Below are 121,896 nucleotides of genomic sequence, written 5' to 3'. Positions count from 1 at the left end.
CTTCAGCTAATGCTGATTCAGGTCAGGCTTGTTCAAAGTCAAAGGCAAAATAAGACAAAATAAGGCCAAACCGAAGCCATGTTAAGGCCGAAGCTTGTAGTATGGGCTAATTGTCACGAGTAAGGGTACATTCACAAGCATTGAATTCAGGGAAAAGGCTTAGGCATATAAAAAATAAGGCTAGAATTTGAACTGTTATGATTAGGCTTAATGTCCTTGTGGATAACGCACCAGATATGCTTGTTATGATGAAATGCGGGCCATGTTAAAATACATGCAATGATGTATTGATTCATTAAAAGGCTTTCGATATGACAATCCATCTCGTTCCGGAAGCCATAGAGCACGGCTGTAGTGGACATGGGTATTTCTCCATCCTGACCTGACTCGTAGCAGTCTGGCTACACGAATGCATTACTTTAATCGTATCACGATTATGTCTTAATTTGACGTTGAGTCCACGGATTTGAAATTGATTACACTTTACTGTAGTGACATGCTTACCCGATGAACTTGTATATCGATCATCACTTTAGGAAGTGAGTCTAACTAACCAGGTGGCTCAGCAGGAGAGTGTTTTGCAATTGGGAAGGTTGCGAGTTCAAATCCTTGGTTGGGTTTGACTCATCCCATCATGCCTCTGTGGTCTGTAAAATAGTACCACTTTATGGGAAAGTAAACAATGCTTGACCTACGGACTCACTTCTGCTATAGGAATGGGGCATTTCTATCACTGGTTCAGAACTGTAGACTGGAGATGAACATTTGTCTCGATCCTCATTTGAGCAAGAAATCACTTTGTCTTGACTTTTGTTGAGTGTGTATAAATTTGTAATGGCACCGGAAGGTGGGTCGTCTTTAAAGTGCTGGGAGGTTGGGAAAGCTTTTAGCACAGAGCAAATTAATACCGAAAATTTGCTCCACTTGCCAAGAAATGCATTTCGAATCATCCTAAGTAACGATTGGAGATATTCCATAAAACCTGCAAAGCATTACGAACAGAGACTAAACAAATTTGGACTGAGCCCAAATTCCCTCTGGGATTGATTGGTACCTTACAGAGAGATATGTAGAATTTGTATCACTGGCACAGGGCCACCAATGTAGAAGAGCACTTCAGCCGATTGTTAAGATGACACACTGCAGAACAGACTTGGGGAATATTAAACGCATACGTCGGTCACATCTCTTACTGCAATAGGCATTTGCAGTCACAGGGTTGACTGAGCATGCTAAAAGTGAAAACGCAATATTGCCAAATGAAACTGGTTAAAATACTTGAAGTGAGGGATAAATGTCATTTGCAGGCTGATTTGTAGTGATAAGCCACGGGTTATGTGAAATTAAGTTGTGAGCCGCATCTGGCCTGCAAGGCCAAAGATTCTCCACCCCCTGCAAGATAACTTTTAGCGAATTCATGTTTTATGTTGTGCAATATGTACCGCATTGAACTATCCTAGAACTAGCCAGTGATGATTCCCAGCCAAACAAAGACCATACCATGCAGTGACAAAAGCAAAAACAACGTTTTTCTTAAAGCCTATTAGGGCCAGTTCTATTTGCGAGCAGCTATTGAGGCACCGGTTCCATGTCCAGCCACCTTCGTATCCCCAGTGACAAATGTGGCAGCACATTTGCATTTCTCGAAAAACTGAGTTTGACTGTGGATCTCATTATGTTACTCTGCAGCAGTGAGGCAAAAGTGCTGCAAAACGTGCAGCCATTGCACGTTGTTCTATCTATAAAGGAGTCATATCACTCATCAGCATAACCGGCAGTGCCAGATGGCTCAAGAGGCGATTGATATGCAGTACCTTTGCCAGTGTTTAAAAGGCAGTCATATATTACATTATGCTGTCCTTGCAGATGATATCAAGTTTACAGAGACTTTCAGTGGCTATAGACAAGATGGAAGCTTGGTCAGTAAACCTTTAGGTCAGGTGACTGCTTTATTTTACAAAACCAGTGTAGTTTGCAGAGTAAGTTGTTTTTTTCTAAGTATAAGCGAATACCTGTACATATTTAATGCATGTCATGCAACCTACCTTATTGATACCGTTCCATATTTGTCAAGGAGCAGGGGACGTGAAAGCCAGATAGTTTGAACGTTCCTTCTGCTCCAGACTGCAGACTTTGCACATGCTAGGCCAGATGGTGTGATGTCTCTGAGATGAAATGCCAGGCGTCCGGAACACCAAAACGGGGCATAGCTATTTGTGGAGAATAGCTACCATGCCAGTGCATGGACGGTCCTGAAGGTCACATGTGGCGTCATGCATAGTCACGTACACCGATCGGGTGGCGCAGTGGTTTGAGTGCTCAACTTGCAGCCGGGAAGGTCACAGGCTCGCATTCTGGTCAGGGATCGAATCAACTGATCATCATTTGAGAGTGAATCAAATTTTTGGCTGGTGAGCCGCGACCTTTGTCCTATTGTGAGACTGTCTCTACCACCATTTTCTCTGAGCCGCCAATGGAGATTTGTATAGGAAGAAGGCACCATCTCCCAAATACATGGGTTAGCTAGCTTGCTGATGCATTGTGTATGTGGTCACTTTGCATATTACTCTGACTTGGGGTAGGCCCAGATTTAGTGAGCGTGCAAAATACACAATTTCGATGACAAAGGCTACCACAGCTTTCACTAGCGGATAGGCATCTACGATGACATAATAGGCAGGAGTCAGGATGGAAACTTTTATTAATATAAGTGTAGGCGTAGCTTTCTTGTACCAAAAAATAAGCTACGCCTTAACCCGTTGGAGCAATAAGTCTTGACGTGTCTTAAATCAAAAACTGTTTCTTTATTTCTTAGTTGCACAAAACGAACGAATTCCAAAGTTATATTTCGCTTTTTATACTATTAGGTTTTTTCGGTAAAGTCACGTAGTAATAAATTAATAGAAATAATAGAAATAAAATAGTAATATAAAATGTATTATATTATTATTTGATTTCTATTATTATTTCAATTTTTTTACCTACGTGACTTTACCGAAAAAACCTAAGAGTATGAATCTAGAATTTTCGCCTTTTACCTTATCACGTTATCACACGGCCAAAGACTGTCCACTCGTTCCATCTGGTTCTTCTCCTGGCTTCCCTTTTACACTGCCAGACCGAAAGTGACGTCATGTGTTCAACTCACGGAGCGTCTAACCAACGGAGGATTCTAAACAGTCCAAGTCAAGTACAGTAAAACCTTGGATTGCGAGTAACTTGGTCTGCGAATGTTTTGCAGGACGAGCTCAAATTTTAAATAAATATGAATTTGATAAACGAGCGAGGTCTTGCAATACGAGCAGTACGTGTGTTACGGGAGGGCAAACAAACACACAAGGGGTGTTTGCGCCCGCACGCGTAAGGATGCCTACATCCACGTCCGCAACGGTTAGCCCTGGGGGGCTGTGACGGCGCTGTGATCCCCCACGGCCCCACCCCTCGGGGGGGAGTTGCTATATAAGGCGGGGAGCCGGTGGGCTCGGGGCCCAGTATTACAGCTTAAACCAGTGAAGAGTAAAGACCAGCCCTGGGACTCCACTGGCTCGCTGTCCTTCTAAGAACCGACCAGCCCAGAGCCGATGCTCTTGTAAGAGCTGGTCTGGTTGCAGAACCGGCCCTAGACCTTTGGGGGCCCTAAGCAAAATTTGGTTGGAGGCCCCTTTGATGTATGATTTTTTTCACCCACTCGCGAACAATGACTCTAGGGGGCCCTCTGCTGGCCACGGGGCCCTTTGCAATTGCAAGGGTCGCTTAGTGGCTGGACCAGCTCTGTCTGGTTGGCTAAGGGTGCCAAGATCCTAGCTTGGCCAGAGCTGGATCAGCTAGCCTCCCCTAGCTCTCTAGTGGAGGACCTGGGAGCAGACTAGCGCTAGTGGTGTCTCCCTGTGTGTTACCCCTTCAAGTATTATGTCCTGCCCTTTGGTTGAATAAATAAGTGCGGTGCTTTGAGTTACCCCACTTATGGGTGGGTTTTCTCTGCGTCCTCCAGGTTTTTTTCTCCCACAAGCAAAACCACTCACGAATGGAATTTATCACATCACATGTAAGAATTCATAGTTGCAGCCAAACAACAACCTAAACGCACGTTTCTAAATGTCGAGGGAAAACCATGGAAAAATCCAAGGTGACCTTGGAGTGCCACCGAGCGCCACCGAAACCCTTCGGTGGCGCTCAGTGGCGCTCAGTGGCGGACAAGTGGCGAGCGTCCTGTCGACCCGTCATCCAACAGGGGAAAAAGCCTGACCGGCCGCCCGTGAGAGCGCCATCGAATGCGCCGTGTGTTTAATACACACACACATCGACCAGCACCCGTCAGCGGGTGTGTAGTTTGCGTAGTTTGCGCAGTTTGCGCAGTTTGCGCAGTTTGTGTAGTTTGCGCAGTTTTTCTGAAGTTCTATTCCTAAACGCACAAAGCCTCACGGTGAAGAAGGCTTCCCAGGCAAGGCTATTTAATTGCACGGAAGATGAATTACACATCCATTCATGCGCCGCTGGTCATTATCTCGCACGCCCTTTTATCCGTTCCCATTTTTTTTGCAGGTTTGATTTCTATTTTTTTCCTTCTCACAACAACCAAGGGTCACGGATGTTACTTTGCATGAGACGCCGCGCGGAGCGTGTGCAATTAGGACACTGTTATGCGCACCTAACCCAGTGGTCGTTGCCGAACGTCTTTCAGGTGCAGGTACTCGGTCCGCCGTTGTGTGTGTGTGTACATATGGGGTATGAGGAACCGAGTTCGATTCCCGCTCACACCAGTGATGATTATCTAAATCGGTCCTGGGCCTCCCCTAGGTGGATTCAGCCTCAAATGTGTGTAAACGTTGCCACTCGGGAGACAAAGGCGGCCGGGCGTGGTGCTGGCCTTCATAGGTGCTCGCGAACAGCACTTGCCCCAATGGGCGGCTTCTTAAAGCTATACGGGGGGGGGAGGCTTTGGCTTTGTCTTTGTATGGTGTATGTCATGCAGCTTTTGTGCAGCTCATTAGCTGTGTTCGGTACAACTCAGTCACGGTCGAGGTGGACAAGTAGCCCAGGGGCTCAGATGGACCGAGTCGGGGCACGGCTGAGGTCCTCGGTTTGAACCCAGGCAAGCTGCCTGTGATTCAACTGGGTTCTCGAGTGCAACGAGTGCGATCGTCTCAGCCTCGTGACCAATGACTGCGCACAGATAAACCCATCACATTTTACATTTGGTTCTGCAGTTAATTTGGCAAAATTCCAGTGCTTGAGAATTAAAATATTGGTTTAGCTGTTACATGACAAACGTAACTCTCATGGACAGAGCGGGTGGGAAAGTGCTGCCCTATACTTTGTGATCTTCTGAGATCACATCAAGGGACCTACTTCAGTAGCTCTCTGATATACACTTCCGTGGTTTTTTCTCTACCACGAAGGGTTGCACTGCTCGAGAGATCTGCATGAATACTTTGTCTCACGACATGATGCTGATGACAGCATCGGTATTAAATTGGGGGATATTATTTGTCTGTTGAGCACTAGCACTGTAATTGTTACAATATTCTCTTGTTGAATCAGTCAGTATCGGTTGATGGTGGGGTGGGGGAAACTCGGGCCACTTTTAAGTTCGCATTTGCTGCACCGCATTCTTTTGGCAAGCCCACGGGAAGAGTTTCACAGCATTTGTGTGACCCATCAACCCTAACCTCCACAGTGCTGGATTGGAAGAGTGCAGTGCCACCACTGCCCGTCTTTTTGCAATTCACGGTCCAGTGCAGGGCTTTTACCGATCTCGCGTCAAGCAGCACAGCAGCGCGGGTGGGGCTAAGAGCGCATTTAGGGGACTTGGCCTCACCAACAGCCGTGCAGGAAGGAAGGGATGATGAGCAACAGAGAAAGGGCACTTGCTCACACACCGTGTCCACTGCGCCACCACGTGGCAGGAGAAACCCACGACAGTAAGCCGACGATCCCCCAAAAATACGCGAAAAAAAACAATCGTTAACAGACACGTGATCCTTATGGCGGTACCCCGGGGTTCCAAATAATACAAACTGTCCGAGGCAATTAAATATTTTATTTCTGGGACACAATTTTTTCCAGGGGTGTACTTAACTCCGCGACTGGGGTACCAATCAATCCTAAATCAGTGCTACTCCGCGATGTCGAAACGCCAAACATTAGCATCAAAAAAATTGGTTATCGAAAAATTCAACTCTGAATAGTGCATCGTGTACAGCTCGTCGAGATGAGTCGATTGCCGCATCGTCGACCATCAACTGACATTATGCGAGATCCGGGATACTATGGAACCCTGGGGTAGCGCCATTAGGTCCATATAGTGCGGGCCGGATAAAGCACAAGTTTCAAGCGGCACATAAAAACGTGTGAAACGCCTTTGTGCGTTATGCAAAAAAAAAACATCGGCAAAGGTACCGCCGGTGTTTTTCATCTGCTGACGCACTTGCGTTGACTTGAACTCGAATTAAACCACAACACCATTTGGTGAAAAGCGGTGTTTCCGTAATTTTCAAAGTTACTTAAATTGTGACAAGAGTTGGACGGGGTTTTCCAAGAAATACTTCAGAGTAAGACTTTCCCACAATAGTTTCAAAAGGTAAACCACTGGATTTTAAATAAAATGTAACATTAAATGTTCTTGCTGCCTACAACATTGTAACGTATTTGGTGATGCATTTCTGCTCAGGACAGAAATTCAGGACATTCTGTGAAACGAAATTGGCCTGCAGAAATTAGTGAACTTGAAATATGAAAATACGGGGTTGGAGAAGCAATTTGAGTACTTACTCTTATTCTGTGGCTCATGAAAACATAGTCGTCTCCCCCAAAGGGGCTGACAGCCATGGGAACCCACTGGAGAAGAGATAAGAGCATGCGAGGGGAGAGAAAGGGGTCGAATAAGCCCCACAACAATCAGTTGCGTTTCGTGATGAAATTTACTTGAATGAGGAATACAGTACCTTCACTTTTCACAGGGCGAGACGCTAGGTGTGAGTCACTTGGAAAAATTGTGCACCTGCCAGGAAATCCTTTCTTCTCTGATGCTCTTAACATGATTAGCAATACGACTGGCTCGAAATGTGCTACGTGCATATTAAGGCAGTCACAGCACACGAGAGAATAATAGATTAATGGGATCAAGCACATTTCCCATCCGTGGCTCCTCAGTGATGTATGTATGCGTGGTGATTTTCTTATTCACACACCTTAACAAGTAACATGTGAAGCTGAATTTACCTAGAGGAGACTCAGATGCCACCAATATATCAAGGCGTACAGAAACAAAAAACATCGAAGCATTATCTGGCTAAACAGCCAATCAGTGCACATTATTAGTTGGGAGTGCAGCTGGTGCATCTGCCAGTCAACTTAGTGGCGGTCAACCTATTATAATACCCAAGAACGTGTCCCTCATCACCTGCAGCAAACAGGCCTTTGCCACTTGGCTTCAAAGTTCAGCCAGACTACAGGACAAGCTCCACGGTAGAGTTCTGCATCGGGTCAGGCGCCCGTAAAAGCGGGTCCGAACCTAAATCGTTTCGACGGCTTGCCATTCGGGTGAGAGTCGCACCCGAACGGCGAGCCGTAACACGACTTAGTTCCCACCCGCTTCTCGGGTACCCGACCCGATGTTCGGACTCTGCTCCATGGTGACAACACATTCCTGCGGAGGGAGCTGGTAGGAACGTTGGGTTGCTCGGTCAATGGCCAGGGTCAACGGTGGTGTATTCCGCAAATATGCCCGACTGTGAGGGCGGGCACAAGCCGGCGTGAGTAGGTTAAACGTTGAGTTTTATAAGGGCACGACGCCCCTCCCCACCCAGCCCCTCCCCACCCTCCTCACCCAGCCCCTCCCCACCCTCCCCTCCCCACCCAGCCACACCCTACGCACCCAGCCCCTCCCCACCCTCCCCTCCCCACCTAGCCCCTCCCTACCCAACTAGCCCCTCCCTGCACGACGGACACAATAATCCCCTGTGGGCTGGTGTAACCAGGAGGTTCCTACCAGTATTATGGCCCCTTAGCGGTGAATCGCAGCAGCAGCAGCCGCAGTAGCTGCTGAATCGGATAACTGCTTTAAAAACTCTGAAACAAAAAAAAACGACTAATATTCACGTCTTCTTGTCCACAAAGTGGCCACTCTCACAGCATTTCCCATCCTCACACTCGAGAGTTTTGATGTAGATTCGACTCGTGGATTATGAAATCAGACAAATGGACATTTAGTACTGTGATAAGACAGCGTTTAATAGTAACACCGCACTTTATTATAGCTACGACCTGGCGTGCCTAATGCGGCAACATCAACAAGCGCCCACCCAGGCCCTCCAGACAATCACCTTGTACAGACAGATCTAAAACATCTTGAAATATATAAAAACAAATATAGCCATGACTTGTGTGTATGCTTGCTCGGTGGCTATCCGCTAACAGTTAAACAGCTTGTGGTTCACATGCCAACTGCACACTTACATGTTCACGGTATAACACTGCGCGTTGAGAGAGATAATAGGCTAAACAGCAGACTCTACATTAGCACGACAACTGCACATTTATACGGTGCCTTAAAAGCCACAGTCCATTCACTTTGTTGGGTCGATGCATAGAATGTACCGTAGTTTGCATTCTCGCGAGTTGTGCGTGGACATTAAGCCCCTGTTATTCGAAGGGCCTCGCCATGGGAATATGGTATGTGTCTGGGTCATGGTCATCAGTGGACAATCTCTGCCCCATTGCTCATTTGAGTTGATAAAAGATGTCTTATTGGACATATATAATAAGTCGATATGCAAGTGAGGATCATTGCGTAGACACTCATTTGAAGCAACGCACGGTACGTAAAATGTATTTGGTACGCAGAGCATTGTGCAAAATACCCAAAATGCAATGCCTGAGTCAAGCCAAAGTTAGTGTCTGCACTCTCAAATTAACAACGAGAGCAAGGCTCATCTCAGTTGGTAATCCTAAGCCAGAGATGAAACGTCCACATACCCATCAGAGGTAAACGTATCTCCAAAATATGATCACTGTTGATGTCCTATAATCAGTTCGCAAGGGATGATGAGCCAAGTCTTACTCTGACTTGAACTCAATCTTCCAAAGCACACAAAGCACAATTCCACAACTCATCAGCAACATCTTGGTGGATTAAATGCAGTGTCATATATGTGTATATATCCACACACACAGCAACATAATTACATTATTTTTTAACCCTGCCTTAACAATATTCTCCCGTCATGATGGATGTTCTGCTGTTGAACTGAGACAGCTTTATAATGGGAAAAAAAGACAATTGTATTTAAAGAACAAATCTGTTTAACTGTGCTTATTATTTTTCACACGTTATATATAACACTGTAGAGCAGAAGATACGATACTGCCTGGCGTGAAAATCAGCTCCCTGCACAGTGGCCTACAATTTATTCAAGTACCAGGGTGTGTGAAGTGTCTATTTGAATGCCCAACGTATTGATAAGTAGCACCGCAATGACGGACATAATGATTGTGCGTGCAGAACACCGCAAATCGTGACCTTTCAGACATGACTGCGACAGTTCAAAGCCACCTAACCTAAACGTGAGCTCACCCAGATCTTCCAAACATACCCCATAAACTGCCAATTAAGTAAATGGATAGGGACATTCATTGACAGCCAGAAGCGGTAGAACATAATGATTCAAGGGGGGTTGCGGTCTAGTGGAAAAGGGTGGGGTGAAGGGTCGCCCCCATCTCTTCTGAGAAACAGGGAGAGAGACACGGACAGAGACACGGAGTGACAGAGAGAAGCATAACTACAGAGGTAGCCAAAGACATGGAGAATGTGAGAGATGCAGCATGACACAGACATAGAGACGATAACAGTGCGTAGTCAATGGTTACTATTTAATATACTCCATTTAAGGGGGGGAGTGGCAGTGTCTGAGGTGACAGATTTTAGGGGCGATACGTGCTCAGGTTTAGGTTTAAGTGTTTAAGTTCTGTCGCCACTTGCGTTTAACTATTGTACAAGCATGGATGTTGAAACTTCTTTCTCACCGTACGTCATCGTGGAATTTCCACCGCTGACTGGGCTACAGAGATGCGCTCCCACTGAAGCGTGAACACGCTTGAACTTGACTGTGTTACAAGGAATATCCAGGGGGGTCGGCAAACCAAAATAACAAGTTGAGCCATTTTTTTCGAATTCGTTTTATAACAAAAAATATTCAATATTTCAAGAGCCGCAATGCACGTGGCAAATACGAGACGTGTGCCCCTTTAAGATTCGCATGCAGCTCTGTAGCTGCAGGTTGCCGATCCCCGTGGCTTTCTCAACGGTGTCTTTAGGAAATCTCCGTGTTTCAGACCTCAAGATCGATGTAGTTCAGCGATAATTAGCTCCTGATGACCAATTCAACGGATGTCATATCATTTAGTCATGCCTAGTTTATTACATGGTGTGGGAAGGCTGACCAAAATGAATAGATTTGACTCTTTATGACATTTTAAAGAATGATAGGCTTGTATTAAAGATGCTTGAATTAAATATTCCAAATTATATTTCACATAAGCATCGCCTGTGGGCTTTTTTTTACCTGCTCCGTTAGTTTTGCAGACAATGTCAGCCGCTTCTTTTTAGACGGCACATCTCTCGTTCAAATGCAAACGTGAAATACAAGCTCCCACTTCGGGCTTCAGAGAGTAGAGCTCACAGCTCTGTTCCAAAACAAGTTAGGAGATATTTTCAGTCGAATGACCGCGTGACGCCAACTACAACAACCACCACCAGGCATACGGCATGAACAGGAAGCTGCAAAATGTGTTTTTTTGTTCATGAGCATGATTACTTGCTGTTGATCGACTACTGAGTAAAGCGCACAAGCGTGCAAGTAGGTTTAGTCATGACGAGTCATGCCAACGTGGTGGTGCTTTCCGATGTGACCGCTTGCGGTTTGGTTATATAGCCTTGGTTTACGGAGTCAGTGCACGACGCTTCAGAGGTCTTCATCGTCAACGATGCTCACGTCAATACGAAGCGAAGTCCACACGTAGCAATTCCCGCGTGTTTCTCATCTGAAGTTGTGCCCGCTTAAAAATTGGCACACCCAAAGTCGCATCGGGCGACGCTGTTTTCTTCATCGAATTAGTGGCGCATGGCCTGGACGAGCCATTGAGCAGGCATATGCCATCACAGTCGCCTCGAATTGTCCCCGTCAACAAGGCCACCCCCAAGTTCGCTCGACTTCGCTGTGTCTTGCTGCTCTACGACAGTTGCTACGTATGGACGGAGCTTAACGTGTCACAACACGAATTATAGCTGCATGACCTTGTGACATCATAACAACAGATTGTATAACATCTTATGGCCCTTTACCATATTATACCTTACCGTATCCTCCATACATTATGGCTTCAAGCCACGTAGCTTAAAATACGTACGATAAATATTATGCCATATGCAGTGCCATACTGCACTCATAGGTCACATGTACATGTGTGGCCGATCCTGTACGCACGTTTGTGTATACGCCATCATTTCACCGCTTCCCTCTTCGAGTTTAAATAAGCTGAAATGCTAAACATAACTCGTCACATATAGCTTAACTGCTACCGCACACATTAAGGCTTTAACGTATAACACAGTATACATGTACATTTTAGAACATCCATGATGGGGAAAAAGCCAATTTTACTACTGCACACAGCGTACACATTGTCACGTGTTCATACTTCAACATTGATGCGTGCACCAATTCCATTATTTCTGTACTTATACTTTAGTCTTCCAATTAAAGTAAATTCCAATTACACCATCAAAATCATGTTGCCGCGAGATGAAGACAGATCCACTCAGAGCAGTGACTCACCCTGTTAAAGAACAGCCTCCAAACAATGTCACAGGAGGAAAGTACTTCTCAATTCCCTTCCACAGGGCTCATATCAATACTCGTTGGCCCACATTTTAATATGCCATGCAAAGGGCGTTTGTCAAATGGTAATCATACTTAAATAGATCATCCAAAAAGCTTGAATGCGTCATCATAATGAAAAGCTAATTTAATATGCTGCGATTTAGGCTTGAGAACACGGTTGAATCATGGGTGACCGAGAATTAAAATCCCCTATCAAACCATGGAATTGGCACCATTGGAACCTCCTTTGCCAGTAGCAAACTATGATAATTGTTTTTTTACCCTTTTGTCTGGCAAAAAAACTGACACCTTTATTTTGTGCGCCTTTTGGCGTCATCTGGTCCAACACCATGTGAGACTAGGCTCTAAGAAAAGTTGTTTCGGGTGTGGACCAATCAATTTCAAGGACAGTGCATACATTATCAGAGTTGTAATTTTTGTTTGCATTCCGACCGCAGGTATTGTGGTCAATGCAAACATGACTCCTTGTAAAAAAAGGTGTCAGTCTTGTTGCCAGATAAAAGGGTAAAAAACAATTATCATGGAATTGGCACCCTGAGCCACCCAGCCAGATGTCCATAGATTACGTTAAGTTCTAAAATAAAGAAATTATAACCTGAAGCAAGCCTGTATTTTAAACATCAATAATTAATTTCCCTTCAAAGAGATTTAATGTCCCAGTTTGATCGTTTGTTTTATCAACCTAAGAATGCATTTATATACGAGCTTAATCTGTGTATCATTGAGCATTGATCTGACATTTTTGTACCATCTTGACGTGGAGGTCTTATGGTTTGACTTAAGAATGTGTGACCTCATGCAAAAATACAGACCTTATTTTAAAAAGATTCCGTGATTCATACATTCCAACGTGAGCCTGCATTTTCATGGGTAACGGTGTTAATAAAATTTCATTTTTCAGATTTCACGTAAATAATACTAAATGGGGAGGATCTTAGGAGTGAAACCAGTCCCATGTGTACCCAAGGTGGCCCGGTACCGTAATGGTCTTATTTTACAAAGTCAAGAAACAATTAAGTACAAATATTTGTGGACAGCTTGTGTTCTCCTCTCAATCTTTGAGAGCACACAAACACCTCAAATAACATTTGTACAAACGTCCTAAGCAGTACCCTCCTGCAAAAACAAGTCTCGAGACTCAACCTCACCAAGTTAAACAAGTGCATACAATGTACAAAACATCTGATCTGGTTGCATTGTGGCAAGTGTGCTCAACTCACAATTGCAAAGTTCTGAGTTCAAACACCGGATGCTTAGCCAAGCATCTCTCCTGGGTTGCAAATCCACTTTGTCAAATGTGAACAGTGACTCTCGTATGCAGAAATGTGCCTATGTCACCGGAATTTGAAATATCCATGACTGGTTCAGGGTCACCAACGGATATGAACACCATCTCATTTGTAGCACCACACCTCTGGAACATTACGCACAATCGATTCCATCACTACATTCAAGTCACAACTCAAAAACACATCTACCTATGGGACGGTTTCGCCAGTATCAAAATTATGAAAACAACAACAATAGGCGTTACCCTTTCTTTGCGCTTGCATACAACGACTAACAGCCACAACTTGCTTTCATTGTTTTAATGTTTTACGTACATTTAAATTGTATATTTGTTCTCTCTCTCGCTGCGGTAGAGAATTGTATATTTTGTTTATGTTTATGGGTATTAATGTGATGGGCGTTTTGCGTGGCAGATTTGTGCCAGAAAGTCGCCACGTGTTTAACCAAAAATAAAATCGACTTGAACTTAACCATTCCACGCTTGTTTGAGAATACATTTAGTACATCGCTTGTGTCTCATTTACAATAATTACAGTGATGCAATACAGACTGTTAGCACCACCTTCATACACAAGTGACAAGTGAGCTTGGGGCGACGCACACGTTAGAGCAGCCACTTTAAGAGAAAGCGTGGATTAGCTTTAGTCACAAACAAATAACCGCTGGCGTTCGAGAGAACGACTACTTTCCCACGTCCACGAAACAGCGATAACAACATGTGGCCTCGAGTACAACCGCTATTCTAAAGTTGCGTGTCTCGATCGTTTCTAAGCACCACGCGATCACTCCTAATCATGCTAACAAAAAAAACCCTCAATCAACGTTTTTGGGTTTAGATCGCGTTATTTATAAATGTGTCGTAAACCTCCACCACCCGACACGGCCAATCAGTAAAAAAGTGTCACGTTGACAAAAGACAAATAGTTCACTGCTTTAGCCCACCGGTGTGTTGAAGCGTGAAACCATAACATTTACAATTGCATCCAGCATCATCGGGCGAATTGCCCGATGATGCTGGATGCAATTACCAGCGAAACGTCGTACTTAAAAATTGTAAATGTTGTGGTTTCACGCTTCAACACACCGGTGGGCTAAAGCAGTGAACTATTTGTCTTTTGTCAACGTGACACTTTTTTACTGATTGGCCGTGTCGGGTGGTGGAGGGTTACGACACATTTATAAATAACGCGATCTAAACCCAAAAACGTTGATTATGAATAATATTGGTCGCGAAAGCCTACGTGTTAAAAAAAACCCTGTCCTCCAATTCCAAACTGACAGCATTGCTGATCATTTGGGGCTGATACACATTGGTGGGAGCACAGGCGTTGACGTCAATATCTTTTTGCAATATTTGGTGTACCTGTACAAGTCTCCATTATTAACAGCAACATTTTGAAATTTTATATTTTAGTGTCGTCATTTTACAAAATGTTATAAATATATCTTATAATCGCGTACTCCGATGCACACTTTTACCCTTACATGCAGTTTTTAATTTTGTGTTAAATATAAATGAATTTTTATCTATTTTATTTTACAAAAAAACGACCACTGTTTACGACACTATATGCATTATTGTATATCGTAAAACTTTGTTGACGCTTCACCAATTTCGCTAATTAACAAAAAAACCCGATTGTGTGAATCGATGTGGTTGCTCGACTTTATGTGATTAAGGCCGATTGTGTTTACAGGTAGACAGCAGGACGTGCTGCAGATATCTTCGCCACAGCAGCAGTCAGCACCTGTGTTTTTTTTCTTTCTTTATGTGACACAAACGTTAACCTCCCCCAGTATCGGGTGCCAGTGCGGGGGGGGGGGGGGAAAGACGCGTCCACGTTGGTTGCCGGCGCGTGCGATAGGCGACGGGGAGAAGGGCGGACATCTCTCTACCCAGCGCCTCGCAGCACCGGATGCTCACAGCCAGTGTGCCAGTTAAACAAAAAGAACACCCTTGTAGCTGCGCCAGTCTGTGAATAGGTTTAATTGCCGAAGTTATTATCCTCGTCCAGGTGACACTGACCCAGAATGCTAGAGTCACATAATGAAAGTTAAAATCGCTCTCTTTGGGATTGACTCAGCCCTGCCATCTCCTCTGGGATTGATCACGTGAGCTATATACTTTGTGGGAATTTCCAACAGTGGCACAAGGATGGCAATGGGGGGTGAAAATCACCCCGGGCTCGTTTGAGTGGGAAGCCGCTTTTTTCCTTGTGGGTTTTTACTTTTACAAAATGTAATTCAAATCTCTTATGCATGTTGAAAATGAACATTACAATACATTTAAACTCAATAAAAAATATTTTTGAAATCAGCTCAAAGTACAATTGGGCACAAATTATTTTGAAGTACAGCCAAGTACCATACAATTAAACACATTATAATTAAATTGAAAGTGTCTCCCCGTTCGAATGAACAAAGGGTTGAAACGCATTTCCATTAGCAGTCCTGAGCCAGTGGTAGACAATCCACAATCCCATGGTATGGGCAGTGTCATTATCGGACAAACCCCTGTTGACTTCTCACAGTGATACATTGAAAACTCATTTCTTTATAACTGCTTTTTATGTTTAGTTTGTTGTCCTATTCCCGCACCTCTGATTAGCACGGTTGGCTGCGTACGGTGCGAAAAAATTTCAACATACATACGTGATGTTAATTTCTCACATTCCACTGACCCCACAGAGAAGATGGCCTGAGTCAACCCCTGGACCCATGATTTCAACCTTACGATTGTGAGTCCCGCACTTAACTACAGCTACACCTCGCCAGGTATATTATTGTTTCACCAAAATGTAGTTGCTACTTATATTTTAACTTTACATTATGGCTATATTCCATAAAACAGTTGCATACTCCTGTAAATGAAGTCACAGGGTCAATAACAGGGCTTAATTTCAGCCTTAGCTGTTCAGGGCTGAGCTCCAGAAAATATCCCCCCCCACCTCCCCCTCGGGCGTTGAGGGGCGGGTGGGGGGGAAATGGTAAATTAAGCCCAGGTCGTGAACGTATCTTTCACAAAACTGCGTTGGTGCACCATAGTCATCCCACTGAGCTCAATGGCGAGTGCATTGACAATTTTCTGACCCAGTTGTCATCCTCAGTTGCACAGATTTAACCCGGCACCACGTTATTGTATCGAACACTGAGACTCCGGGTCTCTGAGCCGCCCTGTCAGTCCAACGTATTATATTACAATCAGGGTTTTCTATTTCATGAGTGACCTCCTAAGTAGCTCCTTGTAAGGTTTAATTTATTCCATGACATAGGAGCTCTTTGAACCTTTAAAGGATCAGTTAAAACACTGCCTGTGCCAAACATTTACACAATATTGGTTGAGCCACTCCCGTTAATGTTCAGCACAATTGGGCTGGTGTGATCACATTCTCATAAGGATCCTTTAAAGGTACTCATGCACCACCGCTCCACGATCAGCTCACCCTACCAAGTAGCAAGGCTGACATCCCAATGAAGGGTCAACATTAATGTAGCACCATTTGCATTGACAATGTGCACCTCTATGGATAAGAGAATCTGATACAGTGAGCACGGAGCAGAAATTCCATATCGTCACTGCTTCGCGGTGACAATTCACATTGATAAACATTTAGAATCAGGTCAGCTGGTGATTCTAGCCTCGTGTGTGCAACTTTTTAAAGTATAGAGACCCATTCTATAGCGTATCACCCCAACCAGCAAGGCCCAGAATCCTTACACAGTTTGGCCACAACATCTAAGTCGCCCTTGAAGAAGAGACTTCTAGTCTCAATGGGCTCTTACCTTGTTATATATAAAAGTAATGTATAGATCTATCTACCCATCTATCAGTTCACTGCTGACAAATTGAATTCAAAGTAAAAGCAATGTCCCACCCAGAGTGTGGTTAAGAGGAAGGGATTGGAGAGGAATGGAGCGGCTGATCCTTGTCAAACGCAAGCACACTTCTGGTCCGGGTGGTGGGGATTACAAAATGAAATGTGATGTCCGAGGAAGTCGACGGTCAGTCGCAAAGACCCTTCCAATCCCAAACGGGGTCACCACAGATATATATATATATACCGCACACGCAGCAGTAAATACTGGAGTATCGAGTCTGCCCTGGCTTTGACTAAAGGAGCCCGGTCTCAAGATGAGGAGCTCTACCTGCCAAATGTGGATTTTAAAAGTCCATTGAGTTCTACCATTGGCCCTCCAATGCCAGTTGCGGGCACCATTTGTTGAGATCTAACTACCGCAAGTTGTGTTCCACTAATATGTATTGAGTTACACGACCGCTAACCCTGTATGGAGTTCCACCAGCACATTTCGAGCTCTAGAAACAAACGGTCCCGAATATTCAGCGGCGCTCAACAAGTTGTAGCTTGACCTCAACGTGAAATCACACACATGAACGAGTGAGATCTCAACATGTGATAGGTGCATCCTAACATCTCCACGTGGAGTGGCGTAGTCTCAATGTGCAGAAATCCAGATATTAATGAGTCGCAGCCACAAGTCTGTGGGTACTTATGAATCTCGATGGGGCAATGGATTTTTTTGCCAAATTTTGACTGTAATCTCTCGCAATTGCTCACCTCGCCTGAACTAATATTGTGGGTTTAAAATACGCTATGGCAGGACATTTGTAGCCAGTGTTCAGGTAACAGCATGCCTTGTTGTATGACATGCCATCTTATAATGTGGGTGATGGGACCTTCAGAAGTGATTCACCACCACAAGTGGAATATTCTCATGTACATCCTATCCATGCATGGTCACATGGTATATGGTCAGAAATTATTGGAATAAAAACTGGATTTTGGTTGTACATTTAACATCCAACCATATCCCATACCTCCCAATGTGAGTACAGATTCGCTGCAGCCTTAACATACAAATATAAGTTGTCAAATCTTTTGCACATGAATTGCATTAGAGTACAGAAAGGCTCAGGACAGCACCTGCGCTTGTTCAGCGCTGCTTGACTTAAATGCTGGACACACTGGGCGATGGGACAGGTGGCCAGCACACACATTTTTTATGGCACAAATGTGGTTCATGGCTGGTATTGGTTGAACATTATCAACGAAATACTGTAAATTTAATCGAAAAATTATTTTTAAAAAATGTAAAAGATGGAAACAAATTTAAGAAATTGCATGTTTCTTCTTTTACTTAAATCACGCCTGGACCCCCCCCCACACCCAATTAAGTCCCAGCATGCATCGCGTACACATAATGGCGGACACTTATTACTTCCGCCTCGTGGTATATTCACAGCGACATCAAAATGCTAAGCTACCACTTGGCACTAGCCTAACATGCGAGCGGAAAGCGACGCTGGTATTGTACAAAACCTAATTGCTGTTGACGCGTTGTTGTCCATTGCTCGCGTCGGTCAGTGTTGGTCCCCTTGACCGTACCTTTGGAGTCATGGAATTCCCACCAGCTGCTCAAGGACGCCGTTTGAGCAGGGTGACACCTTGAACTTTTATTTAATCTGCATTGGTCTCAGCTGCATAGCTGCGCAGTCCAGAGGAGGAGTAAGGGATAAGCAGCCACCTCATGAATGGAGAATCAACGTTTTCCTGAGAGGTGTATTCTATAAACAACTGCTGGTGGGTTTTGCCAGGATAAAAGCAATACTCGTAAACTGATTGAAAAAACACCGAAAGCTTATGAGAAGCACCTTTTTAGCGTCTATCGGCCACGAACAATTGTAATGCATTTGCTGCATAAGTTTGGCAAGAAGTGCCAAAGTTGCTCAATTTGGTGAACTGCCCACAATTTCCCAAATCCCACATCGTCATTTCACCAATGAATACCTCCTATAAACACCTACGCGCCAAGCGCTCCGCCGAGTTGGGAGAGCTCTCCGGAACAAATGTGAAGGTTTAGCTGCTTTTTTGCTGTCTAGGTAGACTTTCTGTTCATATATTCTCTCCTGCTCCAACCACGACGAGGTCGATCATTTGTATTCCAGTCAGGGGTCGACAGCCTCTCAACTTTCCTGGCTCAATGAGTACCACTTTGTGCAAAGTCCTACGAATATACTGGCCTCTGCACCAGCAACGTGGGACTGCATCTACTTGCTTAGGGCCACCACCAGAGATGAGCACCGCTTGAGGGAGAGACTTTTGACGAGATTTCAGATTCATCACTCCGATGGGACGAAAGGCCTCACTCATTTTGACCAAATAGTATAGCCACTGTCTTTAACAGCACTCTAAAGGAGCATTGTAGTTGGAGTGTCCGAACCACTTGGCAAGACATTGCTGACGTGAGTTTGTGCCCCCCAATGCGTATCCTCAGTTTATCACTCTCCTATCAATGCACTTTGTAGTTTCGTCTCGCGACTGGTGGCCCCCTCTAAGAGTCTGGGGGAATGTGCCCGCCATGTTCGAGCGTTCATGGCTCGAAGGGCCCGACAAAAAACTCGTGGAAACGAGACCCGCGCGGCTGCAGGGAACACGAGGGCGGTGTGAGTGCAGACACCCGCTCGTTTCAGTGATGTTGGACAAGCAGGTGTCACATTTCCCTACATCTGAGAGCCTACGCATACAGCAAGCACAAACTTCGACTCGCAGCATCCCCGATCGAGAGTAATCCTGCCGAACTCAGCAAACTAGTGTTATGGACCATTAAGGTTCTGCCTATCTATTCATTGAGTGAATTTAGTCAATTTCGCATATGTGCATTGACCCTTGCTTGCCAAAATTACAACGTCAATGCTGTATTTGTGGCACCAATTTCCAGACTTGTTCCTCGAAGCCTTTTCTGCACAAAATTGTCACGAGGTTGAAGTCGAAGCCACTCTTTGCTGGTTCCATAACGGCTCCGCTAAGTCAGGCCGTGCCCGTAGTTTACGGCTCGATGGCAAAAAAGCGCCTGTGCAATACACACGGCAAACTGAGCATTGCCAAACCCAAGGCGGAGCGATGTGCGCCGCTCCACACCCTCTGCCTCCATCGGCGTTAACAGCGGCACAGCGGCTCACGTCGCTGCGCCTTCGGTCACTGCCCCGATGCTTCTTCTTTAACACCATCAAACTTGCTGCTCAGCATTGAGCAGTAGCCACTGGCTGCGCAAACTAACTTCGAAGCGATGTTATGGCCCACTTGGAACGTTTACACGTCGACCGTTTACACCGGTCATCCGGCGATGTCGACTCTGTACCGCTGGCTCGGGGGAGATGAGCGCTGTCCAATTCGTGTTTGAACACGGTGGTGGTGATTTGAGTACAGAGGCAGTCAGGTGGCTGACAATCGACAAACACTGCTCCCGTTGAGTATCTGGAGACCTCAGAGTGAATTCGCCTTTCAAGGCAAAGAAACCACTACCGCAATTCGACCTTCCTGTCGCGGAAAACTCAGGCAGGAGACGCGCTGTAAACGCCGGCAATGAAATGCAGCCAACAACCGACAATGCGATATTTTGCAATTGGGAGGAGGAACAACCAGTTTGGGGTGGAGCAAACTAGCCCTACCCCTAACTAACTGAGCTTTGTACTGGTTATTCCACTACCCTTAACCCCACGTCTGCAACTTCATCGCATGCCCTGTTCATTGTTTTGTTTCACAGCTTTGGCGGGGTCACAGTGCCTTGGTGTACGGTAGTTTTGGCGTCCTGACCAACAGGGGAGTACGGGGGGGGGGGGGGGGGTGGTGGTGCCATCAGTTCTCTTCAGGGCCCACTTGGCCTCTGACGGGAGGCACATCAGGTCTGCTGTACGTTACCATTACCATGACGTCCAGTGCCCTCGGCAGGACCTGCTCATGCATTAACGTCGACTGACCATTAGGGGGCTTCGTTTTACACCAAAAGTTTGGCGGCGCTTTCCCGACAATGTGGCAAAAGAGGAATTTACCACCACGCACTTAGGGCCACCAACACTACCAAAGTGTACAATTAGCGGGGTTTGTGGTGAGATCTAAATGCATCGGATGTTGCTGTTCTGGCATTGACCAAAGTCGCTAACACGTATCGTTTCTCTAAGCTGGTGGCAACGGTCGTTTGTCTTTTGAATTGTTGAATTTTAATAAATATTTCTTTAAATAAAATGTAAAAATGTAACCAATTAGTACATGTCAAGTAACAGTAGTCTACACAGTGATAATAGAAGAATCGCACAGTATTACTTTGGTAATTTTGATGACAGTAAAGCGTTATTTCTACTGTCTTACTCCCCGCCACTGCAAGCAAAAAGGTTCTATGATAACCACCCTTCGTAATTAACCTCTGCTACGCACTGCACGCCTACTTTATAGCATCCACTGTGGAACACCGTGTGTGCAAGACACCATTTTCTTAGCCACCCCCCCCCCCCCCCATTTCAACCCAAACGTAAAATGTAACATTTCATCAGGGGGAGGTACCCAGTGTGGGGGTGGGGGGGTGTACCAATTCCGGTAGGGGTATGTGCCTACCCTCATCCTCACAATGCAGTAAAAACGGCAGGTGGTATCGGCGTGACAGATAAGCAAATCCTCCACCTGTGGACAATTCCATGAATCGAATGTTCTTGTTGGAGCAAAGTTCTAAAATGCGTTCATTTCGACGTGCTCAGCTCTCGCGTTTCTGTTTCTATACTTTGCAAGTCTGGCACGGTGACCTGTGCAGCATTTGCGTCACGTCGTTTAATTTGGTAAGTGCTTCCGAGGATTCGAGAAGATGCCGCTGGTAGCAACGGGGCTCAAACGGTCGCCGTGGGCCGCGCCGATGCCACCGCCGCCGCCACCTCCTCCTCTGTCTGCACGTCTGGGGGCTCCAGCCCTGTGTGCAGCGTCACCTGAACAAGAAGGCACGGGGCTCCTGTTAGCAAGCACCTATTAAGGCCATAAGACGTACCTGCCCATGCCTGATGCAGGCCCCTGCACACAACTGCACGTGAATTGTTCACGATCATACGGAAGAAGTTCAACATACATGCACGTGTAGGTTGTATGTATGTTGTTGAACTTCTTTCGCACCGTGCGTAGCCAGCCGTGCCATTCGGAGGTTTGCACATCATCAGCCCTCAAACCTTATATGTCCCTGTCATCTGAATTATTCTCATTTTGTCACCGACTTGTAAGCACCTGCACGTTGCGGTTGAGGCTGATGGCCGGGAAGAAGATGCCCTGCAGGTCATGGAAGGCCACGGGACCCTGCGGCTCATCGTTGATGAAGAAGGCGAGGATGCGTCGCGTCAGGTCGAGCAGCACCCCGACCGTTGCGCCCTTCGCGATGCCGCCCTCCGTCCTGCGACGAGGGCACAGGCGGGCACACAAAAGCAAGTTTCAAGTTTATTTAGTTTAACGAGGTGAGAACTCAATGGGAGAGAGTGAGCGACCGGGCACACCGAAGTGACGAAAGCAAGCAACGTGTGAACAAGTACAGTACCGCAATGGAGCAAACAGAAATCAGCGAAAAAACAACCACGTTACAGAAGAAATCGAAAATGGCGTACAAACATCAACAATTTTTCGATTTAAAGCTTTCGTGACTGCAGGGATTCATCTTCTTAGTTCTTTCGGTAAAGTCACGTATTATGTTTTATTTTTATTATTTTATTACTTCCCTTCTACGTGACTTTACCGAAAGAACCAAGAAGATCAACAATTTTACGTACAAAAATACCTTTCCGGGAACAAAAGTTGACTCGGACATGTTCATTTGCAAAACCATTCACGGTAAAATTAAGTTACGTAAACATCAGAGACCCTTCACTTTGCCTAAGAGACGCGTGAGCGGTGGCTCCCGGCCTGCGATCCGCGAGCCCCTGCTCCTCAGCAAGGCCGTGGGGAAGGGGTCTGTGGAACCGTTGCAGATACTCCACTGCGATTTTATTTATTTTTTCCCACAAAAAAAAACCACAAGATTACTTTACCCGTCCTTTGCACGACGACGCACATGTAATGCAATGCTCCACGACACAGCTGGCCATTAAGCGAATCTGCCGATTGTCGACATTGGTCACCCCCTCAGCATGCGAGCGTGGTGAGGGTGTTTACCTGTGTGTATGCGAGTTGTTGTGCATGAACCAACTCCGGTTGTTGTCCACGTACATAGCCCAAGCCCGATCGTCTTTACCTGGATGCACACAAACACATATACTTCAGATTCACCCGTTCAGCCTCATGGTAGATGGCAGCAGCGAGCGCTTTAAGCCTCGTGCGCCTTTTAATTTGCTGCTCGCTTGATTGGCTGGTGTATTTGCCACTTTGTCCGGGCCACCCGTGTCTCCTCAGCGCTGCTCTTAATACACCCGCTTGAGTGACTCATTTAAGGGCAAGTCAGCCTAGGGAATGGTCAGGACAGGCAAAAAAATGCAATTAGCCACACCTGTATGCACGCAAGCACACATGGCTGGGAACGAAATGCAGGTGGCCGAGATTGCAGAGAAATGCGATCAATCGTTGCAACACCACTCCACAGGCGCACACTCAGCGGGGGAATGTTCTCCACTGCACTGCACCAATACAAAGATGAGCAAATTCACTCCATTAACGGTCTGCGCGGTGGGGTGTTGGCGCACACCTGCAATCCAGCACTTTGGATCGCACACGCAGAGATCGATGTGTGATTCCCTCTTGGAGGGCTTATTAAGTATCATTGAAAGAGGAACGCGAGTACTACTTTGTAAGTACTATTTCTATCAATGTGTGCATTATCTTTTTACACAGTATGGGTAGGAAGTCTCTGCAAAACAAGGTAAAGGAGCAGCCTTGCAATATCCTGCTCATGCCACTCTAAGCAGAAGGGTCTCCATATGAGGGAGCTTCAGAGGGCCGCCCTAGAGGGTATTTGGCCTACTCTTTCACACTGGCAGTGAACCCAACTACGCTGCTGGGTGGACAGAGGCAGGAGGGAGGATTTAGGAAACCTCTCCATTCATTCATCTACCACACCGGGAGATCGAATCGGACCGGTGTTCTCTGCGTTGCAAGTCCAGTGTGCAGCTGACCGTTACAACCACGGCACGGCCCGCCACTTTATCGTCGAGCTATCCCACGAGTTCGAAGCCCGTCGCACGAACCCACCCACCCAGCATCGCGTCCCTCGTGACGTCGAGGCGCGCGACCCCGAAGGCGGGGTCCGGGTGGTTGTCGTAGCGGTCGACCGTCACCTCCCAGTAGTGAACCCCGCGCGTGAACCCTGCCGAGCCCAGCACGACGCGCTCGTCGTAGCTGCTGCACGACGCCGTCAGGTTCCCGTTGCTCAGGATCACGTCCTGGTGGGCGGAGCTGGGGTCCAGTGAGAACCACGCCACTTTGGAGGGTGGCAAAGCGGAGGAGGAGCAGACACAGTATGTATAGGCCATAAAGTACCTGGAGTCAAGATCAAGATTAGAGTCACGGTCAATGTTAGGGTTATTGTCGTGGGATTAGGATTATGGTGTGGATGGGGTTAGTGTCAATGTAAGGGTTAGTGTTAGTACCAGGCCAAAGTTAGGTAGGTCACAATTCGTTCAAAGTCGAGGTTAATGTTAGGATTTGGGTTAGGATTTGAATGTCAATGGTATGGTTAGGATTTGGGTGAGAGATGAGGTTCGTATCAAGCCAAGAGTCAGGGTTAGTGTTATAGTTTTAGGCCACCAGGGTCAGTGTGATTAATAGTTTAGGGTTCAAGGGATTGGGTTACACGAATGGGTTCGGATCAGGTTGAGAGTTCAGGTTAGGGTCAGGTTGAAGATTCAGGGTAAGAGTTATGGTTAGAGTTATTAGGATTAGGATTACCGTCAAGTTTAGTTAGAGTTATGCACAGATTTAGGGTAAGTTTAAAAGTCAGGAAACAGGGCCAGGATTGTGGTCAGGGTCACCGTTAGTGTCGGGGTCAGCGCTACCCTCGGAGGTGTGCAGCACCACGGTCTTGCTGCAGGGCCCGACTCCAGCTTTGTTGAAGGCCTTGACGCGTGCGCTGTAGGTGCTGCTGAAGTGCAGGCCATCCACGGTGCACAGCGTCTCCGTGCCCACGTACACCTCCTGCAGACACAGCGCGTGTCTACTAGGGTCGCCAAACCTCCCAGATTGGCTGGGAGTCTCTAACCACAATTGGCATCGATCTCTGGGTGACGAGTGACAGGAATTTTAAGAAAATGTATTAATATAATGAAAGTGCATAATTAGTACGGATATTCATCATTGTTCAAAACTTTAATGGTGTCATCTTATTGCATTTTTCCTTACTTTTGGCAGTCATGTTGGGAAAATAATTCTCCTGGAATAGCTCCAGTGAAAGTTGGCAACCCTACACGTGTCCCAGTGCATTTCTAGCTAAATATTAATCTCTCATGACCGTTGTGTACTCCATCATTTTTGTCCTTCCCCCGCACCATCGATTACCACGATTGGCTACGTACGGTGCCATAGAAGTTCAACGTATGTACAAAGCATGCCCTGTTACTGCAATTATTTCCCAAATCACAAAATTAGCTTTTTTCACTTAATTATAGAAAATCCAGCTTTCGAGTGGGCAAGTGTGTCAGCCCACTACGAAGTGTTTTTTTAGAAACACAGTGCAAGATGTACATTGGCAGTGGCACCCAGAAGTGGCATTCAGAAGTCAATCATCACAGAAAATACGGTAAAGCCCAATCATGGGAGATTTTGCAGCAATATACCTTGGGGGGGGTGGGGGTGGGGGGGGTTAGGAGTTGACTGTGCAACAGCTGAGGGATATAACAAATCGGATCTGGTCCGTCTCCAATATCCTCAATACCCGCGTGTGTTGGCAGTGATGTATCGGCTAAGACCAAAACCACGGCACCATCATCGTTAACACTGCCCCGTGGCGACGGTCGGTCATGAGGTGTAATTGGTCTCCCCACGTCGGTGTCGTCACTCCCCCTGAATTCCCCTTGCCTACGCTTTGCCGCCCGTCCTGGATTTTCGAGTCAGCCGCCCCTGTGGAAGCTGAAAAATCTTCCAGAAACATTGAAGCTAACATTTCCGCCAGTTCATCAGCTACACCGTAGTTCCCCCTTCGTCCTGTATCATGAGATATTCTTCCTTCTCCTGATATGCGCCGTATTTGTGTACCGAATATGTCAGGGGTCGACAACCTGCGGCTCTTTAAGGACTGCTTGGTGAGACTATTGAGGACCACCGTCTCGTATTCACACGCATTGCGGACCTTGAAATATTGCGGGGTTCTTTTGTTATACCGAATTCCAAAAGTATGCCTCTTCTTGTTATTTGGGTTTCCCGACCCCTGTAATAGGTGGAAATCCCAACCCTGGAGGCTCTCCCACAACCCCATGTCACGTGCGGTCCCCGGACCCTGAATAAGCCCTCGGTGCCATCGTCGAGCTCCAGGACGTATCCCTCGATGTTGGCCGGTGACAGCGGCGACGCCTTCCACGACAGCGTGGCGCTGTTGGTCTGCGTCGAGCACTCCTCCAGCTGCAGCAGTGGGGCGGCCGGCACGGCCGGCTGGGCTGCTTTTGGAGCAGCAGAGGACACGGCGTACGGGAAGGCAGGGATGGGGAACGCGGGCGGTTACGGTAACACACGGCAATAACTCGTTTAACGCGGTAGATGCGTTTCTGAAAAGCGAGGCGTTACACGGGAAAAAGGCGTTAAACGAAAACAATTTCCTCATCTATGACGTGACGATAAAGTTTGGCGAGATGCGACGTAAGCACGCACAGTGAGGTGGCGGGACAAATAACTAAGAGTACGCCACCGCGTAACTGTATCATTCCACGTACTGTATCGCACCGCTCAGCCGCACAACTCAAGAAAGTAATTCATCGTTAGCTTCTCTTAAACCCGCGTTATAACGGTGCGTGGTGAGCCGGGTTCCACGTTATAATGTGCCCGTCCCGTGTCATGTGGAAAGTGTTTCCTCGTGGAAGAACCCGCGTGATAGCAAACACGCATTTGCTGAACACGCACTTAAGCGAGGAGTTACCGTATAAAGAAGGACATGTCAAGAGAGTACTGTAGAGGTGCAGCGGTTAGCACACAAACCACGTGCTCATCTAAGTTGGTGGCTGCTCGCTGTGCAGTGAGTCATAATTAACAGATATCTAGTGAATTACCCACCTCTGGGAGCAAACGTAATTAAATACAAATACAAACAAACGCGGTTGGAGCGGTGGCACATCGTGGTTAGGGCACGGCACTATGAACCCGGCATCCTACGTTTGATTGCTGGCAGTGGTTAACACTAGTTGTGAGTGGTAATCTGAACGCGTCCTGGACACCCTCTGTGCCAACCTGCAGTGACCAGCGTGGTGAAGTACGGTCAACCTAGCCCCATGACTGACACAAGGAGACCCTCGTCTAAGCAGTGAATAGTCAAAGGCCGAAACTATATCATGTCCACAGTGGCAGGTGGAGGGAAATTAGCACAAGCACAAATAACCAAAATGCTTAAGAAATTATGTGAGGCACGATTTATGTCTCTGCTGGGACATCTCGCCAAAGCACAAAAAGGCCCGGTCACGCTCTGCCATCTGCTGCTGAACACCAGTTTCAGATTCTCAAAACGTTCAAATCCTTTGTTCGGAGTCGACTCAACTCGGCATCCATCTGGGTCAATAAATGACCACATTGTGGGGAGTCAACGGTAGTTGTGCTATGAAGAAAGTGCCCCCCCCCCATAATAATGTGGTATTTCAACCACTGGCTCATTTCCAACAGGACGCCATGCCATATGCTGTTTTGTTAAAGGACACGCGTTGACTTTGACATTACTGTTTTTATACTTAACTCAGAATATTCCATAGCTGAAGTCTTAAAATGTCAGCTTCGATGTTATGCGATGAGCACTCTTCTCAAAGCATGTGAGCAGAATTTTGACTGCTTGTGTTGTGGTTATTGCAAACATGATGCCTTGTATAAAGGTGTCAGTTTTTGTACCAGTTGAAAGGGTAAAAACCTATTACCATGTGAGCAGAACTCCACCGAGTTTGTATGACAGGCCTCCATCCTGAACATCACTTCAGAATTCGTTCTTTGACATTGCAGAGGCCGCAGGAATGTGGACTTTCTACCACCGTCTGAAGGGGGCCAACGAAGCGTTGCTCCCTTGTTCGTTCGAGCAGCGAGACACTTTAACTTTGGCTTCGTGAAAGGACAAAGCGCCGAGGGGGTAGGTCTTCTGAAGCAGCGGCGGTGGCAGAGGTGTCAGACCAAGACGAATAAAGCGGCTTAGGGCTCCTTGGCTCCTCTGGCTCTGGCTCGAGAGTGCAACGGCTCTGTCGTGCATCTCCCGCCCAGAGCAGAAAATCAATTGCACCAAATAAATCAGTTTTGTGGGGAGGGATAGAGCGCTGTAATCCACAGGCGGGAGTGTGTGGGGCGTGCGCCGCTAGCCCTTGGGTCATTACAGCAGGGACCATTTATAACGCGGCACTGCGGTTTCGGTTCCCTGAAGCCACACAGCTCCTAGGGCTGCAACTGTCGGTTTCATGGTTATTAATATTTTGTAGCTCAGGGTGTATATTTTTTTTGTGGTGCAAAAAAAATAAGTGTGCATAATGTATAAAAACCATGTTGGTATCTGTATATCATCATCATCGACGTCGTTAGCGATGAACAATCGACTGTGGAATGAGGGCCTCCCCAAGCCGTCCCCACCTCTCACAATCCTGTGGTGCCACAATCGATCCACAACCTGCACATGAACCGATCTCATCGGTGGACACCCTCTAGGTAGAAGCGGTTTCATTTGTCTGTTAGTGTGTCGGTCACAGCATGTACTTTTCATCATACAGAGTCCAGCAAGGGCACATTGGGACCAGAATAAAACGGGATCCCACGATCATTGAACATGAGCTATTTATGACCTTATAACCTTATGACCATTATGGTAGGTAAAGAAAAAGACTTGACCCAAGTTGTGTACAACGTTGAGGAAGGAGGGGGGGGGGGGGCTAATGGCAGAAGGGGGAGGGGCAACAGAGGTCAAAAATAACGTTCATGAGAATGAGTTGGTGCACTGCCTGGCATGCGATAAGCGCACTGAGCATCATTCTTGAGTTCAGTTTAATTGGCAATTGCTGTTTTGGAAAAGTGAGGTGAACAAGTTGTGAAGAGTGGTTGACTGGGTAAAGAGCTGGATATGTTGTGGATAGAGAGGCAAGCATGTTGGATAGGGTGTGAAAAACCATGGAGGTAGATATTGTGGTTTCATGATATGATATAACGTGTATGGAGGCAGAAATTCTGGGAAATGATGTAGATATGTTGTGTTTGGAGGCAGATTTATTGGCTATGAAGGTGGATATGTTGACTGGCAGACATACATGTTAGAGGACGCCACAGGAGCGAGATGCTAACTACCCACCCGGGTATGCAGGAGGTGGTGGATTCGAGCCAGACCCTGACTCCTGTATTTTTGGAGTTTCCGAGTTCTCCTCGAGATCACGTGGATTTTTTTCCGGGCCCTCCGGGTTTTCCCTCCACATTTAGAAGCACACGTTGAGAGTATTTGGCTGCTAAACATTTCCACATGATAAGCCACTGTGTTTAGCTATCATTTGTGGCCAGGTCACTTCTAAAAAAGAACTGTATAGCTCAGTGGGCCTTACGTAATAAAATAAAAGTTAATTTAGTTAATAGTTTTAGGACGGGCTGACAGGGACGATGCCCTGTTCACAGGAAGGTTGTCCTGTAGTTTTTAATAAACCCTCAAAGTGGTGCTCACTGGGCGGCGCTTATGTAAATAAGCCAGGACAAATTAAGGTTTAGCCGACTCTGGGCTTCATTTGAATGCAGGAGGATCTCACAACCGGAAGCCCTGTTTCTCACCAACTGAGCTATATCGCGGCCACAAAGAGAGGATTATAAGTTCTATAAATATTGTATTTTTTCTTTAAAGCAAAGCCCTGTCAACCCTGCGGGCGAGTAGTCTCAGAGGGCAGCCCTGGCTCGGCTCTGAAGCACCAAGAGGCAGAGCTGTCCGTGGTAGATTGGCCATTCTCACATGAGCTACTGACCTCGCGTTATGCTGCAGTGTGTTCATGTAGACTCTGTGAGAGCCGCAATGATATCTTATTCAAAAGTTTAAAGGCAAAATATCTACCTGCTCACCGAGTTAAGAGTTGAGTGTTAGCATCCCAAATAAAATTTTGATTTAAAGCTTTCGTGACTGCAGGGATTCATCTTCTTGGTTCTTTCCGACAGACTTGTTCTTCACCTGAGGACAGCTGCTTGCGTTGTGGCCGAAACGTCGTGAGAATTGTATTTTATTATGTTTAATTTTTATTATTCTATTATTTCCCTTCTACGTGACTTTACCGAAAGAACCAAGAAGATGCATCCTAAGTTAGTAAGCGATGAGGATAGGGTTTTGTCTGGCTAGTATGGTCTGTCTCTTAACAAGTGTGTCCGTCCCCATAATGCTTTGGATGCTCTCCTCAAGCTTGATCTGTACTCGCAGTGCTGTGGTGGTTCAACTGCCCAAGCACACAATCAAAAGGTCGTGAGGTCTAATCCTTGTCAGTGATTGACAGCCCTTCATCACCCCTCCCAGGATGGTATTGTCATAGGAACGTGGAATTTCCACTTACTGGCTCAGGGCCACCTAGAGGCGAGTGCAGCTTATTGGAGCATGGAGGCATATTCACTTTACTTTGGATTACTAATAATATGCCTATGACCAAACCTCCCGGAATGCACACAGATCTCAGAAAATAAGCAAGTTTTAGCCTGGATAGTGCTTAGATAGCATCTGATATTTGTCCACAGCACACCTGCACAATGCCGATGAATGTTCGCATTACAGGCGCCTTCTTGAACTAAACCACGATCCACACGCTGGATGATACGCTGCCAAATCCACTTTACCCTTCTGACACTTCATTTGCATTCCAAATTAATTTCTAATTACATAATAACATTTATACTTAAAATGTTAATCAATTAAACTGCCAGGGCAATTCTTTATTTAATTCTCATACATTTCAATTTAAATGATAATCAGCCCAGTACAGTAGAGGCTAATTAATCTACAGCGAGTACAGTAATGCAAACGAACACGTCCCCATCCAGAATCAATTAGAGGGTGATCGTGTGAACACTGGAGGCCCCTATCCTTAACTAGAGACACTTGGATCACGAGGACACGACTATCACATATTTACAATCACATTATACACAAGGGTGAAGAGCCATTAAGATGCGTTTTATGGGTTGTATTCTTCCCACATATTTTCTCTTGCAACAATAATTCGTGGTAAAATATATTCAAGTGTGCACCCTCACTCACCAAGACACAAACGTATCCATTTAGCGGTAACACAAAAAAACTGTTGTGGCAGGTGACGTTCATGAGTGCCTGCCAGGTATGGCACCTCCGATTTAGCACGGTTGGCTACGTACGGTGCGAAAGAAGTTCAAGGTTTGTGGACAAAACCACCCTTAATTTAGTTTGCCTCCTGAGTGCTGATGTTCACATGAGCCTTACATCTCTACCAGGGTAGACACAGCCTTAAAATCTCCACGAGGGTAGAGATTTAGGGCTGTGTCAACGAAGGGAGGGCCCGCGACGGGCTCGGACACCACTGATATTGCTCACGGTCGCCAATCGAACCTCGGGCTCCGACAGCAGCAGCAGCGGCGGCGGCGACAGCGGCAGCGGCGACAGCAGCAGCAGCGGCGGCGGCGGCAGCACACTGTTTGTGAACCACCGCTCCATGAAATCCCCGCGCAACGCGCACACTGCGTAGCACACGCACAGTACTAAGGGCCCCCCTGGTGTATTTATTCCGCATGCAGCGGCGTGTGGCGTGTGCTCGCTCTATATTTTTTATACATATAGATTATTCAGCCGGCCCCGCACCACTAAAGGGAATGTCCGCTGCAGGCCGGGCAACGTAGCGGTAGCGCCAAACGATACGCGTGCCCTTTCATGCGGGGGGGCGGGTGAGCTCAATGTCAGATACACATGCAATCATGGGCACACATAAATCACACTCCGCCGTCAATGTTTACTGCGCGGCTTTAATACGCGCCCAGCTTCGAGAGGAGCAATGCGTTTTATTCACTCGCAGCATTAGTTATTCACCGCAGCGTATGCCTGGCCAGCACTACGCTGAGGGTTGATCGTAACGCAATCACTCTTTATGGAAGAGGTGTTTTTTTTATATATGCCGTGCGGTTCTTTCAAATTTGCGTAGCTGTCAGGTCAGGTTTCCCCCAGGATGTAAACGTGTTTTGGTACGGGGCAGACAGAGAATAAACAGACTTACGGCCATAATTGACTCCTATAGATATCGCTAACCGGAGTATATGTGTGTGGCGTGCAAAGAAAATTATATTCTGCAGCATTGCAGATAACCCTTGGTTATTGAACAAAAAGACAGCGCGCAGATTTACGGCATTCATCATTCATTCATAAACCAATGCAGCGTTAAGTCCTCTCTCTGCTCACAGTATGGGTCTGCGTGCCGACAATACCCGGCACGGTCACACATGACCTAGTTTCAACGTTGCAATCCCTCGAGGTGATTCCGTTCTATTTTGTTTCCACACTTGGCTGCCACCCCATCACTAATTTTAGCCATTCTTCGTCACACTCTCTTGTGCAATCGACTAAGTGAATATGTATACACACGCAATGCGCAATAAACGCACATTAACGTTTCGCGTCTGAAGATGCGTGAGTAACATAAACTGATTTTGCACGAAAGCACAATTTGTTTGAGGGTTTAAAAAAAAACTTGGATTCTGCCGAACACGACTCACAGTGTACACGGATCGATCTGTCTCTATCTATCTATCTATCGGATGTGTGTAAATATATATTTGTCGAACTCAACACATTTGTCAATAACACCGTGGCCTTAAAAAGGAAAGATATATAATAGGTGACGTTTTGAGCAATAGCACTTCTTCATAGCACATAACTCTGCTATTTATGTGCTAGGAAGAAAGATCATTGCCAGAAACGTCAATTATATATATTTTTTCCTTTTGAGGCCACAGTGTTATTGACGAACGTGTTGAGTTTTTGTTGCTGTTATTTGTGCTTGTGCACCACTGCCAACGCAGTTGTCACCAAATAATGCGTTTATCTACCGTGCACCCTGAACCCCAGCATGGACGCAGGGGGTTCAGGGTGCGCAAGCACTGGCGGAGCCAATGGGGGGGGGTGGGGTGGCACGTGCCCCCCCAATGATCCGATCGAAATCCCTATGATGATAGGACAATAGTCTGAGTCCATAATTGGCAATAAGTAATGGCAAAGCAGTTATAAGCGACTCACAGAATTGTGCGCAGTTGCGTATACAGTACACGACTTCCCTGAAGGCATTCACCTTCAGCGAGTGCGATGCTGATCACACGCGGTTCGAATTCGACCCTCGATCGATGGCTGCGCCATTGCCGCACACGCGTCGAATAAAAAGCAAGGGACAAGTCCTTACTTACTAACAACTCCTCTATCATTTTTCATTGCTGGATGGGTTGCCCCCCCCCCCCCACCTGAAAATCCTGGCTCTGCTATTGTGCGTAAGGACGCTGCACGCTGGCAAGAGGAAGAGAAAACCAGCGGGCGAAACGCTGCTGCTACCAGAGCACGTGCACACTGAGAACAGGGGTACGCATGCATCAGCGTCAGCGAAAGGCTTGCAGTGATACACGGCGGATACGATACGTCGTACGATACAAGGCCCGCGACGGTCGCATCGACCGTTATGCACGAATGCATGGTCTTTATTGTTGGGCATTTTAATTGTTCTGAGTTATCGACAGCATCGTTATTATAGGACATCATTTTCCTAGTTCATTAACTTTTGTCTCACGTAGACTGACAGCACGTACATTACTCGTGTTTTAAATTGGAGCCCTACCTGCCAAATGTGGATGATAAAAAAAGTCCATTGAGTTCTGCAGGCTTAAAGCGAAGAAACTGCAGTTGAAGAACGTTTAAGTCATCTTTATTTGCACTGCTAGTGCAAGCAACGCACTCAACACAACATAACCGTGAAGTACAATTTTTTGAAGTACAGTTTGAGCAGCTGATGCAGTATTGTGATAATCATCACAACGTTCAAATGAGTATCCGATCATATTGCGAAACAAATTATATCACGGCAAACATAGTGCAAATGTTGTTTTTTCTGACACAGCGTATGCACCCCTAGGATCGGTCGGTGATACCCTGACCAATCCCGTGCACACGCAGAGCCCTCTGCATTTGCAGCAGCTGCCAAGCAGACGCTGCTGTGATGGCTGGGTACTTTGCATGCGCGTGCCAGTTTACAAGCGAATGTGTGTCGGTGCGGCATTCCATTGTGTGTGTGTGTTTTTTTTTAAAGAAAATGTTTGGCTCAGCATTGTCTTTATTTAATTCTCCCCCACCTCCCAGGTACAGGGTTGAACGCTAACTCCGCCCTCGCAAGTTTCACACCTCTGCTAGCGCACTCACTCACTCTGGTCAGAGTACGGGCCTTGCTGACATTTTCCGAACCTGATGTCACATTTTCTCCCTCTCTCATTGTTATGCTCCATTTGTACATCTCTCCCTTCACCCACCACTTATTACCAATCTCAAGCTCTGTCCATTCTCGGCGTTTTAATGCCAAAACCCAACTCATGACTGACTTTGATGATCTTACCTCCACTCTAAGCCCCTCCCTCCCTCCCTCTCCTCCTCCTGGGTGAAATCACACGAGGCGATGAACTCACAAAAACCCTACAATGCATGCATTACGATCAACTCACCACCTGAAAGCCCAACAGACTGGGGAGTCTCACAGCACACGCCAATCTCTGAGTGACCCCCCAACCTCAGCTCTGAAGCATGGACCACAGGCCAGTAGATCTGGCGTAACCTTGGGCACGTAATTCACCAAGTTCCAACAAAACATTCGTTAAAAATGCACTGGTTTATCAATAAATTCTCTCCTCTGAAAATAAACTACTGACACACGCGTTAAATTATATATGTGTCCGCTGCATCATTTATGCCACGGCGTTAATGATGACAGCGGTGAAGTGTTTGTGATTTTCAGCTTACAGGTCCAGTGCCAAGTATTTACAGATGAACCAATTTCTTGTTGCACAAATGCAGAAATCAGAGGCAACCAAATGACAATTAGATGGTCCAAAAAAAATGCTTAAGCAAAATAAAATTCCGTTAGTGATTGCAAAAAATAAAACCGACACAAGAGTTGAACAGAAAAGCCGATAGGGAGCAGACCTTCCGCAGCCTGCTATGAAGAGACGAATCAATCGCAACAACACAGAGAGCGCAAGCTTTTATCAACAAAGGCCATCGGAGAGAGTGAATACGGACATTATCAAGCAGATCTCCCCAATGGAACTGACACCAAAGAAAAAAGACAAAATTCATACAAAATGAGCTGTCAGGCTAAAGGACGCAAAAAAAACGATTCCCAGCAGTAATCAGAGCAAGTCTGAACAGGCGGCGGAACAGCTTAATGGTTAGTGTCAAAATAATAAAAATCAGAGCTCAATTTAGCACTGTGGGGGCACTTACTCACCGAAGGCCCTATGCCAATGGTGGCTGCATACGTGAATTTCCACAGTGTTCCGGTATTCTAGCAAGGACTAACAGATGCATACCATCTGCTGTATATATATACACACACACACACAAACATCCAGCCATTTCCCATCCCAAGCACACTATGTCAGTCATGGAAGTTTTATTTCGACCATACTTCACCACACTGGTCAGTTCGGGTTGGTGTAGGTGGAGGAGGTGGAGCGGCAGGCGGGGGAAGAGATGGCAGGGCGGGTTCTGATATCACTCACCACTGATCTCAACCGTGGCCATGAATCAAACCCCGGATCTTTGGGTTCGAAGCGCAGTGTGCATTAACAACTGCGCCACCACTCCACCCATTGCTGTATATATTTACTGTTCAAGTACAATAAATGTCTTCTTTTGCTCGGCACTCAGTGGGTAGGTGAATGGAGGATGGAATGCTCTGCTACACAAGCAAAGGGTGGGAACTCAAGAGAGTATGTGTAGCACACAGTGGCACAGGCCGTGCATTTCAAATGCGTTGCTTGTTAAGCGCTAAAAGTGGTTATCGGTTATAAAAACATGTTTTGTACCGAGTAAGTGATTTCCATAAACTGGCATTGAGTCGACCACCCACTGGGGATTGTGACTCACAACCTTCCGACTGAATCACATCACCTGGCTGCGCTATGAACTGTCTACAAAATAAAATAATCCAACTCCAGGCATTCTCAAGCTATCAGCAGATGAAGGCCCGCACCACGCCGTTGTCGGCGACGGGGTTGTTTTAAGACCATACTTCACCACGCTGGTCATTGCAACAAATGTAATTCCAATCAGATGGAATATGCCCTAAACAATTAAACAAACAACCCCTGATTTTATCGTGTTGGTGTTTTGTGCAGCCATTGGTGACCATGCTAAGACCGACAACCACGTGAAGGCTTTAACGACAGGTGGAAGAATAATGGTCTCTATCCCAGGATCTCTGTGGCCGATAGCCTCCGGAGCCACCCAGCCACCACTTTTATTGATCAGTTTATCTCGAAGGTATTGCATTTTTATGTTATCAAAACGTTGCCAAATTCTTTTAAACGTTGCATAGGGCTTACCCTCAGTGTTAACCTTTTGATGGAAATTTCACATTCCTACATTGCGATCTGTCTATTCGCAATTCGACCACCGCTGACTTCCCAAACAGCGGTACCCATATTATTGACTCCGCAGTGATGATGGACTGCGTTTACCCCCAATGGAGGAGCCTCAGATGCTCAAGCAAGAGTTGGGTGGTGCTCATCAACGCCAATATCCCCGAGCCAGCGTTGGAAATTCCACGTTTCCTTGCCAGTCGCCGTTCTCTCCGGAGCACGGCCGTTTTAATCGACCCCCAGTGGGCGCGTGAAGTCTCAACAAGGTGACGCTCACCCCACACCACAGCCAGGGCTCACCTCGGGTCTGCAGGAAGTCGAGCTGCTGGATGGAGTGCAGGAGGGGTCCGCTGTCGAGGGAGAGGTCAAACTCGGGGTTGGCGCGGGGCTGCAGCGCCCCCCGCCCCCACTGCTCCTCCGTGCTGTGCACGCGCTTGATGAGGGCATCCGAGATCTGCTCGGCGCACGCAACGTATGCAGCGTGTGTGTGTGAACACACACACACACGCAGCGTACACAGACAGCCTACACACTCAGTCCACATACTCAGCCTACACACTCAGTCCACACACACAGCATACACTCCGCGTGCACACACGGCGTACACACACAGCGTACACACACAGCGTACGAATAACATACGCAGCTTCCAGATAGCATACACACACAGCATACACAGTGTATACACAGCGTACATGGAAAGTGTACACATAGCACACACAATGTATATGCGTGACGTGCACACACGGCAATTGGAAAAGCAGCTCATTTAAAACTTGTCCACTGCGTTAGGGAGACTGCAGAGGTTTCACCGCTTTGGTGAAGTTTTATACCCTTTTTCCACTGGCACACCCAAGCCACGTCAGCACGACGTGGTTTTCCACTGGCTATTTTATCAAGCCGGGCCAGTACCATACCATGAAACTCTGGCCTCATGAAACATCCGAATCTGACTCAGGGTTAAGCAGGGGCCAGACTCAGGGACTCCGAAAAGCACGAAGAGCAACCCAAACCCCAGGCCTACTGATGGTCAGGTCAATAAAGCAGAGATGTAGGTCCTGTTGGAATTTCCTTACACCTCTGCTGCAGCAGACGGAGAGAAAATATGGCATCTGTGCAGGAACGCCCTTTCCTGAAACCATCACTTACACACAACAACCGCCATTCGCCACTAAGTGGCGGTGGCGACGTCACCACGGCGCTTGTGCCAGGCTATGTGCACGTTGAGGCCACACACACACACATGATCTCACGCACGCACACAGGCTGATAACCACGCCACGCGCACGTGACATCATTAATATTGATGAGCACTTTAATTTCACCGCACGATGTTGCCGTATCACGCGCTACACCCCCCCCCCCCCTTTAGGCATGCGCCAACCGCTGTGAATTTGAATGAGCTCGAGAGGTGAACTGTTGACGGTGCCGTCTCGCACCGTGCCCGCCAGGCCGACCCGATGCTCCCCTCCTGCACCTTGCCCTCACCTCCACCCCTCGCTCGCGTCTTACAAAACGACAAGGGTTGAATGGGCACGTAAGCATGTGCGCGTGTGTGTTTTCATGTTTCGCCTAGAGCGCCTTTGTCAATCCACTGCTGGATGAGCGCCTCCCCGCCATGCAGTGGGGGGGAGGGTTGGCCATACATCACCATGCTGGTCAGTGCAGGTTGGTGAAGGCAGGAAGCACAGACGATTGAGCATAGTGCAGCCCAGCAATTATTTTTCAGCAACGCCTGTTTATTCCACTCGTGCAACATAACGCTGCAGTAACCTATAATAGCTGTGATGCACGGTGGACGTGCATCCAGGCACTATCCAGGCTTAATTCTGCTTAGCTTCTGACGAGATTGGGCACATTCTGGGTGATTTGGTCATCTGTGATCATTGATCATGTGACGACTTTAGTTCATAACGCTGTGCTGCCCTGCCCCTTCTTGGCACGTTTATATCTAAATAGGCACCCTTTTAATAAAACAATTGTAAAAACTACTTGGGTGACGCATTTTACATTTTCACAGTCCTGAAAGGATATTCCCAGATTTAGCTTTTGTTGCCGAAAAAGAATGACAGTGAAGACGAGACATTTCTCGTTGTGGAGCCTATGGATGTGCATATCAATACTTTGGGCTGTGACTGGCAATCATCGTGGGGGTGGAGGTAGCATAGCTGCTGTTGTTATCATGATGATGCCACAGGATGACAATTGCGTTGCGTCTAACCACAGCCACCGTAGCCATGAGCAACGGCATCAGTGCATTCTGTTGGTGGCTTCCGCCGCTGAAACTCGTGTCACGACTCCTTTCAGTCATGCGACAGAGTTCGCGGGGGTCTCGCAGTGATTGCGCGTGTGAGTGCGCAGACTAAGAAGTGGGATGATCGACAGGTGAAAGGGATGAAGGGAATTAGGAGTTGAGTCGCGAGGGGACAGCGGAGTCAGTTAAGACAGCGGAGTTAGTTAGGGGAGAGAGTCAGTTAAAACAGTGGAGTGAGTGAAGGAGTGAAAGGAGGAGTGAGGGAGCAGAGCGTGAATAGTGTTCATATAAATACTGTAGCATGCACAAATTGGATAATATTAAATAGTTTGCAAAACACATAGCGATAGTTTTAAGTGTTGATATTTTTTACTGGAATATATTCGTGATTAATAAATGTTACGGTGGACATTTCTTTTGAGTCCTAGTCCGATATGAGAAGAGCAAACCTCCGTTCTGCGTTTCCACTTCCAGATAAAATATGTTAGTCTATCAGTATGTTGGCTTTCCAGATCAATACTCCCAGTAAGAGTAACGGTCCGTCAGCGGCAGATGTTTGTATACCACAGCTAACTGGGAAATTGAGTCACAGTCCGTTTAAATGTAAAAAAAAAACAAGTGGGAATGTGTTTTTGTAATCAAGAGAGCAATCGGAGAGCATGTGTCTCTGCCAGAGGTGTGGACTCGAGTCATGTGACTTGGACTCGAGTCAGACTCGAGTCATGAATTTGATGACTTGCGACTCGACTTGGACTTGCATAACAATGACTTTGTCCCACCTCTGAGATGTGGACTCGAGTCATGTGACTTGGACTCGAGTCAGACTCGAGTCATGAATTTGATGACTTGCGACTCGACTTGGACTTGCATAACAATGACTTTGTCCCACCTATGAGATGTGGACTCGAGTCATGTGACTTGGACTCGAGTCAGACTCGAGTCATGAATTTGATGACTTGCGACTCGACTTGGACTTGCATAACAATGACTTTGTCCCACCTCTGGTCTCTGCTGACAACAACTTCGACTCGTCCCTATGTCCTGTGCGAATCCTAGCTCTGTAACTACTACGAGCTGTGGTTTTAACGAAAACAGTGTCCGGCAGTGTGGTGCTGTGGAAGGGTGAATGACTCACTGAAGGCTTACATCTTGGGGAAGGAGAAAATCGAGCTTATCCCTCCCTGATCAATAAAAAAAGTACTAGTTTGTGGGAAGTCAACAGTTGTCGTCGCATGGAAAAAAAAAACTTGCTCCCACCCTACTTGCAGTGGAATTTCCCCCACTGCCCTATTACTGCTGAAAGAGATGGGCATTGCTCCCGGCACATGGAGTGAAACATCAGACGTGTTGAACAACACGCGGCAACAAACTGGAACGCATCGGAGAGCCGTCCAGCACAACCGCGAACATCTACGCAGTCGCACTTTCACCACTCGGCTACTGCTGCCTTGAGTTTGATGTCGGTACCTGCAGGAATCCGCTGGGGTCGTTCTCTTTGATCACCTCCAGGCAGAACTCTATGAGCCCTGTCGTCTGCCGTAGCTTCACAGAGCAGTGGCTCATCTGATCCCGCACCAGCTGTGAACAGAAACAAGCGGTCGCGCACGCACATGAGGTATGTGCGTACGTGTATACGTGTGTTGAGGTGCAACAGACGACGCTGACACAGTTCTTGAGTAAGGGCGGATGCCAAGGTTTATTAAGGGCTAATGCCGGTAACTCTTTCAAGGCTTACACCTAACAGTTGACAACCTTAATAGCTTCCCAGGGGAAAGGATACTGGGAGGTCCCTAGCTCCCCCCAGGCTATTCGTGCTCTTCCCTCAGCGCCGACCGAGGGGTCATCCAACTCGGTGGGCCGGGTGAAGAAGCCACCCTAGCCTGGCGCTAATTCCCCCTACCCTGGATCTTGACTCCCTAACTCTCTCCGTTCCTGGCCCTTCGCGACGACCCCGTTCACGTCACCGGTCCGAGATTATATATCCCAGGATGACAAGACGTCAATCATTCTACACCCCAGGGTGACATGACGTCATCAACTACTCCACAACACGTGTACCATCCAAAATTGGCACGAATACCACCCAAAAACCGCACGGAACAAGTCAGCAACCGATTTGTTGTACTTCCATCTCCTGACTTTCTAGCCCAGAAGCACGTGATCCACCAACCTTGTCTTCGAAACACGAGACGACACGCTTTGATCATTGTGTCTGGATAAATTGTACAACAGCTACTGATGTTAGATTGATGTTAGATTTCCTCCAATCAAGGGAGCAATCAGTCTACTCTTTTATGTAAAACCCTTGCTGTGATCCCTTACGGGACAACACCACGTGCCCAAATCCCAATTTTGTTGTAAAATCTGCTGGCAGAATCTTTGGCTGAAAATGTATTATTAATTACGACACACATTTAACTTTTTGCGATGCGACCAGAAAATCAATTACAAATAAAAAAAGATTATTCCACCGCATTCACCGACAAATTTCATCATCAATTTCGCCGGGAGGAATGGATGAGGCACCATTCCTCGCCGATCGGCGGCAGCCAATCCAGAGATCGGGACGTGCAAGGGAATTTCAATCCGTTTCACACGCGCACGTACGTGTAATTCCGTGGCGCAGACACCTAAATCAATTTGTGAAGGTCTGTGTCAACGGCTCAACCTCCTGCAGAGTCGTGTGGGGTCGCAGAGAGGACTGCATCTGCAAAAGGTCTGTACGGTTTCATAGGGGTCGAACCCTGCTTGCAACAAGTGGAGGGGCATTCAGTTTGCTGCAGTGATGAAGTGTGTAACTTTGCTTCTATCAAGGACTTAATTTCTCATGGAGTATTTTCCAGGGTCCCATAACCCCAAAACCCCCGGACTCGACTGCCATAGGCAGTCTTTGACTTCTATATTTGGGGGAGGGGAGCAGTGGTTCACTTTGTCCCTCACATTAGGAATTTAGGAATATGTAGTGGTTCACACCAGGGAGACGGAAGCTTCTTAGAGGCAACACGTTTATTAACAATGAAGCCCTAAACACGAAGGGGTATATCTGCCCCTTCACCAGCTCACCTAGGGAGGTATCCCCTCAGGGCTAGCTAACTCTAGCGCACACTGGGTGGCGACCTCAGACCGGACCCCGGCTCGGGTCCGAGTCTCGCAGTCGGGCAGGTCTTCTCTCGGTGACGACTTGAGTCTTGAGTCTTGCGACAGCCGCTCGACCCGTTCAACGCTCCCGCTTATATTGTCCGTGGCGGGTCTCACTCCGCCCATAGCCACGCCCACCTTCTCGAGCCTTCGAGAAGAATGGTCCTGGTCCCGTGGTCCCCGAGCCCCCTCTTAGGGGGCCCCCGGGCTGGTACCTCAGGTCACTAAGCCTCCGGGTTCACACAGAGCGCCATGGCCCCCTGTGAACCCGTGCACCGTACCTGGCACTCTCGCCCCCTAACCTCTAGAGGCTGGCACTGCACGTGGAGCGCAATGCCATCCATCCTTGATTGACGATCTCAGCCGGCCCCCGCTAGGGCCGGTACTGCATCCGCTGTCAGGAGTGTGCCTGCCATAGATCGTGCCCCACACAGCCCGGCTCACACATCATGCAGTGGCATCCCACGATGCCACTACACATATAATAAATGTTATGCCTACTGCCATCTCCCCCAGAGCTCAGCCCCAGACAATTGTAGCTGAAAGGAAGCCCTGTCCCCATCACAAACACGTGGGGTATTTTGCATATGTCTACAGATGCACGCGTGTCTAAATTACATACCATAACCAGTTTAACATCACACTCAATGGGAGGGACATCACTTGGTTTACTGATGATGGGCATCATATCCTTCGCGAAATAAAATTGTTTGATAATTTAAGCGTGCAAGAACTTTAGGCTGACCCTGCCCCAATCTACCACTGGGCCATGATGTCTGACGGCACACATTTGAAAGTTTTTTTCTAGTCAAATCAGACTCAGCCACAGTGGAATATGTCCTGCGAATGTCTCTGAAGGAAATGGAAACGGTAGAACTGAGCCACCTTTCTGCATAAACGGGCATCGTTCTGCCAAAACAGGGCAAAACGATGGTCAAAAAACATTTCAATACGAGTTTAACACGGAGTAGTAGTAGGCTTTTGCGACCAATATTATCCATGATATAGGTGTTTGGGTTAGATCGTGTAAATATAAATGTGTCGTTAAACCCGCCACCACCCAACACAGCCAATTAGTAAGGTTTCTCACGCCAACAATTCGTTACTAGTTCAGCACACCGGTGTGTTGGAGTGTAAACCCACTACATTTACAATTCGAGTACAAAGTTTCGCTGAATTGGGCCCCATGCCCCTTGTGAGGAGGGAGGCTTGGGTGTAAACAAATCAGCTGTGCACTTACCGTCATTAACCGACGATTAAAGTGACAATTGCACAGGCCTCTGGGGATGGAGGCTTGCGGTTGAGTTGTGGGGAAACCGGGCAGATGTAAGAGGGGAAGGAGGAGTGAGCGAGGATGCTGTCACTTGAGTGCCCCAAGTTGCACAAAGTGTGCATGTGGTACATCTGCCAGTCACTGCATTAACTTGACCCATTACACCCGGGTCAGTTGTTATATCCTGCCAACAAACCTTTCAGACTTTGTGTGGCCTCAAAGTACACCTAGGTTAGCACAATGACTGTCAGTATGATTTCCAGCCATGCACAACATGAGTAGCAAGTGTAACGTGTTCTGGACCTCCTATAGATTGACTCGGCCTTAAATAAATTACCTGTCATAGTGTCAACACAAAGGTGACTGAATACCCTCGTCACACCACCCTTGTATTCTGTGCCAGTCTTAATCGATGCTCACTAACAGCACTTAATCCTACAGTCGTTGAGGTTGAACGGGAGATGCTGTGCTGGTGTCGGTGTGTGCGTGTGTTTTTTTATGCTTTTGTGTATGTTTGAGTGAGTGTGTTGTTGTTTTTTCCAGGTGATGTGACACATTATAAAATCACGTCGCAAGAGCCAACACCCACAGAGGGGATCTAGCAGTTTTAGTGGCTCCCAGTGGGAACCGTTTATGTAGCTTCCAGCTAACCTCACCAGACTCTAACAATTAACACCGAGACTTGCCCCACAAGCAGACTACTGCGCAAAAACCAATACAGGGTGCTTCAAAAAATGTTAACACTTCTCTGAGAATTTGCAACAATGTCACAATAAATGTGCCTCCGGGCTCTGGAGAACACCTGGAGAAGATTCCAGGCACGCGTTGACAATGATGCACAATCTGAAGATCTTAATGATCTTGTTGGAATATTCGTGGCTGAAGGAAGTCATGAATGAAGGGAGGAGCAAGTCCATTTTAGTCCTTGAATGCCACGGCGAACATCGAGTGGCGAGCGATATCGGAACCGGTCACGGGCCTGGCCCACCATTCCCTCCGCCAACTCGCACCGACTGACCGGCGAGGTGAAGTATGGTCAAACCGGCCCCATGGCCGAGACAACGTGGGGGAGGCCATTAACCAGCAAAGGGCTCTGAATAATTACTGTTATTATGTCTGTTACTATTATGATTGTAGGCCTCTGCGGCATGTCACAGTTGGCACAGCTGTCGTTGCATTAAGCTGTAGTCATTCGCCTGTTAATTATATATATTTTTGATATCAATTAGATTATTTTATTTATTTAATGAAAGCATTCCGAATAATGATTTAGCCATTACCTTGATAAGATCATTCGGTCGCACGCTGAAAACGGAACACTAAAACGGATTTTCTAGTTATGATATTTTGTCATCTGATTACAGGAATGCATTGTTACCGACTGGTTATCCTCCAATACCACCCATAAAGGTACGCGTGTGTCATCGAGACAATTGCAAAGTAGCGAGTGGGCGCTGGGCCACCTCGCACTGTGCATCATTTGAAGGCCACCCGCAGCTATAAACAAACCCTGCAGCTGCAGCTGTTTTTGATGTGAGACCACCCCAGAACAGTGCTATATTTTTTTTGTTAGCAAAAGGATCGCCGCATTCGTATTGCACAGGGCGTCTAATAAATCAGCGTAAACGCGTAATTATCTCCCGCTGCTATTTGGGCGAAGGGTGTGTGTGTTGTGTGTGCCTATGCATAATTATACCGTTAGAGTGGGTGTGTGTGTTTGTCAGTATGTGTGTGGGGAGTGGAGCGGTGGCGCAGTGGTTAGCGCAATGTGCTGAGAAACAGGCCACCTGAGTTCGATTCTCGGCCAAGGGTAACGTCTAGACCAGGGGTCGGCAACCTACGGCTCCGGAGCCGCATGCGGCTCTTTACGGGCTGCTTCTTGACAATATGTACGTATGTACAGTATGTACTCAGATGCATTGCGGCTCTTGAAATACTGAATTTTGTACCGAATTGGAAAGAAATGGCTCTTCTTGTTATTTTGGTTGCCGACCCCTGGTCTAGACCAATCCTGGGTCTCTCATATATAGATTCAACCTTAAATGAGTAGATGTACATCGGTGCAGTGTGTACACATCAGCACTGAGGAGACAAAAGTGGCATGCTGGTCTTAATGGATGTTCTCTAACAGCACTTGCCCCCACAGTCTGGTAAAAGCTGCATGTGGGGCCTTTGTCTTTGTTTGTACAGGGAGCACTGCAGTTCTAAGAGAGGTTCTCGCGCTGTGCTTTGATCATGGTGGCCTGGATGTAATTTCTGGCCATGCTCATCAGTAGCAAATGGTATTTGAACTGATCCTAGGTCTCCCTATGTTGGTTCAACCTCAAATGAGTAGCTGGTGAAATGTGTAATCATCAGTGGTGGGGGTGGGGGTGTAAAGGTCACCACTGTGGTGCTGGACACTGGGGACATCATGATTCAGCCTCCCTACAACTTGATGAATTGTTGCGATCCAGGGTTTGCGATTCAATCGAAAGAGCAAATTCCCTTTTGAACATTGTGTTGAATGTGGCGGCACAGATCGTGTGAACCTGAATCAAACAGGGTCGTTTCTCACAGATGACATTTGATGCTTAATAATTGACACATGTGATGCTTAATAATTGACACATGTGATGCTTAATAATTGACACATGTGATGCGTCGTTACGCGCACAGTGTCCACACAACCTGCGCAGATGCCGTGCCGCGCCGGTGCCCTGGTTTTTTTCCCTAACGACCCTTGCTTGCCTCCAGAGTGTACATGGTTAAAAACCAAAAAGGGAACTTTGTTTACGAGTTCCATCCCTAGAGGCTGTCAGCAAAAAAATTGGAATGTTACCGCTGAAAAAATGAAAACGTTACATGATGTACCGATCCTCAACCCGGGTTATCCGTTGGGATGACATCACAACGGCGAGGGGGCGGACTCACTCCCACTTGGGTTCGAGTGTGAAAACACGACTCAATTCCTCGAGCGTTAATATCAAATTGAGCACAGATGCCGAGGCTTATTTTCCCATCGTGCCTTCGATCGAGGGGTCAGTAGGTAAGGAGTTGAGAACCAAAGTGTTGCTGAAAATAAAAGGGTCATCCTCCAAATCGAAATTGTTTCACAACGTTGTGGAAAAGTATACAGTCGTCATAACTGTGGTATTCATTATGATATTACGTGAACATTAAGATGTCACACACAATACGATCCCAATATGATTTACAAATCATCTAAATGTGTTCCGTGTCTCAAGACGCTGTACAAAACCAGTGGACGTTTATTTTATAGAGACGGTGGTAAAGTCAGTGAGACAGATGGACAAAACATGCTGAGCCCAGATTTGAAAAAGGGGGCAGGGCATTAACTGCATGAATGATCGGGGTTGCCTTATAGGAATTCCGGCCAATGCCATAAAAAAACGATGTTATAGTAATGTGCCACTCTTTGTCAATCCACCGCTGGATAAAGACCTCCCCCCGTGCCATGTCGGTCATGGAGATTTTTTTCGCTATAATTCACCACGCTGGTCTGCAGATTGGAGAAGGGTCTGATGACCTGTTCAGATATCCCTTACCAGCTGATGTTATCTGTGGCCAGGATTCCAGGCTCCGTTCTCAGCGTGTTAAACATTGTGCCGCCACTCATCCTTGCCATGTGAACGTGTAATTTCTATAATTGGCACACAGTCGCCGACAGAGATTAGCTCCTACCAATGCGTATTTGCATATGGGGTTATCCTTTAAATTAAGCTTATCTTGCAAATAAAATATAATCAGGGTACTAACAAACTGTCAACAAATAGATTTTCCGTGAATTAGCACCAAAACATCCATTTGTATAGCATGAGTTCTGAGACAGAGTTTACGCCACCTGTGCCAAGTAGGAAGATTAATTATTCGCTGTTTTGATCCAATCAAACCATGTAATTGCTTCCATCCTACGCATGCAGTTCTAAAAAATTGACGAGTTTAATTTAGTTTAACACTCAATGGTCTCAAGCATCTTCCATTCAGTTGCAATAACACAGACGCTGCGCAACACCAAATGTGGAGATTTTGCAGATTCACTCTCAAGGCTGGGGTCCGTATTGTACAGCATCGTGAAGCTGCGTAGCGATGTGAAGGACGGATAGGTGGTTGCCATGGCAGCACGCGTGCACAGCAGGTCGGATTCTGATGCTTAGAAAATGTGCCAAGGATTCAGTCAGCGAGGACAGCGGCTGCTAATGTCTGATGCAATCCGTGTGTACGTTGAACTTTTTTCGCACCGTACGTAGCCAGCCATGCTAATGGGAGGTGCGGGGGAAGGACAATCTACTTCCGCTTGCGTATCTTAATGAACTCATCATTCAGTGCAAAAACACATTGGTTATGGCATCAACGGCATCGTTGGTCACAATTAAATCTTAAGGGGGGTTTGAATGCAACTGCATCTCCAGACATTGTCGACGACGGTTGGGACATGCACAACCGTGGGGTAAGAAGCCTCACTTATGTATTCATGAAGACAAAGAGACAGTGAGTCATAGACAGTGAAAGATGAGGTTCTTGAGATCTTGTAGCTCGTGAGCCTTTTCTTCTTCTTCTGAAAATCACTTGGAAAATTATGCACCTGCCATATTTGGGTGTAAGTTTTTTCACTGCTGAATCGTAAAATCGATGTTCCTAAACTGGAAAATTCCATTTCACAGGATGTTTCTTTTCATGGTTTAAAATGGGCAATCTGAACGTAGCATCAAACCAGCCAAATATATTCAATTTAATTCACTAAACCCATTTTTGAACTGAGTGTTTCCATAGCACGCACTATGCACACAAAAAAATTCCTGCAAGATGCGACACCAATTAGGCACGGGGATTGAACGATCAGTGTGTGCCAAGTTACCTCCTTGCACAAGGGCAGGAGAGATGGCAGCACAGATGGCTGGGGGGGAAGGGAATTCTGGACTCATGTTGGGCAATGTGGCCAACAAACACCCAACTCCTCGTGGGCATTCCTGCCGACCTGTGCGGACGCTGCTTGTGGCAGAGCCGACGGAATTCTCTTTCATGAATAAAAGGTTGAAGAAAGTGCCAGTACGGAGGGATTTGCGTAACTAGCGGGAGAGTTCGGCGTAAAAGATGTGTGTGGGGGGAGGATGTGCGCTTGGCACACTTTTACAAAAAAATATGCATGGTTCACCTGTTATTTAACAGCTGTAGCATTGTTATTAATAATAGTGGATGACTGCCATGTAGTTATCACAAACAATCCACGGAAAGTCACGTAGAAGGGAAGTAATAAAATAATAAAAAGAAAACAGGAAGTTATTTATTTATTTATTTATATTATTTTATTACTTCCCTTCTACGTGACTTTACCGAAAGAACCAAGAAGATGAATCCCTGCAGTCACGAAAGCTTTAAATCTAAATTTAAGCCACGGAAAGGATCGTATTTTTTTAATGTCAATGCACGCTTGGATCAGCCGACACTAACCCGAGCTGAAATAAATTATAATCGTACTTTTTTCTGCCCACGTGATTTTTATAAGACGTCACTCTGCACTCGACGACGCACGGGCGACGGTGTCGACCCCGTGACGCCGACGATCACTTCCGAGGGTGTCCTGCCTCAGAGTTGGGGCATCGCTATTGTGCGCAGAGGCCGGGCAAAGCTGCTCGTGACCGGGCAGAGCGCGCAGGCTGCCATCGAGAGTCGGGCAACCCGGGGCACGTGCCCTACGTGAGCTGCGTGCACTGGACCCGGACCTGAACTGTGATGGACCCAGGAGCAGGCCAAGTGCGGTCCGATGAGAGCTTCAGATCGTCATTGAGACACCGCATTGTAATTAGATTTGCAGAGAGAGACAGAGCGATCTATATAGTGCTTAAATGCATCAGCAACTCAAAGCGCCTGACATCACATTTCACCTCATGTATTTTTAAGGGTCGTGTCAGGACACGCTGAGGTTAGGTGGGGACACGGGACCACACCCAAGATTAATGATTATTATGACCGCTGCCTGCCATTATAATGCAGTAACGAAGCCGCGAAATTGAGGAATGAGATTGGAGAAGACCCGAAGTGGGGTAATATTTGGCTGTGAGGAACGTCTGGAAGGTTCTAGCGAGTGCAGCTGTCCGCGTGCAGCACCCTGGGTGGCTCTGCCAGTAGGGGGGTCGTGGATTCTCTGTATAATCCCTCTTGAGCGATTCGCGGGCAAGTTTTCAAATACGCGTTGGTTCTTTCGGTAAAGTCACGAAGTTAGAAATGAAAATAAAACAAATCACGATGTTTAGATTGAAACACAAGCAATCTTCTTCTTGGTTCTTTCGGTAAAGTCAAGTAGAATGGAAATAAAAAATAAAACATAATAAAATAATTCTCACAACGTTTCGGCCACAACGCAAGCAGCCGTCCTCAGGTGGAGAACAGGTCTGTCGAGAAGACAGCAATCTTCATCAGGTGTGACAACCACAGCAAGAAAAAATTGCTGAAGTGGACGAGAGAGCTGCCGTGGCACGAGGTGACTTTACCGAAAGAACCAAAGACTGTGGATTCCTGCAGTCACGAAAGCTTCAAATCAAAATTTTCAAATGTGCCAAATATTTTCCCGTCACGCTGACACACAAGAACCTCGTCTCTCTCTCTCTCTCCCCGCGCTGTCTCGCACTCTCTGGTGGTTCCCTGTCGCGCCCTTCTGTGCGCCGCGACTGCCGAATTGGAGAAATCAATCTTTGCAGCGTGAGCAAAGGCCGTTAATATTTAAGCAGGCGAGAGGCGGTCTGGCGGAGGTGCACTCTGCGTGCACAGCAAGACACGCCGATCGCAACGCACATCACGACGCATGCACAAGGAGGTACACGCAACCACGTGCACATATATTCACACAAAGATCCCCCGTGTAGGCTTAACAGGCTGTAGGAGCAAGGGGCCGTCCATAAATGACGTCACGCACCTAGGGGGGGGGGGGGGTTCAGACATTTGTGACGATGTGTGACGAGGGGGGGGGGGGTTTGAGAAATGTGACGTTACATAAAAATGCGCAATTTTAATTAAATTTTGACAAAACGTTCTACTTAATAGACTTTTTAATAAATGTTTTGGGGTGGGGGGGCAGAGCTTTGTGACGTCATATTTGAGGGGGGGGGTCTGACTTTTTGTGACGCCGTGTGACGATGCAGGGGACGTCATTTATGGACGGCCCCCAAGTGCTGTTAGCGAGCACCTATAAAGGCCTGCACGGCACAAGAGGGTGGTGGGTGGCCGGCACCACGCCCGCAGGGAGAGGGACACGCAGATGATAATGCGCACCAGGGCCGGATTAAGGCGCGGGGCTTTAGGGGCTGCAGCCCAGGGTGCATCCAGAGATTAAGTGAAAAGTAATTTCATTTGTGAATGCTGAATTGCATTTGTTGTTAGCCTTGTAAAAAGAAATTGTATTTTTCTTACACTTTGTTTTCCTTTTGAAAACATTACTGGGGGCCTCACAGTACCTGTAGGCCCAGGGGGGGGGGGGGGGGGCTACAAAATCGTAATCCGGCCATGATGCGCACGTACACCTACATATGCGTGAACATATGCTCGCATATTTCTACGCGTGCAAAAATAAGGATCCTCCAAATAGCCTACGCAGATTTTGCCAAGACATCTATTAAGGCCCCCAGAACGGCGCACGGGAGTGTCCCTTTGTGTCCCCGGTAACGATGCACCAGGCACTCGTTACAGGCTCGAGTCGACCGCAGGCATCGGCGAGTCGAAGCGACGCTGGTTAGCCGTGGCCGGGAAATTTGTGGCTCCAGCTCCGCACGACCCTCGCACTACGACTCACCCTCACGCACGCGCACGCACGCGCGGAAATACAAAGACGCGCGGACGCACGCACGCACGCACACAATAAACAAGTGCGCCTCGAAAAGCGACGACTACGAGGCATATTATTATAATTTATTTGATAACGAACGAAAAAGAGAATAACCCACGGTCGCCGTGGCAACAGCCCAGTGCTCGCACTGCGCGGAGAGGAGGCTGGAGAAGGATGATGATGGGCAGACGCGCACTCCCCAAGCGACCACAAGGATTGTCAATTTATGAACTTCATCCATTTATGCATTTTATTAAGGGCTGATGACTATACACGCACGAGCGTGGGATGAGAGCCCCATTGCATCTGGTCTGAATGCAAACATTTTTTATTGATGTTTTTTTAAATATATACGCGCATGCGTGCATAGATTGATTTATATGTTCACCGTCTTGCCGATAGCAATCAATGACGTCAATGAAATTCAACTTGCTGGTGGAGGTCGCTGAGTGTCTTAACGCATGAGCTCTGAGCCGGCACCGCTGAGCGAGAGTTTCAATGAATCAGGGTGTCGGTTAGCCCGTGACCAAAACCGGGTTTCACATGCGTAGCTAGTTTTATGGTCTCAGACCTGTCACAAATTAACCGCTTAACATTAATTTGCTTTTGTCTTTTTAATTTGGCACAACAAGGGGCACTAATTGACAAATGCGATTCATGTGGTGGTGGAGGCAGTGGTTCTGGTGGTGGCGGTGGCCCGTTTATGAACAGTGGAATGGATACATCTTGGAGGAGCGAATGTCAAGATTGAGAGGCGCAGCGCAACCACCAGGCGAAAACGGAACCTCGACCAAGACAAGGAATGGCACCAGAAATAAAAAAAAAAGATACACAGCACAAGCAGAGCCGTGCAGCATTTGACACACGTCCATGCACAGCCCCTTTGCGAATCCACTTCTGGACGAGGGCACTATCCCCCCTCACTCTGTGCAAGTCGTGGCGGTTTAGGTGACAATAAGCACCTCAGTACCGTATCTTTGGAATCATGGAACAATATAAACGCAGATATATTACCATACTTCACCACCCTGGTGAGTGCGGGTTGGTGAATGTGAAGAACATTGACGTGAGAGCATAGCAGTGGAGTACTGTACAACAATTAATTTTGCTGTCCTGCCCTCTGCTGCCCACCACGTAGCTTCGCAGGCCATCACAACCTCTTGCTGTGCATGGCAGTTGCCCATCCGAGCACTATTCAGGCTCGGCCCTGCTTAGTTTTCGAGATCTGATGAGATCAGGAGCATTCCGATTGATTTGGTCCTAGGCAGTGGGAGGTGAGATTTGTCAAACGAAGTAACCCAAATGGAGTTCTATGTGTCACCATCTGCGGCTGCTTCCTAACTTGACATTGCGCTGCTCTGCTGGGGGAGGTAAAGAAGGACAGAGCTTTCACGGTATGCAATCATTCCGATATCACAACACGGATGGGGGCTGGGGTGGAGTGGTTGACTCACAGTTGTAGAATTGCGAGCTCCAAATCCGCACTGCTAATAGACGTAGCCTCTACTTGGTGGGAAGCAAATGGTGGTTGTCTTATTGATAAAGTGGTTTCTGCCACAGTAGCATGGAATTCCTACCACGCAGGCTCAGGTCAGCGCATGGAAATGAGTCCTGCACCAATGCTGGTTGTAACAAAGAACCACTGACTAGACTTGATTATGCAAAGCTGACTGGACCAACGGCAGTGTAAGACAGGCCACCTTTGACCCATGCCTTGACAACAGAAGGCCACGTGACCAAAGGACATCTCCATAGCTCTGAAATCAAAGGTAAAGATGCAGCCCTGCAATTGCTCTCTCATGCCGTTGCTGACGGAAGGGCCTCCGATAGAGGGAGCTCTAGAGAACCCCTTTGCACGGCATTTGGCCTACTCTTCTACACTGGCCAGACGACTTGGGAGGTGGAAGTACCCACCCTTCAACTCGCCACATGTGACCTGCCGATTAACCAACAACCGTGGCGTTCCCATTTATACTGCTGGGTGGACAGGGGAGGTGGGATTTAATGTGACTGACAAAACACCGAAGGTGACATCCATTGCGGGAATCGGTCAGCAGGCCCGCTGCGTGTGCGAATAACAAGCTGAAATCAAATCTCTAAACGATGACAAAACCCATCATAACTGAAAGCATGGATCGGATTATTCATAACAAACTGACTATTATTTTTTTGGTGGTAAAGACGTCTCCACTGATGAGTCCCCACGACGCCCGAGCCACTGTGAAATTAACGCTCGTGGCTGCAACAGAAAAGTAAGCGTGCGTGCACGGGAACAGCAGAGCTCGGTTCCCCCTTCAACAACCCCCCTTACCCCCCCGTGGTTACGTTACACCCCCAGGCAAACTAAAACACGTAACGATGCAAGAGCTCGTCTCCGAACAGCTTCCACCGCCAACGCCAATTAAAAATCCAGGGCAGGGAGTTGTGCGAGGACACGCTCTCGATCGTTTTTGCACAGATTTGCTGCAAAAGCAATTTGTGCAAGAATGCTTTCACGCATCCCAGCGACGGCAGGAGAAACAGCCACCACATCACGGCGTTTTTTTAAAAATCCCAAATGTGACGCTTTCCGACGCGTTAATCGAAGGATGGCTGCACCTGCTCCAGAAATGTAGCGGCATCGGTTGACCGATTTCGTAGTCACGGTCTCAGGTTTCAAGGTGAGATCAGATCACAACGAGGATGGCCTGTGAATGAGCAGGACCTATTTAACGGTCCCTCTGTGACTTGCCAAGCTTTCTCCATGGATTTTTTTTTTTACATATGCGACGGTCCTGTCATGTACACGCTTTCAACCTGCGCTTCATTGCCACACTTTTCTCTTATATATACACGCTGTTTAGTAATACGGCCTTAGCATGGAGTTAGGGAACTTGACGGTTTATCTCAACAAATTATTTCCTCCCCCAGAAGATACGTGTATTTTCATAATTACTGTGTACATCACGAAAATCAGGTGACACTGCTCGCAGTTGAGCACTTGGCTCGCAGTTGGGGCAGGTTGCAATTTTAAACCCTGGGCTGCTATTCGATGTGCGCTTCACACCCCTTGCTTGTGCCCTTCACTGGCAGGTCCCCCGCCTGTTTAGGCTCAATCCTGCCACGTGCCATTCAACGGCAGCCAATGGCCGCTGAAGAGGGGCTTGCCGTAAGTGGAGTGAGAGGTTTGGAGAGTCGTGAAGTATGAGTACTGCAATGTGGATGTTTTAGCAAGAAATGCTCGCAGCAAAAGAAGGTGGTCATTTGAAATATTTACTGTATTCTGGGTGATATGTATAGCAAGGAAGGAAAATCACACATACGCATGGGCCCCGACACGATTGCCAACATGTGTTTGTCCTCGGAGGCACTGCATTTAATTGGCTACAATTAACTCACCTTTTGAGTTACAAAATGTTAACGTCACATGGCACGGGGTGAAGTGTGGATGTCTCGAGATGACATCCCAGATCAAGACGTCATGGGGAGGGGCATGGTGTGTGAGGTCATAAACCTTGGCTGGAAAGGTTACTCGCTATCCATGCCTTCTTTTGCCAAGCCGTGGGTAAATCCTTAATAAATCTGCCCGGTTTTCTAGAGGGTATATCCCTAATAGCAACACAACTTCAAACGAACATTTAATTTAGATTAGATCATTTGTGCGAGAGTTATCGTAACCCTCACTCCCAACACAGACACGTGGACAGAGATAATTAATTAACGCTCTCAACCTGACTTGGGCAGTATTGCAAAATTGTCAGTTTCCGTAGGTAATAACCATTCAACTCTCTGGGTGGACATTCTTGACAGTGGCGAACGGGACGACTCTGTTGTTGCAGGTGATGTTGATGCTGGCGCGGCTGGTGATATTGACATGGCTGGTGATGTTGACGTTGGTGTGGCTGGTGATGTTGACATGGCTGGTGATGTTGACGTTGGTGTGGCTGGTGATATTGACATGGCTGGTGATGTTGACGCTGTTGCAGGTGATGTTGATGCTGGCGCGGCTGGTGATATTGACATGGCTGGTGATGTTGACGTTGGTGTGGCTGGTGATGTTGACATGGTTGGTGATGTTGACGTTGGTGTGGCTGGTGATATTGACATGGCTGGTGATGTTGACGCTGCTCGGGATAGACGATGTTCACGTTGCGCACGAACCTTGTGCTTCTGCTCTCGCTCCTTGCCCACTCGTGCCATCAGCTGTCCCTTGCGGCGGTTGAGGGCGTCGACGAGCGCGTCGCATTGCGCCACGAGGCAGGCCTCCAGCTCCACGCCACTCTCCTGCCCCACAAAAACAAAGATCTCCCATATAGCCGTAACAGACTGTAGGGGCAAGTGCTGTGAGCGAGCACCTATGAAGGCCGGCACAGCACACGAGGGGGTGGGTGGGCAGCGCCACGCCCGACCGCCTTTGTCCGCCAAGCAGCGAAGCATACCCGCTGCACCAGCTGCTCCTTTGAGGCCGACTCGACCTAGGGGAGGCTCAGGACCGGTTTAAATTGTCGTCGCCGCTGGTGTTGGCCATGAGCGGGAATCGTACTCAGATGGCTGGGCTCGTAGTGCAGCGTGCTAGCCGCTACATTACCACTTCCCACAAACACATGCACAGATGGACACGTGACCTCAGGTGTTTTGCAGTACCTGTTGCCAAAGTGTTACGAATAGGGATGCCACGTGTCTTGGTTATCCCCAGACCGTCCAGCAGTACAACCAGCAAAACGCACCGGAGAGATTTAAGGTGAAAACTGCCTCCCTTCTCAAAGAAGCAACGGGGCAGTGCTCATCTTTGTTGGTGGCCCTGAGGCTGTAGTGAAAATCCACATTTCCATATTGTGGGGGCCCAGAACATCCACATGAATATTCAACTGCGGCCCATTGAACACCAGCTACACAAGCGCAGTCCAAGCAGCCTTTCCTCCGCAGCCATATCTACAAGAGGGCATTTGCTTCCCCTCGCGGTGGCGCCGGTGGGGGGAGGCGATAAAGACACTGGAGGATAAGGGGAGGGGCACATTTAAAGCTCCATCAATCATTGCTCGTCACGGCTGTCCCCTCCAAGAACAGCTTGTGTGCAGGCGTGCGTGCGTGCGTGCATGGGTATACGGCTGTCTAGTGTGTGTGTGTGCAGTGGTGCAGTGGTTTGTGCGCTCTGCTACAAACCCTGGCGACCCAAGTTCAATTATCGCTCGCAACATCAGTGGCGAATATCTGAACAGATCCTGAGGCTTTGCCTAGGTCAACGCAACCTGAAATTAATGAATGAATACCTGGTGCAGTGTGTACAAATCAGCACTGGGGAGACATTTTAATGTTGTGAGATTAACACTGGTGGTGCTGCCCAAGCAGTAATGCATTTGGAGCGTTTGATTCACGTGACACTTTTATGAAATGGCTGCGTCGGGTGGAGGAGGCTTTATGACACACACATTTCTTTTTCACGACCTAACCCAAAATAAACCAATTATGAATCATACTGGTGGGGAAAGGCTACGTAATAAGAATTAAACACTGCGATGTGTATGACGCATTTACGTGAGCACAGCCCGACTTGTGAAATATTAAGTGGCCTTTCCTTTGCAGGCTTTGCAGAGTTCAGAAAATGCCTGTGCCGAACCGAAAGCACTCCCAGTTGGCTATCCAGTGGTATGGAAAATACGATAATTGGCACAACAGCGCCAAATCAACCAATTAATTTACAAAATATGTGTCACAAGTATGGGATGTGTGGGCTAACATCACAGCGTTATTATCGGAGCCCCTCTAACAGCACGCGACACAATCAGACGACACATTTGGCCCTACCACATTGGAAAGAACGGCGCTTATTGGAGCCTAGAGGGTGGGATGTTATACACACCCGTTTGTGATGTGTACTTGGGAAAAGTCATCAGTCTACGATTGCTGATTAGCCATGGCTGTAAGAGTAATAATCATCATTAAAAATAACAATCCATGATCTATCCACCGCTGGATGAAGGCGTCCCTAAGCAGTCTCTCACGTTTTTTGTGATACAACAATCCACTTGGTTCCTGCACACACGCTGATTTCGTTCACTTGGGTGCGTTTCCTCCTTCAGCTGCCGCTCCATCATTAAGTCTACACCGTAGGGCATCATCCCTTCCCGGCGACGTGTCCTGCCCATGCCCACTTACATCGACATGATTGCTCTGCTTCGAGTTTTCTCTCCTATCCACGCGCTCCTCTCTCTTGTCCCTCGGTGTAGTTACAAGCGTGCACACTTCTCCATTCTAATTTTGCTCACTTCTAAGCTTCCGTTCCGTGCTCGATCTCAATGTCAATGTTTCCCGATGCACGCATCGTAGCAGGCAACGTACAAAGCGACGAAATTAAGAAGTCACGTAGAAGGGAAACAATAAAATAATAAAATATGTTTTATGCGTTGTGGCCGAAACGTCGTGAGAATTGTATCTTATTATGTTTTATTTTTATTATTTTATTATTTCCCTTCTACGTGACTTTACCGAAAGAACCAAGAATATGAATCCCTGCAGTCAGAAAAGCTTTAAATCAGAAATAAAGGCGGTTGCTGGGATGTGAAGAGATTCGAGTGCTTTTGGAAAATGCAGCCAAAGAATCACAAGGAAGGCTCAAATGTGCATAGAGAATGAAGGCGTAGTAGAACAGACTTTAATCTTGCGACTGGGGTTTGCAAAGTTGCCGGGTTATTTCATTGCGTGAGAGATTGCTTTCTTCACATGAACCTCTGTTAGGCCGATAAAGCGTGGAAATGAGATCAGGATGCTACGCTGCCACTCTCCAATACCCCCCCCCCCCTCCCCCCGCATACGCGGTCAGTGTCACCTTGTGCTTGTTTTTATATTACTCTGTAATTTACAATAGAAAATATGACGGTTATCTTAAATTAATCAGCTGGTTATCTGATTCATTGATTTGAAAACAAAAATCATCTACGGCCCTTTGTCAATCCACTGCAGGAAGTAGGCCTCGCCATGCCCTGGCCAGTAATGGTGGTTGTTTCACCATACTTCACCACTCTTACGGGCTGAGATTTGTGAAGCTTGGGGTTGGGGGGCAGGAACAATTCAGTTACCATTCGCCACTGATATCAATCCACAGCTGGGAATTGAACCCAAGCGATCGGGTTCATAGCGCAGTGAGAAAACCACTGCGCTGCTGCTCCGCCAGGATTAATCTGATTACACACTGGATGAAGGGAGTTACAAACAAAAAATACAGAGCGATGGGATTCTGTCTCCAGAAATCTGATTACAGCCGCACGTTATTCGCAACACGTTACTCCCATAAACTGCGTGTCATGTAGATGAGAAATTCTTATGCTTCCCTTCTCCGCGAGTCAAAGTGAGTCTCCGCGACGGCTGAGTGACACCGGGTCAGCGCGTGTCTTCCACTCGACGCCCAGGGGCCGATCGAGCTGAGGCCAATCCCATGGCACGCCACCCCCAGCCGGGTTCCCACGACCAGGCGGAGGGTGCGCGGCCACGATGCCACTGCTCGCAATCGCTTAGTCTCGTTGATTAGGTCGCACAATAACCGTCGTAAATCACTCTGTCAGGCCAATCAGTCCCATGCGAGGCAGCCACCGACTTGCACACAGTCGCTCGGCTAAATCCTGGGAGGTAGGGGTTAGAGTAGCAATGCGAGTTAAGCGCACGTTAGAGCACAGAGTCAGCACTGTTGAGATTACTCGGCCTGGGATCGAATCTCAGGTTTACTGCCCAAGATAAATTCAGGTCGCCGTTATTAGCGAGCCCATGGACAGAGACGGTCACTGCATCGCGTGCTTTCGGATGCGCTTCTGCGGCCGTCTGGAATGCTCTTCCTTCCGATATTTAGGAAGCCACTGGAGCTATGCAGCTTTAAATCTACATTGAAAGCTCATTATCTTTAGAAGTGCTTTTGTGTTCAGTTTGTTGCCCTTCCAACCCACACCTCCGATCATCACGGTTGGCTATGTACGGTGCGAAAGAAGTTCACCATACACGCGTGCATACATGCATAGTTCTTCCGACTGAGCCATATGCTCCAACACGGGCACCGCCCGTTTGAGTGGATTAATCACGCTGCGTCTCACGTCCACATCCCTCCGCTCCCCCCAGTCAAGGTGTCCCCCGCACCCCGGAGCTAACCTGAATCTGTGTGGCTGCGTTCTTCAGCTGCCCCAAGAACTCCTTGGCCTCCTTGGCTCGGTCCGATAGTCCAGTGAGGGCCTGGGAGAGCTGGCCCTGCACACAAATGGAGGCACACATGTGAACACCACTTGTCGTGATCCCAACAAAGCACATAAACAATCACAAACACGGCCACCAACAGTTCCAATTGATACAGCGTCTAAATGCAATCACATTTCAAATGAAGGTCAACACTACATTGCTTGGTTAAATCTGTCTTGTTTGTTCTGTTTTTATTTGTTCCGTATGCCGTGTATTGTCTGTACCGTTTGTATCGTTTGTATCATCTGCCTCGTGTGAATGCTTGTCTCAATTGTTCGGTCTCATTTGTAGCGTTACGTTTGCGTTGTTCGCATAGGGGCCTTGTCGCAGAACGGTGTAGGTGAAACTACTGTACATATTTTGTTCACGTTCTATCTGGTGCAGAATTTAATTCCATCAGCTGTTCTGTGATTTGCAGGTGGCTACGTGAATTTGGGAGCTAATTCCCACATCACAGGGCTGAGCTGGCACGTTTGAAAACCACACCACACGATTAACCAAATTATCAAGTGTGGCAAGTTCATGGTCTCGCCGTGCTCACCGGTGACTCGCACACAAACAATTTAATTAAATTCCGTTTGATTGCAACACAAACATCTTCCACAAGACAGGTGAATGCACCTTTTAGTTTGGACACGAGGTCTGTTTTGAAAAAGACGCGGTTCGTGAGCTGCTTCACACCAGCCCGTGCGGCCCTCAGTGAGTGACTCACGACCTGCAGCATCGATCGCCCTGAATCCGCCGTTTGTTATTCACCAGCAGCCGGTCCGGCACTGGGGACCGACCGCGTTCCTTTCCGCATGAGCCAGAATGGTGAAGTGGATCAGACCAGAGCGTGTTTGGGGGGGGCAGCACCAACGGTGGTGGAGGACTGAACGTGGCAGTGCATCCAGTATTTTACAGAAACAAGGAAACACGTTTCCCAGAAGACCTGGGGTCTGCTTTGAGAAACATTTTCAAGAAGCAAGTTGCCTCAGGCCAATCGGAAGAGACTGTGTGTGGAACATGAGCCATCGATCATGTGGCGATGCACCTGCTTCAGGCGCAGTTTTCCAGGTTGGGCTGCGCGTTGAGCATTTCTTCTCTAAAGCTTTTGCCGCGCACTGCTAAGGGCATCTTGAATTCAACTCCGACGTGATGGGGGTGAAGGAACAAATGCTCAACGTGCAGCCTAACCTGACAACCCACAGTTGGAATACGAGCGGCTACAAAAAAACCTACTCCTGTTAAATATATGCACGTGCTGCTTGTAAAACTTTCCCGGCAATGCGTGCTGACAATTCTTGAAGAAACGTGTTTCTGGCGGAATGTTTCCCCATCTACGCTCGGCTTGGCACCACGTACACTCCACCCAATGTCTGGTGGAAAAACGCAACAAAATATACTCCAAACTGGGCCCAGGCATAAAAGGGGGCAGCAGTGGTGCAATCACATGATCCAGTCCGAGATGGGATCCATCTCTCATGAGCAGATCTGTCCCATATTGCCCTTATACAAATGTACTATTACAAAGATAAATACAAAGATCCCCCGTATTGCCTACATACTGCTGGGGCAAGTATTGTTAGCGAGCGCAAGGGGACGGTGTGGCTAGTGCTGATGTTTACACGCCATGCCAAGTACTCGTTTCAGCGTGAGTCGAATTAGGAAGGCCCAGGAGCAGGTTAGACATCACAGGCCAATGTCCGGGAATCAAACCTAGGCGAATGGGCTCGTAGCGTAGCATGCTAACCACGACGCCACCATTCCACCCCGATACGTAAACAAAGACGCAACTAAAAGCGAAGATTAATTTCCAAGACCACAACAAGGGCGGCACACAATACAGCAAATGAGGTGCTGTCAAGGCGCCTACACAATGCGACAGTCACACAATGTACATGGTTCAACACAACACAACCCGGCGGTGCAACGTGCAAGGCCCATGTGACATCAGCTGGCTTGAATATGGAACTCGAGGCATCAAACATTTCCTGCGCAATTGCATCACCATAACTCTCCAGGGGATCTTTGTTGAAGTCTCAGAGGGGGGGGGGGCGGGGGTTCTTTCCTGGCCCACAGAAAATCTGAACAATAAACCATCACTTTCTTTTTGCCTGGTGCAGTTAGCTTCCAGGCATATGGGACAAAAACATTGGAAATAACATTTATTTGCGGCCAAGACATATCTCAGCTGAGTATCAAATGAACACGTCAGACCGAGCATTTAAGTGAGAACATTGGCATATAACTATGCCCCTCTAAAGACCATATGCCTCATTATCTTGGGCATCGGTGCCACATCTGTTAACATGAACATCAGTGCACAAATGGAAATGTACTTTGAAGAAAAGGTTTAGGGGTTTTAGGTCAGGACCAGTGTTCATTCGCATGCATGTGACAATGCCACTTAGGGTGTGCAATCCAATCAGTGTAAATAAAATTCAAGGTGTCTCCCTGTTCATATGAGCATTGGACAACAACTCATCTGCATTACCAGCCGTTGAGCCAGTGGTGGAAATTCCGCATTCACATTATTAGGTCCAGTCTCTGCACAGGATGACCTCTGCGACTTCCCATCCAGTTGTGGATCTAAGCGGGGACGATTGGGGAGGGGGGCATGAGGGTGTTTGCACCCCCTGACCCTTGAGGCCATGAAATTTGTAGTGCATTGATATTTACGCTTTGAATGTTTTTATTTTACGAATGAAAGGCCCAATTAATGAAAGGCCATATTTAAAAAAAAGGCTTGGCATTTTTGGACCGTTCTCCCCCCATTCCCCTTTGGGATCCACCTCTGCTTCCCATAAAGGGTATTCATTGTACTAGATGATGACAATGAGCTTCGTCGATCTGTTTGGCTGATCTTATCAGCCAAACAGATCAGTGTAAACGAAGGATAATGTTGACTATAGATATTGTATACAACCAGACGCATAGACCTCTGGCTCGGATAATAAAGATACATTTAACAAATACAATCGGGTTACAGCTTGGGCTGGAGCTCCGGTTAGGGCTAGGTCTGAGTCTTGTCGTTATTAATGCTCGCATCTTTGCAGTGCGCCTCATCTTTGCGTTACTGTGTGTATCACGTTTTGCATCACTGCGGCCTCATCTTTGGCATGAAGGAGTGCTCGGCTGGAGGGACAGGGGCCGATGGGGGTGGAATTAACAAACAAAAAACTGTTGGGAGGAGGGAGGGAGAGAGGAAGGTGGGGGAGGGAGGGTTGAACGAGGCAAGAAAACGGGGTGTGGCTACATCTCATCCCATTCTTTCGCTCCTCCATCCCTGGCTCAGTTGCCCCGGAAACCGTTGCCATGGAGGTCATTTATTACTCTACTGAGGGTTACCATTGCTGCGCGTTACCGCGGCGCGTGCTGCTGCCGAGGCCATTTTCAGGCGACCGAATTCAGGTAAAAGGATCGCTGCTTTCATCAGCCAAAAGCCACCACCACTGCCGACACACACGCACATTTCTCCCTCATAATCGCCCTCGTGCTCACCCTACGATGCGACAATCACGCCAAAAGTGTCTCCCTGCCCAAATGGGCAAGGGGCAGTGCTCACCTTCATTGGCAGCCCTGAGACAATGGTGTAAATCTCACATGCCCACGACAGAGATGAGTCAGTCTCTTTATAGGACAAGCACTGCGGACTCACGACCATCCGGTTGTGCGTCAAGCCCTTTCCCAGAGTGACACGTGACCAAATCCCTCTGCGCCTGGCGGTGTGCAGGGCAGGGATAGGCGGGGAGGGCTGTCTGGAAAGTGCTCCACTGGCATGCGTGACGTTTCGACTCTCCCCTTTATTGAAAATCCACCAACCATGTACATTAATTGCTTTTCAGATGGGGCCCTAAGCCAGGGGAGGTCTTTATGTAGAGAGGGCCCACAGCAGGAAATCATGCCCCCCCCCCTTTCCTCAAGCCACATTTTCACTATTTTCACCATTTCAGCACTTCGGCCCAATTTTATAATTGATTACATAATTGTACGTGAGAGGTTTGATTTAATTGAGTCCCTTGAGCAAGCTGAAGGATCTGTTCAAATGCCACTGGATACAAAATTGCTCACAGCAATAAAGGCAATGAATGCCTCTCTGCTCATACAAGCAATGGAATGGTACTCATCAAGGCTGCCACAGCACCGAGTGGCATTTCCTCTACAGGCCAGACCTTATCGAAGATAATTAATTCGCTCAAAACCAGACCAAAAGACACTCGTAAACATTGATATGAGAATCCCAAAAGTCAATGCATTTTATTTCTTATTTTATCCTTTCCAGCAATAAAACCTATTCTAATTATGTATGCAGTATGTCATTGCCTGTCATAATGATTAACAAAACCGAAGAAATACGCAAAGTCGGCCAATACAGAAGTGCAGCTTTCTGGATCATTCACGCTCTACCCTCTGCCCCTTGCACCCTATTGCGATTCACAAAGTAAGAATGTTAAGATAATAATGAAATAACAACACCATTATGGGGATTACTTGGCACAAGCAAGCCGAACCATAACCCCACTAGCAGCTTACATCAAATCCTTTATTTACACCGGACAGATCCAATAATACGTTACGTCTATCCTTTTTTTTCTTCAGGGTACGTGAAACGCTGCAACCACAGAAATTAAGGAAAATTACTCAATTGTGTTTTTTGCACGAGTAATGTGGCGTGAAATTGTGTGCGTTAACACTCAGAATCGGGGATTTAATTGACCGGGCGTGAACGGCGCTGCGGTTAGAGTGATCAACTCAGTCCTTCTCAAAGTTCAAATCCTGGTCAAGGGTCGATTCATCCACGAAAGTCAATTAAACATAAAAAGCATTTTGTGGAAAGTCAACGACAGAGTGACCTCGCCCTCACCGCACGAATGTGGAATTTCCACCTCTTCCTCAGGGAAATCAACCGATATGAGCGACGCCTCATTGCTCATTCGAGCACAGAGACGCTGACTGCATTTGCACAGTCACGAGAAACCAGCCAGAGCCGCAGCGGGACCACTGTGGGTCACGCCCTGAACAGCTCCTTCTTATCCCATTGCTTTGGCTCAAGGGTTCAGCCCCCCCCCCCTCCACTTAACTCCTCTCACATCCCGCCTCTCCCTTCTTTAAGAAAAAAGCTTAACGCATGATTTGGTTTGCTTACTCCCACCCAAGGCGAATGTCTACACTTGCGTCATTTTTTTGCCAAACCCAAAAAAAATCACGCACAACCCTACAGTTGACCTAAGCCAGAGACGCCATTGAAGTCGTGCGTCTCTTACGTTGACCTGTGATGTCACAACTCGTTCCGAGGACGGTTCTGACTAAAAGCGCAAGCCCACTTGGAAAAGCGAGCCATGCGGCCCGGCAAATGTGAGCCACCTGGCCTGGTTACACCTCAATTGGAAGGCTGCCGTGGGTATCCAAGCCAAGCCCTCTGGCACAGTTCACGAAACCAGACGAGCCCCATTTGAATTTGTCGGGGGAACGTGGCAACTATGGGTTATTTTCACATTATTGTCCGACTTTCGACAAAGATGTGCAGATGTCTCCTTTCCTAACCACGACGCCATAAACCCACTACATCAGAGAACCCGTTACTCATCATGGGTGACTGCCATGGTTCATTGCCCTGAACCTTAAGACTTGCCAGCTCATTGCTCTGACCACTGAGCCATCCATTCAGCGACAGTCCCTGACAATTCATGTGAAGGACCATCTTCCCAAACAAAACATACCCTGACTCGTTCCCCTGCAACGCAGTTTTCTCTCTCTCTCTATAACTCGCAATGAACATATGCATTCAGTTTGTTTCAGCGTGAGGCAATGCTGGCCCCCACGGATCTTTCCAATCATAATTTACTCCACCAGCCCCCAGCACACAATCACGCTCTCCAAATTAAAAGACTTTCATCTAAGTAGGTGCCTCAGGAGGGTCATAATAATGGCTCTGCCATAGCATCAAACCAGCATTACTGAGATCGCGGATTCAAACACAGGTGACCACCAGAGATTAAATCAGATTACCATGTGTACTCTGTTTAATGGGCTCAGCCTGCCCACGAATGTGAACCAAAACTCCCACCACACAAATGAGGCTTTTCACCTTCGTTTTGCCTCACCTTGATCTCAGGAGTACAATGCAAACTGCTGTGAGCATTCCAGACTGGAGTTGGGAGACTCGGGTTGGGTCGGAGAAGTTTGTTGCAGCAACACCAGAAGTAGTTCAGTCATGCCACCTTCTATGCCATTCACCGACATGTCATGTGACCCAGGAACATGTGACCAGAGGAGTTATGTAACGATATCTATTTGTCTCAGGAGTCCATAAAAGTGAAAGCTCAAAGTCAAAATTGCTTGCTGCATTCACGAGCAATGGAGGCCAGTGATCATATTGGTCGGTGGCCATTAGTCAGGAGTGGAAATTCCACATTGCCATGGTGGGGGCCAATCTCTCTATCGTATGCGTTCCGTTTCTTTCTCACAAAGTGGCACCAATAGCAATTGTTGTGTGTGTATGTCTATATATAGTGGGGAGCGGTGGCACAGTGGTTAGTGCAATGCACTACGAACCCGGCGACCCGAGTTCGATTCCCACTTACGTCGAACACCAGTGATGATTATCTGAACCGGTCCTGGACCTCCCCTAGGTAAACTCAGCCTTGAATGTGTACCCTGGTGCTGTGTGCAAACATCGCCATTGGTGAGACAAAGGCGGCCGGGCGTGGTGTTCGCCACCCACCCTATCGTGTGCCGTGCCGGCCTTCATAGGTGCTCGCTAACAGCACTTGCCCCTGCAGTCTGTTAAGGCTGTAAGGGGGATCTTTGCCTTTGTATATATTATGAACACTACTACACACTCTAGTACAGCCTTCTAAAGACCGTTTCTCAACATAACATTTAATCACTCAACCAATTCTAAACGCTGCTTGCCTTGGGGCAACTGCCTATTTAGTTGCTTAATTGGGAACTGGGGTTCAAGGGTCACGACTGGAGACCGATGGCTGATGTGCACACAGCTGCAGTTGAACAGTTAATTTCTAAATATAATTTAAATACAGTACGCATTTATTTTATACGGAAACGTCTCACCTATTTTCAAAATTCTCTTTCCGCTTTGTGGTGTTCGGCCAATACTTTATAGAGGAGTGCTTTTTTGTGCGGAAACAAACTGCAGATCCTGGATAAAAACCGTGCATGCGAGCCAACGGCGCTCAAAAGTCCATGCATGAGGGTCGTGGACCTACTTGCTGTACTGCAGTCTCCTCCTCACTGCACCAGCTAAAATGTACGTTCTTCTGCCGAAGCAACGTGCTGTCCTGACTAAAGTGCAATATTGGTTCCAGTCGTCTCTGCTGATATTTGCGCACAGCACTGGCCACTCATGGTTCACCCGCGGAAGCGATTGACATGCCATTGTGGCAATAGTCAAGATTCGAATTCTGCCGTTTTCAGGATTTTCTCTCTTTCCGTTTTCACGCGACGCACGGACGAGGGAGTGCTCACGCGAAACCGGCGAGGGAGCAGATGAATGGATCGGCATGCGAAAGGCGGAGGTTTCATCAGCGCAGGTTCTCCACTGAAGGGGCCTTTAATTGAAAAGCAAAACAGATGCCCTAGAAAAACATTCCTCGTGAGACCACGGTGCGGCTACACTGCCATACTGTACATCGCCACAAGATTGCAATTAATCAATTAGCACCCTTGCAAGCCACTTGTGCAGGTGCTAGATTGCTCGTTGTATTGCAAGACCGTGAGACACGGCAAAGGCATAGGAACGGATCTCATCTGGTAGTGGATGAAGCAAAGCCAATGGCGATGAGGATGTTCATGCTGGGTCCAGCAGTAAAAGCCAAGGGCGAGCTTTGTCCATTCTCACAGCCAGGAAATGTCACATTCAAAACCGATGCCTCTCTCTGCCACCATATGGGTGAGATCATCTAAGAAAAAAAACCTATCACCAGTACCAGTGATATTGATATTTCAATAAAGTTACCCGCTGCAGTGTGTGAGGCAAAGGTGGCCGCCCGTGGTTCCGACCATTGCCGGCTTTAATAGGTGCTCGCGAACAGCACTTTCCCGACAGCCTCATGGTCGACTTCATTTCATGCGACCCGCGGCCACGCGAGGTCGGCCACTTTGGAAGCGGCCCTTTCACGAGCGTTTCTGAGCCGAGCATTGGAGCAGCACTCACCGGGTACCAGAGGGCAATATTATCGAGCCGGAAACATTGCATCTCTCATTTTAGCCCCACGCTCTCGGCCCTATTTATTTTTCCCGTCATTATTGAACAGGACTAACGTGCGTGACGATGCGTGGCCCGCGAAAGATAAGCAAACGTCCAGTTCAGCCCTCGGTAAGGCTAAAGGGAGGAGCACGTGTGTGTGCGATCGCGCGTGCGCGTGTGCATTCGTGCGCGAGTGCATTCACGCGTCCGTGAGCGCGTGCGTTTGTTGCGTGCGTGCGTCCGTGCAAACTCGCCCTGCTCCTCCTCCTCCTCACCTTGTGCAGCTTGCACATGGCCCCGAGGGCGCGCACCTCGTGGCGCGCGTGCTTGCCCTCCTCCAGGCACTGGTAGCACACGGGCGCGCGGCACGGCACGCAGTACATGGAGTGGCTCTCCAGCTCGTGCTCCGCGCACGTGGCCGGGCGCCGCGCGGCCGGCGGCCCCAGCGCTCCCAGCCCCAGCAGCCCGGCGCCGACCGCGGCCCGGGCGGCCGCCCCCAGCAGGGGCTGCTGAACCCCGGCCGACTGGGGCTCGGCTTGCGTGGTGGACGACGCTGACGCCGCCGCCGTCGCCGTCGCCGCCGGCGACGATGCGGACGAAGCCGACGCATCGTTCGCAGCCGGTACCACCGCCGACGCCGATGTGGACGACGCCGACGCGCGCGCCTGCAGCACCAGCGCCGGCGGCAGCAGCCGGTGCTTGGCCAGGGGCCCCCGGGCCGGGTGGCAGCGGCTGCGGCACGCGTCGCAGTAGAGCACGTCGCACTGCTCGCAGAGCACGCTGGCGGGCCGCGCGGGGCTGCGCTCGCACATCTGGCACTGCAGGGCGCGCGCCCGGCCGCGCTGCGCGACGCGGTCGCACACCGCTTCCAGCACGCGGTTGCGGGGCAGGGCCCGCAGCCCGCGCTCGTCCAGCAGCAGGCTGCGGTGGCACTGCGGGCACGTCAGGCACGAGTTGCGGTGCCGCTGCTGGACCGCGGTCGCCTGCTGCTGCTGCTGCTGTTGCTGCTGCTGCTGTTGCAGCAACTGCTGCTGCTGCTGCTTCTGTTGGAGGATGTGGTGCTGCTGCAGCAGCTGTGCGTGCATGAGGGCGTGTTGCGGGTGCAACTGGCTGTGGTGCTGGTAGGAGGGCAGCGGGGGCCGCGGCGCCGCGCTCGGCACGGGGGTCGGCGGGAACACGCGCACCCCGTTTGGGGACAGCTTCGGCAGGACGGCCACCGCCGACGACAGCGAGGAGGAGGAGGATGCGGAGGAGGAGGAGGACGACGCTGCGGAGGAGGATGGCGTGGTGGCCATCGGCGCGTTCGGCGTGCCGGGGCTGGTCAGGTATCCCCCGAACGAGCCGTAGCCGCTGTCCGCCTCGCTGTGGAGACTCATCTTGTCCAGCTCCAGGTAGTCGTAGTCCGAGCCCGAGGGGGACACGCGAGGAGCCACCGCGCCGTTTGCCACCACGTGCTGGAGTTGCGACGCGCTCCCCGCGCCCGTCGCCGCCGCCGCCGCCGCTGGTGCTTGAGATGTTCCTGGCACCGGTGCTACCGGCTGCTGCTGTTGCTGGTGCTGTGCTGGTAGTTCCCCATCGGGCGTCTGCACGAGGATGTTGCGAGCGCACGCCAGGCACAGGTTGTGCGAGCAGGGCAGCAGCACGGGGTCCCGGTACATGGCCCCGCACACCGGACACTTGAGCTCATCCTCCATGTCTTCCATGGGAGATGAGGAGCGGGGGCCGCAACGGGCGGGGGTGGGGCTCAGCGTGCTGGCGGAGGGGACGAGGGATGAACGACAAGAAAAATTTCACATCATTCGTGATCGATCAAGAGGGGCACCACGGTGGCGAGATGTTAAATATCTTGCCTGCAGGTGGTCGCGGGTTCAATTCCGACACCCGACACCTGCTGTATATTTGCTTGTCTCTCTCCCCGTGGTTGCGTGTTTTTTTCTCCGGCTCCTCCGGTTTTCCCCTCCACATTAAGAAACACGCGTTTAGACTCTTTGGCTGCGATAAATGTCCACGCGATAAGCCACGTTCGTTTGAGCTCACCACGTGGCCCGGGTCCCTTCTGTACAAGAGCTGCCTGGGTGGCTGGCAAGCGGCGACGTTACTGCGGCCACATCTGCGTGATGTCGTGATCCGGATCATCGTTAAGCCAGGTCCGTGCGTGCTGGCGTCACCCTACCCCCATCCTCTCGTCCCAGTTAAACAGGTAAAGGTTAAAGGAGCCCGGGAATTGCTTCAGAATCTGTTTTTTTTTTTTTAGACCGGAGGAATCCGATGAGCTATGAAGCTCTTTTTTTCACAGAAGGGGGGGGGGGGTGGGGGGGTCAGAAGGTCACCGCGAACAAAACGATGCAAAAAACACGACGACACCGCGAGACTGCTGATGCTGCCGACGGATAGGCCTCCCACTAGAGGGAGCCCTAGAGGGTGTCTGTTGTCGAGCCGTCCACGGATGACCAGACGTCGTGAACGGCGTGGACGCGTCCACAGGGGAGAGGGAATGGAACCGGCGTGGCTCTGGATTGCAGGTCCGGTTTAAAAGTGGAATCCATTGCACTAAGGAACCTATACTATACATCGCTATATATGTGTACAGTATGTACACAAGCACAGTACGCATATCACGTTCATAACTGGCATTTTTAAAAACATTATTAACACCGCTTTATATAACAGGCGTGGAGATGTGGTGCGGTGGTTGGTGCGCTAAGCTTACCAACCGCGTGGTTCTCAGTTCGATTCCAGGACACGGTGAACATCTGTGGTGAGTGATATCTGAACTGGCTGGGCCCGTTCGGATATCAATCCTCCACCATTGACCAATCAGACCGGTGAAGAATGAGTAAGCAGACCATTACAGAGTATATCGTTCACATGAAAAAAATAATTGAACACTTCCGATCAACCACACCGCCTTCTGGGTATGCCGTAATTTAAGCGACGCCGGTTCGACTTAGGGGCCGTCCATAAATGACGTCACGCGATTTTGAACGTTTTTCGACCCCCCCCCCCTCGTCACGCGGCGTCACAAAAAGTCAGACCCCCCCCCCCCTCAAATATGACATCACAAAGCTCTGCCCCCCCCCCAAAATAAAACATGCTTCAATTCGCTTAAAACTATTGTTATTTTAGTGCGTATTTAATGTGGCGCTGCACTCTGATGTTGTAGGAGAAAACATGTATTAAAACGTATATGAAATTAAGTAGAACGCGTTGTCTATATTTATTTAAAGTTGCACATTTTGATGTGACGTTCTCAAACCCTCCCCCCCTCGTCACACATCGTCACAAATGTCTAGGTGCGTGACGTCATTTATGGACGGCCCCTTAAGCAAACTCTGGACCGGTTCTGACGTGTGGAGGGACAGATATGTGAAGGAAATATATTCTCTGTTTGTTCATTTTATTCCATATATTCTCCACAAGAACGCGATCGATTAGATTAAAATATTGTCTAAACAGCCACTAATGGCCGATATAGGGTGAAACGGATCTGCATCCAGAATGGGATGTAAATACTGAAACATGTATTATCTAAATATAACATACAATGTTCGTGTATATGATTCCGGTAATGACACTTAATCCGTGCAGGGAACAAGGGGAGGTAGCAAGAAGGCAGCAGTTGCCTTTGAATTTCGATTTAAAGCTTTCGTGACTGCATGGATTCATATTATTGGTTCTTTCGGTAAAGTCACGTAGAAGGGAAATAATAAAATAATAAAAATAAAACATAATAAGATAAAATTCTCACGACGTTTCGGCCACAACGCAAGCAGCCGTCCTCAGGTGAAGAACAGGTCTGTCTTTACCGAAAGAACCAATAATAAGCTGCCTTTGAGTTCGTAGTTCACGATTTCACAACGTGGGGGCTCGAAACGTCCCACGGGATTGGGAGGCACTTGATGTAATAAAGGGTTTCAATTGTCAAATAACTAGTGGCAAACAAACCATTTTCAATCGCAGCAACAACAGCGAAGAAATAGCACATTCTAACGAATGTATATGTAAACATTAATTTGTTTGGGGAAAAAAATAAGCTGTGTAATGTAACTGGCTTACTCTCGCGGCTAATGTCTACATGCGTATCCCATTTAAATAATCCAATTTGCGTTTGATCTCTCCTCTCAAGAAGCGCCATTGCACAAACACGAGCGTTTATTTTGTCTTGGCGAAACATTCCTTCATTTAAATCTTGACTTAAAGCTTTCGTGACTGCAGGAATTCATATTATTTGGGTCTTTCGGTAAAGTCACGTAGATAGGTTCAAAGAAAAAATGATATATCACGACGTTTCGATCGCAACACAAGCGATCCTGATGACGATCGCTTGTATTGTGATCGGAAATAATCCTGATGACGACCGCTTGTATTGTGATCGAAACGTCGTAGTTTTTTTGTTATTTCCCTTGAACCCATCGATGTGACTTTACCGAAAGACCCAACGAATTCCTTCAATTTCCATCCCAATCCTTTTTTTGGCCGAAACTTTGCCGGTGTCTTCACGAGCTATACTATCGCCAAAGGGACCCATCGGCGAGGCAATGTGTTCCTGCGTTTTGTCCAAGTTGTCACCCTGGCCCGTACTATATGTCACGTGCGAATGCGTATGCACGTGGATGTATGGGTAGGGAGCGGCAAAGCGCAGTTGGTGAGCGCGTTGCTCCACGAACGTTTTTTTGCTGGTTGCACTGCGAACGATTTGGGGGGATAACCAAGAGAGGTGGCAACCCGATTCGTAACACTTTGACAACCGGGACCCCAGGACTCCAACGGTCACTTGTCCATATCTGTGTTGTCTGGGTGTGTGCGTGTTGTAGGGAGCGGTGGTGCAGTGGTTAGTGCGCTCCGCTACGAAACCAGCGACCCGAGTTCGATTCCAGCTCACGGCCAACACACCGGTGACGATTATATCTGAACTCGCCCTGCTGTGCCTCCTCTTGGTCAACTCAGTCTCAAACGAGTACCTGGTGTGGTGTATAAGCATCACTACTCGGGAGACCAAGCCGGCCAGGCGTGATGATGGCCACCCACACCCTCGTGTGCCGTGCCGGCCTTCATAGTCGCTCGCTAACAGCACTTGCCCCAAAAGTATGTTACGGCTATGGGGGGATCTTTGTCTTTGTATGCGTGCGGTCACATTCACTGTGATGGAATTCCAATTAGCCTACAATACACACACACAGACCGTGGAGATTGTATTTTTACCCAATCACGCCAGCATGCTGCGTAAGCGAATTTGGACAGGTGAATGATTTATGTTAACATGTAGATGGACGAGGGACCTATTCACGCCGTGCGGGTCGTGGTGAGCGGGTTATTTGATCATACTTCACCACGCTGGTCAGTGCGAGGAAGCATAGATACGGGGGGGGGGGGGGCTTTGATGTAGAGTACAACAAAGTGTTTTTTTGCGCACTACGATCTGCTGCCCACAACGTTAGCCCGCAGCCTATAACACCTTGTTCCGCACGGTTGTCGACGTCCAAACACTAAACCCAGTTTCAAATCGCCGCTAAGCTTCCGAGATCTCACGCGCTCCGGGTGATTTTTTTCTTGTTGCCACGGGCCAGATTCAACGTCCTGCGGGCGTAATTCCGTCACCATTTACATCATGAGCCTACACACACGACGCCTGATTACAACGTGGCTAAGGACGCGTGCGCCGGATTTAATCGAGCTGGGGGGGGGGGGGCGCTGTAACGTTCAGCTCACAATCGAAAGGTTGCGAGTTAAACCCCCCACCCCGGTCCGAGGAAAATTCAGCCAATCCTCCAGCGGTGGCGCTTGGAGGGGGGGTCATAAAATGAGTACCACTCTGTGGAAAATCACAGAGAAATGGTCCGCGCCGTAGCAACGTGGCTTCTCCAGCATTCGTAACTCAGGGCAGCGCACGCAAAACACTCGCTCTCCTTGAAGCAGAGCTACAATGTGTGTGTGTGTGTACAGTATATACGTGCAGTTGTCTCAGAGACTGACCTTGTCTACTCACGGGGATGTGTGGTGAATGATGATGCCGCTGCTGCCGCTGCCGCTTGTGATCGCCGCCGCCGCCGCTGCTGCTGCTGCTGCCTGCCCGCGCAGTCCAATGCAGGTCGATGCTCGTTCCAGTTGCTGCCCGTGCGGCGGCGTCCTAACAGCTCTCCTCCGCTTGTTCTTCCTCGCCCTCCTCCTGCTCCTCCTGCCACACCTGATCCGCCGCTGCGGATTGCGCCGAGCGCACGACCGACATTCGCGGGCCAATAGCGAGGCGAGGCGCAGGATGGTGCTCTGCCGCCGAATGATGATCGAGACGGTGAAGACGACGATGCTTTAGCGGCGGCGGCGGTGATGGCGCTGGGGGAGGCTGGCAGGGAGGGGAGTGCACGAGACGGCGAGAGGGAGAGATGCGCGGCTGTGTAGGATGCGAGGGAGAGGGGTTGAAACGTGCGCCGGAGTGCGGGGCGCAGAGCGATGAGATTCAAGGCAGAGAGGAGGGCGCAACCAATGGGGGGGAGGTCACGGAGCTAGCCGGGGGATTGGGGAGGTGTGCGTGTGTGTGTGTGACAGAGTGAATATGCGCGTGCGTGTGTGTGAGGGACTGTGGGGAGCGGTGGCGCGGTGGTTAACGGGCTGCGCTACGAAGCCGGGTTCGATTCCCATTCACGACCAAACACCAGCGACGAGTATCTGAATCTTCCCGGGCCTCCCCTAGGTTGGTTCAGCCTCAAATGAGTACATACTTAGTGCGGTGTGTAAACATCGCCACTGGGGAGACAAAGGGGGCCGGGCGTGGTGCTGGCCACCCACCGCCTCGTTTGCCGTTGCGGCCTGAATAGGTGCTCGCTAACAGCACTTGCCCCAATAAAGCTAGACCGGGGGATCTTCGTCTTACTCGTGGACAAAATCACTGACGAATATCTGAATCGGTCCTGGGCTTCCCCTAGGTCGAGCCAGACTTAAATGAGTGCTTGGTTCGGTGTGCAATGATCAACACAAAGGAGACAAAGGCGGCCGGGCGTGGTGCTGGCCACCCATCTCCTCGTGTGCCGGGCCGGCTATGCGTGTGTCGTGTCGTAGGTCCTCGCGAACAGCACTTGCCGCAACAGGCTGTGAAGGCTATACGGGTGGTCTTTGAATCTCTGTGTGTGTGTGAGTGTTGGCTCTGCGTGCTGGTGGGGGGTGTGAGCGAGGGGGAGGGGTTTGGGGGGGTTGTCGCCCCTTCTGGGAATGTCGACGGAGAATTTTAATAAAGGAGAGAGAGGAGAGAGGGTGGGAGAGAGAGAGAGGGGAGAAGAGAGGTGGTGGGAGAGAGAGAGGAGGAGGAGGCGCGCATAGAGAATTTGAGCGTGCGCGCACAATGCGAAGAGCGAGTTGCCCATGTGAGGGTGTGAGTGGGTGGGTGAGGGTGTGGGTGGGTGGGTGAGGGTGTGGGTGGGTGGGTGAGGGTGGGTGGGTGAGGGTGTGGCTGGGTGAGGGCGGCGTAAAGGTTACCGCACTGCGCTACGAACCGGGAGACCCAAGTTCGATATCCCGCTCACGGCCAGCACCAGTGACGATTATCTGAATCGGTCCGGGGCATCTCCTAGGTGCAGTGTGTAAACATCGCCACTACGGAGACAAAGGCGGCTTGGGGCTGGCCACCAACCCCAACAGTTTGTTTAGGCTTACGAGGGACCTTTGCCTTTGTGGATGAGGATGTCGATGGGTGTGGATGGTTAGTGGTTGAGGGTGAGTGGGTGGCTGCGTGGGTGAGGATATAGGTGAAGTTGTGAGGATGAGGGTTTGGGTGAATGGATAGATGTGTGTGTGGGCGATGGTTTGGGTGAGCGCGAGGGTGAGCCTACGGGTGAGTGGGGGAGTGTTGAGAGTGATGGGCATTGTGGTTCGCGCACACCACCCGAGTTCGGTTCCCGGTCACGGCTAACATCACTGGGATATCTGAACTGACCTTGGGCCTATGTATGGGGAGGGCGTCTTTGTTGAATTGTCGATGAGAATATTCAGGACTTCATTTCAGCCGGAGCTACTCGGGGATGAGATCCGCGCCCCTTCGAGGGGTGAAGGTTTTGGGGGTGGGGATTAATTTCTTAGGAAATACTGAAAATGTTTCCTGAGAAATTAAGCGATGAGACCGCGAAAGTGATGCTTTGTGGGCAACGTCAAGGTGAGGATGCGTCTGCAGCGAAGGCAACGCTTGGGAGAGTTGAGCTGAACAGCAGTCCCATCCACTCGTACTCGGAAGGGGCCATCCTTGCTAAGTCCACAAAGCACGGGCTACATCGGATCGAACGAGAATTGTCAGGCTGCTGAGATAGCAAAAGCGGGAACCTACAAGGTGCACAAGAGATAAGAAGAGACGTCGGAGCATACGGGCATACGCGTAGAGGACAAAGATACGAGGAGAAAGATTGAGAGCATTGGAGGCAGACCGAGCAAACTCCAGAGGGCACGGCACGCGATGTGAGCCCTGCCTGCTGTGCCTGTGTGTTTGGGCAGTTATGGCAGTATATGCTGCTGCTGTAACCTAATTGCCGTGCCCCGAGGTTACACTTTGCACGGAGGAGGAGGAAGGGATGAGAGTGACCCTGTTAAACAAAGATGCAGGTAAGTGTTCGGGGAGGATTGGGACTTCGGGAGGAGGGAGAAAGGCCCCTGGGAAAGAGGGAACCGGACAGCATGGACACGAAAAAAAACCCTGAAAGACGAGCAGATCTTCCACTCTCAAACGAGCACTGAACCGGGTTCCGTTGGTGACCCTGAGACAGTGGTGTGAATTCCACATTCCTATGGCCGGGGAAATTCCTATGGACACTGGAGGAATGTCGGGGATCAAAGGGGGGGGGGGGAGTGCATGATGGTAGCAATGTGGATTTATGATAGTAGTGCTAACAGTCATCGCGATGATGACTGTGCTAAGGGTGACGATGATTGCGGTTGATCTGGGCCAGAGGTGGGTAACCTGCGGTTCTGGAGCCGCATGCGGCTCGTTTTAAGGACTGCTTTGTGACGTTATTCATTAAGGAGACCAGCGTCGCGTATTCACATGCGTTGGGGGCCTCTTCTCGTTACTTGGGTTTGCCAACCCCTGATCTGGGCTCCAGCGAGCTGCTGACGAAGCGTCTCCTCGCCTCCAGCGGAGCTCCATCACCCCCTCCCCCACCCACCAAAGCGCGCTGCGCCTTCATGCACAGCCAGCAAGCAAATTAAATACACAGGGCTACGCTGCACCCACACCCCCCCCTTGTCCTTCATATGGCTAGAGGGTGGCGGGGGGTGAGAGGTGAGTGATAGGTGAGTGCAAAAAGGATGGGTGAGCATTAGGAGGACGTGGTGAGGCGCGTGGGGTGGAATTGAAGGATAACCGCATGGTTCTATTACGTAGAATCAGTATTTGTACATTTGGTCTTCAGGTTTTGCTTATAGCGTAAGGCTATCACCAGTAGTCCGCCAGCAGGGGGTGATGTTGTAATGTGATTTCATACGATTAAATAATTATCGGGTATTTTCTTTCGTTTAAACTTTAAACCAAAGGTGGGGAACCTTTTTTTTTGCCAAGGGCCATTTGGATATTTATAACATCATTCGCGGGCCATACAAAATTATCAACTTAAAAATTAGCCTGATATATTTGGTCAAACATTTAATTAACTCACCGCTCATGTGATGGCTGGAACTGCTTCTCTTTGGTGAGGCGTGTAATGTTAGCTGGTATTGATGATGTTGCTACTCGCAACTGCTTTTCCAGGGTGGCTCCTAGATTTATTGAATTTCAGACATGGCCTACTCTTTTTCAAATCGCATTACGTGATCTGTATCGTTCACTGTCAAGCAGACAGCGCATCTTTTGGCGCCACGGTGGCGAGATGTTACTACCTCGCCTGGTATGCAAGGAGTTTGTTCTCCACGTGGTCGCGTGGATTTTCTCCGGGTCCTCTGGTTTCTCCCTCCACATTTAGAAACATGCGTTTAGGAGTATTTGACTGCTATAAATGCCCACATGATGAGCCACTTCGATGAGCAATCATATGTGGCCAGGTCGCTTCTGAAAAAGAGCTATATAGCTCAGTGGGCCTTAACCTGATAAAAAATTAATATAGTTGAATAGTTTAGCTTTCTGACACTCGCAATGCCGCAAGTCAAGTTGCTGCCCGGAGGTAGACTCAAATGACCCTCAATCTGAGTCTGATGAAATGGGCATTGCGCTGCAGCAAATCAATAAAGTTACTCTATGGACAGCCTGGCCTCTGCTATGGTATTGTAGAATTTCCACCACGAGCTCTGAGCCAAACTCCGAGGGTTTGTCCTTTGTCCAGACACTCCAGTTTCTTCTGGTCACTGTGGACAAGTATGGCCAAATGTCTCTCCTTATGGGGGCCCTTCCACCAGCAGTGGAGTGAGCCATTCCAGGTCGGCACCTTCACCGTGTTTATTCACCAACATGCATTCCAATGCCAACGGCAGACATACATTCTGAGACACCGTGAGGCTTTCCTGGATAAATTACGGTTGCAATTCATCTGCGGAACAGACTTGCGACCACATTGGGCCCTCACCTGATGAAAATGTCCCGGGTATACACTCAGTACGTATTTGCATGCATGTGACACAAATCTGAACACAACGTTCACATCCATTGCTGCGACCAGGCAAAAGCCGATTGAGACGCTGCCTCTTGCAATGGGAATGCACGCCTTATTCAGTATATCCTGCAGAGAATTTGTGCATTGGATGAGGAACAAAGACGCCTTTCCCACTCTGTTTAATAAACAGGGTACGCGGGTCTGTCGACGAGCCCTGCGCCTGCACCACCACTGCACGCCACCCATGGGCGTAGCGGGGTCTCGCGCAAGCCTCCTGCTGGCGGCGGTCACGCAGGTCTGGCCTCAAGATTCATTTCGCAAAGCGGCGCTCGCTCCTGTCTTTCACTCGCGGATGTAACACGGGCAGGGCACGCATGCCGTCCTGCTGCGTGGTCACATGCTGGTACTGTGTGCCTCTGTCGATGTTCTCATGCGTTGAGTTTTTTTTCGGATTGCGTTGAATCGTAAGATCTTTTCGCATCAGCGAGTTGGGCGAAAGCGTATGCACGTTTGGGATATACCTAGTCACCGCCACGGGAATGTGGAATTGCTATTTCTGGTAAAAGAGGACCAATGCACATATGGACACTTTTGACATTTTGTTAATTTTGGTCCAGCTTTGTTTCCAGGGGAAATTCACCATCACTGTGATACACAATAAAATATTTAATTTTTAGCAAACTCTATGCAGTACTCGTGTTCCACAGAAGTGGACCACTAATATGGGTTGACTGATGTTTCATACCCGATAGGACCATTTTTAAAAGGATCCAACTGTAAATAACCAAACACGAGGGTAATGCAGGTGTAGTGATTCACCTTTTGTAGATGAGGTTAATTTTTGTGGAAAACAGCACAATGTCCTATTTGACCCAGTGACTGCTATTACATCTTCTGGAAGGCAACAACACGTTCTTCCAAATGATGGGGAACATCTTTAAAAAAAATAAAAAATTTCATAAATCCTGTGGTTACTCTCGGATGGTGAACAATCTGCGAGCCTTCGTCTGCCTTCACAGCCGTCGACGACTTCTTGGGTCGCTTTTAGTCTCGAGCCTTCCCTTTGACCTTGCCGGCAAAAGGGTGTCACGGAGGGCACGACACTTCCCTTAAACTCTGGCATTATTGCCCGCCATGTCCTCGTACCTCTGCATTATTAAGGAGCTTACACTTGAGATGTTTAGCATGCCGAACATTGTCCACAGTTTGCCATGTACTAAAGCAATGCTGTTAAAAAAAAATGAATGCAATTCCCAGAAAGCCGTTTGGCTAATAGGCAATGTAAAAGGTTTTAAGGGTTCTCAGTTCATGCCCAAGACTCGGAGAAGCAGTTTCAAGTGTGGAATAACTACGGATAAACATCATGGCTTGTAACATGTGTAAATTGTGCAGCACACGATTAGTACGGTTGGTTACGTCCGGTGCGAAAGAAGTTCAACATACATTTAAGAGTGAGAAAAATGCGTCTTATTGGAACACAAGCAAATTTTAAAAGTACAACATGTTTATATGAGTTAATCTTCATATATTCGGGCACACAGCATAATCATTATTTAACATAAACCTTGGGATACGAAGCAAGATTTCCACTGCATGCAATGTTTCCAGTTCTCGGACAAGCTTCTACTAAATGCAAGCATGGACGAAACGTATTTATATACTGCAACAGCTGCTTAGCTAATGCTTACAAAAATGAAACACACGAGAAAATAACATTGAAAATATTGAAACATTTTGCTGATTGCAACAGCTATAACGCGGTGTGGTCTAAACGTAGAGTTGCTAAATGCGGCGCTAATTAAAGATGTAAAATCATACGATTATCAGATCACGTTGTCATTAGATGAACACGTATCTCTTTGCTCGTACGAAGAGCAGCAGGGCCTCAAGCCGTCACTTTGCGAAAACACCCCCGGAAAGTGATGAGTCTCCTGCATATGACACATCTTCACACTTTAGAGAGTGGGTAATCATCCGTCCATCATAAATGACCGTTAAAAGTCATTTGTCTGGGCCAACAATTGGACATTGTTTGTAGCTTATTCATATATTTTTCTGAAAATTTTCAATATTACCCCCCCTGTAAAATGGACGTTGTTTTTGCTCTGCTGTAGTGTAGTATGTTTTATTTTATCAATATGGTGACACGGGTCGGTCACTATTTGCAGAGTTTTCGCCTGCTTAACATTTAAAACAAAAGTCCCATATACGTATTCACTTTAACTCTCAGGTGTAAAAGTAATTGACACGTGTCAGGGATACACTGTGAGTGTTTTTCATGACACATACAGAAAGCACCAGATCACGCATTTAAACGTATAGACTGTAAGACACATGATGTTAGTGATAATTAATCTATTAATCTATTTCACCTACGTGACTTTACCGATAAAACCAAAGAGTATAGAATCTATTAAGGTCTTCATTTCAAAGGGGAGGTGTGTCCTTGTCACGTCACCTTTGGGAAGGTCTGAAACAGCATCTAATACCATTGCCACTTTTGTGCTTTGTGACAAGAGATCAAACCTGGGTCACAGGAAATAGAACACGGTACGTGAATCATTAAGGCCTTAACATCCGAACAGAAAGATCTCATCAAGAAGATGCTTTTGCAACTGTTGCATCTTCTTGGATGTTAAGTCTAAATCCAAACAGCCATAATTAACATCAGTCTTTATCACTTGTTTCTTTGTTAAAGAGCGACGCTACATCTCAATTGCTAAAACACACACTTAAGCGGTTGTGCTTTCGCTACGTTGTCTCCACCTGAAGAAGGACGCTTGTGTTGCGCCCGAAACGTCGTGATTTAATTGAGTTGTTTTCATTTTTTTTTACCTACGTGACTTTACCGAAAAAAACAAAGAGTATGAATCCTTGCAATCACGAAAGCTTCAAATCTAGAAAAAAACCCAGAGTTGCTGCCGCTTTTCTTTTCGCTTCCTTGTGTAGTGGTGATACGCGCTGGGTGTATATGTCGTGTGCCAGCGCGTATGTACGGGTGTGTGTGTGGTGACGCGCGCTGACGGGGAGGAGCAGGCGTCAGTGCGCGGGTGGGGGTAGTGCTGCTGATTGGCTGTGTGCCGGTGACGCGCCCAGAGGGAGTGATCGGGTAGCAGCGCGGTGTGATTGGTCGGAGAGTGGAAACACGCGCTGAGCGGAACCGGATCGTGGGGATAGCGCGTGGGGATTGGGTAACGGAGGAGCGGTGCCGACGTTGAGGTCCGCATCCGCTCCGTCTCCCGGGAAGAAGGGGTATATAAGGTGATGCACAGAGGAGCAAGGGGCAGAAGTGGAACCATCTAAGAATGAAGACGAAGGTGTAGAGATAGAGCCCGGAGAGGGAGAGAAATGGAGAGTAGAAGAGAGTAAGGTATAGTGTGTAGCCAGCGAGATAGAACGGTCTGCACGAGCCGAGTATGCATACGGTGTAGCCAGCGAGAGAGAACGGTCTGCACGAGCCGAGTATGCATACGGTGTAGCCAGCGAGAGAGAACGGTCTGCACGAGCCGGGTATGCATACGGTGTAGCCAGCGAGAGAGAGGAGAGTGTAGCAGAGGCGCAGAGTCTACACGAGGCGAGAGAGGAGTGTAGCCGAGGCGCGGAGTCTACACGAGGCACAGAGAGCCGGCAGCACAGAATCCTGAGTCAAGAGAAGTGCGGTGTGAAGAAGAGAGGCCACGCGTTGTATTGTTACAAGTCAAGATTTAATAAAAGAAGTGTGTTCCCGTCAAGGAGTTTCCTGCCGTCATTTTCCAATACTTCATCTGGCGTCAGAAGTGAAACGGGCTTCCAAGTATGGAGACGAGGAAGACCCGTAGGACCCACGGGATTGACCGCGAGGAAGACCTGGACGACTCGGAGCCGCTGGTGGCAGGGGGTGAGGAAGAGGACTTGCCCACGCTGCAGGGTCCGTCGACGGCGCCGGCCGAGCGACCGGGGACAGACGCCGGGCTTCGTGAGGCGCACTCCCGACTGGCGGAGCTGCTGCTCGCCGCCGCGTCCATCTTGGCGGAGATCAGCTCGTCGGGAGGAGCGGGGACGGTGGGGGACATTTTACAAGGTCGCCCCGCAGATTCCCGCCAAAACGAATGGGGGATTCCCGCCATTGCGCCTGGGCCTGCTTTTGGCGGGAACGGCGAGCGCCACGTGGTGGTGGGTTCCCAAGCGCGCGCATCGACTTCATCAGCGCGCGAGGGGGTCCGCCATCTTACGTCTGCTGCTGGAGCCGCCATCTTAGACACCGACGGACAGGCGGAGAGGAACCACGAGGCGGATGACTTCATTTTTCAGCAGCGCCTGCCCACGTTGTCAGCCTTCAAGGCGGAAGGCGGAGACTGGGGCCAATTTCAGCGAAGGTTTTTGGCGCATCAAGAGATGTCAGCGTGGTCCGATGCTACGGCGCTGCGGGCATTGCCCGCCATGCTGGACGACGATGCGCTCGCGGCCTTCAGGGCTGCACGGAAGTCGGACCGCTCCACGCTGAAGGATGCGCTGGGTTTGTTGGCCAGGGTCTACGGGCCTCCCTCTACATGCCGCCATCAGTTCTACGCAAGACGGAAAGCGGCTACGGAGACCGCGCTGGCCTATCGCACGGCGTTGCTGGCTCTTGCTGATGCTGCGTTCCCTCGGATGGACGAGGAGGGCCAAGACGCGATGGTTTTGGAGCAGCTGCTCAAGTTGGCGCAGGACCTGGGGGTCCCTATCAACACAGCTGACGACATTGATATTTCTTCCTTGAGAGTCGCCACGAGTATTCAAGCGCACGAGGCCCTACAACGGAAGCAAGGCGTTGGTTGCAACGCTGCTGTCGTCGCAGCCCTGGGGTTGGTGGTCGCCGAACCCCAAGTCGTCAGCCCACGAGAGGAGGCGTTCGCCACGGGACGACCAGGGGACTGGAGGCCGGGGGCCCGGTCGCCTCTGCGATCGGGCCGAAAGTCGGAGCAACCAAGATCTACTCCGACCCTCGTCACGTGCTATAACTGCGGCCTCCGGGGCCACGTGGCGTCCGGGTGCCGCGCTCCGCGGCAGCGCGCCATGGGAGCTCGGCTGGACGACGACCGAGAGCCCAAGTCATCTCTACAATCCCCGGCAAGTCGCGGCACCTCACACGCTCGGCCTGTTTATTCGGCACACATGGGACGCCGCGTTGCGGCGGAGGAGGGCCGGTTAAGGTTCGGGGATTCGGTTCGGCGAGGGGGGTTCGGCCGGGACCAGGGAGACATTGAATGGGCGGAATTGGGGCATAGAATTGTGGCTGCTTCGGCGGGTTCGTCCGTTGTTACGGGATCTATTGATGGGGTTGAGATTAGGGTGTTAGTGGACACGGGGGCATCGGCAACTATTATATCGGACCTCATTTATAATATTCTTCCAGTCCAATGTCGTCCGCTGCTTCCAGTGGATGTGCCATTTTACGCCGCTAATGGGGGATCGTTGGGCATTATCGGTCAGGTTAGGGCGTCCATTTGCATTGGAGATATCAAATTATCGGGACCCGTTTTCGTTTCGTCTTCCTTGGCAGTTCCGTGTCTTTTGGGCACTGACTTTTTGGCTAAAATGCCCATTAAAATTCTTATCGATCAACGATGCATTGAACTGCCATCGGGTCGCCGGATTTCATTTTTGACGGGCCCTACTGACATTCGGACGGCGTGCGCTACGATACAAGCGGTGGCGACGCAGACAGTGCAAGTGCCCCCGGGTTCACAGATGTTGATTCCCCTCCGGTTGCGAAAACCATGGGTGAGGGAGGCTTCGGGACAGAGTATGCTTTTGGGTCCTTCTAACAAGGCTGTCGGGGGTCTTGATTTATCGGTGGCTCACACTTTGGTGCGGGCTGACAGGGATCCGTTTGTGATGGTTTTGAACGCGGGGTCGCGACCAGCTGTCATCCCGCAGGGCACCGTGCTGGCTCACGCGGCGCAGGTTCCTGGGGATGATGGGTTGGTTGCGCAGGTGGGCTCGAGCCCCGCGCGGAACGTTGAGCCAAGGGAAGACCTTGAGTGGGTCCATTCGTTATGTGCCGCCTCGGACGATTTGTCGGCGGCGCAGTTGGGTGCGCTGCGCGAGTTGCTCATTGAATTCTCTGATGTATTCAGTAAACATAAGTATGACATTGGGTGCACGGATTTGTTGCACCATCACATTGAAACGGGCGATGCGGCGCCGGTCAGGCTAAATCCCTTCCGACTGAGTCCCGTGGAGAAGGAACATGTTCAGTCGGCTGTTAACGATATGCTAGAAGCCGATATTATTTCACCCTCCTCTAGCCCGTGGGGAGCGCCTATTGTGCTGGTTAAGAAGCAGGACGGGTCCCTGCGATTCTGCGTTGATTTCCGTCGCCTGAATAAGATCTCTGTGGCTGACGCGTATCCGCTCCCCAGGATGGATGAGTCCCTCGATGCATTGTCTGGTGCGCGATATTTTTCGACTCTTGATTTGTTGTCGGGGTTTTGGCAGTTGCCGCTCGACGAGGAGTCGAAACCTAAGACAGCATTTCGGACTCCAGGGGGGCTGTTCCAGTTTAACCGGTTACCCATGGGACTTCACTCCTCTCCAGCGACGTTTCAGCGACTTATGGAGCTGGTTTTGTCGGGCTTGCAGTGGGATACATGCTTGATTTATATGGACGATGTCATTGTTTTCAGTAAAACGTTTGAGGAACACCTCCGGCGATTGAGAGGGGTGTTCTTGCGAATGCGATCGGCTAAGTTGAAATTTAAACCGGCCAAATGTCACCTCCTTCGTAGGTCCGTTAGATACTTGGGTCACATTGTCGATTCTTCGGGGATCTCCACCGATCCCGCGAAGACGGATTGTGTCGGTTCATGGCCGACACCTACGTCCGTTTCCGACGTGCGTAGTTTCATCGGGTTTGCTTGTTATTATCGGCGGTTCGTTGAGCACTTCGCCACTATTGCAAAACCCTTGCACGCTCTAACGGCGAAAGGAGTGAAGTTCAAATGGGGACCGGAGGAGGAGGCCGCGTTTCGCTCCCTCCGGGACGCCTTGGTGGGTGCCCCACCCTTGTGTTATCCCGATTTTGCCAGTCCCTTTTTGCTGGACACGGATGCTAGCAACACGGGCATTGGGGGGGTGCTATCCCAAGTCGTTGGGGGTGTCGAAAGAGTTGTCGCCTACGGTAGTAGGGTGTTGTCTCCGGCGGAGCAGCGCTACTGTGTCACCCGTCGCGAGCTGCTTGCCATTGTTTTTTTTGTGCAGCAGTTTAGGCCATATCTGTATGGTCGTCACTTTACAGTCCGAACGGACCACGCGGCGCTACAGTATTCATTGAGGGTCGCCCAGCCCTCGGGCCAGTTGTCGCGTTGGTTGGAAGTCCTCCAGGACTATCAGTTTACGACTACGTACCGTAAGGGGTTGCGACACACGAATGCCGATTGCTTGTCGCGGTTGTTGCCTTGTGATGAATGCGCGTGTTTGTCGGGATCGGCGCGCTGTAAACCGACGCTTGCGGGGGAGATAAGGGCACTGGCTGCGACAGCGGGCGCACCGAGTGGGGATGATTCCACTGCCGCTCAGGGTCGGGACTCGCTGCTCTCGCTGTCGCTCAGCGAATGGGGCCGCCTCCAGATGGCGGACAGCTCGCTGCTAGCATTGCGCCGCAAGGTTGGGGGTCCCGAGGGGGACCAGGAGCGTACCGGCTCCTATGTACTTGAGCGGGGCGTGTTATTAAAATGGGACAGTTTGTCCCGGCGGAACGCACTCGTGGTGCCTTCCGCTGTGAGGGGGAGGGTTGTCTTGGCGGCACACGAACGCCTCTTGCACTTGGGAGTTAACAAAACGCTTGCCCTGCTTCAGCGTGACTATTACTGGCCGGGAATGGGAAGTGATGTGGTGCATATTCTGAAGGGGTGCGTTGAGTGCGCCAGGCGTAAACCACCGGCCGTGGCAGCTAATCCACCGCTGCAATCTATTCAGGTCTCGCGTACCAACGAGCTCGTGGCACTCGATATTTTGGGGCCCTTCCCAGTCACGCCGAGAGGGAATAAATATTTGTTAGTGGGGGTCGAATACTTTACCCGATGGCCTATGGCGTGGCCTCTCGCTAACCAGTCGGCAGCGGCTGTGACGGATGCCTTCGTCCAGGGCTATGTCCTGGACAAGGGGGCTCCCGAACGCCTGCTGACCGACCAAGGTAAAAATTTTTCGAGTAAATTGTTGCAAGAGGTGTGCGATCTGTTGGGTACCAAGAAGGTGCGTACCTCCCCGTACCACCCGCAGACTGACGGGATGGTGGAGAGACTCCACAAAACCTTGACTTCCATGCTGTGCCAGCAGGTGTGCGAGGCACATGTAGATTGGGACCTGCAGGTCCCGGGAGTCCTTGCCGCGTATAGAATGGCCCCCCATGCAGCTACGGGGTTTTCCCCATTCTATTTGATGTACGGTCGGGAAGCTGACCCGCCAATAGAAACGCAACTTGGCCTGTCCGCTCCACGAACTAATTCTAATTTGGCAGAACATATTAAGTTTAATATTCATAAGCTGACAGAGGCGAGGGAGGCCGCACGGCTTAATTCGCGGGCTCGCCAAATTGCTAATGAACGGTTGCGGGCACGGAAGGTGTCCATGCACGAATGGAAACCAGGTGACAGGGCCTGGCTGCATTGCCCTCAGGCACCCTTGGCTACGTCGCCTAAATTGTTGAGACCGTGGAGGGGACCCATGGAGGTCGTGCGCGTTGCACGGCCCCAGTGCGTTCAGATAAAGTGGGGAAAGCGCCGGTGGTACGTTCACCCCTCCCGACTGAAACCGTTCTCGCCTCCATATGGCCTCCCCTTGTGTCGTGATGGCCGGGCGTGTGACGTGACCGGCGACCCAGAGGGGGAAATGTCTCTGCCTGATCCACACGTATTGTCGCCTGATCTGCTCCCAGGTGTCTCGGAACTGACAGCTGCCGATCACCGGCGGCCGGATCTCCGCGGCGGGGCCGGCCCTTTCAGGCCCGTTCCGCGCCGTCTGGAGCGGCCGGAACCGCCGGACGGTCGTCAGTGTCCCGCCCCATACGATGGACCAGCCAGACGGACTCGCGCCAGGTCGTGCTACTTTGCATGACCTGCCTCGTGAGGAGTCGGGGCAGCTGGAGCGCCTCGTCACTGCGTGTAGTCGCAGGGACGTGGGGCGCGTTCGTTCGTATTTACTCGTATCGTGTTATTGTTGACTTTTCGCGTTCATTGTCAATCTGTACATAGTTATTCTTGTTGTTGTTGTTGTTGTGTTATGTTACGGGGCACACTCGGGGGGTTATGGGGTTTTTTTTTGTTGGTTGTCGTTTTATCGTCGTGGTTGGTTGTTGTTAGCAGCCGGGCCGGCTGCGAGCTATGTGGGAGGGGGTGATGTAGTGGTGATACGCGCTGGGTGTATATGTCGTGTGCCAGCGCGTATGTACGGGTGTGTGTGTGGTGACGCGCGCTGACGGGGAGGAGCAGGCGTCAGTGCGCGGGTGGGGGTAGTGCTGCTGATTGGCTGTGTGCCGGTGACGCGCCCAGAGGGAGTGATCGGGTAGCAGCGCGGTGTGATTGGTCGGAGAGTGGAAACACGCGCTGAGCGGAACCGGATCGTGGGGATAGCGCGTGGGGATTGGGTAACGGAGGAGCGGTGCCGACGTTGAGGTCCGCATCCGCTCCGTCTCCCGGGAAGAAGGGGTATATAAGGTGATGCACAGAGGAGCAAGGGGCAGAAGTGGAACCATCTAAGAATGAAGACGAAGGTGTAGAGATAGAGCCCGGAGAGGGAGAGAAATGGAGAGTAGAAGAGAGTAAGGTATAGTGTGTAGCCAGCGAGATAGAACGGTCTGCACGAGCCGAGTATGCATACGGTGTAGCCAGCGAGAGAGAACGGTCTGCACGAGCCGAGTATGCATACGGTGTAGCCAGCGAGAGAGAACGGTCTGCACGAGCCGGGTATGCATACGGTGTAGCCAGCGAGAGAGAGGAGAGTGTAGCAGAGGCGCAGAGTCTACACGAGGCGAGAGAGGAGTGTAGCCGAGGCGCGGAGTCTACACGAGGCACAGAGAGCCGGCAGCACAGAATCCTGAGTCAAGAGAAGTGCGGTGTGAAGAAGAGAGGCCACGCGTTGTATTGTTACAAGTCAAGATTTAATAAAAGAAGTGTGTTCCCGTCAAGGAGTTTCCTGCCGTCATTTTCCAATACTTCACTTGTACGTGTGATGAAATTCTTCTGCACCGTACGTAGCCAACCGTGTGCTAATCGGAGCTCAACCGTGATGAGATGACGTCACCGCCGCCTTAGAAGCATGTCCCTGCAGCTCCCCCCTCGCCATCTCGCGCTACAAGCCGTGCCACACGTTTTCCCACTCGAGTTTTACCCGTGCGCAAGAGGATAGAGCGAATTCACATGTTCACGAGGACCCAGCGACTTCGTTTCATTTACAATATCCGCTGCACTGACGTTATGTATTCATAGAATATGACTAAACACGTGTGTGCGCTTTAAACATGAATGACAGATTATTCGTATGGACTGGATTGTAAATACAAGACTAGCGCTTACTGCCGAGTCCGTTGACGTGTTAGTTGACTTGTGCTGCGTTGTAATAATTATCCAACGAGCTGATGTTGACCCATCTCGGTGGACATCCTCTCACTGCGTCCCTTGACCTGGCCGCCACGGTTCTTATTCCTAACCACCGAACATCGTCCCTACTGACATGTCTCGTCTCTCCGTGAAGCTCCAACTATGCGTCTCTCCGTTCTTTGTGCACTTTGAAAAACAAATGTATTCGTGACAATGTTTATATGAGCCATGCGTCATAGCAGGTAATATGCACTGATTAAAGACGTTCTTTTATAGGCACATCGGTATTCTGCACATCATTAAATTAACTTTTGAAAAGCTCTTCAGCCTGCTCTCGCTCACCTCTCTATTCCATCATTATTTTGATGCCATTTCAGCTTCTACTCAGCGCTTTTTACACACGCTGTTTTCGAGATGTTGCCTGCAACGTAATTTTTCTTGTACAGTCAAATTTGTTTTTACATATTTTAATAAATGTGATCATCAACCAATTACCACTGCTGACTGCCCGATACATGGCGTCTTCTGGTGTAACAGGCGGACTGCACTCAAGCTACCTTCGAATGCCGTGGAATGGCTTACAACACGTATAGATGCAAATGTAGCCCGTTGCTTTTTTCAACCACCGTACGAAAGAAGAATCCACTGCTGCGTGAAGGTCTCTCCCCAAGCCGTTGTCATCTCCCATGGTCCCGCAATCTAACAATCCACCTGCACCCGAGCTGATCCCTTAATTATGACGACTAACATACACGGGACGACCCCCGCACTACGTTTATTTCATTATTCTGTAAATCCCCGCTGGGCACAAGGTTTAGCGGCGTTACACGACAACCGGATTACGGCGCACGAATATTGACTGTGTTGCGAATACACACATGCATACAAATATACACACACACATGACACCTGCACACTGACATGTATGCATGCAGTTGCGAACAAAACATTCGGAATGGAACAAGCTAAGGTGCCTATTTCCATTGGTGGCCCTGAACCAACGGTGGAAATTCCACGGTCCTTGACAGGGGCCAGCATTGGACAAGAATCGTCGACTTCCCACAGAATCGTATTTACACTGAACTTCTCACACGAAAATTTTTTGTTTTATATCCAGGGGGCACGCAGAGAGCGTGAAAAGAGACTTTTAGAGGCGGCCTAGCAGCAGCAGCACCTGCGCGGTGTCTCACACCCGCGGCGTCAGGGCCACATGGAAATCCCTGGGCCTCAAGACGACCCCGTAAATCCCCTCTAGGTCCGGCAGGGCCTTGCCCGGGATCGGTCCCGCTGAGAAGCGTTGTAGGATGGACGCCGTGAAGAGGAAGAGTTGCAGCTTTGCGAGCGCCTCTCCCAAGCAGACGCGTGGGCCCGCGCCGAATGGGAAGAAGCCCTCGTTCGGTCCCATCGAGCGGCGCTGGCGACCGCACGGCGACAGGAAGCGGCCTGCACGAGTGGGGTGCAGAGTTAGCGAGCTCCCATTAAGGCTTCTGTGTAAATGGTGTGCATGTAGGTGGCAGGGTGGCACACTGATAAGGTATGTATGTTGAACTTATTTCGCACCGTACGTAGCCAACCATGGAACAAAGACGGTTACGACATCGCGCTCTTTCAGATGCGCTTCTGCGGCCGTCTGGAACGCTCCGCCTTACATTATTTTGACGCCACTGGAGCTATCCACTTTTAAATCTAGATTTAAAACGAATTTTTTTAGAACTGCTTTTTATGTTTAGCGTGTTGTCCTCCCCCCTCCCGCACCTCCAATTAGCGTGGTTGGCTACGTACGGTAAAAAATATGTTCAACATATATACCTACAAGGGCCTGGGCTCGAATCCTATATCAGCCGCCTTTTTGTGTAGAGTTTGTATGTTCTTCCCCTGTTCTGCATGGGTTTCCTCTGAGTTCTCCAATTTCCTCTCATAGCTAAAAGCACACAATTGCATTGAGGTGACCAATCATCCCAAAGAGGTGGATGTTGCCAAGAATCTGCCAGCGCTGTAGTTGGGATTGATGGATCGCACCTCCGATTAGCATGATACATCGACGTACTTTAGAAATCAGTAGAGAAAGTAGTGTTCTGACCTCTGGTTGGGTATCCCCTTACATGCATGGGGTTTTCTTCGAGCAATGTAATGTTTTCCCACTCACATACTCAATTATAAAACGGCAATCACATCACGCAGGGTCCTCCTGAGGACATTATGCAACATCATTTAAACGTTTTCTGTATAGATAACTGTCAGTATGTGCGTGTATTCATTCGTATGGAGGCAGTTGCCCTACAACAATCGAGGTTCGAGGAGCGACGCTCACGACAACGAGCCAGGCGAATAAAATCCAGCGAGTTGGCACAGGCTGGAGCAACGGTGGTGCATCTGCAAGTCATCTCAGCCTGCGTCTGTCCCCTGATCTCCTGCCAGCAGCGACCGCCTTTGGGACTTCATGAGTAGCCTCAAAGCGCACATAGCCTGGCACAACGTCGAGGCGATGTCACCGCCACTTCGTGAGCTGTCAGCTGTTGTGTGTTGGTCAGCATGTATGAATGTGTACCAAATGTGGAAAAGTGTCAATCCGTTTATGAGCGTGTGGGTATTTCTGTATCTTGTGCAATGGTTAACATACATATTGCGAGCTAAATAGTCCAAGAGCATTCCTAGTTGAGACCTGCCTAGGCAAACAATACCTCCGTTCCACTGGCACATCTGACCCAAGCCAGCAGAGGGCACTCGCGGTGAAGGTTATAGTCCACTGAATAAAAGCCTGAAAAACTGGCCTCACGACCTCTGAATAGAGGGTGACGCCAATGAGAAATGTTACTGCAGCCTCCTGAGCCAAGTTCGCTTGGCATGGCGTTGCTCCGGCATGGCTCGGTTGTGCATTGGAATATATATGTGTAGAATCAGAAATATAATGTCAAAAGCTTTAACACAGCAGATGGGGCAGGGGGGAAATGGCAATGGATTTTCTGTACCGGGATTGAACTCGTCGGGTTTCTCCCACAGGCTCTCGTCGTGGTGGACAGCCCACAGGTTGACGATGACCTCAGTGCCCTTCTTCACAGGAAACTCTCCGATCCTTGAAAAGCAACGACAACAAGCAGGCTTGATGAGTCTCGAGTAAGACGAAACCCGGTGACATCAATATGAAAAACAACCTCCTGTTGCAGTTCATGAATATCAAACCCGCTGAAAATCTCTTTTCGTGATTTTGTCACTCATTGCCATCTGTTTTAGGACCACGCCTTGCTGATGGGACTTGGTGAAGTTGAAACTATTCCACAGCTACATTAATAAGCACATTTTACTGCCAAATATACATTTTGTAAAATAGAGTAATACATACTGGAACATGTTTGCCCTTTAGGCCACAGGAGGCCTTCGAGATCGATGTTTCTCAGCGGTATTATTTAAGCAGATTACAACTTTTGTTGTGACTTTCTGAGGCTGTTCAGATGGTCCATACACTTATGGCCCAAATGTCACGCTCGAGTTGATTTTTATTAAAAAGGTGGGAACTATATTTAATTGTTAGAATATCTCACCTGTTATTTCCCTCGGGATGGAACATCTTTTTTACACGTACCAATTATTGCAGACTGATGCCAACTGGCGAGCCTGTGCTGAAATCACCTTGTGCCACACAGAGACATCCGCTACTGGGGGCTCCCCCTTCGAATGTTCGAGACGTGGATGTGACATAAGTGCTTCGAGTTGCCGAAGCTTTAAAGCAATAGCGTCTGAATACAAACATCGTCCCCCCCCCGCAAAATATATGAATCCACCAATCCTAATCCTTAGGGGCCGTCCATAAATGACGTCACGCGATTTTTTACGATTTTCGACCGCCCCCCTCCCATCGTCACACGGCGTCACAAAAGTCAGACCCTTCGTCAAATATAACGTCATAAAGCTCTGCCCCCCCCCCCAAAAAAAAAAACATGCTTAAAATCGCTTTAAACTTTCGTCATCGTAGTGCGTATTTAATGTGCCGCTGCACTCTGATGTTGTAGGAGAAAACATTTATTAAAACGTCTATTTAACTAAGCGGAACGTGTTGTCTATATTTAAAGTTGCCCATTTTGATGTGACGTCACATTTCTCAACCCCGCCACACATCGTCACAAATGTCTGACCTCCTCCCCCCCCCAGGTGCGTGACGTCATTTATGGACGGCCTCTTATGCTGCCGGTGCTACAACCGCCGCAGCAACTCACGTGGTGTCGCACATGGCCACGTGCGGGATGAGGATGGCAGCGACCGGTCTGATTCGTAGCACCTCGTTGATCGTAGCCTCCATGAAGGGGAGTTTGCCGCGATCGCTGCCGCAAGGGGGCCTCTCGCGTCCAATCACCTCGTCCAGCTCGGCGTGGATGCGGCCCTGAATCTGCAAGTGCAAAGATAAAGGGACTCCGGTGTGTAGCCTTGACAAGTCTGTCGGGGCAAGTGCCGTTGGCAATGAGCCCATGAAGGACGACGCCGCGCACGAGGCAGCGGTGCGGCTAGCACCGTGTCCGGCCGCCTTTGTCTGCCCAGTGCTGATGTTTTTTATTGTAACTACGCGCTTTTATTATTATTATAATAACTACACGCTTTTATTTAACTCACTCTGTCTGTTGTTGTTGCATCGTCAAATCTTGTAACTCAATTTTAACCCATTTCCCAATGTGGCATCGACTGCAAACTTGGTATACTTATGTCATACTGATGACAACACTATATTCTATCATAAAAATTTAAAAGTAGATATTTTTAAACATAATTTTTGAAATGTTATGTTTCGGCTTGGGTCTAATTGTCCACGGCCAACTAATTTTGGCTGTGAAGCCCAGTACCGATTCAGATATTCGTCAGTGATTTTGTCCAAAAGACAAAGATCTCCCGGTATAGCCTTTTTTGGGGCAAGTGCTGTTAGCGAATAGTAGCACCTATGAAGGCCGGCACGGCACACAAGGGATGGGTGGCCAGCAACACGCCCGACCGCCTTTGTCTCCCCCAGTGTCGATGTTTACTACACACCGCACCAGGTACTCATTTGAGGCCGAGTATACCTAGGGGAGGGCCAGGACCGGTTCAGACAATCGTCACCGGTGGTGTTGCCCGTGAGCGGGAATCGAACCCGTGTCGCCGGGTTCGTAGCGCAGCGTAGTGCGCTAACCGCTGCACCACCGCTCCCCGCAACACTCACCACACGCACGACAACACACAAATACACACACAAACACACGTGGTGAACGGGCTGAGCTGCTGCCTGACCCTGTGGGGGGGGTGGGCTCGCCGCACCTCGGGGTGGTGCACCATGAAGACGAGGATCCACTTCATCACCGTCGTGCTCGTCTCGACCCCCGCTCCGAAGATATCCCCGGCGATCATGAGCAGGTGGTCGTCGGTGAGCTCCACGCCCGGCGGCGGCGGGGAGACGCGTGCCGCCTCCAGCAGGCGGTCCAGCAGGTCGCGCGTGACGCCCTCCTGGAAAGTGGCCTGGGGCGGTTGGAGGAGTGGAGGGCGGTGGAGGAGTGGGGGGCGGTGGAGGAGTGGGGGGCGGGTGGAGGAGTGGAGGGCGGTGGAGGAGTGGGGGGCGGGTGGAGGAGGGGGGGGGGCGGTGGAGGAGTGGGGGGCGGTGGAGGAGTTGGGGGGCGGGTGGAGGAGTGGGGGGGGGGCGGTGGAGGAGTGGAGGGCGGTGGAGGAGTGGAGGGCGGTGGAGGAGTGGGGGGCGGTGGAGGAGTGGGGGGCGGGTGGAGGAGTGGGGGGGGCGGTGGAGGAGTGGAGGGCGGTGGAGGAATGGGGGGCGGTTGGAGGAGTGGGGGGCGGGTGGAGGAGTGGGGGGGGGGCGGTGGAGGAGTGGGGGGGGGCGGTTGGAGGAGTGGGGGGCGGTTGGAGGAGTGGGGGGGCGGTGGGGGAGTGGGGGGGGCGGTGGGAGCGCACCGGGGGACGGGTTTGAGCGAAGCAGAGAGAAAGAACGAGACGTCGATACGGAGGGGCAGGGGGGGGGCAGGGGGGGGCAGGGGGGGGCAGGGGGGGGGGGGTAAGCGCAACAAACGCCAAAACTCGCACGATTAAATGTAACAATAGGTCTTATTCTCGATTTGAAGCTTTCGTGACTGCAGGAATCCATACTCTTTGGTTCTTTCGGTAAAGTCACGTAGGTAGAAAAATAATAGATCACGACGTTTCTATCGGATGGAGTTGCTTGCTCACCCTGTGTTCTTGAAGCTGCTTCTCAAGGAGTTTGTCGCGCGCGCGCACGCATGCGCGCAGCTTCCTTAGCGACATGCTCGGGAACACCTGAGCAGGACACGACGGAAGAGAGAAATGTTCCGGAGATTCATTATTATTGTTATTACTTTTGTAATGACAGTAGAGCCTGCATGTGGTGTGAGGGGACTAGTGGCCACGGGAGGTAATGACAGGGAGGTCAGCCTACAGTACGAATGCACTCGTGGTGTGGGTTAAGGTCGGAGTACCGAGACCCAGTGAAGCCGAGGAGAACACTGACCCTGAGCCAGGGGAAGATGTCCACAAGGTCGTCTTTGGCCACGATCTCCACAATGCCGCGGCTGTAGTCCAGCATGGTTTGCAGACCGGGGTCCCCGCGGGAGTAGCGCGTGCCGAACACAAGGCGCATGATCACGTTGGTGGAGGCGCGGGACAGCTCCTGCTCCGGATCGCTCGTGGCGCTGCTGGTGGAGTCGGATGTCGTCTCTCCCAGTGCTGATATGAGCGCCAGCGCCTCCTCCATTACTGTGGGGAGGAGGTTCGGTGGAGCCGTGTGATATACATCGCACAAGATGTATGGAAATATGTTAATGATCTTGGTCGTTGGTTTCAATCAATCAGAGATAAACCTGTTTGAAGATAATTCTGTCACTTTTGGTCACAGGAAAGTCAAGCTGGTGGTAACCTTTTCCCATAATTAACTGATCTCACTCAAATTTGTGAATGCTAGTAAACGTATGTTATGCTCATCATAGAAAGATCAACTGTCTCTATCTAGTGTGATTACAGCTCTCAGTGGTGAAGGTATCGAAGAGACAACTTGCTACAAATACCTTGGCTTCATGTTCGATCGACTCTGTTGTTATCTTCCACTCACTTATTGACGATATGTTAAACGAAGGAAATGTGAAATGAGTTTTCTCTTATGAAAATAAGCACTGCTGTCCCCACAACACCTGCCGTCATATTTATTGTTGACGCTTCCATGTGACCTCAATTTCACTCCTGTGATGCCTACAGATGAGCTGGAGGTATCGCTCCTTTATTCGTTGCTATTGTTTTCATTACAACTCAACGCAAGCCGGACACAAAGCGCCGATTACCAAATGCAGGGGGGAGGGGGGTACAGAAATTCTGCGAACAGCAGCCTGAGCTCGACTTGACAGGGCCTCATGAGGGTGGAAAACTGGGCTCTCTTCCCCACCCCCCAGGTTCAAACACTCCTTAATAAACTAGATCCTCTTTACCACTCAGCTCTGAGATTCACCTTCGATGCCCCTTATATAACGCGTCACTGTGAGATGTATTTTAAAGCGCATTTCACCTTGCTGAAGTTATGACGAGATCTACACTGGGTGGCATTCAAGCTACAACGTTCTTAAATCCAAATCAGCTCGGTATTTTACTAATATTCTCCAGCCATTAAAAAAAAAAATCCCAAAAACATGGGAGGGCCCTCTGATTGCTTGTTGACCTTCCAGAGGCTGATCTCTAAAATTATACGAAGAAAGCCCATTGCCCAATATGTTGCTGATTGTACTGTGCACACATTTTTCCTTACAAGGCCGCAGTGTTATTGACGAACGTTTTTATAATTATTGACATATATATATAAAAGAGTGTACCGCTGCCAATGCAGTTGCACCCAAAAATAGAAAATCTTCAAACACTCATACCTTCACAAAGGTATGAAAGAAAATGTGGCTTTCATGACACAGTTGCACAATTTAAATATAACGGGGGAAAAGTATTTGATGCACAGTGCCGTTTGGTTAAATAATACATTTTTAATGCACGCGTCGTCTCGGCCATACTATTTGATTGGCCGAGACGATCGTCGTCGCACGTGCGGACGGTCAGATACACACGTGGCCCCCTTGTGATTGGACACGTCGGTTGTGACGTTACCGATTGGACACGTCGGTTGTGACGTTACCGATTGGACACGTCGGTTGTGACGTTACCGATTGGACACGTCGGTTGTGACGTTATCGATTGGACACGTCGGTTGTGACGTTATCGATTGGACACGTCGGTTGTGACGTTACCGATTGGACACGTCGGTTGTGACGTTATCGATTGGACACGTCGGTTGTGACGTTACCGATTGGACACGTCGGTTGTGACGTTACCGATTGGACACGTCGGTTGTGACGTTACCGATTGGACACGTCGGTTGTGACGTTATCGATTGGACACGTCGGTTGTGACGTTACCGATTGGATACGTCGGTTGTGACGTTACCGATTTTCTCGAGCGCGCCCATTCCGCCGGTCTTCGTGTAGAGGGAGCCCAGCACGAGCTTGCGGTGGAAGCGCCACGATGGCCCGACGTCCGTGAATGCGATGTCCTTGCCTCCCCTCGACAGGATGTCTGTGGTCACCTGGTCGCGTCGTTACAGCATTCGGCGACAGTTCAAGATCACGCCGTTTTCGTGGCCAAAAGCTGTTAATGCCGCTGTAGCTCATTGCCAGGGATTTCTCTCCTCTAACAGATCCCGCAGTTGCTGCGTAGTCGACAGGCGACCACCAAGATCTAGCCTGACAATATACCAGCATCTTGCCTTTTGGCATTCTCTTTAGTGGAGAACACGCCAATGCCTGTCTCGTCGATTGGCTCATAGCCATCCTGCACACACGTCCTTCCCAGAGAAGCGGTTTTGTGCTGAATCGTAACTTAAACATTCACCCGTAATGTTCTCTTTTGGACTTAAGCATCGCTTATCCTGTCTTGCCGGGAAATTGTCAAAACAGTAGTCGACGTCTCATTTTGCAGCAAAGTGAGAATCAAACCGGAAGGCCGTGGCATAGCTCACGTGGAGATTGTAGCCAAGTTCAGATCAAAAGCAGCCTGTCAGAAAAGTGTGCGTACAAAGTAACCGTGTACACAAGGGAGAGCACACATAACAGGGAGGAGGTTTGAAACTATTACCCGCGAAACTTAACATCGTCCTAAGAAATGTTGCTGTTCGTCCATACGACATAGGCGTCGTCTTTAGCATGCTGATTGTCAAATATCCAGTGGAAGAGGATGAACTATAAAGAGATTCACCAGCCTGCAATGACGAGCATGGTCAGGTATGATACATCGCTGAATATAATTCAACACATAATAGGTGATATTGAAATAATAATGCATTATTATAAACCTCACGGAGTCTCAGATCTCTTCTATAGAAGGGTCCTGCTGCAATGGCATGTGTGGCCATGAATTCCAATAATGAGAGGGAGGTTTTCTTGTCGAAGGAAACCCGCGAACCCAGATCAAAACTCACCACGCATAGACAGAATCAAGAATCCATTGCCATGCTTCCATTTCCAATCCACCACGCAGCCAGCCACAATCCCTATAGTGTCTGCTATTCAGGCTCGGACTTTATTTTATCCCGGCAAGGCTCATCGAGCAAAGCTGCTCTTTAACAAGGACAACCACAGCCCAAGACTGCTGTCGGTTGTGGCGGCAGTAACAGGACATTGTAGGGAGGTAATGAAACTAACAAAAGGAAAACTTATTTACACGAAGCCCATGCCAAAACGTGCTGCGAACAGGATACATACTAAAATTATTGAAAATAAAAGACAAATAATCAAATTGCAGTTGCAGACGTATTCTCCCATTCAAGCACGAATCACGCTCAGCCCTGTGGAGTGTCAAATCAGCGCCTGTTACTACGACTGAACTTGCAGACGTGGGGATGAAAAAACAACCCAGCAGTGCCAGGGAAATTCCTCACCCGCCTTAAACCATGGGGCCATTCATATCGCTCTCTGATAATCTTTTCAGTAATAAGATACATAATCAGACAAAATGCTTTCTTTCCCTATATGTAACCCCGCATATATAATAACAGTGTTTTTACACATCCCAATCAAGCACGCAGCCTTGTGGGAGTGCATCGTTTCAACCGCATTGTTTTAATACAATACAATAAAATCCTGAACCCGTTTCAACGTTCAATGTCGAATCAACAGTCAGCCTCGCTTAAACCAATGCTGGTGAACTGTCAGATGTTTATAAACCCTCTACTAGATATGCAAACATCTAAAATACAGCACTATATAGTTTTGCATCGAACTAGGACCTATATCTACTTTTTGTTTTTTTCGGTGAAGTCACGTAGGTACAAAATTAAAGTAAATTAAATCACGACGTTTCGGGCGCCACACAAGCGTCCTTCAGGTGGGGACAACTTAGCGAAAACACACCGCTTAAGTGTGTGTCAACACACTTAAGCCGCCGTCGTGTGTCAACACACTTAAGCGGTGTGCTTTCGCTAAGTTCTCCCCACCTGAAGAAGGACGCTTGTGTTGCGCCCGAAACGTCGTGATTTAATTTATTTAAATGTTTTACCTACGTGACTTTACCCAAATTTTCCAAAGAATATGAATCTTTGCAGTCACGAAAATTTCAAATCTAGAATTAGGACCTATATCTAACTGAAAGAGTGCTCGCCAGACCCATCTGACAGTTGATCAGCATTGGTTAAAGCCGGTGTAGATGACGGGATGTGCAACGAAATATATTGTAAAGTTTGCATGCGCGGATGGGACCGATTTGGGAAGGATGGAATTGTGTCCGCCGAATCGATTTTGTGTGGTTCGACAGCCGTGGCCGGCGCGGACCCGCGCGACTCACCGCGTGCACGCGGCCCCCGAATTGGCGACCCTTCCTGATGAGCACGTGGTGAGCGTGCTGCGCGCTGGTCACTAGCACCGCGTGCCGGGCCCCCAGCTTCAGCGCCAGGGCGCCGCCACTCCTCGCCGCTCCGCCCTCCTCCCCTCCGCCACCGTCCTCGAAGTCTCCTCTCGAGGTGCCGCCGTCGCCGCCGCCGCGCTCCGCCGTGCGCGGAAGACTCCGTGCCACGGCGCCGTGCGTGCGGCCCAGCTGAGCCAGGTGGACGTGGGGCTGACTCGTGCCTCGCAGACTCAGGAGGCTGCCCAGAACGGGCAGCGAAGGCAGCGAGGGCAGCTTCGGGGTCGGCTTCGGGGAAGCCTCGTCCCGTGGAGATTTGCTCGCCAGCGACGACGCCACGACGACGATCGCGACGACGATGATGATGAGGACGGAGATGGTGATGAGGTCGAGGAGGGGAAGCATGGCTCGCAGGAGCTGTAGTCTGAACCGGTGCGTGATCGAGCCGGTGCTGTCAAATAGGATCTTGGTTTCGATCCCAGCTTTTTTTTGTAACCTATCTCCAAATTATCTAAATCTGTCTCAAATGTGATGAAGACTAATATGTGGTCTTCTGCACCTATCTCGCTGTTGCAAATCGTGCTATATTTCGCTTTGCCTCATCTCTTCTCGAGTCACCGTCTCTCCACGTTTCCTTTCCCCCGCTAAATTTGCTCTGTTCTCTTGGCCTCCCGTGTTCTGCGCGCGCGCTGTGAAGAATTAGCGAGCGTGATTCTCTGAGCCCACGCACTTGAACCTTTATGCTCGCGCGACAACCTTGGTGTCGAGAGATAAGAACGCGGGCGGCAGGCGAGGGACAGAGATGTAGTGTGGGGTGGCGATCGAGGGCGGGGCTGGGGTGTATGAGAGATAATTATTATTATCATTTTAATACGAGGCGTCATTTCAAATCGCATTGCAAAACAGCGTCGAAACGTGCAGTGGGCACAATTGCCGCGCGCGCAGAGGCGCAGGAAACCACAGAAAAGCGGGAATGCAGCCAGAGAGAACCCGTGCCCAGATTGCTCAAACGTGGTGGTCCATGATTGCGATGTACGGCCAGTGCCGGATTATCCTCGTAGCAAAAGTAGCTACATAATGATACGGGCCCCGCACTTTCAAGGGCCCCGCGCTAAATTCTTTCAAGCTATAAATTCCGGTGCAGTGATTCCGCACTTGCTCAATTACTATAGTACTATACCGCCTTCAACTTTTATGAACGACTGGGTGTTTAAGGTTAGCGATTTGTAGTATTATCTGGCTGTATAGGTAAACAATGTATGTGTTTTAATATTTATGTGTTTTTTATTATTATTTAGGACTCCTTTATAACATATGCTACAGGCCCCGCAAAACTTAATCCGGCCCTGTGTACGGCCAACTCCCTGAACGAGAGTTTATGCATGCGGGGGGAAACCAGTCTCCGGAGAAAAAGCCACTTGCGTGAGAGGGAGGTTACATTCAATCTACGTACACGTTGACATGAATCCACTTGCTGTACTGCCATCATAGAGAAAGCTGCTAAAGACCGTCTGGCATGTTGCGGCCTTATGCTCTACAGGGAGCGAAGAGGAGTAAGTAAGTAAGTACTGCCATCATACACTGGCGAGCAAGGAGATGGGGACCTTGACGAGCACGGATTGGGTGGTTTCGCCGAAATTTGTGTGATCACCATCAAACCTCGCTGCCTCTGTTGCGCTGCATTTACAGGCCATGCGCCACACAGCCACCATCACACGTGATGGAGGTACAATAAAAGCCCCATGGAAATAAAATGACAAGTCAATGAGCCTATGGTCCCCTCTGCATTAATTGTAACAGTAATTAAGCAACAAAATTAGAACAGTTGCAACTCTCAATATTGTCCGCAGTGTGGACTGTTAAACGCGTGGTGTTGGTTTGTCCCAATATAAGTCAGTGAATGGCTCGTTAAAATGAGCATTGAGGTGGTGCTCATGTCCTGTATACAGCCCTGAGCCAGATGAGGACATTCCACATTTACAAGGCAGGCGCCAGTCTATCCAAAGGACAACAACTTTTAACTTTATGGCAAAATGGTACACTTTTATCGACCGCAGGGAGAATTGTCAGGTGAACCCACAACAATGATCTGTACTCGCCATCGTTCAATTGTGACCCACTCTACCACCGAGCCACCTAGCCAGAATTAGGAAAATGCCATATACATATATATGAGTGCAGTATGCATACCCACATTCAGTGCACATATTCACACAGGCCAATAAATACATTCGCAAAAATCCAACATGTACATTTCGTTTTAAGTGTACAGATAGGTGTACAGACAAGAAGTGCCTGGGTTAATTTCACAACTCAGGAACCCTTTTCTGCGTCGAGTTTGTATGTTCTCCCCCTATTCTACACGTGTTTCCTCTCTGTGTTCTGCTTTCTTCCCATTAATAAAACAAAATACATGCAATGTAAGTTGTCTTTGCCAAATATCACAATGCTGTAAAATGTACCTGCAAAATTACTCCTATTTGGATTGCAGGTAGCAACATCTCCCCCACTGCAAAAACGTGGCAGGACCCTCCTGATAATGTCTTGAGATTCAGAGGCTTTCCTCCGCTGCTCCTGACACGGTTGTCTGAATGTGAAATTGTAGTTGTTGCTCTGCACCTACATCAGCGTACGAAAGAAGAATAAGATAGGAGAGGAGTTGTTATGTGTGCAGCACAGTTCTGAACATACATATGAAAACATCAAAATTGACGCAAAGCTATTTTTTATAGATTAATAAAATGACTTTGTATTAACTTGTCTTCCTTCCTCTGCTAAAGTGACTTGACCTTTTGAAAAAAAAACGCACTGACTTTCATTTTAAGTTTCACAATAAAAACATCACAGTTCACGCATATGTTCGGTGTCATCTCGGAAGATGCGTCGTAAATGAAGTTTCTGCATCATGAATCCATCTATGGTGGCATTATGTAAACGTCGTAAATGTGAGTGCTAAATAGGTCAGTCGTAAACCGGAGACCACCTGTAATGTTTCTCAAAAAAAAAAGACTCACTTTTTAAGAATACAATAATATCCAATATTTAGTTGAATATGCATACTCTTTGGTTCTTTCACCTACGTGACTTTACCGAAATAACCAAAGAGAATGGATTCCTGCAGTCACGAAAGCTTCAAATCAAGATTGTATATTCATGTTTCACAAATTTTATGCGCTCCAAAAAATGGCCTTTAAAACGAATACGAGTGACATAAAAACTCACACTTGCTTCATTATAGTATGATTACAAAGCTGTATTTCAGCAGATGAATGTGCAACATCGAATTGAAATTCCCCAAAATGTACTTAAATTGGTAATTTTGATGTGTACCTTTAAAGTAAAAATTATCAGGTTAATTCAAATATGCATACATATTTTTTTTTATTAAGTAACGTAACTTTTCTGTGAATTATCGTTTTATTCTAACATCTCACCCATGGATTTTATTAAAAAGGTAACAATACCAAAATTGTAGCCTTAGTTATTGCATTTGATTTCCAATGCAAATATAATCAGCACAATTAATGAGCAAACATTCTGATTTTGTCTCTCAACATACACTGCTCAGCAGGCCAAAACATTTAATTTGTTAAGGAGGCATATTGTCTGATAACTTTTTTTAATGTTCTCTACAACGATACTTTAAATTATTTGAAGGGAATGTTGCTTGTGTGTGAGTATGTTTGTGCTTGCGTGTGCATGTTTGTGTTTGTTTTGTCTGTATATCTGTGCGTATACATTTGCCTGATTGTGTCAAGGTGATGTCTGAGGCCTGAGGTCTCTGTCCTTCTCGTCCTCCCTCCCTCTCTCAGGGACATGGCCATATTGGATACACTGAGCCAGCACAGATGAGATCCTGGGGTTACGGTTCAAGCCTTGGGGCTGCGTCTTTCTTCCCCCCTCTCGCTTGTTCATGCATGCGTGCCAGACACCACGCCTGCCCTACGATCTGAGGCTCAGGTCCTTGGGTTGCTGTCTGCCTTTATTAGGGTTTAAAGTGGCTGACTGTCCCCCACCTTCTGTTCTTGCCACGATTGTCATAAGCGCTGCGTCTTAGGCATTGAGTCAGCACGCTTGCGAATGTCAGGTCCAAGCCTATGGCAGGGCCGTGTCCTTTTTTATGGGGTACAATGGCCGTGTTAAATCCTAAGATCAAGCCCTAAACTGGTTGCGTTGTGCTGTCTTTCTCTCTGGAGGCCAAATAAATGTGATGGATTGGTTCGACAGCAACTAAGAGCGCTCCGGCCTGGTCCCTCAGCCCATCTACCTTGTGTCACTGCCATTTCTCTTATTTTGTTTCATTCATATTTTTCACTATAAGCTCCCTGATTCACTCAATCCCCAGCTCCCTCGCTCATTTCCCACTGCCCCCCTCTAATCTCCCATTCTCTTGAATATCTCTCCCCCCCCTCCCTATAATCTGTTTATTTGGAATGCAAGGATAAGGCTGCGGCCTTGTAAAATCTGGGTTCAACCAACAGCCTTGGCTTAGACTGCACGCCACACCCGAGGCATCTACGGGCATCTGGAGCATCAACTCTCGATCCACTGCTACCCTGCATCACATTTGCAGTGTGCAGTAGCAGTGCAGGGCGGTGTGGCTGCTCCCCAGGGACTGGGGAAATTGGGGAACAGTTGTATTTAATAATGGCATTAATTGAGAGCTCTCCGTCTATATAAAGGAACCTGAGCCGGAGATCGACCGGTGCTTAGGGGATGGGTGAGCTTTTACCTCAAGCTGTTTTTTGGATAACTTTTACATTATTTTTAATAAATACCTGATTGATACCGAACCTGCTGTGACCGCTCCAATTAACTCACCACCTCATAACAGACGGAAGAGGGGCTTTGCCCACCTTCTTGGTTGCACGCTTAGGGGGTATGATTAAGGGAAAAATGAATGCAAATAAACAACTAAAAAACGCAGAATAATGCGTAGCAATACAACGTCCACACACTACAACAGTCACTATGCGAGAGAGAGAGAGCATTGGTGGTGGGAAGAGAGCAGTGGTGGGAGCTGGGAGATGAGACGATGCATGGAGGGAGCACAGATGCGGGGTGATTTGAAATCACAAGTGCCGGTCGCCGTGCTAAACCGCGGATACACAAAACTTCATACGGCGGTTAGCAAATTTGCTGTGCCGAAGGAAACCGCGGATACGTAAATACCGAGGATGCGCAAATCAAAACGCGGTTGGTCAAGTGATTGCTGTATATTTGTGAATACAAACACACGCAACCACGGGCCGACATTCGCCACGAAGTGGTGGTGACCTCACCACCCTGATTTTGCATGCTAGGTGCACTTTGAGGCCACGTCAAGTGTTGGAAAGCTCGCTGCCGGTGGTCACAGGACAGCCAGATGTTATGGGTTGGCTGAGATCAGAATATTAATATCGACTGGAAGATTCCAATGAGCTATAAAGCTGTATTTTAGCATATTGCACCACCTATGCTCCCTACTGCGTCAAATTGCTGTGTTTTAGTCGCCCGGCGCTCCGCTCGTTGCTGTGAGCACACACAAACGCACTGAAACATTTTCACAAAACACACTCACACACACACACAAATATGCGCGCACTCAGATGATGTATGTTGCTATCGCACTCTCAAGGGCATCCGTGCCCCTGGATGGCTGAAGGCTTTTCTTTGCTGATGTAGTAACGAGGGTCAATGGTTACACAACAATAATAATCCTTTACCCTGGAAGACCTCACTTAGTCTCAGCATTTTTTCCCCAAGAGATCCAGCTTTAAATATTAATCCATATGTTATTAATTTTATTGTTTGTATTTTGGGATGAAACTAAAGCACACATACCACTATATACACATGGAGGGAAAACGATTTACTGTAGTGTAGTAGGTGTAAATGGGATAGCAAAGTCCATAGCAAGACAGCGATATCAATGGGTGACCTTCGTGAAACTCGTATTTCTCCACATGGTCTCCTTGAAGCACATTTGGTCTATCACAAATGTTCCAAGTCTTTAATCACTACTCAGCAGAACGCCTTGTTCCCCGGCACACATCCCTGCCATTAGAATCCACCCAGAGGTGGCCCTGATCATTTCTTTGCTAACTACCGCCGTTATGGTTTATGTCAACTTTACTCATTGATTCCTGCTCGGTCTACAACATTGACTGTTTCGTCCACATTCACACTGCATTCAACCACCACACCGCAGGTCAAAACATCATGCTCGCCCACTCATTCGCGCTCTCACTCATTCGCTCACTCAATCGCCACACGAGCGGTCACAGACACTTCTCTTGCTGTATATTCCCTCGCTCTGCTCCACTTTGGTCACTCATCAATGAGTACTGGTCGGTGTTCTACCAGTTGATATTCTACTGCACGAGCAACGGTCATGGCAGCGCGGGGCTTGTGAAGGGAAGACGTCTTGGTGACACAGCAAGTTGCATTTCACACATCCTCATCTTTGATTTCATTGCAGTTTAGTGATTGGCTGTGTGTAATATTTCTTTGTGATTGTGCTTTTGTGTTCCAAATAACCACTAGGACTCCATCAGGATCCCAGAAAAACAGGCCGGCCGATCACAGCAGAGCGCTGTTATAGTAAGAGTTTTTCAATAATATCGGTAACTCGGATCGGTAAATTTGACTGACCAAACTTGAATCAACGAATAGAGAGTAAAGTCCTGAGTAGAGCAGAGTCTGTATCTTTTTTACTGAAATCGGCAGAAATTGATGCAAAAAATATCCACAAATGGAAGATCAACGAATCGCGACTGTGGTGAAGTCCAAACCATCGAAACTTGACATAGCTGCTCACACCGAGCTATAAATGCTCTGATAGTGGCATTGTCTTTGTGCTGTTCGCCTTTTGGCGTCATCTGGTCGAACACAGTTTGACACTAGGCTCTCAGGAAAGCTGTCTCTGGTGCGGACCAATCAGTTTCAAGGACAATGCATAAATAATCAGAGTGTTGTTTTTTGTTTGCATTTTGACTGCAAGTATTGTGGTTAATGTAAACATGATTCCTTGCAAATGGTTTCAGTTTTGTCGCCAGAATAAAGGGGGAAAAAAATCCTGTTATTAAACATTTGTGTTTTAATATTTACGTGGTCTTTTTAAAATTCAGGGCCCCTTTATAACATATGCTACACTGCCCGCACTATCTTCATCCGGCGCTGCATCTTAACACCTCCTGTTATCTTGCCAGAAAGGGTAAAACCGATTCTTATTTTTCATTATGTCCAAACGCATCGCCGCCGCGGACGCCATCAACGCACACACTCTGGCGGTGTCGCTGCGGTCCACACTGCGTCGCCTGCTATCATTGGTGTCGCTTGATAAACAACAAATATGGTAAGGCAGGGACCCCCCGACTTACGAACGTTCGACTCAGGAACTTTCAGAGACACTCACAAACCTGGTCCGTATGTCGAGTTGCTTGTTCGAATCGAGAGTTCAACCGCCGCGCAATAGATGGCGGTGGTGGCATCTACAGCTGCAGAACGTGAAGAACCGGTGGCATCTACATTGTTTCTATTTTAAAGGTTTCATGCAGTTTCGTTCACCAATGTGACATCAAACAATTTGCCTGGCTCAATTCATACGACATGCAACGTCTTTACGGCATGGCGCCGCGAGATGATGCATCTTCTGGAAGGCCGAGGTATATATATATTACATTCTGCCGAGCCCCCGAGCCGGCTAGTTTAGATACGATGTGCCCCTTCACCTCTTCCAAGATTAGCTTTGCACCCGTGAGCAGCACTGTGCAAAGTTGTGCCATGGTCACCACTGTGGCTCGTGCTCCTCGTTGACGAACGCGACCCCCATTGCACTTTGCTGTGCACCATTGTGCGCACAGCGAGCATAGGGCAGAGCTCCGTTCTGTGCTTGCACATAACACCATCAGCCTATACAGTATTGGCTTTCGAGACCAGCATTAGCCAGCAGCAGCAGAATATGAGGACAAACGAAACGAATTGTAACTCCCGGCTTAGCTGATTCCGAGTTGTACATGAGCGCTGATGTATGTGTGATCACGTCATGTATTTACGTGTTGTATTTACTTTGAAATAATTTTAATTCAAACATTTCACCCTCAAAATAGCGAGAGATTGAACATCTCATTTTCAAAGTTGTCTCGTGTTAATTGACACAAAGCAAACACGCAATGACCCATAAATAAATATGATACATCGAAAAAACTTTAATGTTTCATTTGCATTTTGAAAATCGCACCCAGTCAAACACGAATAAATAAACACACAACTGGTTAAGTGTCGTACACTGCTTGTTAATATAGCATGGACTCTGGCTAGAACAGTTGCAGATGATGCGCGAGTGAGATTTAATTACAGATATACAAATCTGAGGCAGGCGGTATTGTCTCTCAGGCACTCTGTGTCGAAGTCAACAGTGGTTGTCCTATGGTTCGCCTCGCCATAGGAGTGTGGAATTTCCACCGTTGACTCCGGGCTGTAAACTATCAATGAACACTGCCACGATGCTCGTTTGAACAAGACATAATATCGATGTTTTTTTACAAATAAGGCGTTCAGCCCATCAGCCTATCGGTGTTTATCAAGCAGCAATTGTTGGAGCAAACAAACTGGACAGGCTCTGACTTTCTGGGTTTCGTCAACAGCCACAGGCTTGTTAACCGAATACTGCTAAATTACCAGGATGTTATTGGCATGATCACTCCATATAAAATACGGAGCCCGTTAAATGCAAATATATACACGACGAGCCAAGAATGTCTGTGTGTCCCGCTCGTGACGTCAATCCACGTCGACCAGCCCCCCTAATTGAAAATCACACATGGAGCCCCCCCTCATTAATAATCATGAGCGGGTGACGTCACTCCACACGGGGGGGGGGCGAGGCGCCTCCTCCCCCCTCCTCAGCGTCAACTTAAAACCATCACTACAAAGGCAGAACCCTCACGTCACGCGATCTCCGTAACGCTATTGAGACATATAAGTTAAAAGGACGTCATGATGAACAAGGGATTATAACCTTTAAATTAAATAAGTCTGTGTCACCACGCCCTTACAACTTGCACACGAATAGATGCAATGAATATCACGTCACGGTCTACTTTTCGCTTGCAAGTTTCAGATTTACTGCAATACACCCGTCCTTGGACGGGCAAAATGCTAGTTGTAAAATAACCTATTATAATTATGACAACAGAGTACCGTATTTAAATGTTACATAAACCGCCACATTACATTTGCAGCTTGTGCGAATAAAAAAATACGCAGGAGAGTCTGTGCTCTACTTTAAGCAATCGGTTGCCTCGAAAACCGGTGGCAGAGACGTGAGCGATTCAGATTGCATGCCGGCAAGCCGCGCAAACCGGTGGTTGGTGGAGCGGTCACGCATGGCGCTTCATGTGCAGGGCGAGGTGGTCGGATCTCGAGAAGGCGCGCTCGCACAGCGCGCACGGGAAGGGCCGCGCGCCCGTGTGCTTGCGGTAGTGGCGCGTGAGCTCGTCCGAGCGCGCGAACCGCCACCCGCAGCCCGGCCAGTCGCACCCGTATGGCTTCTCGCCTGTCACCACCACCGACAACAACAACAACAATATCAACAACGGTAACGACATCGACAAAAGCCGGCATGATAACCGCTTGCGTGTTGTCACTAAGTTTGCGAGCATTATATTTAAGTGACAACTCGTCCTCTGGAGTGAACAGCCACGAGTACAACGCAGTACCTGTGTGGGTCCTCAGGTGTGCCTTGAGGTGCGAGCTCTTGCTGTAGGTCTTCCCGCACGCGGGGAACTCACAGACGTGCGCTGCGAGCCGTTTCCGCGAGCGTGCTCCGTGCTCGCGTTTCAACAACTGCTTGCACCGCCTGTAGTTTCGTGGTTCCTGTTTCAGGGTGATCTCCTGAACACGGCTCTGATTCTGTCCTGGCTCGAGCCTCAGGCTCGCCACCGTCACTTCACCAAAGAGGTCCAGTTGAGGAGAGGAGGGTGACATGAGCGCCATGCCAGATATGTTCACGTTGAGGTTACCTGTGCAATGACATTGGGCGAACGCCACGGGGTTAACGGGATCAAGATTGTCATAATGGCGAAAGCCATCGATGACACCACAACCTCGCTACCCAACGTTTTTCATCCTCCGCCAGATCCCGAGGTCAACTCATGGAGGCCGCAGGGAAGGCCTCAGATTCGACTCGTGAAGACTGTCTGGGTTAAGCGAATTCCCTCAGCCTGTGCAAGTGTCCCTCCCAGTGTGGCCGTTTTTTTTTCTCCTTATCATATATCTACAACACTTGCCTGCCATGTTATTGTCCGGACTTTCCAATGGCATATCCTGACTTACAACGAAACACAAAGCATCCGACACAGAAAAAAAACACTTGTACTCAAAACTGGCATTAACGTTGTGTGTAAACGTCAGGTCAATATGTCACACACGGTCATTGCGTGCGAAACCTACTCATCCATAGCTACAGGACTTCTGCCTTTTCTGAGCTATCTGAGCCACTATTAGTACTAGGTTAAAAGCGGAACACGAGGAGCAGCCCAAATTGTGACGGTGGCTACCCAAGTCAGACAATCGCCCCACGAACTGAACTCCTTCCCCGTGAGAATCCATTCCCGGTGGCATCGCAATCATTCACTTCGCCTCGTACGAAACCATCGCATGGTTTGCAAACGTCGACATCAAACTATAACTGCTTCCCCAGCCATACGAAGAAGAAGTACTAGATTATACGACAATATTTTGAGAAATCCTCTTGCCACTTAGTTTGTTAACTTTAGAAAAGAATGCATCAGTCGTACCACGTTCCGTGGCCTCTGCCAGATATTTTCAATAGTCATACCGACTCTGAGTCATGTTCTTATCTTATGTTTTCAGAGCGACTTCACTCCAAGGGGCTTGACATCGTTAAAAAAACGGTGATTGAGATGACAGGTGCATGCAAATATTGAGAAACTAGTGACTGCGATAGAGGATACTTCCGGATCATGAAAATGCAGGGGAGGGACAGGAAGTAGTGGAGGGGCGAGGGGAGTGAAGAGGAAGAGAATGGGCAAAAAGAAGAGGTGAGCCTTAAGAGAGGAAAAGAATGAGGTCAAGGATGGAGACCGCTTAATGTACATGGGGAAGATTATTCCAGTGGAGGTGTGCATGGTGGAAGAAGGACCGAACACGGGGTTGGTGACAGGCAGAAGAAGGCACAGAGAGACACAGAGAATAAGGGGAACGAAGATTTCAAAAGAGGACATAGAAGAAGATGAGAGGGGCAAGATGGGGTGGGGAAAAGCCATGGAATTTGAGAAAAGACAGAAAAAGATAGAGGGCGATAATTGCCAGGAATGGTGGAGTCAAGAGAAGGTTGTCTTAGGATGGGAAAACATATTTAAGATTTAAAGTGGATTTAGAAGATGCAATTGTAAAGGAAGGAGTTAACAGGGATGCGTGGCAGGGGGGGGGGGGGGTACGGGGGAAGAGGCGAGGAAGAAGGGAGGCGGGAATGGGATCAAGGGGGGAAGAGGTGGGCTGAGTTTTGACCATGACCATGGAAAGCTGAGATGGAGATGTTTGGGTGAAGGTGGAGAGATCAAGGACAGTGACGCAGGGAGGAGATGGAAGGGCGAGAGATAGAGGAGTGGTCTGAGGGGCAGACAGGACGGATGACCGAATGCCTTGTCACCCTAAGCCTCTATCTTGCCCTGCCGTTCTTACGATCAATCCTGAGCAATGTTGACGTTTCCCGGGTTGAATTCGTATTGGGGTTGAACGCGTATACCCTTGAGTATTACTTTGTATTGTCATATCTAACAGGTGCTGTGCCAACCACATTGAGCGATGCGGTCTCACCAAGCGCTACAACGCCTTACCTTAAAATAATAATAATTGCTTAACGGTTACACACGCGGTGAGCCGGCGACTCGGCAGTGGCAGCCGAGTTGCGGTATTACGGCAGCGCCCCACCCCACATATGCTCGAATAGTTCACTCCGCATATCAAGCAGCGGTGCTGTACGACCTATCCCGCAGCTCCGATTAGCACGATCGGCTGCGTACGGCGCGAAAGAAGTTCAGCATACGTACAAAAAGCACCGCGTACGCACCATACATTGTGCGTGCCGATAACAGTGATGACGATAACGACGTGGCGCGAATTTCGCCCCCATGAATCTTCTCCACGTACCGAGCGTACAGATGTCGGGGGCGGGAGGGTGGCGGCCGTGCCTCGGGAAGGGTGCCGGGAAGCCACGACTCTCGCTCGCCGCGAGTCCGTGGTGCTGCAGCTGCTGCAGCTGCTGCTGCTCAAGATTCGCGTTGAGCGTCTGCCAGACCAACTGGCAGTGTGATGGACGTGCAGCACCCGCGTGCGTTTCATTCTTAATCGACACGTGCCACTCCTCTTGTGGGGCATCATGATGGCCACTCGGACGCAGAATATTACGGAGGTCCTGGTAACTGTGATGGTGTTGGTTCTCGTCTGAATGATGCTGCTCGTGCCGCTGGTACTCCTGGCGTTGGTGATGTTGCTGCTGCTGTTGGGGGTGTTGTTGGCAGTGGTAGGTGTGGGCCTGGATAGTCTCGCATTCGGCTCCGGGTGAACTCGCTCGGGGGACCTCACTTTCTAGGTCCCTTGCCTGCAGAGCGCAGCCCATGCAGTTGAACTCCGTGTGGAGGTGAGGGCCCGAGTTGGCCAAGACAAAGTCGATATCCACGTAGCGACTCAGCTCTCCCTCGTCATTGTCATCATCGACGCCCCAAACAGGCCAGAGACAGCTTTCAAAATCTAGGTTCTGATGAAACAAAAACAGCAACATCGCAGGATTCGCAGCTTCGTGACATTTGTCCACAATTCTCTCGCTACGATGACATTAATGAGCAAATTCCAATTGCACTAGACAGATGGTGGATCTCTCTCTAGAGCGCCCATCTAGGGGGAAGTTGTTCTACTCTTTCATGCTGGAGCGACGTCTCGGAAGAGGCGAGAGTACCCACACTTTACCCAGTGCCGGATTATCCCAGGAGCAAAAGTAGCTACATATGTAGCTACGGGCCCCGCACTTTCAAGGGCCCCGCGCTAAATGCTTTCAAGCTATCAATTTCGGTTCAGTGATTCTGCACTTGATCTATTACTATACTACTATACTGCCTTCAACTTCTATGAACGACTGGGTGTTTAAGGTTAGCGATTTGTCGTATTATCTGGCTGTATAGCAAATGAAAATATACAATTACTTTACTTTGCAAGTTAAAAAGTTACGTGTTTTAATATTTACGTGTTTTGTTTTGATTTAGGGCCCCTTTATAACAACATATGCTACAGGCCCCGCACAAGCTTAATCCGGTACTGACTTTACCCACAGCACACGCTACCTTCCGACATCACTGTAGTGTATTCAATGATACTGCTGGATAAACAGAGGCGGGGGTGGGGGATTTCAGACACTTGCACCGAGTGTTGCGCCGAGGCAAAGAGTCGAACCGGCGACCTCTGGACAGCAAGTCGCAACGTGCTGACCATCACACCACGGCGCAATTCCCGATTGATATGTGGCTCACGTAGAGATAGCGAATTGCTCACATTGCTCGCCCGGTCCGGAGGCGACTCCTCGCATTGCGCAGGGAAGGACGTCCATGCGGCCGGGAAGACGGTGGCCATGGCTTGCAGCAAGCGCCTCGTCCACAGCCACTCCCTCTACAAGCATCCAGAAGCACACGCGGTGCACCGGCCATCGATAAGCCGAAGGTCGGCAGCGAGCGAGGGCAATGTGGCCGGTGCCACACCTTGGCGGCCACGTGGCTCTGGCTGGAGGTCACGGGGCACCCTGTGTGCTACAGGTTTGCAGACCGCGGTGGCTGGCGGATGCACCACCGGTGCCAGAGCATCGCGTCTGCTCGCTGCGTTTAAAATGACAAACTTGTTCGAGCGCAGCTTACACGAACACACGCGCAGAAACACGCACCAGTATATATATAAAACACGAACATACCAAAAACGACAAGCCTGCTATCCATGATGGCTTACACTACGCGAACACTGTGAGCATGCATGTAAGGTCGCATGACAAAGCAAGTGGTGGGGCCAACACCACACTCGGCCGCCAATGTGTCTCGAGCCAAACAAATTATTTGGTGATACTGCATCGGCAATGGTGCACAAGCACAAATAACAAACAAAACAATCTGAACACGTTTGTCAAACGTACTGCTTTCAGAGCTGAACGGCTATGGCTCGAAACGTCGCCTTTTCTATATTTTAAATTGTAAGGCAGTGCTATTGACGATAGTATTGCCTGTTTGTCACTGTAGTATCGATGTAAATATATAGAGGCATGCCAGCATAAATTCATGCCGATTCAACTTGAATGAGGCTCATGCTATATGCTACGATACACTTTGTACGCCGTGGTCAGGATTTGAACCCAGGTCTCGAATTATGAGGAGATGTGAACCATCGTGACACCGTTCGGACACTCACCACGCGCAGAAATTTAACGCGCACAAACATAAGGTGGACACGCAAACTAACGGACCCAGTGTCGCGACAGATGCACACAGATGCACACAGCACAATAAGAGCATGCTCATTGTGCACAAAAGCTCCCACCCCAAACCCTAAGCTGAACAGCACCTTGGCTCGTGATTGGTCATTCACATATAAACGAACACCCAATTGAACTAAATCGGTCAAATAGATAATTCCAAAAGCACAAACACATTGTTCTCAAATGCGTTTTTCTGGCAGGGCTAAGTTTTCACTCGATATTTCCCAGAACGCTGCTTCGGCTGTCTTGTCGTAGGGATGATCAGCGCAAGGCACTAACCACGACAGTACAAGGTACGCATATATATATATAAAAATCCCACGTAATTTTAGCCAATACTCATATATTGAAAAATGGATACTACTGTGCAATCAAACAAAACAAAAAAATATGAACGAAAATTCTCTCTTGCCAACTTAATTCCTAGACCAATGTTCTGGCCTGTTCCAGATGAAGTTTGGCACTGGCTTTCGTGCCGTTGCACCTGTTCGACACGATGTTCAACGTTTTAGACACCGGGCCTTGTCGCTCCCAGACATCGGACTGGAGAACACCGCAGTGCAACCCGACGCGCATCGGAGAGCTGTGCAGCACAACCGCGAAAACCGACGCATGCACTCTTCAGATGTCCCCATTAACCCGACACCTAACGCAACATTTTAGGTATGCGAATGCTCATATACGGATTTGATGAACTCTAATGCACAAACTAAACTTGAGCCTGCGATATTCCCGGAAAGTAACGCGGTCTGGGCAAAAAAAGAAAAACATGTACCTTCTGTTTCCTTGTTCAGTTTATAAGTGACTTACGACAACGAATACGTGCGCAGTGTGTGCTGCTGCTGCTACTGCTGCTGCTCGCAAACTCTGCGGGTCGCGCGGTCTCGCACCTCACAATGTATAATAACCATCACGTGACCAGACAACCTCAATGACCGTCACGGCGTGGGGAGGTCTTCATCCAGCAGTAGATTAACAAAGGGCCGTACATATATTATCCGTGCGGATGGGGAGGGGCAGATGGGGGAATGACGGGAGGGCGTCTCTCATGCTCAAGCAAAAGCAACAACGGGGGATTTACTACTATTTATTATTTTCGTTTGTTTACCCTTTAAATCCTCACTATCAAGACTATTTCTTAGGATGAACATGCGTTCCCCAATTAAGTAATTTCCATGAATGTTTCCAAATGTGCCAGATTTGATGCCGAAACCACAATGACCTCCTCCTCCTCCTCCTCCTCGAATAACGTCCTCTGCAAAGTTCCACTGTGAAGCAAATGCTGCGTATTTTACAGTTAATAATCGGCAGTATTAACCAGGGCGGCCTTCCGGAACCGACTTTCCAAACTGTGCAACAAGCGGTGAACGCGATACCGCCGGGCCGTCACTATCCCGTGTGCTTTGGTTTTAGTGTTTTAGTGTTTTAGTATTTTAGAGTCCGTTCAGCAAGCTCCGCACACGTTCCAAATGCTTCATTTCAGGAGTTCTATGAATGATCATGGTATTCTACTTGAATTCTTCATTTTGGTTATACATCTATTCATACAATGCCAATAAAGCCAACTGCTAGCCAGCCTGGCAGTTTTCTAGACGATATTGAATGAGAAATTAGGTGTCGTACGCGTGACCCGTAATGTCTTGTAGAAATTAGAGGATTTCGTCTCGTCTACGACGAGTCAGAGTCCTGTATTTTGCTCTTTCCCTGCGAGGCTTCTTTTTGTTGTTGTTGTTTTTTACTTGAGTAAAGGCAATTTCTCAGTTGTCCCAACTTACACGGGCGCCTATGTTGTGCTGTCTGCACTTCCGATGTGTCGAAAAGTTGGGCACCACTCGCCTAGACGCGACTAGATATTTTGGTTGTTTAGGGCAATCGTTGAAACGCGGTGAAAAAAACGAAGAAGTTTGGGGAAAACAAACCAGCTGATCCGTTGTGCTCGTGCCGGCTCCGCACCTGATGAAAAGGGACTATCTCTCGCTGGGGACCGTCATTGTAAACCGTGAGCGCTTTGACGGATCGGCCCCGGTGACGCTCGATTTCCCTCTCAAAGCCGAAACGGATTTCGGGGCAAACACGGTGGCCGAGCCGTGCCCAGCAGAAAAAAAGAGCTGTTTGCATAACGGAGCGCGGGCAAAGGGAGACACGGGGAGACCCTGAGCCGTTTACAGACGGCGCGCTCGCCCGTGACGAGCCCTCGCCGTTCGCGCTCGCCCGTGACGAGCCCTCGCCGTTCGCGGAGGGCTCTCAGTGCCGTGGTCACAAAGCGGCCGCACGCCAGCGGAGTGATGCGCACACACGCAGCGTAATCTATCTCTCTCTATATATATAATTGGAATATAGGTTTTTTTTTGGGAAGGTTTGATCGCGTAAATGGAAATGTGTCGTTAAACCCGCCACCACCCGACACGGCCAATTAGTAAGGGTTGTTACGTAAACAGAACGTGGCCAATTCGTTGCTAGTACAGCACCACCCGGTGTGTTGGAGAGCAAATCCACAACATTTACAAACTGAGTACGACGTTTCGCCAGTAATTACAACTAGCTTCATCAGGCGATATCCTCCTGTTTCATTCCTTAAATAGAGGTATAGATGTAATGACATCATGGGGAGGGATTAATGACTGCGTATAAATTACAATGTGCATCCATTGACGGTTGGCTTATTCATATGGTAATCAACGTGCAGTATGCATGCACACTGTTCTTGTACCTCTTGCCGTTTTCGTGCAATAAAATAGCAGTACCTGTGATTGTCTGCGTACAGGTAATCCCCATTTATGTACGGTGACCTGTATAGGCATGCATTTAAACAACGTATTATTTGATACGTGTTAAACTCTCTATCGCTGTCTGTCTCTTGAATCAGCGCTGCCCACCACGTCGTGTGGAACGGGCCTTTAAATCATCGGGTGTAGGGAGCAATTTGTATTCATTTGTATTTTGAACTGAGGTAACATTGGTCAAGTTGGAAATACGTAATTAAACCTGCACGAACCCAAACAAATGTACGTTTAAGATTTATAAAGCAAAATAAGGTAATCTAAGAAAAAATACTAAGCAGTCTCGGAGGATCAGGGGGGCTGGAGGGGGCTGGAGGGGGGCTAACACCCCCCCCCCCTCTGTCCCCCGTTGAAGAAGGCTCAGCCTCCCTCCTAAATTATTAGTCAATGTTTGCCCAATATTTACACATTAGACGGTGAGAAAGCAGAATTTCGTTTGAACAGAATGACTAACATTGAGTCAAAGTAACCAATCATGAACATACAATGAGGTTTTAACAACAAAACTCTTGTCAAAAGTGGGATGCGAACCCACGCATCCCGAGGGAGACTCGCGATCTGAACGCTGCACTTTAGACCGCACGGCCATCCGAACTGCCCCCTGTTTCACTCCGGAAATGAGGGCCATTGTTAGTCGACCCAAGTACTCCATCAATGTGGTCCGCCTTCCAGCATGGCTTCAAGCAGGACCTACTCTCATGATGAGACGTAAAACTAAACTTTTATTTACCAGGTAAAGACCGCTGATGATATTCGCTGTTTTTTTTTTTCATAAGCGATCTATCCCAGTGGGCGTAACGACATTATCAGCTCAGGGGGTGCGGCAATCGGTCAGGTGGGGCCCAACATATTTAATTTGTTTCTCATGGTGGTTTTCATGACGGACAAATCAAATCATTGGTCAGGTGGGGCCAAGGCACCCCCTGCACCCACGCTAGTTACGCTACTGACTTAGCCACAAATGATAGCTCAACGCAGTGGCTTTTCACACGTGGGAATTTATATTAGCAGATAAATAATCTAAACACGTTTAGAAATGTGGAGGGAATAACCGGGAGGACCCGGAGAAAAATACATGCAACTACGGGAAGAATATCCAAACTCCAAATACACAGGCGTCCGAATATAGAACCCACGAACCTCCTACATACCATGCGTGGGAGATAACATCTCACCACCGCGGCACCCCATTCATTGTATGTCTAAATCGGTCCAGTTTCCTTTGGTTTAACCCATCCGGCTGAAATGTTGCACTCTGAGAGAATGAAATGCAGTAATTCTAGATTTGAAGCTTTCGTGACTGCAAGGATTCATATTCTTAGGTTTTTTTCGGTAAAGTCACGTAGGTAAAACATTACAATTAATTACTTTCATTAATTTTAATTTTAACATTACAATTAATTACTTTTATTAATTTTAATGTTTTACCTACGTGACTTTACCGAAAAAACCTAAGAAAATGAAATGCAGCTTTTCTAATGTGCAAAATACTAGATTTTTTTTATGTTGCGGTACAAAAAGGCCCGGACTGGCTTCAGGGCAGTCCGGTCCATTTTAAGGACCGGTAGGTCGGTCTGTGTGGGAAACTGCAAGTGTAATCCGAGTAAAAAAAACACTCTGAAAATATGTTATTACCTCTAATGTTTACGCTTCATTGCTTATTTACGCTCTCGGTTGGCATTAAGTCCCATGTTTGGCAGCCCCAAAGATTCATTCTCACCGGCCCATTTGTTTTTCTTGACCTGCCCAAATTGGCCAATGAGACCGAATGGCAAAATCAAGAAATGACGTCTCAAACCTGGCTTGGATACAGTTCGTTGCACAATCCATTAAAACAATTGCCCATACTCCGAATTTGGGCCGGTGTGTTTTTACAAATGCTTGGGCCGATTTTTAGTCCCAGTCCGTAACTGGGTACATATATAGGACGCTGTATTATGTTTGTTGATTTGAAATAAAAGCAGATTGTATCGCTTTAAGCGTTGGAAATGTGTTCAAAGTGGGTTTAACATTGACTGCCGTGCCTCCTAATGTTTTCGTCTGCTCCCTTTAAATAAGGTCACACTGCAGTTCTGTTACGAAGAATTCCAAGAGAGGCCATTCTAATCTCCGTTACAGTAATCCACATGGCTGGGTACTAAACCACACTATGTCTGCGTTTTCGGATTGTACGCGTGCTGTTTGCGATGATGCCTGACGTTTCGCTCCATGTTGCTGGGTGCTTGAACTTCAGTTACTTTCGGAGCTTCACTTCCTGGAGAAGCTTCCAGCACGTGGAGCGAAACGTCGGACATCATGCAGGGAAAAAACACGCGGTACAACCCCGAAAACGCACGGGAGATCCACAAAGCGCAAACGCGAAGCCCCTGCACGGCTGCTGCCTGCAAGGCTTCAAGCACGATTCGGACAACCATGTTTTTGTGTATTATCCTTTTTTGTTGGGAGTTATTTTCCACACTGTGCCCGCTTCAACCCGTCTCTTTTATCTCTCGCGGGTAGTTATTTATTTTGCACCTTTGTGGACTCCACCGGTGCCGAAATTCGTCCGGCAGCAGCTGTCTTTGAGCAGGCGCACTGCGTGCAAGCCCCATTCACAGAGGGCCTTTTCTCTGACGATATTTACCGGTCTTTGGCGCATTCTGGTCTCATTTTAACGCTTTCCAACTGAGGTTTGAAAGCGGTTATGTATTTTAGATCGGCCCGTTCGTAGCGGCGGGCGGGGGGGGGCATTAGAACTCTCATAAAGATGATCAAATGTGAATTAATGAAACTCTAGTACTGTATAGAGTTGCGTTGCTCTTACGGGCTTGACCCACTCAAAACCAGACACATTGATAATGCGTTGCCCAAACGTTGGACCAGAGAAGAAAAACGTTTGAATATGCAAACGGAGTCTACCCTGACAGTAATGTGGAGTGGTAGTGTAGCGGTTAGCGCGATGCGTTACAAACCCGACGACCTGGGTTCGATTCTCGCTCGCGGCAAACACCAGTGACGATTATCTGAACCGGTCTTGGGCCTCCCCTAGGTCGACTCAGCCTTAAAAGGTAACCTAGCGCGGTGTGTAAACTTTGCCACTAGAGAGACAAATGCGGTCGGCCGTGGTGCTGGCCATCCCCCCACCCCCTTGTGTGCCGTTCCGGTTTTCATCGGTGCTCGCTAATAGCACTTGTACTTGTATGTTAAGGCCATACGGGGGGATCTTTGTTTTGTTGCTACCCGGCGGCTTTCATTGCGTTTAACACGGTTGCAGAAACAAACACGACTACCAAAGTTTAGTTCCCAAAGCAAACGGTGTATTGTGAAGAGTTACGGAATCCGTGCGCATGGTTTGTCCCAAAGCGTTGACTGGCGCGCGACGTGGTTTACGCGTCTCGAGGCACCATGGCGAGCCGTTAATCGGCACCCAGGATCTTGTGACTCGACGAATGTCGGTTGCTGAAGAGCTGCTTGGATGCATGGCTGTCAACCGGTAGACCTGGAAGATGTGCTCCTGGAGCTTCGTTCGTGTATTGAAACTTCGTATATTGAACAACTTATAACATTTGTACAATGAGAATGCATTTCCAGCCTTCGTAACTATTTAATACTATAAATACTGAATCACTTACCGTTCATATTGTAAACAATGACAATTCATATTGAAAATAATACATTATACTTTACAGTATAAAAAACTAACATAAATACAAGAAACATAGGTAAGAAACGTACATGTATTCTTCTTTATACAGTAACTCAGATCGAAACACGTATTATTCATGAAGTGGTTTCAGTGTTTATTTATTCTTTAACTTGATTTTAACCACTGAAATAATGGAAATGAATCCAATTCTCGTTACGCTGAAATTTCGTATATAGAATATATGCATATCGAGGTATCGCTGTACATACAGACATTCCGTTTTCATTCGCCACGGCATATCGCATCTGCATGCAGATGCTTCCATAATTGACAGCAGAGCTCATGACGAAGAGTTCGGGGAAAACTCCAACAGATGACGTCATTTTCATTGGACTCACTTAGAGGACGCCCTTTCCTAATTAGTAAATAGTGATTCGCTTCGTGTCAGTTATACGCATGTATATTTAGTCTTACAACATACAATGTAGTTAAAGAAAATAGCATTTGTTTTTCTGCAGATAATTAATCTTCGTTGTCCTGCCGCAAGGCAATTGTTTACGAGTAATTTACACGATATGAAACTCCCCACAGTTTCAAAAATATACCAGGACTACTCTTGAGATAAAGTCAATAGAAGCGACTGTGAAATCCTAAAGACTGCCCCAGCCGTCGAAAAAAATCATATTGGTTTACCTACAGAAATACATGCGATAGATAAATTCCGTGAATCATTATGAGACAGAGCTAAGTATATACTTTATAAACGTATCCCGTGGTATATTGAGAGTACTCTACTATTATAACTGTAGGACCGAGACAAAAAACATATCCATCGTTTTGTCTCCCTTTTCGGCCACAGTGTTAGTGACGAATGTGCCGAGTCTTTTGTTGTTGTGTGTCTCTGTTGACCACTGCCAGCGCAGTGCCACCGACGAATGTTTTATGGACACAAAGCTGAGTCCATCATTGTCGACGGCCGAAGACTTTCGCTTCTGTGCAGTATGGGCAGAGACGGGCACTGCAATGCATCACGGGCACGTTCCTAGATAAAATATAACCGTGCAACAATAATCATCGCAATTTGTCGAATGACCAATGCCAGGTAGATTAGTCGTGTTTGCTCATGTTCGAACAGATGCTGGAAAATATTTGGTATCCAAGGCTCATTGGAATGACGCAATGCACCAGAATAAAGAATACGACAAATGTGCTGTCTTGACCCTCTGTCCCTAACCCCGCATAGAACATTCGAGTACACCTTTCATGCCGTGTGGCCCAGAAGCGTGCATAATTACAGCATTGGAACAGGTGATTTTCAACTGTAAGTGCTCATTTGTCTATGTTAA

At 48.6% G+C, this 121,896-nt stretch overlaps 2 protein-coding genes across 6 annotated transcripts; both read right to left on the bottom strand.

Moving 5' to 3' along the window:
* Window positions 1-14,591: 14,591 nt before the first annotated feature.
* On the bottom strand, window positions 14,592-74,127 carry TRIM9 (tripartite motif containing 9). 5 transcript variants are annotated; one of them, XM_078858520.1, is made up of 12 exons: window positions 73,603-74,127; window positions 67,892-69,368; window positions 59,342-59,437; window positions 55,370-55,492; window positions 40,467-40,577; window positions 37,046-37,199; window positions 26,432-26,592; window positions 24,973-25,135; window positions 24,198-24,422; window positions 23,165-23,243; window positions 22,250-22,412; window positions 14,592-21,960 (listed from the first exon to the last, which is right to left on the bottom strand). In XM_078858520.1, the coding sequence occupies exons 2-12, from the start codon at window positions 69,317-69,319 to the stop codon at window positions 21,865-21,867; spliced, it is 2,799 nt and encodes a 932-aa protein (XP_078714646.1). In that variant the 5' UTR covers window positions 69,320-69,368; window positions 73,603-74,127; the 3' UTR covers window positions 14,592-21,864. The 5 variants fall into 5 exon arrangements, with proteins under 5 accessions (XP_078714646.1, XP_078714645.1, XP_078714648.1 ...); XM_078858519.1 differs by having other exon boundaries at window positions 73,590-74,126; XM_078858522.1 differs by having other exon boundaries at window positions 24,997-25,135; window positions 73,590-74,126.
* A 13,958-nt stretch (window positions 74,128-88,085) lies between these two features.
* Window positions 88,086-100,300, bottom strand: LOC144933293 (steroid 17-alpha-hydroxylase/17,20 lyase-like). Its single transcript, XM_078857982.1, has 8 exons — window positions 99,574-100,300; window positions 97,183-97,321; window positions 95,219-95,463; window positions 94,921-95,007; window positions 94,006-94,203; window positions 92,940-93,109; window positions 91,698-91,801; window positions 88,086-90,171 (listed from the first exon to the last, which is right to left on the bottom strand). Exons 1-8 carry the CDS (start codon window positions 100,033-100,035, stop codon window positions 89,915-89,917), a joined length of 1,662 nt encoding a protein of 553 aa, XP_078714108.1. The 5' UTR covers window positions 100,036-100,300; the 3' UTR covers window positions 88,086-89,914.
* Between the last annotated feature and the right edge of the window lie 21,596 nt (window positions 100,301-121,896).

This window comes from Lampetra fluviatilis, chromosome 7 (genome assembly GCF_964198595.1).
Source record: "Lampetra fluviatilis chromosome 7, kcLamFluv1.1, whole genome shotgun sequence".
NCBI lineage: Eukaryota > Metazoa > Chordata > Hyperoartia > Petromyzontiformes > Petromyzontidae > Lampetra > Lampetra fluviatilis.
This window is presented reverse-complemented; position numbering and strand designations above follow the sequence as displayed.

Bases quoted from the DNA above. Each gene is read 5' to 3' on its own strand.
- LOC144933293 (XM_078857982.1), bottom strand. From the start codon at position 100,035: ATGCTTCCCCTCCTCGACCTCATCACCATCTCCGTCCTCATCATCATC. The intron at 95,464-97,182 runs GTAACGTCACAA...TCCTCCCCACAG, and splicing joins GGGCGCGCTCGAGAAAATCG to TAATGGAGGAGGCGCTGGCG. The intron at 91,802-92,939 runs GTGAGTTGCTGC...TTGCTTTTCAAG, and splicing joins GTGGCCATGTGCGACACCAC to GATCGGAGAGTTTCCTGTGA.
- TRIM9 (XM_078858520.1), bottom strand. From the start codon at position 69,319: ATGGAAGACATGGAGGATGAGCTCAAGTGTCCGGTGTGCGGGGCCATG. The intron at 26,593-37,045 runs GTGAGCCCTGGC...CTGCTCCAAAAG, and splicing joins CGACTTCCTGCAGACCCGAG to CAGCCCAGCCGGCCGTGCCG. The intron at 25,136-26,431 runs GTCCGGGGACCG...CTGTGTCTGCAG, and splicing joins GCACCGAGGGCTTATTCAGG to GAGGTGTACGTGGGCACGGA.